This window comes from Diospyros lotus, chromosome 7 (assembly GCF_014633365.1).
Source record: "Diospyros lotus cultivar Yz01 chromosome 7, ASM1463336v1, whole genome shotgun sequence".
NCBI classification, from domain to species: domain Eukaryota; kingdom Viridiplantae; phylum Streptophyta; class Magnoliopsida; order Ericales; family Ebenaceae; genus Diospyros; species Diospyros lotus.
This window is the reverse complement of record NC_068344.1, coordinates 8,813,187-8,957,365: the sequence shown is the minus strand read 5'-3', so window position 1 is coordinate 8,957,365 and position 144,179 is coordinate 8,813,187. Positions and strand designations below refer to the sequence as shown.

The 144,179-nt window shown below is 38.0% G+C and overlaps 2 protein-coding genes and 2 pseudogenes across 9 annotated transcripts; all 4 read right to left on the bottom strand.

The window, feature by feature from the left end:
* Nucleotides 1-36,588: 36,588 nt before the first annotated feature.
* On the bottom strand, nucleotides 36,589-38,200 carry LOC127805542 (PR5-like receptor kinase; annotated as a pseudogene).
* Nucleotides 38,201-40,363: 2,163 nt separating this feature from the next.
* LOC127805541 (LEAF RUST 10 DISEASE-RESISTANCE LOCUS RECEPTOR-LIKE PROTEIN KINASE-like 2.1) lies at nucleotides 40,364-46,900 on the bottom strand (annotated as a pseudogene).
* Nucleotides 46,901-76,066: 29,166 nt separating this feature from the next.
* LOC127805958 (rust resistance kinase Lr10-like) lies at nucleotides 76,067-79,955 on the bottom strand. Its single transcript, XM_052342818.1, has 3 exons — nucleotides 79,095-79,955; nucleotides 78,921-78,956; nucleotides 76,067-77,286 (listed from the first exon to the last, which is right to left on the bottom strand). Exons 1-3 carry the CDS (start codon nucleotides 79,876-79,878, stop codon nucleotides 76,151-76,153), a joined length of 1,956 nt encoding a protein of 651 aa, XP_052198778.1. The 5' UTR covers nucleotides 79,879-79,955; the 3' UTR covers nucleotides 76,067-76,150.
* Nucleotides 79,956-83,510: 3,555 nt separating this feature from the next.
* On the bottom strand, nucleotides 83,511-141,730 carry LOC127805961 (uncharacterized). Of its 8 annotated transcripts, none has more exons than XM_052342821.1 (4): nucleotides 141,223-141,730; nucleotides 140,586-140,863; nucleotides 140,482-140,511; nucleotides 83,511-83,723 (listed from the first exon to the last, which is right to left on the bottom strand). In XM_052342821.1, exons 1-3 carry the CDS (start codon nucleotides 141,393-141,395, stop codon nucleotides 140,483-140,485), a joined length of 480 nt encoding a protein of 159 aa, XP_052198781.1. In that variant the 5' UTR covers nucleotides 141,396-141,730; the 3' UTR covers nucleotides 83,511-83,723; nucleotide 140,482. The 8 variants fall into 8 exon arrangements, 7 of the variants coding, with proteins under 7 accessions (XP_052198781.1, XP_052198784.1, XP_052198786.1 ...); XM_052342824.1 differs by having other exon boundaries at nucleotides 140,661-140,863; XR_008024246.1 differs by lacking the exon at nucleotides 141,223-141,730 and adding an exon at nucleotides 141,090-141,193 and having other exon boundaries at nucleotides 83,512-83,723.
* Nucleotides 141,731-144,179: the final 2,449 nt, after the last annotated feature.

The window sequence follows — 144,179 nt, the reverse complement described above, 5'->3', positions numbered from 1 at the left end:
AAGCATGGGGCTCCCTTAACACAAGTGTTAGTACGATAGACTCACCGCCACTTGGATAACAATACATGGGAGTATTTGCCTAATCTGCTTACTCAATTTCCCCAGGCTGCTACTTAGAAATAGATGCTCACAGTTGTACTTTGAATTTGTAATTGGCAGCCTTGTTGGCGCCAACTTAACTGTTGCATTGGATTAGAATATAAAGCTAATCCAACCTATTGCAAAGGCATCGAAGAAGTATTTTTCATAATTCTTTGTTTCTCTCTCTCTCTCTACTTTCTTCTCAAATTCTCCCTATTTTCTGCGCTGGTTCTTGCCAATTGGCTGAGAATTCATCTTGTCAAATCTCGGGACCTAACACAAGGTTAGGATAAACATTTAATGAATTGGAGGCTAAACAAGAACAATAAAGATCTACCAAAACAATTAAGAATGAAGACTCAAGGAATCACTAGCTGTGGCAGCAGAAATAGGAACAAGAATTGTTAATGCCATATACCATCAAAACTGTGGGATTGATCATATAAGGTCCTTTATAGCTATTTCCTACATTAAAAAAAATAATATGCTTGCTTATAAGAGCCAAGTGAGAACACTACTCCTTACTTTTCATACAACACCAACGTGAGTAGAAAACCTTTACCTAAAATTGTGCATATACAACAACTCAAATCCAAAGAATCTATTTTTTAGTTATCAAATTAGTTGAGCAGTTGTTGGATATAGAAATAGGAATAGATCAAGAACCCTAACATCCAAAAAAATTTCAATGATTTCTTTTTTCTTCTCAGATAAATAAAGTATAATGACTTAAGAAAATCAAATACACATGAAAGTATAATGACAAAACTGAAAAGAAACATGAGAATGACATATAAGAAATTAGAATGCATGCGCAGTCATACAAGAAAAGATAAAATTAGAAAATAAGACTATACTTCATGTTGAAATATTCAAAGATAATGCCTTAATCTATGATTAAGATAGATTAAGATAAAGCTCCATCTTTCCTAAATTCTAGGAGGAGATAGAATCTTATCTACTCCTCTAAAAATTAGGAGATTAGCTATATCTATGTTGTTGTATTTTTTTAATAGTTTTTTGATTGTATTCAAATCCCTAGATTTTAGGATCTCTTGTTTATTTAAACTCCTCATGGAGTATTCAATAGATTAATTCTAGGAAGTACGATTTCTTCTGAGATTTCCATTCCAAGATTTATTCTTGCTGCTCTTTTGTTAGTTTTAACATGGTATCAGAGCCTTCATTCTGCTCTTAGACCTTTGTCAAGCCTTCATTGCACTCTGGTCTTTTCCATTCCTTGTTTCTTATCCCTTATGTTCATCCCGAGGCCTTTATTGCCTTCTCTTGATTCCTTAATCACCAAGGATGTCAGCAATCTCGAATGTTAATCCCGGTCTTGTTACTAGAGAGTCAGAACCGGATTCGATTACCGGTATAACTGGAAGTGCAGGCAACTTCTTTGGAACCAGCAGTGGAGAATTACCTGGAATGCATATTTCCTACAGATTTTGTTCGAACCTTCCTCAAAGGACGAGGGAAACTAGGACAGCTCACTGCCTCACCCCCGAAGACCACTGATCCAGCTTTTCCGGCATGGGATATTAAGGACTATCTTATCATGTCATGGTTGTGGAATGCCATGCAACCCGAGATTAGTAAGAATTATATGTTCCTAGATTCGGCTAAGGCTATTTGGGACACCATTAGGCAGACTTATTCCAAGGTATAGGATGTATCGGTAATCTTTGATATCAAAACAAAGATTAATAGTACTCGACAAGCATCTCTAACAGTTACCGAGTATTTTAACAAGATGAATGGGCTTTGGTTAGAGCTAGATCAATACCAAGAGATAAAGATGATATGCAGCAATGATGCAACCACTCTTAGCCGAATTATTGAGAGAGATAGGATTGTTGAATTTCTTGCCGGGTTAAATACTGAGTTTGATCAAGTAAGGATTCAAATCCTTGGTAAGGAGAAGCTACCCTCTCTCGATGAAGTTTTCGCTGTGGTAAGAAGTGAAGAAAACTGAAGGGGAGTCATGCTCAGTGACGGAGTAACAGAAGAATCAGCCATGACTGCCGCAAAGAAGGATGGAGCACGATTTAAGATGGGAAAAACAAAGGCAAACAAAAATCATGAAGGGCTTTGGTATAATTTCTACAACAAGCCTAGGCATACTCGAGATTATTGTTCAAACTTCATGGTAAGGAGGTTGTGCTGAAAAAGATGGGCGGTTATAAAAATATGGCAGCACCAAAGCAAGCCTACATATCATCCAAAGAAAACGAAGGAGGAGGAACAACTAATAAAGCAGAATCAGCCCCAGGTACTGAGATTGCACAACTTGATGGTGAGGAAATTAACAAACTTAAGGCTCTTCTTAAGACTATCAATGATGGAAACTGTACTTTCGTCCAACAAGGTAATTATGTACATTTGGTATCTCTTAATGCCTTTAAAACTGATAAGAATGACATTTGGATCCTAGATTCAGGAGCCATTGATCACATGACCCCTAATCCATTGGTTTTTGACACTTATGAACCTATTGTTACCTCCAAACGGATTACCATTGCTAATGGAACTTCAGTTTCCATTAAAGGTTAAGGAACAGTCACCCTCAGCCCAAGTATTACCCTTAAACAGGTCCTACATGTGCCAAATTTATCTACCAATCTTGTGTCCATTCATAAACTTACTGATGATCTAAACTGCCATGCCAATTTCTCTCCTAATGTGTGAATTTCAGGCCTTGAAGACCGAGAAGATGATTGGTGCAGCTAGGGAACAACATGGGCTGTACTATCTGGAGAAAAAGGGAGGGTATCCTTTGATTGAAAACCGATCCTTTAAGGCTGCTGGATTCTCTCAATTTACTTCTAATTCTACTGCACATGTTTGGCTGCAACATTACAGACTTGGTCACCCTCCGTTTCCCCTTCTAAAAACCATGTTTCCTTCCTTATTTCAATCTCTAGATCTTAGTAAATTTCAGTGTGAGGTATGTGCTATTTTCAAGTATCATCGAGTGTCCTATCCATCTAGCAATAAGAGGTCATCTAAGCCTTTCTTTTTGGTTCATTCCAATCTATGGGGACCCTCTAAAATACCAAATTGTTCGGGGGCCCGATGGTTTATTTCATTCATTGATGATTGTACTCGAATGACTTGGGTTTTCTTAATGAAAGATAAGGCTGCAGTGAGCACCATTTTGCCATATTTTTGTAAGCTAATCTCCATTGAATTCAATTGCACAATTCAGAAATTCCGAACTGATAATGCAAAGGATTATGTTAATAATCACTTGCACCAATTCTTTCAACAAGAAGGGTTAATTCATGAATCTTCGTGTGTCCATACTCCACAACAAAATGGAGTTGCGGAACGGAAGATGAGACACTTTCTTAATGTTGCTCGAAGTCTCCTACATCGTCGTAAAGTGCCTAAGAATTTCTAGGGAGAAGCTACTCTTACAGCAGCCTATTTAATAAATCGAGTACCCTCAAAAACCTTAAACAATCAAACCCCATTCCAGCTCCTTTCTACTTATTTCCAAGACCTCAATCTACATTCTCCTCTTCCATTAAAGGTCTTTGGGTGTGTTTCTTTTGTTCATATTCCCAAACAAAACAAAGACAAACTCGATCCTAGGGTCTGAAAGTGTGTTTTCCTAGGATATTCTCCTACCCAAAAGGGATACAAATGTTATCATCCCACTACAAAGAAATTTTACATTTCCAAGGATGTTGCATTTGTTGAAACCCAACCTTTTTTTCCTTCACATCAAACTGGTCGCCAAGGGGAGTGTTTAGGTAGTGACCAGACAGTTGGGGTTGGGGAAGATATCTTTCAAGCTCCATCTTGGCTTCCTACCTCTCCGCCCTCTTCTTGTCCTTCATCTCAATCTGGACCTCTCTCATCTTAGCCAAATAACAACAGTGAGCATATTGTTCCTCCCCCTTCTCATAATGTTCAGTCCAGCCAACAGCCCTTAGGTTGGTTCAAGGGATCTCCCTATGTTTTCAAAAGAAGAAGACAGCATGTTCTAGACTCACAGCAAGCACCATCATCTGATCCTAGTCAAGGTAAGGAATTTATACAACCTTCTATTGCAGAAAATGACTCTCAGCTCTCAGTTTCAGACTATTCTAATCCTTCTAACCCAAGTTATGATGATTTAGATCTTCCTATTGCTGTTAGGAAGGGTGTTAGAAGCTGTACCCAACATCCCTTAACTAATTTCTTATCCTACCATCGGCTGTCTCACAAACACAAAGGGTTCCTAACATCTTTGGATTCAATTGTCATTCCTAATTCAGTAGAAGAGGCCCTAAGAGATCAGAATTGGAAGCAAGCCATGATGGAAGAGATGAGAGCCTTAAAGAAAAATCAGACTTGGGAAATAGTAACAAGGCCAAGAGGAGTTTTGCCAGTAGGCTGCAAATGGGTATTCAATGTAAAATACAAAGCTGATGGAATATTGGACAGGTACAAGGCAAAGTTAGTAGCCAAGGGATATACCCAATCCTATGGCATAGACTATTTTAAAACATTTGCACCAGTGGCTAAAATGGCAACAGTAAGAATTCTAATCTCTTTGGCAGCATTTTTTGGATGGACACTACAACAATTTGATGTTAAGAACGCATTTTTACATGGAGACCTAGAAGAGGAAGTTTTCATGGAGTTGCCTCCGGGATTTCAAGAAAAAGAAAAAGTATGCAAGCTCAAGAAAGCTCTTTATGGACTCAAACAGTCCCCTAGGGCTTGGTTTGGCAAGTTCTCTAAAGCCATGAAAACTATAGGATATAATCAAAGCCGAGGTGATCATACGCTCTTCATGAAACATTCAAGGGAAGGGAAAATTACAACATTGTTAGTATATGTGGATGACATAATCGTGACAGGAGATGATGAGGAGGAACAAATGCTGCTAAAAAGGAACATAGCCCACGAATTTGAAATCAAGGATCGTGGTATTCTCAAATATTTCCTGAGCATTGAAGTAGCCTACTCTAAGGATGGTATCTTTCTATCTCAACGTAAATATGTTTTGGATTTACTCACTGAAACAGGGCTTACAGGAGGCAAGGGATCTAGTGTCCCAGTAGAACCTAATGGAAAACTATGGTAGAATCCTAACAGTCAACCAATTGACAAAGGGAGATATCAAAGGCTAGTGGGCCGGTTGATATATCTCTCACATACTAAACCCGATATTACATTTGTTGTTAGTCTTGTGAGCCAATTTATGCATAACCCAACTGAGGAGCATATGCAAGCTGTCATGAAGATACTTGGATATCTCAAGACTAATCCAAGTAGGGGTCTATTGTTCAGAAAAGGAAAGGAATTAGATGTTAAAGGCTTTACAGATGCTGATTATGCAGGATCTATCAATGATAGACGATCAACCACAAGATATTGTTTATTCCTAGGTGGGAATCTAGTATCCTGGCAGAGTAAGAAACAGAGCATTGTGGCTAGATCAAGTGCAGAATCAGAATTTAGGGCTATGGCCCTTGGGATATGTGAATTGTTGTGGCTAAAAATTATCCTAGAGGACTTGAAGATAAAAACTCAGGGGGCAATTGAGTTGTCTTGTGATAACAAATTTGCTATAAGTATTGCACATAATCCAGTTCAGCATGACAGGACAAAGCACATTAAAATAGACCGACACTTTATCAAAGAAAAATTGGATGCAGGAATAATCAATATTCCTCATGTTTCATCCCAGGAACAAGTAGCTGATATATTCACAAAAGGTTTGGCAGCCAAGAGGTTTGAGAACCTAATATGCAAGATTCGAATGATAGATATCCATTCCCCAACTTGAGAGGAAGTGTTGAAATATTCAAAGATAATGCCTTAATCTATGATTAAAATAAAACTCCATCTTTCCTAAATTCTAGGAGGAGATAGAATCTTATCTACTCCTCTAAAAATTAGGAGATTAGCTATATCTATGTTGTATTTTTTTAATAGTTTTTTGATTGTATTCAAATCCCTAGATTTTAAGATCTCTTGTTTATTTAAACTCCTCATGGAGTATTCAATAGATTAATTCAAGGAAGTACGATTTCTTCCGAGATTTCCATTCCAAGATTTATTCTTGCTGCTCTTTTGCTATTTTTAACACTTCATAAGGTTGGAGTGGTGTCTACTGAAGATAAAATGTGGGAGAAAAATTATTAGATCACCACCTTGGTAAATTCTCTTAAACGTCAAAACTAAAAAGAATTAAATACTATTATTTTCCTTTAAAATCTCTAAATTGCCACATTGAATAATTAATTGGCAAAATCTCTTAATCAAATACTTCAACAATTAATAAAATAATTCTTGAATAAATACTGGGCCTTCTAACGGGTCGTTACAATTTCTCCCCTTCTTAAAAGAATTTGGTCCTCCAAATTCGTACTTGGTTACTTAACAACGAGGGGTAAAGACGCCTCATCTCTTCTTCTTATTCTCACATCGCCTCTTATGACGAATGTCACTACCATTTCACTTTTATGAGAGGAAATTATCGGTTCCTCAAAATTTTCTCTTTCATTCTAGAATACTGGTAGGCATCCCGTCATAAAACACATCTTCTCTAACTTCAAGAGTTTGAAAATCAATCACATACTAAGGATCTGGCACATACTTCCTCAACATCGAAACATGAAACACGTTATAAACATACATGGGACAACTAAGGTGGCAAAGCTAACTCATATGCCAAAGTCCCTATCCGTCTCAAAATCTCAAATGGACCAATGTAACAGGGACTAAGATTCTCTGTTATGCCAAATCTTCGAACTCTTTTAATAGGCATGACTCTCAACCAAACATGGTTGCTTACCTCAAACTCGAGGTCTCGACGTTGCTTATCTGCATAGCTCTTCTATCTATCTTGGGCTATTTTCATTCTAGCTTTGATCACTCGGATCTTTTCTGATGTCTGCTCAATAATTTAAGGACCTAGTAAAGCCCTATCTCCAGTCTCTTCCCAACATATCGGCGATCGACATGGTCGCCCATACAAAGCTTCACACAATGACCTTCAAATACTTGAATGGAAACTATTATTGTAGGCAAATTCTACCAAAGGTAGATGCTCATCCCAACTACCTTGGAAATCTAGAACATAAGCTCTCAACATGCTCTCGAGAGTCCTAATAGTCCTTTCTGATTGACCATCAGTCTGTGGATGAAATTATGTACTAAACTTCAGCTGAGATCCTAATGCATCATGCAAAGCTCCACAAAAATGAGAACTAAAATGAGGATCTTGATCTGATACAATGTTGGATGGAACACCGTGCAACTTCACGATCTCCTCAATATAAATTTTGGCAAATCTACTCAATGGATAAGTCTTCTTAATAGGCATAAAATGGGCTGATTTAGTCAAACGATCAACAATCACCCATATAGCATCATAGCCCCTAGTTATTCTAGGTAAACCCATTGCAAAAATCCATAACAATCATTATCCCATTTCCACTCCGGAATAGATAATGGAACTAATAAACCTGAGGGTTTCTGATGTTCCACTTTAACTTGTTGGCATATTGAACACTACCAAACATATTTAGCTACATCTTTCTTCATACCACTCCATCAATACTCCTATTTTAGGTCGTGGTACATCTTCGCAACACCTAGATGAATAATGTAACGACTCTTGTGCGCTTCACTCAAAATCTCTTACTTAAGATTTCCATCATCGGGTATACAAATACGTCCCTGGAATAAGAGTATACCATCACTCCGTAGAGTATATCCCAAAGGAGAAAATTTCTCAATATCTGCTAAAATCTACGCCAACTTCTCATCCTTTGATTGTTGGTTCTTGAGTAAAACAAATAACTCGGGTTGTATTCTCATGTAAGCATAACTCATCACTGTACTATCCTTTGGAGCTGAAATAGATAAAACACCCAATTACTCCAATAACTTCCATTCTTGACCTATCCTCCTAACCATAGAAGCTCCTCACTGACTCAAAGCATCGACTACTACGTTAGCCTTTCCTGGATGGTATAGAATCTCACAGTCGAAGTCCTTAAATAACTCGTCCCAACGTCTTTTCCTCATGTTCAATTTTTTCTGGGATAAGAGATAATGTAGGCTCTTGTGATCTGTATAAATCTCAACCTTCTCACCATATAAATAGTGTCTCCATATCTTTAATGCAAATATTGCTGCTGTCAACTCTAAATCATGAGTAGGGTAGTTCACCTCGTGTTTCTTCAATTGTCTGGAAGCATAAGCATTAACTTGACCCTCTTACATCAATACGCATCCCAATTCTAATGGGAAGCTTTACTGTAAATGGAATATTTCTCTCCACTTCTTGGTATAGCTAAAACTGGTGCAGTAATCAACTTTTGCTTCAATTCTTAGAAAGCACGTTCACACGCGTCATTCCATTCCAACTTCTCTCATTTCCTTATTATCTTAGTCATAGGGGAAGATAAATGAACAAATCTCTCAATGAATTGCCTATAATAGCCTACAAGACCTAGAAAACTACATATCTCTTTCACTGTCATCGGCCTCGACCAATCCATAACTGCTTTAGTCTTGTCTGGATCCACTGAAATACTGTCTCCAAACACCACATGGCCTAGAAATCCAATCTAAGTGAGCTAAACTCACACTTGCTGAACTTGGCATATAGTTGCTCCTCTTTAAGCCTCTGCAATACCATAGTAAGATGCTTTGTATGCTCATCTACACTAGGTGAGTAACTAGAATATCATCTATGAAGACAGTAATGAACCAATCTAGGTACTCATGTAGAACTCAATTCATCAAATCCATGTAAATAGCTAGAGCATTCATTAACCCAAATGGCATTACCACAAACTCATAGTGTCCTTAGTGAGTCCTGAAAATAGTCTTCTGAATATCATCATCTCTGACTCGCACCTGGTGATATCCCGATCTCAAATCTTTCTTCGAGAATAACTTAGCTCCTCGCAACTGGTCTAATAAGTCATCCACTCGAGGTAAAGGATACTTATTCTTCACTATCACCTGATTCAACTGGCAATAATCTAAGCACAACCTCAAAGATCCATCTTTCTTTCTCAAGAATAATACTGGAACGCCTTATAGGGATAATCCGGGTCAAATGAAACCCTTCTCTATTAATTCCTCTAACTGGGCATTCAACTCCTTTAGCTTATCAGGTGCCATTCGATATGGATCCTTAGAAATAGGCTGTATACTAGGCAATAACTCAATAGTAAACTCTGCTCCTCTCTGAGGAGGTAATCCTGGTAATTCATCAAGGAAAATATCTAAGAAATCTCGTACTACTGGCACCCCAAACAACTTCCTCTTGCTTCCCTCATCTGAGGTAACAAAAGCTAGGTAAGTTTCACATCCATCATGCATCAACTTCTCTACTTTCATCATTGAGATCATAGGAATTGTAGCCATAGGCTTGACTCCTTTATATATCTGAACTGGCTGTCGGGGTAGTTCGAATTCAATAATCTTTTGCAAACAGTCGACTCTTGCATAATGTCGTGAAAACTAATCCATACCAAGGATCAAATCAAAATCCCTAACATCAAGAATTTCTAACTCTCCAAATAGCTTTTTATCATGAACCTCGATCTCACTATTCTCAAACATCTCTCTTGATAGCATATGCTTGTTGAACTACCGTGGCATAATCCACACTCTGAGCTTCTCCAAAAGTGTGGCAAATATTAGCTCGCAATCCTCTCCGTACTTTAGCAACCTTTTTTGCTTCAATGAACACCAACTCTGAGGCCTATCTAGTCAAAGCTGTAAACTCTACCTTACCTTGGGCTACTATCTTGGTACCATACACCAGGTCAACGAACTCAAAAACTTTTTGGTCCTTGACCCACGCTGGGTAATAAGCGTCATTGAATACTTGCTGAAATTCGACCCATGTGGGTTCTTGATTATAAAACCTTTGGTAGGCAGTCGTCCACCATCTCTTGGCATCACCTCTAAATAAGAATGTACTAAGTCACACTCGGCGATCGTCTGTACAATCGATAGCATCTAATTCTCAACTACTATTGCATCTGTGCCTCCATGGAATGTTGATGGTCTTGAGGCCATGAAATCTTTTAATAGCTGACTCCCTATATCTATCTCCACAACTGGAACAGTTGGAGCGACTGACTTATCGCCTTTACTATCTCCTACTTCTTGGGGAACTTGTGATTCCCTTACCTGATTAGTAACTAAGGTATCTATCACCCTCAGCAATCTTACTAGCATACCTCACATCTCGACCATTCCCTGCCGTAGATCGCGACTAGACTCTCCTGGCGAGACTAGTGTGGACACTAGAACCTTGTCTTGCATAGAAGCAACCTGACTGCAAGTACGAGGTCATCTACCTCTATTACTCATCTTTCTGCATCACCACTTAGGGTTAGAATACTGCCAATTGGGCCAACTTATCTAACTAACGGACAGAAGTCCTAACTCTACCCAATATCCTATGTGTGTACGGGAGACCCTCAAAACACTGCTCTGATACCAATACTATAACACCCCTTTTCCTAGAACTGCCCGAGAAGAGGTGCTACGAGGGATAATGAAATAAACTAACTGATAATCTAAAATCTGATACCATGACTGAACATCTCAATCAACTGGGATAAAAACTTTGAGTTAATACATACTGAAAAGCATAAACTCTCTCTAAGGGACAATCCCTCAACTGAAATGTAAATAGATCTAAACTGAGAAAACACTATAAACTCAACAGACTCCCAGACATCTTTTATCTTGAGCGACTCCACGTACACACGCTATAAACCACTGCTGCTAGGCCCCACATTTGGATATCTCACTGATGCATTCGGATATAATTGGGGACTATTCGAATGAAAAAATCAACTTTTGAGGGAGGCATCCGGATATCAGGCGAGACATCTGGATATTATCTTGACCTTTCCGGATGTATAAACAAACCATCCTGATATCATACTCGAAGAACTTTAGATACATTCAGATATGATACAAGGTATCCAGATATTAGAACTTAGAGTAATAGAACTTGCAATTCAAAATGGATACAGATTAATGGAACTTGCAATCCAAAATGGATGAGGATTAATAGAACTTGCAATCCAAAATGGATGAGGATTAATAGAACTTGGAATCCAAAATGGATAAGGATTAATAGAACTTGCAATCCAAAATGGATAAGGATTAATGGAACTTGTAATCCAAAATGGATCAGAATTAATGGAATTTGCAATCCAAAATGGATCAGCATTAATGGAACTTGCAATCCAAAATGGATCAGGATTAATAGAACTTGCAATTCAAAATGGATAAGGATTAATGGAACTTGCAATCCAAAATGGATAAGGATTAATAGAACTTGCAATCCAAAATGGATTAGCATTAATCGAACTTGCAATCCAAAATGGATCAGGATTAATGGAACTAGCAATCCAAAATGGATAAGGATTAATAGAACTTGCAATCCAAAATAAATCAGGATTAATGGAACTTGCAATCCAAAATGGATAAGGATTAATAGAACTTGCAATCCAAAATGGATAAGGATTAATGGAACTTGCAATCCAAAATGGATAAGGATTAATAGAACTTGCTCATAACTTCACTGTTATACGCATATATATATATATACGTCTCTGCGTATTGATATAAAATCTGATAACTCAATGAAGAACTGGAATAATCTGAAAAACTGATATGAACCTGTAATGGAAAGGATTACAGGAAGAATACTTGCCTGATAGAACTCTCTGATCGAACCCTGGAGCGATCCTGAAGACTCTAGCAAGCCTCTACTATCCCTTGGCCTCTTGGTTCTTCACATGGCGTGAAGAAAAGCTAAGCTAATGGGCTCTATATATAGATATAAAGTCCTAGATCTCTTTTCTTTTATAACTTGAAATCCCTCTCCCAATTGAACTTGGAGACTCTCAAAACATTCTCCTATTGGGACTAGGAGTCTCTTAATCCAAAACCATCTCATACATGGATTCTCATTCTTCTTTAAAAACATAGTCCCACTTAATTAATAATAATACAAAAATTATTATTAACACTCTCAATTAAAAATAAAACTCCAAAATTACCTTCTTGCCCTTGCATTTAATCCACAAAATAAATGCCATTTAAATGCTATTTAAATACTATTCTCTCAATTAAAAATTATTAGATCACCACCTTGGCAAATTCTCTTAAACGCCAAAACTAAAAAGAATTAAATACTATTATTTTCCTTCAAAATCTCTAAATTGCCACATTAAATAATTAATTGGCAAAATCTCTTAATCAAATACTTCAACAATTAATAAAATAATTCTTGAATAAATATTGGGCCTTCTAACGGGTCGTTACAAAGGGAGTAACAACTAGAACTCTGTATGTTAACTATAGTAAATATTAGTCGTTGGTGCACCACGTATATGTATTAGGGTGAGAGTGGGTCCGCCTGTACTTGGCGAGAGTGGTTCCGCCATGATGCTTTGTAGGCGAGAGTGGTTCCGTCGAAGCGAATCTTGTGGGTGAGAGTCGTTCCGCCCCAAGAGAATGGAATATATGAATTTTGGTTCTAGATGGTTAACTCATATATGTGCATGTTTATTTGTCATCTCCTATATTGTTGCAAGTACTTTTGGACATAGCATAGTATGATGATCATTCTTAGATGTATTGATTCTACATTTCCCCCATTATAATGCTCTTTACTCCTCACTAAACCAATGTCAGGCTTACCCCTCAATATTTCAGACTTTCTAGGTTGACATCATTTTGACGATAGGAGTCGTGGTAAATGATTCTACTTTATTTACTCTAGACACGCTACAGCACATGTATCTCATCTCACGGGTTGAGTATAGGGAAGTTAATATTCCTCTCGTATGTAAAGTGGGAAATTTTGAATATTGTAAGCATGTAATGAATTTATAGCTCGTGGGCACTTTAATATCAGTTAATGGAAATGCATTTATTTTGTAGTGTATATGAGGTTGTTAAAGGTTTGAATGATTATGTGTATTGTAAGGCTTACTATTCCCTATTGGAGCTTGTGGCTTCAAGGGGGATGGTGCCGATCATGGCCCCGGATTTTGGGTCGTGACAAAGTTAGAATCAAAGCTTAGGCTTTAGAACTTTGGAAAATAAAACAGAAATGAAATGACACTTGGGTGTATGAATAAGGGGTGAAACACTTTCACATGCATTGTAGTGCATACATTATAGTCTGGAGCATGTTTTTGGCAAGATAGGTATGAGTATGAGTCGTGACATATTCACAACCTTACTGTGCCATGGACTCTAAGTCCCTTTTGCATATCATGATTGTGCATGTGGAATTTTATCTAAGGTGGCATATTATTTTGTTCTGTATAATGAGTCGATCTAAATGTTTCATACAGGAAATCATACCTCCTAAGACTCGAGGTGATGCGGTCCAAGCTCGTGGACACGGCGGTCGTCTTAGCCATGGCCGTGGGAGAGGACATGCTACTCCTATCTTACCCATACCTTCTTGGGGTGCCTGCCGATCACGTAGAGACGTTGTCGAGCAACACCCAAGAGATGGGGATGCTAATGTCCTCCAGGACACCGGAGAGGCAGGTGGACCTTCTAGCTTGTCTATAGAGGACAGGATCTAGCTAGGGGTACGGACAGCGGTAAGTGAGGTACTGAGGACTTTGGGGATTTCCGGGAGTGGATTAGGATCTCAAGACAGAGGTCAAGCCTTACCAGATGAGCAAGACCAGAGGGTGGACATTCCCTTAGCATAATTTATGCGATATGACCCGCCCAGGTTTGACAGGGATAGCAACAAGGTGGAACCAGAGGGGTTCTTGCAGAAGTGTACGAGGATTGGGGAGGCTTTAGGGTGCAGCCAGTAGAGACTTGTAGAGTGTGCCGCCTTTCTATTGCGAGGGTCGGCGTATAAGTGGTATAAAAACCTAAAGGAAGCTAGGATGTCAGGTGCACCACCACTAAGGTGGAAGGAGTTCAGTGACAGGTTTAGGGAACGATTTATTCCTGAGGCAGTGAGGTTTGCCAAGGTCTGAGAATTTGAGAAGTTGAGGTAGACTCCCGATATGACAGTAGGGGAGTATTCTAGTAGATTCACTCACCAGGCTGACTTTGCACCTATGCTAGTGGCCACTGAGCAGGACAGGCTGCAGCGGTTTGTGAATGGGTTGGTGGGGCCCATTCATAGGGTGATGGTTGCCTCTCACCTTTCCACATATGCTAGTGTTCTGAGTGCGGCCATGAGGATGGAGAAGAGTACTACGGAAGAGCGAGCCCAAAGAGAGTAGCTTAAGAAGATAAAGCCTAATACCGGCGGTGGCAATCAACAATAACACAAAATGAGACCCCAACAACAAGCACAATAGCAACAACAGTTTAGAGGAGGGTATAGGGGTCAGGGGCAACGACCATTCCAGGACAGGAGTGGCAAGCAATAAGGAGGTTTCAGAGGGGGTGGTCAGGGTGGCAAGGAAGTACCATTCTGCCCTATTTGTATGAGACCTCACCCTGGGCCATGTCGACGATTAATAGGAGCCTGTTTTGGGTGTGGGGAAATAGGCCACCTTCAAATGGATTGCCCCTATGCTCATCAGGAGGCAGGGCATGCAACTGGGCGTGGGACTACTCAAGCGACACTAGTTTAGAAACGAGCCCCATTTCAGCCTTCACCACGACCTTTAGGTGGTAGGGTCCGAGGAGGTAGAGGCCAGGGTAGCCAAGTGGGAGGCAACATTGGGGGGTATGCAAGGGTCTTTGCCATGATGCCTCAGGATGCCGAGGCTAGTAATGCCGTCGTCATAGGTATGATTTCCATTTCACATGTTGATGCCTTGGTTTTGTTTGACCCAGGGTCTACACATTCATATGTATCACGGGAGTTTGCCCCACGTCTAGGTATATAACCTTCATCTTTAGAGCGACCTATGATGGTAGCTACCCCTACAGGTAACCCTTTGATAGTGGACACAATGTATCGGGGTTATGTGGTTACTGTGGCTAGGCGAGACACGATAGCTGACTTAATCTTGCTAGGGAATATGGGTTTTGATAGCATATTAGGGATGGACTGGTTAGCCTCTTGTCATGTCACCTTAGATTGTAGGAAAAAAAAGGTGTGCTTTGACCCTCCTATGGGAGATTGATTTTGCGTTCAATGGGATTAGCCCTCTATGGCTAAGGATGTTATATCCGTATTGGAGGTGAGACATCTATTGAATGAGGGGTGTTAGGCGTTCCTAGCACTGGTGCGGGAGACCTATGAGTCAGAAGGTGAGATAGGGCAGGTGCCCGTAGTAAGGGAGTATCTGTATCTAGATGTATTTCCTGAAGATTTGTTGGGGGTACCACTAGAGTGGGATATAGAGTTTTGAATAGATTTAGCCCTGGAGACTCGACCGATTTCAATACCTCCGTACCGTATGGCTCTAGCCGAGCTAAAGGAACTTAAAGTACAAATCCATGACCTTTTGTCTAAGGGTTTCATTCGCCCAAGTACCTCGCCATGGGGAGCACCTGTGCTCTTTGTGAAGAAGAATGATGGAACTATGAGGCTTTGTATCGACTATAGGCAGTTAAACAAGGCCACTATCCGAAATAGATATCCATTACCTCGCATAGATGACCTATTTGACCAGTTACAAGGTGCCCAGTGTTTTTCCAAGATTGACCTAAGATCGAGTTATCACCAACTTCATATTAAGGGAGATAACATCCCTAAGACTGCCTTTAGGACTCGATACGGTCACTATGAGTTTTTAGTAATGTCCTTTGGCCTTACGAATGCCCCAGCGGCGTTTATGGACCTCATGAATAGAGTATTTAGGTCGTACCTTGATCGCTTCGTCATTGTGTTTATTGATGACATATTGATTTACTCAAGGAGCCAAGAGGAACACGAACAACACCTTAGGGTAGTGCTTCAGACCTTGCGAGAACATAAGCTATATGTTAAGTTCTCGAAGTGTGAGTTCTGGTTGGATAGCGTGGCGTTTCTGGGCCATGTAGTGTCCAAGGAAGGCATCATGGTTGACCCTAAGAAGATTGAGGCCGTGGAGAAGTGGTCTAGGCCTACCTCAGTTAGCAAGATACATAGCTTCCCAGGTCTAACGGGTTATTACCGTTGGTTCGTCAAGGATTTTTCAAAGATAGCCACTCCATTAACACGTTTGACTCAAAAGGATGTCAAGTTTGAGTGATCTGATGCTTGTGAGGAGAGTTTCCTAAGACTTAAAGGGAGTTTGACTACAGCTCCAGTTTTAACCTTACCTTCAGGGGAGGGTGGCTATGTGGTCTTCTGCGATGCCTCTAGGATTGGACTTGGTTGTGTCTTGATGCAACATGGCCGAGTCATTGCCTATGCCTCAAGGAAGCTGAAGAGGCATGAACAAAACTACCCCACCCATGACCTAGAGATGGCAGCAGTGGTGTTCGCTCTTAAGCTGTGGCGACACTACCTATACGGTGAGATTTGCAAAATCTATACCGATCACAAGAGTCTTAAATATATATTTGAGCAGAAGGACCTAAACTTAAGACAGAGGAGATGGATGGAGCTCCTCAAGGATTACGATTGCACCATTCTATACCACCCGGACAAAGCCAATGTAGTAGCTGACGCTCTAAGTAGGAAGTCGATGGGCAGCCTAGCCCACATTGTTGAGGTTAGGAGACCTCTAATACGTGAACTGCATAGTCTGGAAATGAGTGGTATGTGCTTCGGGTTGGGCAATACAGATGTGTTCTTGGCTCATGTCCAACTTCGTTCCACTTTAGTTGAGGAAATTAAGGCAGCTCAATCTAGTGATCCATCCTTGGCTAAGTTAATAGAGGTAACCCGTAGAGGTAAAGTTAGTGAAGCCAAGGCTAAGAAGTTCATAGTGGACTCTGAAGGGGTATTGCGGTGCGAGGCGCGCTTATGTGTTCCTAATATGGATGGCCTAAGGCAGCGTGTGCTGAGAGAGGCACATCATTCAATATACACCATGCACCCTGGTGCAAACAAGATGTATCGGGACGTTAAGATGATATATTGGTGGAATAAATTGAAGGAGGATGTGGCAAAGTTTGTGAGTCGGTGTGCAGTGTGTCAGCAAGTGAAAGCTGGACATCAAAAGCCAAGTGGGGAGCTTCAAAGGATACCAATTCCTGAATGGAAGTGGGAGAGACTCACCATGGATTTTGTCGTAGGTTTACCGACATCTAGGAAAGGTAGCAACTCCATATGGGTAGTTGTAGATAGATTAACCAAAAGTCCCCTATTCATTCCTGTAAATACCAGTTACACAGTACCTCAGTATGTTCAAAAGTACCTAGATTATGTGGTTAGATTGCATGGAGTTCCACTATCCATTATCTCTAATCGAGGGCCTCAGTTTACCGCTCGATTTTTGAGAGACTTCCAAAAGACGCTAGGGACGGAGTTGAACTTTAGCACAGTATTCCACCCTTAGACTGATGGGCAATCTGAGCGGACCATTCAAACCCTAGAAGATATGCTTAGATCGTGTGTCATGGATTTTGGGAGTGACTAGGAGAAGAACCTACCGTTAGTCGAATTCGCATATAACAACAGCTATCACTCTAGCATCCAGATGGCCCCATATGAGGCACTTTATGGTAGGCGATGTAGGACTCTAGTAGGATGGTTTGAGGTAAACGAGGTTCAGCTAGTTGGGTCAACTAAAGTCCATGATACTATGGAGCAAGTTCAATTGATTAGAGAGAGGCTATTAGCAGCCCAGAGTCAACAAAAGTCTTATGCGAATCGTCGTAAACGTCCCTTAGAGTTTGGAGTCGAAGATAGAGTATATCTCAAGGTATCACCTATGAAAGGGGTGATGAGGTTTGGCAAAAAGGGCAAGCTTAGCCCTAGGTACATTAGTCCATTTGAGATTTTGGACCGAGTAGGTGCAGTGGCATACTGATTAGACCTCCCTCCTACTTTTGTGAGTATCCATCTGGTGTTCCATGTGTCTACGTTGAGGAAGCACAAACCCGATCCCTTCCGAGTCCTTCCCCCGCCGACCATGGATATAGTGCAAATAGACAAGGATCTTAGCTATGAGGAGCTACCAGAGTGCATCATTGATAGACAAGTAAGAAGGTTTCGAAACAAGGATATTGTCTCCGTAAAGATGGTTTGGCAAAACCACACTGAGGATGAGGCCACGTGGGAATCAGAAGGCGCAATGAGAGGGAAGTATGCTTATCTGTTCGACACCTAGGAAATAGATAAAATTCAAGGATGAATTTTCTATAAGGGGGTGAGATTATAAAGCCCAACCTTTGAGCCTTAATTTGAGAAAGCCCAAGAAGAGAACTCAAGCCCATAAGGCCATATAAAAGCCTTAGGGCTCTAGTTCCCCCCCCCCCCCCCCCCCTCTTCTCCTTTTTCTTCCAATCCAGCAATCTTTCTCTCTCTCTCTCTCTCTCTCTCTCTCTCTCTCTCATTTTCTCTTTCAATTGATTTTGCAAAATCTAGCTGTTGATCTTGAATCCAACCACACTTTCACCGTGAAGTCGACCCCAATCTACAACAAGGTAAGCTTTTTATTTTCTTTGGCCTTACTTTTAAGAATAGATTCATGAGAGGTGTATGTATATGCGTTTGGGTGTGTTGGCCGAAAGTTTGAACTTAGATCTACAAAGATCTAGCCGTTAGATTTTGCTAGATTTTGGATATGTTAGTAAATGGGGTTAGGGGTGTTGAATGGCTGCCTCAGATATTCAGAAAACGTCGGCCAGCGGCGACAATAGTGTGGTTTGTAATCTGGTCAAAAATTAAAAGTTAGATCTACGAAGATCTAACCGTTAGATCTTGATGATTTTTTAGTATGTTGGTCTATGAGGGTAAGGGAGTTGAATGGTTGTCTCAGATCGCCGAAAAATATGGGCGACGACGTCAAATAACTTATTTTCAAATCTGGCCAGAATTTAAAAACAGATCTACAGCAATCCAACTGTTAGTTCTGACTCATTTTTGTATATATTGACCTCTATTGCTAGGCGCTTCTAATGGAAGGTTTTGATTGTCGGGATTTTCGGCTAGTGGTGGCCGTCGGCAATGTGACTGGCCTAGGTTGTTTTATTTTGGGGCTTTGGGCCATTGGGGCAGCATTTGGGTTGGCCCAAATCCTAGGAGATTTAAATTTTATATTTATTTAAATTTTATGTGGATTGATAATTTTGTTAGGTGATTTTGGCGCGCCCCAACCCAGAGGCGTTTGAGGGAATCCCGCCTCTTCTATTACACTGTGAGTGGGTAAATTGTATTATGGTGGTAATTGTTGCATTCATATCTCTTATTATTTGGTTATTCTATATATCTTATTCATGATCTCATTCTTAGTTGCATACGGGAAATTGGAATCTATATTGTCTGTTGTGAGCATATTGACACTTGTGATATGTTGTATATGGCATTTGATGATATTAAATGATGGTATGAAAAATGTATTAAAGGGAGTAACAACTAGAACCATGTATGTTAACTACAGTAAATGTTAGCCGTTGGTGCACCACGTATAGGTATTAAGGTGAGAGTGGATCCGCCCTTACTTAGCGAGAGTGGTTCCGCCATGATGCTTTGTAGGCGAGAGTGGTTCCGTCGAAGCGAATCTTGTGGGTGAGAGTCGTTCCGCCCCAAGAGAATGGAATCTATGAATTTTGGTTCTAAATGGTTAACTCATATATGTGCATGTTTATTTGTCATCTCATATATTGTTGTAAGTACTTTTAGGCATAGCATGGTATGATGATCATTCTTAGATGCATTGATTCTACATTTCCACCATTATAATGCTCTTTACTCCTCACTAAGCCAGTGTCAGGCTTACCCCTCAATATTTCAGACTTTCTAGGTTGACATCATTTTGAGGGTAGGAGTCGTGGTAAACGATTCTGCTCTATTTACTCTAGACATGCTCCGGCTACAACACATGTATCTCATCTCACGGGTTGAGTATAGGGAAGTTAATATTCCTCTCATATGTAAACTGGAAAATTTTGAATATTGTAAGCATGTAATGAATTTATAGCCGGTGGGCACTTTAATATCAGTTAATGGAAATGCATTTATTTTGTAGTGTATATGAGGTTGTTAAAGGTTTGAATGATTATATGTATTTTAAGGCTTACTATTCGCTATTGGAGCTTGTGGCTTCAAGAGGGATGGTGCCGGTCATGGCCCCGGATTTTGGGTCGTGACAGATATGTTGGGGGTTTCTCTTTGAAATACAGTACTTGAGATTTAAGAAATGTATTTTGGAAAGAAAATATGTATTTATATGTTGAGACCCAGCATGGTGACACGCTCGGGAAAAATGGGTGTTACATAGTAAGGTATCATTCCAACTGATAGCATAACCACCAATGATGAAAACATACCTAGTAAGCGATCTTCTCTTATTAGGATCACTTGCAAAATCAGAATCAATAAAACTAATAACTCCATCTCTAGTGTTTCCAAATTTTAAATAGACATCAGTGGTACCACACAAACATCAAAAAATTTATTTGACTCCCTTCCAATGTTCTTTACCAGTATTAGCTATGTATCTACTAACCACGTTGACTACATGAGCCATATCAATGCGTGTACAAACCATAGCATACATAAGACAACCTACTACGCTAGAGTATGGATTTTTCAACATCTTGTCAATTTCATCATCTGATTGAGGAGACAAGCTAAATGAAAGTTTAAAATGTGCAGCCAATGGAGTACTTACAGGTTTAGCCTTCTGCATATTGAATTTAGTTAGAACTTTCTCAATGTATCCCTATTGACTTAGATATAATTTATCTGCCTCCCTCACTCTTGAAATTTGCATTCAAGTATCTTTTTCGCTGCTCTCAAATCTTTCATCTCAAATTCTTTGTTAAACTGAGCTTTCAATCTTCTTATTTCATTTTTATCTTTTGATGCTACCAGCATATCATCAATATATAGAAGCAGATATATAAATGACTAGTTCTTGTTCCTTTTAAAATAAACACAACTATCATAACTGCATTTATTAAAATTGTGCTTAATTATAAAGGAATCAAACCTTTTATACCATTGCCAAGGAGATTGTTTCAAACTATACAGAGACTTCTTCAATAAGCACACAAAGTCTTCTTTGCCTGTAACTTCGAAACCCTCTGGTTGATGCATATAGATATCCTCATCAAGTTTCCCATGTAAAAAGATTGTCTTGACATCCATTTGTTCAAGTTCAAGATCTTGGATAGCCACAATACCAAGTAATGCCTAGATAGAACTGTGTTTTACAATTAGAGAAAATACGTTTGTGAAGTCCATACCTGGAATCTGACTGTATCCCTTTGCTACGAGTCTGACTTTATACCTCGATTTTTCAACTCCTAGTATACCCTCTTTCTTCTAGAATATCCATTTGCACTTGATTGTTTTCTTATTCTTAGGTAGTTTTTTCAATTTCCAAGTACCATTTTTGTGTAAGGATTCTATCTGTTCTTGCATCGCTATAATCCATCTCCCAGATTTAACACAATTAATGACTTTAGAATAAGTGGAAGGTTCTTCATACAGTCAATATCTTCAGCCACACTCAAAGCATAGGCAACGAAATCAATTTCAGTATACCTTTGAGGAGGTCTAATATTTCTTCTAGGTCCATCTTTACCAATACAATAATCTGTTGGTTTGTTTCTCATAGTCTTTCACTGCTTAAAAGTAGCAAAACATTAGTCTTTGTTTCAAAAAGAATACTCAGACTTTCTTAGAAAAATCATCAATGACAATTAACATGTATCTGACACCATCTATAGAAGGTACTTTGGTCGAACCCCAGATATCAGAATGGACATAGTCCAATATACATTTTGTATTGTGAATGGTTTTATCAAATCTAACCCATTTTGCTTACTGAAGAAGAAGTGCTCACAAAACTCTAATTTTCCAATACTATGCCCTTCAATAAATCATATTTTTCTCAATTCATCCATACCTATTTCACCATATGTCTAAAACCTATATGTCATAGATGAGTGATATCGGTATCGAATAAAGAAAAAGTAGAGACAAAAGCATCACCTGTAACAATAGAGTCTTGCAAAACATATAATCGACCGTATTCCTTTTTACCTTTCATCACAATGAGAGAGCCTTTACTGACCTTAATAACTCCATATTCACCAATGAATTTATACCCATTCAAATCAAGAGTACTCGATGAAATAAGATTTCTTTTTGAGATTGGGAGCATGTCTGACATTAGTTAAAGTTTAATTAACACCATCAAACATCTTAATTTTAACTATTCCAACACCAGCAATTTTACAAGAAGAATTATTATCCATCAACACATCAGTGGAAGTCAGTTTTATATGTCGAAAATCAATCCCTATTAGGAGACATATGAAACGTGCATGTTGTGTCGATGATCCAATCTTCACTAGGTTTAGTAATCTCATTAGTTACCACCATAAATTCACCATCACTATTGTTATTTTCAACAACATTAGTTTCGCTAGAACTTTCAAGTTGTTTTTCTTTTTGGTCAAATTCTTATCTCTTAAGTTTTTAATGCAGCTAATAACACTCCTTTTTTATGTATCCTTTCTTCTTATAATAATTACATTTTTTTTCTTTATTTGTAGACTTTGATCTACTTTTTCCTCTACCACTATAATTTCTATCTTGTGTTCTTCCTCTAATCAATAGACCATCCCCTAATTTTTAGAAGTCACGAATTTTTTCTTTCGAGAATAAAACATCATAAACTTCATCTAGGGTGAGAGTATTACGATTATAGAGTATGGTATCTCTAAAAGTTGAATATGAGACTGGTAAATAACATAATAAAATTATACCCAAATTCTCATCATCATACTTAACTTCCATGCTTTCCAAATTAGAAATAATTTCTTTGAAAGCAGGTAAATGGCTTTCAATCGATGTACCTTTTGTCATTCTATGAGAATATAACCGTTGTTTGAGATGTAACTTATTAGTCAAGCTTTTCGTTATACACAGTTGTTCCAATTTCAACCATAGAGCGGCAACGATTTTTTTTTTTTTCAAAACATCCTACAAAATTTGATTTGATAAATACAAATGTATTTTTGACAAGACCTTACAATCCTTATGTTTTTTTTCCTTAATACTCAATGATTGTGTTTTTTTTTTAAAACCCAAAAGCGCATCATCTAAATTCATCTATGCTAAAATTGTACATATTTTAAACTGCCATAGTAAAAATCTAATATTTTGATTGAAAAAGGGAATATCGTACTTCAAAGTAGCTATTAAATAACCCCAAATACTATCAAATAATTTAAATAAGAAACCCAATTAAAAACATACCAAAAATAGCAAATCTAGGCAAAAAAAATAGATCAAAATCGGGACTGATAGCTCTATTGAATTTGGAGTGAGTTGAATCCTGGCAGGTCAGGTCAACAGATCTGGGTGTGCTTAGAACCTTGAAGCTTGAATTTTCTTCAAAGGCGAACAGAAGTAGGTTCAACAATAGGATAAGCCATTGATCGACGACAAGGCGTGGGGTTCAACGGCGTAAACGGCAGCTGGCAAGGTGGATGGAAGCTACGATGACAGGAGGAAGAGGAGATTGGCCATCGATCTACGATAGTGCAAGTCGAACAACGAGGACGCTCTATCTAGTAGCAAAAGTGATCATCTATGGCAGAGAGGGAGTCGTCGATCGATGGTAGAGACAACCATCGGTGATCGAACACAGAGTAGAAGAGGTTGTCTACTAGAAGACGAACGACCATTTATGGCTGTTTGAGGTGACGGATCTGAGGTTGTTGTCGACGATCGAGCAGGCGGACAGAGATAATAGCGGTCGATGGGGAGGCTGAGGTTTTCCGACCGGGCAAGAACCAGAGGTAGCCGAAGATGGTGTCGGTCGACAATGGTAGAGAGCTTTTGGAAGACTGTGACTATTAGCAATAGTGGTAGAAGCTGGGCAACTTGTAACTTGGCTATGGAAGATGATGAAGATGTGCAAATCCAACGATTGTTAATTGTTTGATTTAACGGTTTTGATACTAATTTGTTACGATTTTGGATAAAAAATAAATCACAAACAAACCATCAACAAATGCATGAACACAAAATTTAATGTAGAAAACCTAAATCGAGAAAAATTATAAGCAGAGAGAACAAAATATTACTAATTGAATATTACTATAATAATTCCAATGATCTGAACACCTATTTATAGATCTAAAATAATCATGAATACAAGAAATCACATCCTAATAAAAAAATAATTCATGAGAATATTTTTTCATATGAGATAAGTCAAGATGATATTTCTCTAAATGAAATAAATTCCAATCAAAATCAAATTTGATAACATTTTGATAACATCTTAATTATTGTCAAATTTAAAATCTTAATACTAGTCTAATTAGGAAACTCAATCATAAATAAATTAAAATTTTAAGTGATAATTATCACTATCACAGACCTGAACTTTCTAGGCAGCCAAACGCCCACCATTCACTGCCATTCAATTGGGCAAAAGAGGATGGGAATTACAATACAAGAATCGCTAAATATGCATGTTTGAGATGATGAATTAATAAAGGAATTTGCAGCTCAAGCACGGCAGTGAATTGACCCCGAAGACTTCGTCCCAATCACCACAAAGCATCTCATTGCCTAGTTACGCTAGAAAATCCAATCCAGTGGGGGAGGAGGAGTTTCGAGTTTCCCACACAGCAGCTTCCTCGTCGACCCGCCCCTCCAACTTGCGAAGACTTCTGACTCTTCTTCGTCCATGGGGTAGGGGGCCCAGCCTCGCTTATTAGTCATCATCTCTTACTTCTCTTTCCCACCCCACTCTAGACGGCAAGCTCTCTCGCAATCTTCCAAAGAAGTGTCAATTTCATGGAAAATGCTACCATACTTGAAGAGTATTGGTGGTGTTCTGTAGAATACAAAAGTTAATTAATATTAAACATATTAATTTCAGATTAAGCATATTGCCATTTGATAATTGAATATGTGTGCAAAACTAATAAGAATATGTTAATCGGTACTCTAGAAATTGGAATGCATGTGTAAAGGTAATAGTTGGTGGGATTTTATTGCATTGTATTGTCTTTAAATATTGAAATAGTCAAAGTTGAAATTAAATGTTACGTATATATATATATATATATATACACACACTGAAATTTGTAAAGTGGGGCCATCCTAGAATTTGTAAAGCTTTTAAAGAAGAGTTCTAGTTATAATCATTGTTTGGTTACAAATATTAAGCTCTGATGAGATAATAATAAAATAAAATAATATTATTCAACATTTACTAAAAAATAATTCTCAAGGTAATACTATTCCTTATTTGTTTTAAAAAGGGAATTGATATTAGGGAAATTCTATTCGCAGCCAACGTTTTACTCATTGTAACCATTTTTTAATATACCTAAAATACTCTTAAATAAAAATTCAATTTTACCCTTATCTTCAATACTCAACCACCACCACCTGACATACGTCTTTCGCCGAAAAAATTTTCTTTCTTCACAGTGGCTCATATCCCAATCAAATATTTTCTCCTAAAATCTGTATCTCTTTCTCTTAGAGACTTAGAGAATCACTTTCAGCTCACACTCATGCAAATCTGTTTTCTCTCATCAGCGATTCATACATTTTATGATCGATTATGGATTACTATACTAAACTATTGAGAACTGGGACGAGTTTGAGGAAGAACAAGATAGCTATTTAGAAAAAGAATATAACGCACAGACACAGGTAAGTAATCTGTAAATATTTGTTTTAAAATGTGTTTGTATTTATAAAAATGTAATATGAATTGTATTGAAATGCAAGAGTATTTATAAATAAATATAGAGATAATGTAAGGAAGAATGCCTTTATAGGAAGGTTAGTTGCCTCTCCGAAAGCTGGAATTCGGGAGGGCTGGCCTTCTCCTAATTTCAGCCTTCGGGGAAGGCAGCCTTCCCCGAATGCTGGCATTCGGGAAATTATGGCCTCCCCGAATGCTGGCATTCGGGGAAGGCCGGCTTTCCCAAATTCTAGCCTTCGGGGAGGCCGATCTTCCCCGAATGCTGGAATTCGGGAAGGCAAGTCTTCTCCGAATGCTAGAATTCGGGAAAGATGGCTTTTCCCGAATGCTCACATTTGGGGAGGCCGACCTTCCCCGAATGCTAGACTTCAGGAAAAAAAGTTAGTGTCCCGAATTCTAGGATTCGCACATTGAGCAACTCTCCCGAATTTTAGAATTTTAGGTTTAGGGAAATATTTTATTTTCAAGTTCTAATCTATATTTTATTTTATTAATTTTTTTATAGGAATCGAATTATAGAATCCAGCAATTTGATCTTATTCAACAATTTACTACAAATGAGGTATGATAGATTTTTAATAATTTTATTTGAATTATTAAAAAAAGTATATCTAAATATTTTTTTTTTTGGTTGTATTAGCTATTTGATACTAGAGAAGCACTCATTGAATGGGCTAAAAAAATTGGAAAACAAAATGGAATTGTGATTGTGATCAAGAGTTCAGAATCTGGGGGTCCTAGAAAAAGACCTAGAGTTCGTCTTTCTTGTGAACGTAGTGGAAAGTATAGACCATCTAAGAAGAAGGAAGAAATAATAGGAGAATTAAAAAGGAAATCCACAGGTTCAAAAAAGTGTGATTGTCCGTTTGAATTACTTGGTATGAAATTTGAGCAGTGGGAGTTGAAAGTTATATGTGGAGTGCATAATCATCCACTAGCAGTTCAATTGGAAGGTCATTCATATGCAGGGAGACTTATAGAAAAAGAGAAAGGAATTTTGAAAACTATGTCTGAGAATCTGGTGAAACTTAGAAATATTTTGATGAGTCTCAAGGCAAATGATGAGAATAATGTTACTACTATCAAAACTATATATAATGCGCGTCAAAGATATAAACTTATTGAGAAAGGTGGTAAATCACAGATGCAACAGTTGATGAAGAAATTAAGAGAATGTAATTATGTGGAGTGGCACAGAACTGATGAATCAAATTGTATTACAGACTTATTTTGGGCGCATCCGATGTCTATAGATTTATTAAAAATATTTCCACATGTCTTGATAATGGATTGTACATACAAAACTAACAGATATAGATATCCACTTCTTGAGATTGTTGGTGTGACATACACTGAGTTAACTTTTCCTGTTGCTTTTGTATTTATGAACCATGAATACGAGGATAACTATACATGGGCTATGGAGAGATTAAAGAATGTGATGGGATCTAATGCATGTCCTGGAGTAATTGTGACTGATAGAGAATTAGCATTGATGAATGCAATATATAAAGTCTTTCCAAGTACCACAACCTTATTATGTAGATGGCATATATCTAAAAATGTACTTGCTAAGTGTAAGAAATTCTTTGATAGAAAGGAGACATGGGAGAAGTTCATGTTACAATGGAATCTTCTTGTTTTTGCCTCTACTGAGATTGAGTATCAAAGTCTACTTTCTGACTTAATGGTTGAGTATCATGCATATGAAGGAGCACTTGATTATGTGAGAAATACATGGCTAAATGATTACAAAGAAAAATTTATTGCAGCGTGGACAAATAAAGTATTACATTTTGGCAATGTTACTACTAACAGGTATTCTTTAGTAAACTCAAATGTTGTTGTTATTATTTTTATTATAATAACTCTAATTAATCTCTTATTAATCTAATACTGTTTATGTTTTTATTGAAAGGGCTGAGAGCGCACATGCAAAGCTGAAGAGATATCTGGGATCATCACAAGGTGACTTTGAATCATCATGGAAAATTATCAATTCTCTTATTGAGTTACAACATACTGAGATAAAGGGGTCTTTTGAGAAGAGTTTAATGTTGGTACAACACAATTTCAGATCAGAAATTTTTAGAGAATTGAGAGGTATTATATCAAGAAATGCAATGAATATGGTATTAAAGTAAACAGAGATGGCACAAAAAATTGGAGTGGATAAAGTTGCATGTAGATGTGTGATAAGAAGCACACATGGTTTACCTTGTGCACATGAAATTGCAGAATTAATGATGGAGGGAAGACCAATTCCTTTATCATTTGTACACCCTTATTGGACAAAATTAGATTTAGTGAATACTGTTGATGTGTCCTTAGTGTTAACAATTGATCCAGAGTTGGAAAGTCTTTATAATATATTTCAATCAGAACCAGAAGGAGGTAAAATCGTATTAAAACAGAAGTTGAGAGAATTAATAGATCCAGCTACGACTTCATTGATCCCACCAAGTGTGAAAGTTCGGACAAAAGGTAAGCCATTATCAAAAAATAAAATTCAAGTTGATACATCCACTCAACGTGATCCATCATATTTTGAAATAGTACAGCCTATTCATGATAGCATATCTCCAACAATACAAAGCTCAGTTAAGACACTGAATGAAGGTAAACTTTATCGTACCAATGTCAAACAGAGATTGCTAGGCTATGATGCTTCATTCCCATAAAAAATATGTCATTTTATACATAATATTGTTAATGTGGAGTCGGATGGACATTGTGGATTTCGTGTTATTGCTGCGTTACTTGGAATGAGTGAGCACAACTGGAGGGATATTCGTATGAATCTGATTGGAGAGTTGCATACCTTTCGTGATGAATATATAGAGTTATATGGATCTGCTATGCGTGTAGATGAGTTAATGTACGCATTTTCTTGCTTTGAGTGTGTTGCACCTCCTCAACATTGGATGACTTTACCTGACATGGGTCATTTGATTGCTTCAAAATATAATGTTGTGTTGGTTCATTTATCTCGAATGCAGTGTCTTACTTACCTTCCATTGAGATCAGCTGCACCTTCAGTTATACAACATAGAATTATTACTATTGGATTTGTGGATGATTGTCATTTTGTACAGGTATTATTATTTAATAATTTATTTATATGTTTATATAATTATGTTAATATAAATTTGTTACTAATAATATGGTATTATATTTTTTCAGGTATTTCTTAAATCAGGTTCACCAATTCCTCCTGTTGCACGCAATTGGCATAAATATCGATATGATATTGCACGTGAATGGGAAACACCATATATAACTCGAATTCAAGTATTTATGTCTCTTATTAACAAAAATGTTATTACAAAAGATGTTTTTGATTTAACTGATGAATGATGAATTAGCAATAATCAATATGTATGCTTTACATTATATATTTTTGATTTACCTATGAATGACGAATATGTATGTTTTATATTATATGTTTGTAATATTTCTTTATGTTGTTAAAAGTGTGAAAATTGTACAAAGTTATATTTTTTTTCTTTTATTAATTTATTCTGTTAATTTTTGTGTAAATGGTATTAAAATTACATAAATCATAATAAAATTTACTAATAAATATTAAAATAAAATATTATCACAAGTTATACATAATTCAAAATTATAGTTTACGAATTACAACTATAAATAACAACTACAAGCAACTCGATGTTATAAATAAACTATAAACAAGCTATAGTACGAAGTGAACTATCTTTGCGGAGATGTACGAGACGTGGACGCTTCAATATTATCATCAGAAGGATGCTGAGAGCCTAGAATGCGATTCACTACAAAACATGTCTCTCTCCATACATCAGCAGATAGAGGCTCACTACTTGAAATCATCTGCTGGATAGCATATAATGCTAGTCGATTACGCTGAAATAAAAATAAAAATAATTATATTAATTTTTTTAATTTAAATAAATTAAATTCAATAATAACTTAAATATAATTTAAAAACTTACTGATTCAGCAAGCAAGAGCATATCTTCTGCACCTCTATCAAAACTGGATCGATGTACAGGATTTTGTATAATCGGATGTGTAATAGTTCGATACCATGTTAAATATTCAGGTGTAAAATGCCATGGAAATTTAGAATATTTACCACGTCTATGTAGTGGTAATAAATGCATATCCCATCGATTCCACATATCATCAACAAATGTATAAATTACCCGATATAAAGCCGTAGCCGGACCCCGCTTAGCTTCCACGGGTGATAATGGGGGTGGAGGAATAGTTTGTGCATACCCAAATTGTCACAAAACTCTCTCGGGATGATATGGTTCTATAATATTTCCACATTTTAGACAACCTGAGAAAAATGTAATTTCTGGAAATGGATGGTGTGCCAGAACCCTTCGATACAGCGTCCAAATCAACTGTAAATATTATTTAGTTTAAAATTTAATTTTATAATATATTAATTAACTTACAAATCATATACATGATAAATACCTGGTCCGGTGATAAATCATCAAGCTGCTCCCTAATAGATTGTAAAGAATCAGTATCGCGAACAGGTATCCAACGGAGAGCTCGTGGCTGATCTTCACTATATAACAAGTTACATCTAATTCTAGTAAAAGGGAAATGCTCGTATACCCATGCCTGTAAATTTAATATGAATAATTATGTTAAATATATATAAATATATGATATAAAATTATGAAATTAAAATAATTACCTCAAGTAAGGTAAGATATCCAGCAATACTCTTCACCTCTCGTCTAGTAGCAATGCCGAGCTGTCGATATAAATATGCAAGACACCCAGCTCCCCATGCATAATTACTGATCATACTTAAATCTTCTAATAATGTCAAATATGCTACTGAAACTAATGTCCCACTCTTGTCCACAAATAAAGTACAACCTAATAAAAATAACAGATATGCTCTACTAATATGTTCAATCTCTTCATTAGAAACCTCATTTGGTAGATGCATAAATGTTTTTTTTAACCAATCTAATTTTACAAATGCTCCTCGATTCTCTCTAATTTGTTGTGATGCTACATCTAATGAAACCCCAAGTAACCTACATAATAAATCACTAGCTTCAGTAGGTGTCAGATGATGAGGAACAGATACAAATCTTCATGTTACCGGAATCTTCAAAATAGCAGCAACATCATATAATGTTATACTTAACTCTCCAAATGGCAAATGAAATGTATTAGTCTCAGGTTGCCATCTCTCTGTAAATGCTGAAACTAGAGCATGATTTATATTTCGATAAGTACATTCTAGCAAGGGTGATAAGCTAGAACTCATAACCATATCACGAACACGAGGCTGATTATTCAATGGCCATTCAGGAATTTTGAGGCCATGGTTTCTACATTTTAATATGCCTCTTTCCTGTTAAAAAATTCAAATACTTAATTATTTAAATTATAAAAAATTACAATAGCTAATTATTTAAATTATAAAGATAAATACTAAAAAAACTAATATTACTTACCTCTCCTGCCCATATTGCAAATGCAACATGATTTTTAAAACTTTTTAGAACAGATGTATCAGTAGGTCCGCCAGGTAGTGGTTCAGAAATATCATCTTCGTGGTGAGACTCGTGATGAGAGTAAGATGATTGAGCAGTTGCTTCCCCTTCATTAGGGTTGGGATGCTCCTCAACTGGTATCACATAATCTGTCGCTGGCTCTTCTACTGACTCTTCTACTCGTTCTAAAATAGGTGTTTCATTAGAACTCTCAATCCTCCTTCTTCTTCTAGTTGATGCAGTAGGACGCTCTCGAGAAGAAGAAGGCTGGTGAGAAGAAGGCTGTTGAGATGAGGAAGCATCACCTCTTCTACCACATACCATATCTACAAAATAAACAATAGCAATTAACTACAAAATAACAGACAAATATATCACGTATCATATCATAAAAATAATACAAAAATACAAAATATTAAACAAAAAATTACGATAAAAAAATTATTATACATCCGGAAAATTTAAGTTTCCCAAACTCCGAGAACGTTGGTGTTGAGTTCGGGAAACAGGGTGTTTCCCGAACTCTAGAGTTCAGGAAATACCATGTTTCGTGAACTCTGGAGTTCGGGAAACACGAACGTTCCCGAACTCTGGAGTTCGGGAAAGTTGATGTTTCCCAAACTCCAGAGTTCGGGAAAATCAATTTGTCCCGAAAGGTAGAGTTCGGGACATGTATAATATAAGTTAATATGATAATTATTAAAATATAAAATATGTTAGTTGGGAAAATCTATTATTGGATTTAAAAAATTAATTAAAAAAATATATATTTACTTGTATTAAAAATTAAATTATTCAACTCCAATACCTAAATAAAAAATTAAGTATAAAAAATATTAATGAGCACTATTTAATTAAAAAATTAAGTTTTAATAAAAAATTAAGTATACAAAAATATTAATTAGCACTATTTAATTAAAAATATTAATTAGCATATATTAGCACTATTTAATTAAAAAATTATCCCTATTTAATTAAAAAATTATCACTATTTAATTATCACTATTTAATTAAAAAATTTAGTTTTTTCAAATATTTGTATAAAAATAAAATAAAAATTAAGTATAAAAAAATATTAATTAGGACAATTTAATTAAAAAATTAAGTTTTTTTAAATATTTTTATAAAAATAATATATAAAATAAAAAAAATTAAAAAAATGAAAGTTGGGCCGCTCCCGAAACCTGGGTTTCGGGAGCGGCTACCCGCCTCCGAAACCTAGGTTTCGGAGGCCGCTACCCGTCTCTGAAACCTAGGGTTCGGAGGCGGCTGCCCCCTTCCGAAAGCCAGCTTTCGAAGGGGCAAGGTCCCCTCCGAAAGCTAGCTTTCGGAGGCAAGGGCCGCCTCCGAAACTCAGCTTTCGGAGGCGGCTTCACTCCTCCGAAACTCGGCTGTTTGGAGGCGGCCTCGCCTCCGAAACTCAGCTTTCGGAGGCGAGGCCGCCTCCAAACAGCCCATCCCTGGCCTCTGAACAGCCCATCGAACCCAAAAAAATTGCAGTTGTTCACATTAGATCCAACCCAAAATCACGGATACAACCCAAACAATCAAAAATGTAAGTAAAACTTACCTCAAGAGCGCACAGCAAAGAGACGCAGCTCTGTAGAGAAGGCGACAACCGGAGTGCGATGTAGGTAACTGTCAAAGGCAAGTGGAGGTTGAGAACGACGGTGAGTCACGGCGGAGAAGTGTATGGGTATAGGAGGGTAAATTTGGAATATAATTGGTTGCAAGGAGTAATAAGTATGGCTGCGAATATTAATTATTAAATTTATTTTAATTATGGCTGCGAAGAGTAAAACGTTGGCTGCAAATAGAATTTCCCTTGATATTATAATACCTTGGCTTAATTTTCCATTTTACAAAAATGCCCATCTCGTCCAAATTAAAAAAAAAAAAATGACTTGTACCCTCAAAGCCAATGGCACGGGTCAACTTACGCATTAACTTAATGACCCAATTTATACATGCACCAAGAGAAAGAGACATCGGGATGCCAATGGAAAAAGATAAGAAAACTCAATTCATATAATACAAGGGCAGTTTTGTCCAAATACATCATTTTTCCTCAAGATCAATGCCCCACAAGTGGGGCAAGTTTCTCCCACTCTCGTGGGATTAGCACACTCTTAGGAAAAATGATGTTGGACTATTCAAAATGTAGAAATTATCAAAATTTATCTTGTCATATGCTTATATTATTAAATAATAAGTAGAAATTACAATTGAATAACTATAACATCATCAATTGATCACATCTTTAAGAAATTCAAAAATCATATCTCTATCTTACTCATATCTTATGCAAAAAGTTAAGGATAAACACTATTTTTATTAATTCATCTCATAATAATTCTAAGTACATTTCTATCACTTATATGAAGACATAAAAACTCTTGTAAATAAACTAACTCTAAACATTAAATACTTTTTAACTTATCCTAAACAAGATCCTAAACCTCATTAGTTGGGTTGTTCTTCGACGTATAGTGATCATTTTCTTCAAGAATTTGGGTCAGAGTGAACATTGACTGAAACGACAGAACAACCTTCAACTATTTACCCATTACATCTAGTAAACTGAAGTTAATGAACTATCCTAATCGCAAGAACTAAAGGATAGCAATGAAATGAAGTCTTTTAGTAAAGAGGCAAGGCCAACTCTCAATGAGGAGAGTGGAGTTGGTCTTGGGCCTCAAAATTTGAGGCTAGACTATGGTGTTCAAGTTTGAAAACAAAGGTGGGCTGGGCCCTAGGGTGGAGTTGGTCTTAGGCCTTAGAACTTGAGGCTAAACTCTGGTGTCTAAGTTTGAATACAAAAGTGAGGCGCTTGAAGGCTATAGGCACAATTTGGACATATGAACCTCATCGCACAAGTCCTCTAAAAGTAATTTTTAATTTATAAACAAATTCTACGCAAATGCCTTAAATCACATTAAATTATAACGCAATTTAAGCGCCAATGGAAATGGGATCAAATTTTAACTTTCACAAGAAAAAAAAAAAAAAAAAAAAAGCAAACCTAAACCTAACCATACATCAAGAGTATATGAGTCTGTCATGTATTATTGTGTTATGAAAGTAATGTTAATAAAGTAATATTTGATTAGTGGGTGTAGTATTATGTTTATTAACATTGAAAGCAAGTGATAATTCTGTCATTAATATTTTATTATTATACTGTAGATATAAAAAGTGATTTAATTATAAAGAAAGCTAATATTTATAAAAGTTACAGTCTATTTATTAATAATTGTAAGTCTCATTAAAAGTTTTTATACTTTTCATAAAAAGCAGGTCTCTTATTTTACTTTAAAGAAATATGTGTACTTTAAAAACAAAATAATTATCTATTAAATAACATTTAAAATATTAATTAAATAAATAATCATTTCTTATATTTTTGTAATGCGAAGAGTTTATAGACAAGTGCTGCGTATTAAAAATTTATTGATTTATTTTTAATTTTTATTTCAATGTCCAGATCAATGCAATTCTTTAAACAAAATTTTTGTATTTCAAAGAATTATTTTATCAAATTGTCCACCTAAACTAATACCACTTCTTATCTTTTTTTTTTTTGGTTACTTTACTACTTTACACCTTATTATTTATTGTCTAATATTAAAAAATAATTCATAAATTTAAAAAGTTAGAAGCCTCCTCATCTAAATGATATTTCATATATATTACCTGATATTAGATCATTTATATTACCTAATATTAGAAAATGATATGTGGATTTGAAGAGTTGTGGGCCTCCTCCTTCAAATAAAATAACAAAATAAATAGAATAAAAATTCAAAGAAAATCATATTAAAATAGAATTAGTAATTTTGTAATTTCAAAATATTAAAAAATAATTAATTATAAATTTTAGGGCCCCACTTTCTTGGAGGCCCAAGGCATAGCCTATGCCTTGAGTTAGACCCGCTCCTTGGAGTTGTATCTTGCACTGCCTCCGGTTGAGCCCACCTCCCATCTCCCTGATTTTTTTTATTATATATAGGCAGATGAATATATATATATATATATTATATTATATATATATATACACTAAGTAATTAAAATTCACTTTATGTATTATATTCAACGCGAGATCTTTGACCATTGAAAACAGAAGGGATTATGCATGGGAGAGTGGGTTGAATCATTCCTAGACAACTGTGTGAGACATATTATTAAATATAAATAAGAATATTAAGTTATAAAAATAATAAATATTATTAAATTTTTATATTATGTCATTACACTAATTAAGTTATCAATATTAAAGAGATATATTTATTTCTTACTAATTATCAATTTTAATATAAAATTAGACCCACCCATAATCTGATTGTAACATATTTAAAATTAATTCTTTAAATCTACACCTATTTATACACGTAGATAATAGCATTACAAATAAAAATATACACATACATATATATATGGTAAACTGATAAATTTAAATCGGTAAACTCGTAAATTCAGACCGATAAACATACGAGTAAGTTGACTTTATGAATAAAATTCACTTTATGAATCGATTTGATTTTATAAAATCTGATCATCCAAGTAAGTTGACTTATTTTCTCGTTTTATGTCTCATGACATGTAAACTCGTAAAATCATACGAGTTAACTCGCGATTTTAACAACAATGTCAAATGCATTTATAGTCTTTAAGAATTCCAAGACTCTTGGTAACAATGAAAAGTGTTCATATGGTTAAATCTATGAAAATAGTTCATGTGGTTAAATCTTTGATGTTCAATAGAGGAGATGAATGAACGTTAAAAGATTCAATAAATTTTATGAAACTGGTGTAATTCATCATATCTAATTATTTTGAGGCTTCCATAAAAAAATTGTAATATCTAGAAATTTAAAATATATATATATATATATATAAAGAAATAGGAAATTCAAATAAATAAGGTCAAAGGATTTATTCATAATCTTGTCAAAGAGTATAACCCTTTAAGGGTACCTTGATAATTTTCTCAAAATTAAAACCTAAATAAGGACATTTTGGAAAAAAAAAAAAAAGAAATCAAGGGCATAAATGCAATAATTATAAGAAAATAGGGTTGCAGCGTGATATTTCAAAGATTATTGGGGTGCGAGTGCACTCGGAACTCTACGGGATGAAATTGAGAGCCATACTTAGTAAAAGGGCCAGGGACACTCTTTGAATTTCAACAATTAACTAATAAAGACCTAGATGAAAGAAGAAATAAAAATAAGAGGTTTAAGCGTAATTTTAAAAAATTTCTAAAACAGCAAAGGTATAACCCAACTCTGAGTTTGGGTGTTGGGGTATTAAAGTTGAGGAGTAAAACCCAACTCCTTCCCATCATGCTATCCCTTCCATTCTTAAGAGAATTATAAAATAAATTATCTAAGTGGAGTTTTATATACATAAAACACATCATTTAACCTTGGACTTAATATTGCACTGCATTAAAAAGCAATCATAATATCTATTAAAAAATATTTATAAAAAAACACAACTACCACAATATCTCATCTTTAAAAGAATAAGCAGTTGCTAAGTTTTTTTTTTCCTTTTTTCATAGATGATCATCAACATACAATTTACATTATTTTCCTTAGGTACAAATCATTATAATAATTGAGGTTTCTGTTACTAATTCAATAATCAATAAAACTTCTAAATTTTGCATAAGTAAATATTTGTATACCTTTCTTTTCAAAGAATTCTACATCTTCAACTCACATTGGATCAACATAATGTGATGTCATCTGTGGTTGGATAGTGTGTAATTAACGGTCCATTAATAGAAAACAATAGAGGTTTGGGTGGAACATGTAATGAATGTAGGTTTTCTTCTGACATTTCCAACAATTTAGTTATTGATGGGAAGTTTGAAGGATTGGTTTGTATGCACCACAAGCTAACTATTATCATTTTTCTTGTTTTTTCATTTTCTTCATCGCTTGTAATACGATGAAGCCCAATTTCTTGTTCCTTTTCAAGATGTTTGTATATCCAATTTGGAAAATACATATCACTACTACAATCAACAACTGAATCATTCCAATTTTCTTTTTTCACAACCATGTCCAAAATCATCATCTCATAGCTATAAACATCTACTTTATAAGAGATTCATCCATAGTGTCTTGAAAATAGCTCAGGGGCAATATATCCAATCGTCCCTCTTGTTCCAAACAATGATATGATACTTTGCTTATGAAGACATTGTTTAGCAAGTCCGAAATTAGATATTTTAGGACAAAAATTTTCGTCTAGAAGAATGTTGTGAGGCTTTATATCAAAGTGCAAAATCCTTGTCTTACAACCCAAATGGAGGTACTCTAACCCTTTAGCAACACCAACTGCAATCTTATATAATTGTTCCAAACCCAAGTCAAGTTCTTTTGGCATATTTCTATCCTGTATAAATTTGTCGAGAGATCCATTAGCCATGAACTCATAAATTATAGCCCTTTTTCCACTCTCATAACAGAAATCCAATAGACTCACAATATTAACATGAGATGTCCGACTTATACTTGCAACCTCATTAATAAATTGTTCTCTATCACCTTTTGATTCCTTCAAAAGTTTCACTGCCACGAGGTGTCCGTCATGTAACTTTCCTTTATAAACACCACCAAAGCCTTCTTCACTGAGTTTATTTTTGAAAGAGTCGGTGGTTTTCTTAATCTCCAAATATCTATATCTTTTAGTGACAAGAGAACCAAAGCTCTTTAGAAAAGCCTCAACATTTTGATCATCTATTTTCCCAAGATTTGCAAAACAAAGAATTCTCTCTTGACAAGTGTTTCCATTCAGTAGAGTAGAACAAGAATATCATGGCCACTAATGCAATAGTTCCAATTCCTGTACCTATAATTAAGCCTTCAAGATGAAATAGCAACCAGAAAATATCAGATATATAAAATTTCAAATTTATATAGGTTATACATTCTACTTTTGAGTAAAATATATATCCAATTACACAAATACATAGAAGTAATATTTAAATTGACTTGAATGATCGGTTATGTGGATTAATTAGTTTCATAAAAATTACTTTCATCAAGTTAGTTGAGCAAAATTCCTTATTGCTTGTCCTCAAGAGTGGCTATATATGGTCATGACCAACACTATGTCAAGTATAAGGTTGTAGGTTTATATCTTTCCAAGTCCCTTTTTGTAGACGTTTATAATTATTTTTTTTTTATGAAAAATGAATCCTTTTGCTTCTTGCACCATAGCCAAATGACTGTGATAAATTTAAATGAGTATAAGAATATTTAACATCTAAACACATTATTCTATCATATAATAAATATCAAAACATATGTAAATGTTATTTGGTCAATTATAGATTTTTTAAACATTTTATAAGCTATTGAAAATAGAAAAATGTTATTGGTATATATCATGTGGGCTATAACTTGGGTTATATAATATAGTTAAAATGTCTAAAATATCCCTCACTCAAAACAATGAAATAAGTCAGTGAGGCGCATGATTAAAATACCTCTCATCTAAGGTAGTGCGAGGTAGTGAGGTGTGACAGTGAGGTACCAAAAGTATTTTTGTCATTTATAATGCACTGTGTAGCCTAACATATAGTTCAAGGAGTACCAATAGCATGGTTTTTTAAAACAAAGCTAAGAATCTCAGCTTTTAAGAAAAATTGTTGAAAAATCTTATAAGATGGGGTAACTTATAAGTCTCTCCAACTTTATCAACCAAATAATAAAACAATTTAACTCATAAAGAGTTTATAAACTTCCCCAGCAAAAAATAAGCTAAGCCATTTAGGAGCAGGGCAGAAACAGAATGATTACTCAGATGTCTAGGGCTGTGGATGGAAAAGCTTTAAAAATGGAAAATCAAAAGTGGTTTGGGAACAGAGAAGTCAGTTTTGAAGGTTCTTACCCATGAGGGTGACCAGTTTGGCGTTTACCCTACCTGCATTAAACAGCAGGTTAAGGAATGAAATTGAATTTCACATTCTAAAACCTCGAAAATAAAATGGTTAAGTTCGACAGCAGCTTGATACGATGATATTTGATGTTTAGATGCGGCAAAGGATACCTGTTTTGGCCGTGCAGTGAAATTTTTGGTCGATCTCCTGACATTGGCCTCCTTTGCGGTGACATTTTAGGCAATCCTCGGACGCTTGCACACTACAAGAAACAAGCTTTTTAGTGGAGGCCAGGGTCGTCACTAAAAGCCCAAAAAGCCGTCACTAAAAGTATTAGTGACGGCCAGACAAACCGTCACAAGTCGTCACTAATGCCCTCGTCACTAATGTAATTAGTGACGATAAAGCTGGCCGTCACTAAAGTTAACCCATTAGTGACAGCCATATGTAGCCGTCACTAAAGTTAATCCATTAGTGACAGCTAATATGGCTGTCACTAATGTAATTAGTGACCATAATGCTGGCCGTCACTAATGGCAACCCATTAGTGACAACTATAAGTGGCCGTCACTATATGTTGACCGTCACTAAAGTTAACCCGTTAGTGACACGATGTCAGCCGTCACTAAAGTTAACCCATTAATGACGACAATGTTGGCCATCACTAAAGTTAACCCATTAGTGACGATAATGTCGGCCGTCACTAAAGTTAATCCATTAGTGACTATAATATCAACCGTCACTATTATGCCTCCATTTGTGACCAACGTTGCCCGACCTTCACTAAAGGTGTAACATTTAGTGACGACCGCGTGTGGGCGTCACTATTGTGCCTCCATTTGTGACCGACATTGCCCGACCTTCACTAAAGGTGGAACATTTAGTGACGATTGCGTGTGGCCGTCACTATTGTGCCTCTATCTGTGACCAACATTGCCCGACCCTCACTAAAGGTGGCATATTCAGTGACGCCCGCGTGTGGCCGTCATTATTGGTCACCATCTGTGACGGACTCTATCTGACCGTCACAAAAGATTGGAATTAGTGACGACTTTTAACTGGCCGTCATTAAAAGTGGTCACTAAAAGTCAAATTTCTTGTAGTGGCAATTCGACGAAATAGCTAGCAGTCAGTAGTTCGAATAGGTCGCCGACATCGCCAGGTTCAAATTCTTCTGAACTTAAAGGCAGCTGAATCAGGGAGCAGCCATTAAAAAGTTGAGCTTGAGAATAAGAAATGTTATCACGATGTGGTGGATACTTGTAGTAGTAAATATGGCTATGATCATCGCAGCCTGTGTAGTTCAAATAGAGATTATCTGTGGGAGAGCTAGATGCAAAGGAGCTTCTGTTGCATTGGAGGAGGGTGAGATTGTGAGGGATGGAGAATGAAAGAGAAGCAGAGTTGGGTAAACTCATATTCCTCAAGGCTCTGCAATTTCTGGCATCTAAATCAGCTTTGAAGCTTGTGTTATTGACTTTAATCCTGCTGCTATCGTTGGTACAGGATGAGATTTCGGTTACGTTATTGAGAGAAAACCGTTCACTTGGATCATAGATATGTGCTTGAGGAAGCTGATCGTCTTCATTGCAGAACACTATGGAGAGGCCGCACTGGGAATAAATCTGATTAGTCAACGGAAAAAACAGTGGTTCGAATTTTCCACAGCCAAAGGAGTTGGGGCAGCTGATCTTGATGTTGCTGTTGTTGTTGCTATTGACGTCTTCTGCATGAGCAGAAACAGCAGAAACAGAGCGAAGAAGCTGCAGATGTGATAGGGAACACAAGCACAGAAACAGAAAGATAGGAAGAGACATTTGGATTTTCTGGGCAAGCAAACAGCTAGGCTAGTGCACATAGCAGGCAAAGAAAATGATAACAAAGAGGAGGAGAACAAGAACCTGCTAAACACCCAAGGATGATGTTTGTGATAATCAATCTACCACATCTTATATACAAAACTAACTAAATTTCCCATTATTTAACTAAATTTTGAGAATTTAATTATTTGTGTGTACATGAAAATTATAATGCTATCTTTATATGTTAATAAGGTAAATGTACTCAGATTAATATAATTATTTATTGTAAATGTTACAACATTTTGAAATAAAATTGTTGAATTTAGAGAGACATACTAGGGTGTATGTACATTTTAAATTTTAATCCTCTAGTATAATTATACATTGAATTTTTTAAATTGTGTCATAATAGATAATACTCTCTATAATTGTGCATTAAATAAATTAGGGATATAATATTAAATTCTTTGGTAGCACAGAGTTGATTTTGGGATATATGCCTAATTTTAATCTTGAGACTTATAATGAATTTCATTTTTCTTAATTTATGTTAATTGTTGTAATTATTTGTGTATGTGATTTAATCACAAAATAATTTTTTGTGTGACTCTTTTGTTGTTATGACCTCAATAAATGTTATTGTCGATCTTAACAAGGGAGAAAAACTACATGCAGACAATTATAACATATGGCATCGAAAAATTTAGTACTTGTTAAAAAAAATAGGATGTCCTAAAAGCTCTGACAAATAGTATGCCTGAGTTACAGAAACAATCTCCAACATATCAAATAGAACTCTCAACTTACCAAGCTTGGTATAAGAATGATCATTGCACGGATTTTATGATGTTAAACAACATGCATAATGATCTGATTGGAGAATTTGAAGTATATAAAATATGGTGGTATTAATGCCACGAGGTTATGGGGGGTTTAACCCATAAATTTGACACGTACAAGATGCCAGTAGATGTGACAATGCGTGAGCATCTAAGAATGATGTCAAATAGGATTTGTGGTCTAAAGGTTGTTAGAAATAACCTTATTGATGAGCAATTGGTCCTAGTTGTTATATGATGTCCCAGCTATTCAGACCAAATGGAGCTCATATAATCATATTAACGCATGATGAGCACATTAAAACTTTTAAAGATGCATCTCAACACGATGAGCTTGAAGCTAAGAGCTTAGAAGCAAAAGGAGATCACACGTTTCTCACAAAGTCAAAATTACATAAGGCATTCTAGTCAAAGCGAAAACAATTTGGGAAAAAAGGCACTCAAAGATAAGGTAAAGGACTTGGTCCCAAGAAGGACAAGCCCACAAAGCATTGTAAAGGGAAGTATGGTAGAGGCAAAAGGAAAGTAAGGAATGCTTGCCAAAATTGAGGCAATAAGAGATACTTTTCTCGTGACTGTGCTAAGCCAAAGAAAGAAAATAAACTCTTTGACCCTGTCTTGTGCATCTATTTTTGTTTATATAAATGTGTTTGTGGCTCATTCTTTCTATGGTTGAATTCTAGAGAAAGGAGTAACAAGCCACAGAGTGAGAGATCGTGGAAGGTATGTTGAAGACAAAGAATATACATGGGGAACAACACTAGCAAAAAGGTTCAAGGGATTGGTATCTACTATCTAAAGTTGTGAGATGGTCACACATAAATTCTTTATAACATTCTTTATTCTCTAGGAATTAGGAAAAATTTTCTTTCAGTAGTTGTTTTGCTTAAATTAGGCTATAGAATTTAGCTTATTTTGGGATTCCATTAAAATTTTTCACTGGACGTCTTTTTATGAGCATTGTTTTATTTCTGATGGTTTGATTATGTTAAATGTTGAGGATGCTCATTTTAATTCTAATTATAATGTTTTCTATTTCACTTTGCATGATGAGATTGTGAATGAAAGTACCAAATGACATTATACATTGGGCAAGATTGCGTGAAAAGGCTAGTTAGATAAGGTCTATTAGGCCTACCCTACAATTGTCCACCTGTGAACCTTGCCTAATGGGTAAGTCAATCTAGAAGTCCTTTGGAAAGGCACAAAGAGCATCCAACCCTTTAAGGCTAATCCATTTTAACCTTTTTGGACCTATGAATGTTAAGGTATGAAATTGTAGTTCATATTTCATCACTTTTATCTATGATTAAATGTGTTATGGAATAGTTTACTTGACCTCCCAAAAGTTTGAAGCATTTGATTGTTTTAGATGATTTTTAAGTTCAATTGAGATTCCATTGAACTTGAGAGTAAAAACTTTATAAACTGAGTGTGGGTGTGTATACGTATTACATCAGTTCAAAAATATTTGTGTTGGAAAAGGAATAGTAAAGTAACTAACTATGTCAAGAACTTCACAATAAAATAGTGTAATAGAAAGAAGGAATAGGACCTTTCTTGATATGGTTTGATCAATGATGGCGTAAGCCAAAACTCCTGTAGTCTACATACTTAACAGAGTGTCTACAAAATTTGTCACAACTACTCCGTATGAATTATGGACTGGAAATAAATCAAATTTAGAAATTTGTGCCCTTGGGCTCAAACCCAACTCATTTAAATTTATTTCCATTTAAATAGGTTGATGATTCTTGACATTTCATAACTCATTATATTTTCATTTAAATTTATATAATCATTTAGCAAATGAGCTCAAACCCAACCTATTAATCCAATTCATTTAATAGGCCCAACTCACTTAAGCCCAAAGAATTTATTTTCTAACTTGGCCCAACACTTAAGGCCCAACCCATTTCATTTGAATTTAATTAAATCCACAACCCACGTAACTTAGGCCCAATCCATAAAAATGGGTTTTATTTAACTCTAACTAGCCAATGCCTTGGTTTTTTCACTTAGCTCAAGCCTATTTCATTAACTCAACCTATTTATTAAATTTCCAATCTTTAAATTTCTTTCTAAACCAATATATATATATATGCACCAAAATAATTAAAATTTTTAATAATGACATAGGCACAATAACGGGTCGTTACAATGTTGGGGAGTAAAACCTAACTCTTCGCATCATGTTGTTAATTTAACTTCTAATAGAATTAGAAAATAAATTATAAATTATTTAAATAGAATTTTATGTACTTGCAACACATCATTTAGCTTTGGACTTAAATAAATATATGATCTACTATAATATCTATCAAAAAGATTTATGAAAAAACGACTATCATAATATCTTATCTTTATAAGAATAAGTAATTGCTAAGTTCTTTTCCCTTTTTTTTTTCATAGATGATACATCATAACCTTATGCTAAACAACATACAATTTACATTATTTTCCCAACTTACAAATTGTTGTGCCGTGTAAAAGTAGGGATAAAAAAATCCAAAAGAAGCTAATAAAAACGGAAATGAATGAGGATGATGGCAGCAAAAATTGTCGCCACCTGGCAGCCGCAGTCGCGAGAAGTAGGCTTGCGGCTACTGGCCACGAGCTGCTCGCGGACGTATGCCGCGAGGTTGCCTCGCGGCTGTGTTTGCCACGAGGCATAGTTGCCTCACAGTACTGTTTGCTGCAAGGCACAGCTGCGCTTGCCGCAAGGCTTTGTTGTGAGGACCGACTACCTCGCGGCGGCTTCATAACAACCTCCCCATTTTCTTTGACTTTAATCCATTCAATAATCGCCACGTGTCAACAACCACCCTTGAGAATCGTGTCCTATAAATACCCAACTACAGGACATTAATGAGGACTTCCAACTTCTGTAAAATCTGGACACTTTGAATACACTTTTACTATTTTCGTGAATAGTCATTGGGATCCAAGACTGACTTTGGTATCGGAGGATCTTCACAGGGGAAGATTCCCGCGAGCCCTCTAACTCATTTTTTGAGCATCAACAGGGAAAAATCCTTGCTGCAAGAGCTAGCGGTGAAGCTTATGGCAAGAGCTAGCAGCGAAGCTTGTGGCAATAGCTAGCGGCGAAGCTTGTGGTAATAACTAGCGACGAAGCTTGTGGCAATAACTAGCGGCGAAGCTTGTGGCAAAAGCTAGTGGTGAGAGGTTGTGGTGAACCTCGTGGCGAAGCTAGTGGAAAAAGCTTGTGGCAAGAGCTAGTGGCTAAGCTTGTGGCAAGAGCTAGCAGCGAAGTTTGTGGCAATAGCTAGCGGTGAAACTTGTGGCAAGAGCTAGTGGCGAAATCTTGCGGCGAACCTAGCGACGAAGGCCAAGTCTTGTGGCGAAGCTTGTGGCAAAGCTAGTGGCAAAACCTTGTGGCGAACCTAGCGGCGAAGCTCGTGGCAAAGCTAGCGGCAAAGGTAAAGTCTTGCAGCAAAACCTTGTGGTGAACCTAGCGGCGAAGCTCGTGGTGAAGCTTGTGGCGAAGCTAGTGGCGAAGCTAGTGGCGAAACCTTGTGGCGAAGCTTGTGGCAAGGCTAGTGGCAAAACCTTGTGGCAAAGCTTGTCGCAAAAGTTAGTGGCGAAGGCTTGTAGCAAGAGCTAGTGGCGGATCCTTGCGACGAGCATCCTAGCGGTAATTTCCCTTGAGGCGACATCTCTTACGGCAACCTAACTTCACCCGACCCCAAGCTCGAGTGGACCCCACATCACAAATTTTAATTGTTGTATTTTTACAATAACACAAATCATTATCATAATTGAGGTCTTTGTTACTAACCCAATAATCAATAAAAAATTTTACAACTTACATGGGTGAACATTTTTGTACCATGCTTTTCAAGTAATTTTACATCCTACTCACATTAGATGAACATAATGTGATGCCATCCATGGTTGAACAATGTGTTAGTGGTCCATTAGTAGAAGATAAGAGAGGTTTGGGTGGGATATGTAATGAATGTAGGCTTCCTTCCAGCATTTCCAACACTTTAGTCATTGATGGACTCCTTAAGGGATTGGTTTGTATGCACCACAAGCCAACTATTATCATCTTTCTTGCTTTTTCATATTTCTTTTTCGCTTGTAATACAATGAAGCCCAATTTCTTGGTCCTCTTCAAGAAGTTTGTATATCCAATCTGGAAAATACATCTCACTGCTACAATCAAATGTTGAATCATTAGAATCTTCTCTCCCCACAACTATGTCCAAAATCACCATCCCGTAGCTATAAACATATGCTTTATAAGAGATCCTTTCGTAGTTTCTTGAAAATAGCTCAGGCGCAATATATCCAACCGTCCCTCTTGTTCCAAACAATGATACAATACTTTCCTTATGAAGAGATTGTTTAGTAAGTCCGAAATCGGCTATTTTGGGACAAAAATTTTCATCTAGCAGAATGTTATAAGGCTTTATATCAAAGTGCAAAATCCTTGTCTTACAGCCCAATGGAGGTACTCTAACCCTTTAGCAGTACCAATAGCAATCTTCTGTAATTCTTCCAATCCCAATTCATGATCTTTTGGCGTCTTTCTATCATATATAAATTTGTCGTGAGATCCATTAACCATGAACTCGTAAATAAGAGCCCTTTTTTCACTCTCATAACAAAAACCTAATAAACTTACAATATTAACATGAGATGTCCAACTTACACTCGCAACCTCATTAATAAATTGTTCTCCATCACCTTTTGATTCCTTCAAAAGTTTCATTGCCACGAGGTGCCCATCATCTAACTTTCCTTTATAAACACTACCAAAGCCTCGTTCATCGAGTTTATTTTTGAAAGAGTTGGTGATTTTCTTAATCTCCAAATAGCTATATCTTTTAGGGACAAGAGAACCAAAGCTCTTTAGAAAAGCCTCAACATTGTGATCATCTATTTTCCTAAGATTTGCAAAACAAAGAATTTTTTTTGACAAGTGTTTCCATTCGGTATAGTATAACAAGAATATCATGGCCACTAATGTAGTAGTTCCAATACTTGTAATCAAGCGTTCAAATTTATATAGGTTATACATGCTACTTTTGAGTAAAACATATATTCACTTACACCAATACATAAAAGTAATATTTAAATTGACTCGAAAAGGTCAGTTATGTTGTTTAATTAGTTTCATAAAAATTACTTTCATCAAGTTAGTTGAGCAAAATTCCTTTTTGCTTATCCTCAAGAGTGGCTATTTATGGTCGTCACTAACACTATGACAATTATAAGGTTGTAGGATTATGTTTTTCCAAGTTCTTTTTTGTGGACGTTTATAATTATTTTTCTTGAAAAAAGAAACCTTTTGCTTCTTGCACTGCAGCCAAACACTTATGATAACTTTAAAAAATATATGTAACACATTATTTCTGATTTCTATATGTTTTTTGTTTTTGTCCGGTTCTTGTTTTTATTTAATGCAAATAAAGAAGTTAGCATGTTAGTTGACAACTTTGATTTATTTTTAATTTTTAATAATATAATTATTTCTTCTTCTCTCTCCCTTTTGTATGACCCAACGCGGGAGAGTTGGTGAATCTTTAGTAGTCGCCACCACAGATCCCAGACCATATTTGGGAGTCATTATATAGAAATATCGTTATCTTATTTTTGTATTTTTGAAATATTTAAAATAATTTAAAAGCAAAAAAACAAGCAGTAAATGTCATTTTGTGATTTTGTTTTAAAAAAATAACATAAATTAAATTGAAAACTAAAAATAGGAAAACAAAATGAGTTTAAAAATACATTTTTGAAAACAAAAATAAAATTGTAAAAAAAAACTCAAAATAACAAAAAGTTATTTTGAGTGTTTTCATCCAAAATAAACTCTAAACTCAAAATATATTTAAAATGTATATATATTTTTAATAATATATTAACATTCAATATTTTTAATTTATTGAAGAATCAAATTTATTGAATAAAATATTATTAAAAAATTATTTTCAAAATTTTAAAAAGAATGCATTTTCTAATTTTTTGTTTTAAGAAACAGTTTTTCAAAATAATAAAAGAGAACATGTTTTTAATTTTCTAAAAATAGACTGCCAAACACTACAAGAAAAACGGGTTTTAACGACGAGAAAATCAGTCGTTAAAAGTTGATTTTCAGTCGTTAAAAAATTATAACGACAGGAATTTTCCTATTGTCAGTCGTCGTTATTGCCTCTGAGGATAAAAGTCTTTAACGACGGGAATGATAAACCCGTCGTTAATTGTATTAGCGACCGTATGATTCTCGTCGTTAAAAATAATTATTAACTATCAAATTATAATCCAATAACAACAATATTTCCTGTCGTTAATAGTTTAAACAATTAACGACCGTATGATTCCTGTCGTTAAAAATAACTTTTTAGTTATCAAAACACAAACCAATAACGACAATATTTTCTCTCGTTGATAATATGAACAATTAGCGACGATATGATTCATATCGTTAAAAAAAAAAATTAATTTTTTTAATTTTTAATTTTTTTTAATAGTATATATGAAAACAATTGCTAGTCATCAATGACAAAAATATCATGTTTTGATATAAACCACCAAACCTATATATCATTATCCATATCAAATTGGAATAAAACTCATAAAATTAAACATGTCATTCAAATAACACAAAAGTAATCATTATCTATTAATATTTACACACCAAAAGTAGTATATATATGTGTTAATTGCCAACAAATTACACAAAAGAATATGTTCAACTAAAAATAACACTTTGACAATTGTATATACTATTCAAAAATATACATAAAAAAAGATATTTAATTAAAAGTAACACTTTAACAATCATATATACTATTCAAAAATATACAACAAAACACTATATATAGTCATAAAATTGTTCATATACTCCAAGATAGCAGTTGTTTCCTTTAGAGTCTTGTTGTCTCATTGACCTACAAAAATAAAAAATAAAATATGAAATTAAAATCAAATAAGTGTTCATGTTTTTTTTATAAAATGTTAGAAATAGAATTAACAAAGCTCAAAATGTCTCCATCACAAACTACATAACATACAATCACTAAAATGTACCAAAACATAGAAACCTTTAAATATAGAGTAGATTGAAATGTAAATTAACAAAAACACCAAGCCTTAGTTCTATAGAATGGGACCACCTATATGAATTCTAATTTGTGAATTATCTTTATCCATCACCATATCTTCTCACATCTCTTTATCTACTAAAATGTAGTCCTATGACCCAACATAAAATAATAAAAAATAAATATAATATATATTATGATACATATGTATTCAACACATATATTCTGACAAATTAACAAAAATTATTCTAGTCCCATATTCCACAATCAATAGAACCAGTGCAAAGCTTGTTCAATCCAGCAGCAATACAATACAAAATCAATTAATAAATGTGAAATAGTAATACTAAATAGATTACATAAACTAGCGTAAGTTACATTCAGCCATCTCACGCAACAGTAAACATGCTAATTTTCTTTTTGTACTCCATCTAGATAAAATCCCATAAGCAGGGAAGTCATTGATCGTCCACATCAAAGCTGCATGCATCGTAAAATTTTGACGTGTTGACACATCAAAGGTTTCGACACCCAATTCCCACAACTCCTTTAATTCATCTATCAAAGGTTGGAGGTAAGTATCAATTGCATCCCCTGGTCCATCTGGTCCTGGGATAAGCATTGACAAAAGGAAATTAGACGGCTTCATGCAAACCCAAGGCTCCACATTATACGGAATAAGCACTACTGGCCATATACTATACGGTGTTCTTGAATTAGAAAAAGGTTGAAATCCATCACTAGCAAGACCAAGTCTAACATTACGAGGTTCTGAGGCAAAATTTGGATGGACTTTATCAAAATCCTTCCATGCCATTGAATCAGCTGGGTGTCTTATCACTCCATCATCTACTCTTTTATCAAAATGCCATCTCATAGAAGAGGCTGTCTTGGAAGACATAAACAACCTCTGAAGTCGTGGCTTTAATGGAAAGTAACGTAGAGTTTTTACTGGTATTTTCTTTCCATTTGTTTTCATCTTAAATTCTCCATTATGATAATCTTTCTTCCATCGAGAAGCACCACATACCTTGCAACAGTCACATCCATTGTCGGTCTTCCAATACAACATGCAATCATTCACACAAGAGTCATACTTTTCATAAGACAAACCAATGTCATGCAATACCTTTTTCGCATTATAGTATGAGTCTGGTAAGAAAGACCCTTCAGGTAAGAGTTCTTTTAACAATTGCAACAACATAGTGAATGACTTATTGCTCCAACGACCAAGACTCTTTATATGCAACAATTTAAGAACTGCAGATAATCTTGAAACTAGTGAACCAGGATATATTGGTTGCTCAAGGTCATCTATCAACTTGTAAAATTGTTTGGCTCCATTATTCGGTTCCATTTCAGGCAAATTTTGGGTATTTGGAAATTCAACATCTTTATTATTTTCGTCTAATCCTTTAAACTGAGGGTACAAATCATTTATGAATTGTTGGATCTCATCATCACTATCATCTGGAGTACTAGTATCATATTGTAAGATCTCATTTTCTTCATCCCCAGACTCAGATTAAGGCTCATTGTTCAGTTCACCATGATGATACCAAATTGTATACCCTTCAGATATTCCATGTATCATTAGATGTGGCTCAATAGACTCACGAGTTCCAAGATCAGTATTGCAACATTTCGTGCATGGGCACTGAATCTTATTTTTGGCACCCAACTTCTTTAAAGCATAATCTAGAAACTTTTGTACCCCTATTTGATAAGCTTCATTAAGTCGATCATTGACAAGATTCATCCACTCCTTACTAGGTGCCATTATCTCATAAAAGAATGACAAAATCTTGTACTTCACTTAAACAATATAACAATAATATCGTTTAGCTAATAAGCCTTAAGAAATAAAGTTGGCTATTCATAACAAAATTTAGCTTCTCATTATCAAAGTTGGACTTTAAACTTGTATGAACTTTTAGAAAACTAAACTTTAAAAGCAAGTAAACAAAAGTTTAGGCCAACTTATTACTTGAACAATTCAAAGCTTGTTGAATCAATTAAAAGCTTGTGTGTGTGAAAATTATAATGTAACTTAACTTTTTGAGCATGTAAAACTCAATCACTGTAAATTTGTTGAGGAGGTGGAGAGCTCTAAAATTGGAGCATGATTAGGCTTGGGAGAATAAACAAATCATTTGGGTGATTTCATGTCTCCTAATGGACTAATAGTAACACCCCTCCCGCCCCATAATAATGCCTACTGATAAAGTAATTACTTACACCAATTAAAATTAAAAATGTGCTTTTTAATTAAAGCATCAATTTTACAACCCTAAAAGATAATTAGGACTCCACATCCACAAATAAACCAACATTTTTTTTTATTTTCTATCTCTTTTTTTCTGTTTTGGATAACAAGAGTGTTTTCCTAAAAATCTCAAATTTAAGAAGAAAGAGATTAATAATATTGACATTAATTGTTTAAGGATATTCTGGAATTCATATACTAGTTGAACAACAATAAAAACTCATAAATTGACCTTCCCTGATATAACCTAATTGGTGAGTAACGGCCCTTGCTCATTTTACAAATAAATGTTTTTTTCAACATTCAAAATTATCTTTTCAAGTGACTATTTTTGTCTTACTAAAATGAAAAGCAAGGATGTTTGGGTCAATTAACACTCAATACTGCCATATGTGTATCTTTTACATACTGCTATTTTACAAATAATAGTAAGACAAAATTAATATTGACATACTGCTATCCTTTCAAGTGAAAAGCAAGTGACTATTTTACAAATAATATTGACATTAATTGTCTTACTATTTTTGTTGTAAAGTGTTTTTGGTTAACACTCATACTGCCATACGTGTATCTTTTATACACTGCTATTTTACAAATAATAGTAAGACAAAAATAAAATTGGCATACTGCTATCCTTTCAAGTGAAAAGCAAGTGACTATTTTACAAATAATATTGACATTAATTGTCTTACTATTTTTGTTATAAAGTGTTTTTGGAAAAGATTAGATGCTGTGGCTTGCTTTTTTCTTCTTTTGGTTTGATAACAATACGTTGCAACAATTAATATCAAAAGCAAGTGATTCTTTTGGTTTGATAACAGTACGTTGCTCTGTTTTTTTAACATTAGAAGCTTGCTCTAAATAGTCAAATTAGGAAGGAAAGAAGCAACATATGCAATCACTATAATATATATACATACACACATAATACAAGACTATATAGCTTTAGCGCCACACAATCAGTCAAATCAAAGAATCAAAGTATCAAATAAATATATATACATACACACATAATCCATAGACATACACGTAGAATACATATATACACATAATACATATATACGCAGAATACATATATACACACATAATACATATACACACACATAGAATATATATACACGTAGACTACATACACACACACAATATATATATACCTTCTTTGAGGCGGCGAAGACGGAGGCGGCGGCAACCGGAGGCGGAGGCAGCGGCAGCGGCAGCGATAGCGGCAACGACAGCGGCAGCGGCTACGACAGGAGGCGCGGCGAATCGATCGATAGCAGGAGTACTTCACAGAGAGAGAGAGAGAGAGAGAGAGAGAGTGAGGGGAGTTAGGGATTTGATGATTTGGGGAAGAAGGGGAAAGGGAGAGGGAGAGAAAAAGAAAGAAAGAGATATACACGGCGGGAGTACTCCCGCCCACATTTTTTTCTTTTTTTTTTTTATTTTTAAAATATTTATTTGTTAAATAAAAATCAAATAATTTATATAAATAATATAATTAATTATTTAATTGATAAAAAAAATAATTTATAATTATGATAACTAATAAAATAATAATTTGAATTATTAATGTAAAATATGGTAATAAAATAATTTAAATTATTGTATCAAATTAATATTTATTTAAAAATATAATTATATTATAAATCTATTAATTATAATAAATTAATTAGTTTGATATATTGTATTATTATAATAATTATAATAAATTAATTATTATAAGTAGTACTTAAATTTTAATAATTTTTTTTATTATTTCATAGTTGGAATTAAAAATTTTAGTCAATAACGACGGGAAAATGATTGATTAACGACGACTTATTTTCCCTGTCGTTAAAAATTATCTTATAACGATGGGATCTATATTTAGTCGTTAATAGTATTACATTAACGACCAAAACTAATGTCGTCGTTAATTTTTGATCGTTAATGCCTATTTTTGTTGTAGTGAAAATAAAAAATTGAAAATGAATTTAAAACTCAAAACTGAAAATTAAAAAATAAAAAGAATGTAGTAATTGTTTGTTTTCATTTATAATATATTAAAACCTTTTAATTTGTAATGGGATAATGTTTTTACCATGTATTTTGTTTCAATTTTATTCCATTTCCCTTCTTTGAGGTGGAGAAGACAAAAGAAGTAATAGAAAAATTCAAAGAATGTAAAAAGGAAATTGTTTGTTGCCTTTTTAAGTTAAGGATATTAGAAGACTAAACTCCAAAAAGACACTATCATATTAAGAGATATATTACTTCTTTTTTGTACATATGGATAATGAATATAAGCAAATACATCTCCAACACTTGACCAATGGGTAAGAGGGTGTTCGCCATTGTTGGTTAATTATGGTAGCTCATAAGTGCTAGAGGTTTTATGGCCACTTGTGCATTTTAAATTTTGAGGAGTGAATTTTGATTTTTTTATTCGGTTAATTATAGATTGTTTAAACATTTTATAAGCTATTGAAAACAAAGCTAAGAATCTCAGCTTTTAAGAAAAATTGTTGAAAAATCTTATAAGATGGGGTAACTTATAAGTCTCTCCAACTTTATCAACCAAATAATAAAATAATTTAACTCATGAAAAGTTTATAATTTTCATTAGTAAAAAATAAGCTAAGGCATTTAGAAGTACTAGAATGACCAGGGTTGTGGATGGAATGCTTTAAAAATGGAAAATCAAAAGTGATTTGGGAACAAAGAAGTCACTTTAGAAGCTTCTTACCTATGAGGATGATGATCAGTTTGATGTCTACCCCTCCTGCAATAAACAGCAGGTTAATAAATGAAATTGAATTTCACAGTCTAAAACCTCGAAAATAGAATGGTTAAGTTCTGTCTATGAACGACAACAGCTTGATACCATGATATTTGATGTTTAGATGCGGCAAAGGATACCTGTTTTGGCCGTGCAGTGAAATTTTTGGTTGATCTCCTGACATTGGCCTCCTCTCCGGTGACATTTTAGGCAATCCTCGGACGCTTGCAATTCGATGTAATAGCTAGCAGTCAGTAGTTCGAATAGGTTGCCAACATCGACAGGTTCAAATTCGTCCGAACTTAAAGGCAGCTGAATCAGGGAGCAGCCATTAAAAAGTTGAGCTTCAGAATAAGAAACATTATCAGGCTGTGGTGGATACTTGTAGTAGTAAATATAGTTATGATCATCGCAGCCTGTGTAGTTGAAATAGAGATTATCCGTGGGAGGGCTAGATGCAAAGGAGCTTCTCTTCTGTTGCATTGGAAGGGGGTGAGATTGTGAGGGATGGAGAATGAAAGAGAAGCAAAGTTGGGTAAACTCAAATTCCTCAAGGCTCTGCAATTTTTTGCATCTAAATCAGCTTTGAATTGGGTTTAATCTTGCTCCTACCGTTGGCCTGGGATGCAGTGGCGGAGCCACCTAATGGCCAGCTGGGGCAAGCCCCAGCTGACTTTTTTGTTTTTTTATTTTTTATTTTATACATATATTATTATAAATAATTATAATTTGGTCAGGTCTAAAATTATAATTTAGCCAAGACTAAAAATCTTTCTTGGCTCCACCACTGCTCGGATGAGATTTGGGTTATGTTATGGAAAGAAAAGCCTTCACTTGGATCATAGATATGCACTTGAGGAAGCCGATCGTCTCCATTGCAGAACACTGTGTAGAGGCCGCACTGGGAATAAATCTGATTAGTCAACGGAAAAAACAGAGGTCCGAATTTTCCACAGCTAAAGGAGTTGAGGCAACTGATCTTGATGTTGCTGTTGCTATATTCTTGTGCCGAAACAGGGTTGTGAAAAAGCTCCAGATCATGAGATAGCATGGAATACAATCCCAAAAACAGAAAGAATAATGATGGAGCAGCCATCTGGATTTTCTGGAGGACCAAACAGCTAGGGTAGTGCACTTAGTAGGCAAAGACAATGATAACAAAGAGGAGGATAGCAAGAACCTGTTAAGCATGCATCCAAGGACGATGTTTGTGATAATCATTTTCCTAATGAGATTAATCTGTTCAAGCACGGCAGTTGACTCCATAGTCTTCGTGATATGTTGCAGACTGTAACGCGTCCAATAATTTTCCTATCCCAAACTGAATGGCAGTTTACTTCATAGTACGGCAGTTGACTCATGTCCAATCCTTATTAATTTTATATTTAAAATTTTAATTTTATATTAATTATATAATGTCGTGATAAATTATTTATGATTTAGAGCTTTATTCAAGAGAGGTCATATGACGTCCCCTTTCACATGATTCACACTAAGATTACACATTATCCCATTGGTGAGGGAAAATGCTTTCGAGTTTATAATTACTCTTATATTTCGAGAATATAACTAGTAATAGCTAAGACACGGGCTCCCCGGAGGCCAATTTAAGGCCGCCATCCAACCTAACTCTGGGAGAGACGTGGTAGATACGTCTCAACAAACCGACTAGCCTTTTGCTCAACGAAGATTCGCCAGATTCCTTGGCCTCAATCATCATTACGAAGATGATGGAAATAGGGATTATCCCAAACCCCTCGGAAACGATTGCCATATCCATATCTCCAAATCATGGCTTCGCAAAGGACGGGATCCAAATCTCGAAGGCTCGAAAAGGGAATTCTTATCTTGACAAGAGGATAAAAAGGAAGCAACTGAGACGAGTAAGGGATTCCTCTTTTTTCCTTGTGTTTTCAGCTACATACTTAAACTTGGATAAAGTTTGAGAACTGACTTGAACGTCGAAGTGATCACAGGGGAACAAGTCCCCGACTCCATTTTGCAAGTACTTAGTTCAAGACAGGAGAGGGTGATCGGCTCTACATCATCATTTGGCGCCCATTGTGGGGCTGAGGCATTTTCTTTCTGCCTTTAGTACATTTTACCTTGATGTTCAAGTTTCTTTCTCTGTTTTGATGGCAACAAGAAGGCACCAATCTCGAGCTATTGGCGGTAACCCTGCCCCAAAGTTGACTCAGAATAGCCCCCCAAGAAGCCAGCAAGGGAGGGAGCATAGCCTAGACAATCCTCTTTCCTCGCCTGATCGAATTGCACTTTTGGATAATCAGGTCCAACGTCTAATGAAGTTCCTCATTGGCTTCCTGTACCACTAGCACCAGCAAACCCATTATTCTCAAGCAAGAGGAAGGCAGGAGCCTCCACTAAAGGAAAGATCTTGCTAACATGAGGCGGAGCCTCGAGAACGGGGACAGGAAGATGGACATGGCGAAGCCGAAGAATCTTCTAGTATGTCGCATGCGCAGCAACAAGAAAGAAGGCTACGTTAGTTATAGAAGGAGATTGCGGCCTTAAAGTCGAAGTAGGGAGAGTCCTATGGGAAGGCTATGAACCAGCCTCTTAGTCCAGAGATTATGGCTACGGTGCTACCCAAACGTCTTCTCATTCCGGGTATCAAGCCCTATGTAGGCATTATTGACTCGATGGATCACCTGGATCTCTTTACCTCTCATGTGATGGTGTAGGATGCGTCCGATGCAATGTGGTATAGAGTCTTCTTGGCTACACTAGAAAGGCACGCGCTTGCCTAGTACTCAAATTTTCCTCATCACTCAATAGACAACTTTGCATAGCTTCGGATGAGCTTTTTGGCTCACTTTATGCCTCTTCAAAGGCATAAAGCAGAACCAAGGTGAACCCTTGAAGAATTTCGTCTCAAGATTTAATATGAAGGCCTTGAGCATCGAGAACTTCGACCATAGTGTTGCCATGGTGGCATTCCAGAATGCCCTAAGGCCTAGCCCATTCGCTCAATGATTGGTTAAAACTCCCCTGCTCACATTCATGGATATTCTTTACCAGACAACGAAGTATATTAATGCTGAGGAAGTTATGCAGGCGAAGCGAGTTGAATACACCGAGAAGAAGAAATAAAAGAAACATTTTAAAGAGAATAAGAGTGAAAGTAGAAGAGAGGATGGTAAAGAGAAGGCCCGTCCTCAGTGGGAATCGAGTAGTTTCACTCCCTTAAATGCTCCTAAAGCAGAGATCCTCGCCACTATTGAGGGAAAGGATTATTTGAAGAAGCCATTGCCTATGCGGGCACCGTCCAATAAGAGGAACCAGAATAAATATTGTCGCTTCCATTGAGATCATGGCCATGATATGGAGGAGTGCCACTAGTTAAAAGAGGAGATCCAAGAGCTCATCAATCAGGGTTTCCTTAGTAGTTTTGTGGCTAGGGAAGCGGATCCCCAAAAAGGGTGAGAACGGCATTCGCGAAGTCCTCTTCCCAGGTGGGACCAAGCAGAGGAGAAAGATTGCGTTCAAAATTCACCCCAGAGGGAGAGACCACCGTAAGCGGGAGAAGATCATCCACAGCCTCTAGTGTTCCATACCCTCAAGGCGAGAGAAGTCCCAGGAGCGAAGGGCGAGGAGGATTTAGGAGTGAACAGAACCTCGGGGGTGAAGAGGTCGAAGAGAGGGGAGACAATCTATTTTTTAGATAGCGACCTCCCGTGGTATCCTAACCAAAAGGATCCGCTGGTGATAATAGCCGAACTAGGAAAATGGGAGCTTTGGTGGATCCTACTAGATCCAAGTAGCTCTTCGGAGATTTTATACAGGCAAGCCTTCTTGGGCATGGGGTATTGAATGGAGCAGTTGAGGCCGGCCCGTGTCCCCTTGATCGGATTTGATGGAGAAGCAGTGTATTCTGATAGAGTCATTCAGCTTCCGTTGGTTCTAGGAAAGGACTCATGAACCTCTCGGGTCATGTTAGATATCTTAGTGGCAGACGTGCCTACGGCTTATAACATGATTCTGGGAAGGTCAGGACTTAACACTTTTCAGGCTATTCCTGGCACGTATCACATGATGGTGAAGTTCCCCATAGCTAATGGGGTAGGAGAGGTGCGAGGAGATTTGTATTCAGCCCGAGAATGTTATATTGCGTCTATAGGGGTGGCGCGGGGTGCCGAGCCCCCATGAAGGAAGATAGAGGAGAAATCACCACAAGGAGAAACTTCTGGTCATAAAAAGAATCTAGAAGAAGAAAGAGCAAGGGGACCTCTGCTAGCCATTAGTTTCTTATTGGAGGGTTGGGGGATCCAAAGATGGCAGAGCCAGTGGATAGGCTTGATGTGGTACCCTGAGGGAAGACCATCATGATCGGTGTATAAAGATAAGTGTTAAGCTGAAAAACCCCCTAAAGAGTCAAATCTTAGCCCTTCTACAATAGTATGCGGATGTTTTCGCATGGATAACTCAAGACATGCCGAGGGTTAACCCGAAGGTCATGACGCACAGTTTGGGAATACGTTTGGGTTTTCGACCTATCAAGTAGAAGAAGCGAAGTTTTTCCCTGGAAAGAGCCAAAGAGATCTAGGTGGAAGTGGAGAAGCTGATGGATGCGCAATACATTCGGGAGGTAGACTATCCCAATTGATTAACAAATGTGGTGTTGGTGCCCAAGGGCTGCAAGTGGAGGATTTGCATTGACTTCACTGACCTTAACAAGGCTTGTCCGAAGGATGGTTACCCCCTTCCTTGGATAGATGCCTTAATTGATGGAACAACTGGGTGTTTGCTGGTGAGTTTTTTAGACGCCTTTCAGGGATATCACCAGATTTCGTTGCACCTTGAAGACCAGGAAAAGACAGTGTTCATCACTAATAAAGCAATGTACTGTTACACAATAATGTCGTTTGGGTTGAAGAATGTTAGGGCCACTTACTAGCATTTAGCAAATAAGTTTTTTCAACATCAGCTGGGCTGAAACATGGAGGCTTACGTAGACGACATGTTGGTGAAAAGCCTCATTGCCGAACACCATCCAGTTGACTTGGAAGAATGCTTCCAAACTCTTCGTAAGTTTCATATAAAGCTTAATCCTATCAAATGCACTTTTGGAGTTTCTACATGAAAGTTCCTGGGCTATATAGTTCATCACTAGGGGATTGAGGTGAACCTAGTGAAGGTTAAAGTCATTTTGGACATGCCAGCCCTGAGGAACATCAAGGAAGTACAAAGCTTAACAGGAAGAAGGACAGCTTTAGGGAGATTCCTCTTTCAATCAGCGGAGAAGGGTCTGGCGAAGGCAAAGAATTTTGTCTGGGACAATGAGTTCCAAGAAGCTTTCAGCAAACTGAAGGAATATCTGGCTTCACCTCTAGTCCTCACCAAGCCTCAGTAGGGGGAGCCACTATATCTTTATTTGGCGGTAGCCAAAGAGGCTGTAAGTTCAATGCTAGTTTGAGAAGAAGACCAAAGGCAAAGGCTTATTTATTATGCCAGCAAGCGGTTGACTGAGGCTGAGGTTCGATATTCCCCCATGGAGAAGTTGGCTTTCGCCTTGATAATCTCGGCCAGGAAAACTTCAACCCTACTTTCAAGCTTATACTATTATTGTGCTCACTAACCAACCTTTGAGGTAGGTGCTTAGTAAACTAGAGCTCTCGGGAAGGATGTTGAAGTGGGCGATGGAGCTCACAGCTTTTGATATTGAGTATAGGCCTCGGCTGGTTATCAAGGCCCAAAAATTTGGCAGATTTTATCGTTGAAGGGATTAGACTTCAGGAGGTTTTGGAATAGAACCAAAGGCCATGGGTGTTGGCCGTGGATGGAAGCTCGACCTCAGGCGGCAGTGGAGCAGGGCTGATGTTCAAAAGCCCTAAGGGGCAGACCTAGCCCTATGCCTTGTACTTTGAGTTTCGAGCATCCAATAAAGAAGTTGAATATGAGGCCCTATTGGTAGGGTTGAGATTGGCTGAACAGTTAGAAGCATAGCGAATTGAGGTGAGTTCGGACTCGAATTTGGTGGTGCAGCAAGTGAATGGAGAATATGAGGCTCAGGAAGGGCACATGGCGAAATATCTAGCTATGATCAAGGAGCTAATGGCATGCTTCTAGTCAGTAAAGGTAGAATATGTTCCTCGGGCTATGAATATGGAAGCAGATCTTTTGTCCCAGATTGCTTCGTCCTCTTTTCCTACCAACTCTCGAGAGATTCGAATTGAGTCTTTACCACAAAAGAGCATCGAGGAGTTAGCCGAACAAATGTGTGTTGATGCCGAACCCAGTTGGGTGGATCCCCTACTTCTATACTTGAATGAGGGAAAGCTTCTCGAGGGTAATTCAGAAGCCCGAGAAATTAAGAAAAAGGTCCAAAGTTTTGTGATAGTCGATGGAGAGCTCTATAAGAGGTTTTTTTTACAACCCTTACTGAAGTGTATCCGACCCAGAGAAGCAGACTACATTTTAAGGGAGATCCACGAAGGGATATGTGGAAGCCATATTGGGGCCCTAACCCTTAGCTAGAAGGCTCTTCGGCAGGGGTATTATGGCCAACGATGACGAGGGATTCAGAGTAGCTGGTCAAAGCCTGCTATAGATGCCAGCGAACCTCCCATCTAGTTCATTTACCAGCTGTCACTTTAACTCATCTGGTTACACCTTGCTCTTTTGCTTAGTGGGGCATCGACATCTTGGGTCCTTTTCCTTTAGCGGATGGGCAAGTTAGATACATTATTGCCACCATATATTATTTCACAAAATGGGTTAAAACGAAAACAGTGGCCTCCATTACTGCTCGGTGAGTAAAGCAATTTCTATGAAAGAATGTGGTGTGTCAGTTCGGAATCCCTCGAGTCCTAATTTTAGATAACGGCACTCAGTTTATTGATCGATCGGTGCAGGAATAGTGCCATGAGCTAGGAATAAGGCAGAATTTCACTTCGATGGCCCATCCGCAAGCCAACGACCAAATTGAGCTCGCTAACTGAAACTTATTACATGGTCTAAAGGCCTGTGTGGATAAAGCAGATGGAAGCTGGGTGGATGAGTTACCAATTATATTATGGTTTTACCGAACCACGGTGAAGGTATCTACAGGCGAGACTCCATTCAGCCTATGTTATGGTTCAAAAGCTCTGATCCTGGTGGAGATTGGGGTGCCAACCCTCAGAATGGAGCTTTTTAGCCTAGAGTCCAATGAGCAGAGTCTAAGAAACGACTTCGATCTCCTAAATGAACTTTGTGATCAAGTGAAGGTTTGACAAGCAGCTTACAATCGACGTATTGAAAGGTACTACAACCGAAGAGTTAAGGCTCAGAGCTTCCTTCCTGGAGATTGGGTGTTGCAGCAAGCTGACGTTTGAAGCACCCAAGAGGAGAACAAGTTGACACCTAATTGGGAAGGCCCCTTCATAGTGGTGGAAACCCTCAATCCTGGCACTTATAAAATCGAAACGGCAGAGGGTGCACCCGTAAAAAATAATTGGAATCTACAAAATTTGAGAAAATCTTATTAATAATATTCTTTCCTATTATGACTCTCGAATTAAATTTATTCTCTCCCAAAAATCCAGTTCCTCACTACAGAAGATTCCAGGGGACCACCCCTAACCAAAAAATAAGGTTAACCTCGAGGGATTTGTGAAAGGAAGCTATGTTATGTTTATCCTCTTTACTCTGTTTATATTATATCTAATTGTTAATTTTTGTAGTTTAGTTAGCCTACTTTTCTCTCTATTATGTGCGCTTTGTGTTAGCGCTCATTGTTGTTAAGTTGTTTGTTATCGTGTATAGCTGTTGTGTATATAAGCAGCATTAATTCTGTTTTTCGTAAGTCATCAAGTCTAAGAATAATACAGCTCTCATATTTCCTTTCTCATGTTTGCCCTAGCTACTATTTCTTAGTTGTAAATCTTTACATGGTATCAGAGCCATAACCTAGAATTTATGGCGTCTAATCCTGATCGAAGTTCCTCTTTCTCGGTTCCACCTCACTCGTCATCATTGTTCTCGTCAGCTTCACAGTCTGATTTAACTATGATGGCTAAGGCGTTCAATTATATATTGATTCGACTTGAGCCTAACAACTATATTTTCTGGAAGGCATAGATATCAACTACGATACGTGCCTTTGATCTTCAATCATTTCTCAACAAAAGTTTGACTCCTACAAAATTTATATCTGATCCGAATGCCAATGAGGATGAAGCAATAATGTTGAATCCAGAATTCATGAATTGGATGCGATCAAACAATTGTTGCTCGGATGACTCTTTTCCACGATTGACAAGGAAGTTTTGGCACAGGTGATTCATTGTGAATCATCTGCCGAGGTATGGATGTCTCTAGAAAGCTTATATTCTCGTCAAACTATAGCTAAATCATTCTAGTTGAAACAATAACTTAGATCTGTGAAAAAAGATGCCTTGTCAATTAATGATTACATTTTAAAGATAAAGACAATGGGTCATTCACTGGCATCAATAGGAGAGCCTCTCAGTGATAAGGATTTGTTGCTTGCAATCCTTAATGGTTTGGATCATGAGTATGAGACTATACTAAGTCTAATTATTTACCAGATGGATGAGATAGATATTAAAAAAGTGTAGTATCTTTTACTAATGCACGAACAAAGATTGCAGTCAAAGAATGTAGTTTGTGCCACTATTAATGCAGAATCAATCATGTCCTCACCTATGCATGTTAATATGACTGCATTTACACCACAGAATTTTAGCAATAATAGAGGTGGAGGTTTTCAGTCAAACAGAGGTGGTACTAAAGGAGGAAGAGGTCGAGGACGTCAGTCTGGTAAGAGAATTTATTGTTAACTATGTGGTAAGCCAAGTCACTTTGTTGACAAGTGCTATCATCAATTTGATAGCAATTTTTAGAGAAATTCTGTGTATAATCAGAATGTTGGACAGCCTCAGATGGTTTCCCAACCAAACACTCAAGCTTTTTCAACCTCCTTGAATGGTTCTAATGAGGTCTACATGAATGAGCTAGGAACTATATCAGGACCGTCTTATAATCAGTTTCCTCAACCTTCTTACAATCACTTTTCTCAGCCAATTAATAATGCCACACAATCATCCTTCATCGATCTTGCTTGGCTTGTCGATTCAGGAGCTACAAATCATATAACTTCTACTCTCAACAACCTATCACTTCACTCTCCTTATAGTGGCAGTGAATGTGTTTTTGTTGGAAATGGTAACCAACTCTCAATTTCTAATATAGGTCTTGGACATTTGTATACTCAAACCAAACCTACTTCTTCTATTTCTTTACCTAATGCTTTACATGTTCCTAATGTAAAGAAGAACTTAATCAGTGTCTCTCAGCTAACTAGAGATCATGATCTTGTTGCTGAGTTTAATTCTAGTTCTTGTTTGATTAAGGATAAGAATGCCGGGGTAGTGCTACTCCAAGGATGGCTTAAGGATGGGTTGTACTAGCTAACTTCAGCATTTGTTCCTACTGCTTCATCTTCCTTAGCCCAGTCCATTGATTCTCAGCCTATAACGTCTTTGCAAAATACCTTTTCTTCTACAAATAAATGTAAGAGATCAGATCCATTTTGTCATGGACTATCTCCTAATGTTGAGCTTGCTTGTAAAGAACAGTTGTATCAGAGATGGCATGACAAGCTAGGGCATCCATCCTCCAATATTCTGCATTTGATTCTTAATAAGATACGTGTGCCTTCTTCTTCTTCTAAAGTAATTTTTTGTGACTCTTGTAAAGTAGGCAAACTTAGTCAATTACCGTTTGGTAATTGTCCAATTACAACAACTAAGCCTCTAGAGTTGATTTACTCTGACTTGTGGGGTCCAGCTCCTATTTTGTCTATTGAGGGATATTGGTATTATATCATCTTTGTGGATGCTTATTCTCGATATACTTGGCTATATCCATTAAAGCTTAAATCGGATGCTCTTTCTATCTTCAAGATATTCCATAAACTTGTTGAAATCAATTCCAAACAAAGCTTAAAGCCTTGCAAACTGATAATATAGGAGAATTCAAAGTATTTTTACCTTATCTTCATGAATGTGGCATACAACCTCGTTTCACATGTCCATATACTCATCAGCAAAATGGCATGGCCGAACGTAAACACCGTCATGTTGCTGAGATGGGATTGACATTGCTTTCTCATTCTCATATGCCGCTTAAATTCTGGGTTGAATCCTTTCAAACAACAATATATACTATTAATTTGTTACCTTCTGTTGTTCTTAAATTTCAAATTCCATTTGAACTTCTTTTCAATAAACAACCCAATTATCTCATGTTACAACCTTTCGGTTGTGCATGCTTTCCTTACTTGCGTCCTTATAACAAACACAAGTTTGATTTTCATTCAACTAAATGTGTCTTCATTGGATATAGTCATACACAAGTAGGATATAAATGTTTGCATCCTTCAGGTCGGATCTATTTTTCTTGACATGTTTAGTTTAATTCTGATGAATTTCCGTACAATTCTTTGTTTTCTTCAAATCCTGCTCCTCATTCTTGTTCCTCTAGTTTTCCAACTTCGTACTTTGAGTCTATGTCTTTGTTTAATCCTTCTGGAGTAGCACAACCTAAGATCTCTTCCTTATCAAGCTCACCTTCTTCTCAGTCTATGAGATCTCTTTCTAATTGAGTCCTTAACTCTCCTATTGTCGCTCAACCTATAGTTTCTGTACCTTATTCTTCTTCTCACCCTGTAGTTTCTAATTGGTCTAGATACACAGCTCTGTTGCAACATTCCATTCATCCTATACTTACCAAGTCCAAGGCCAAACAACTTCAATTAACTTCTTCTCATGCTTTAACCAGTTCTTTAGTTCCTAGCTTTGTTCGTGAGGCCTTCTTAGACCCAAGATGGGTTAAGGCTATGACCGAGGAGTTTACAACATTAAAATAGAATGGTACTTGGGAGCTAGTTCCTTATTTTAATAACATGAATCTCATTGGCTACAAATGGGTGTATAGGATTAAATACAATCCTGATGGTTCAATTCTTAAACTCAAGGCCCAATTAGTAGCTAAAGGGTTTCTTCAAAACCCGGGTGTAGACTATATGGAGACATTCAATGTAGTCATTAAAGCTCCAACAATCCGGGTTCTATTTACTTTTACAGTGACTTTTGGCTGGGATATTTAGCAAGTAGACATCAACAATGCATTTTTGAATGGTGACTTAACTGAGGAGGTATATATGTCTCAACCTGAAGGGTTTGAGGATAAGTCTTTTCCCTCACATGTTTGTCGGTTAAGGAAATCTCATTATGGCTTAAAACAGGCTCTAAGAGCCTGGTACACTAAGCTGAGAATTGCTTTTCAGTCATGGGGTTTTGTGAGATCGGTGTCTGATGCATCACTTTTTATCAAACGAACTACTACATTTGTTCTATTTGTCTTGATCTATGTGGATGATATTTTGGTTACTGGATCAGATTCTTAAGCTGTTTCAGATTTCATTCATGGTTTGGATAAAAACTTTGCTCTCAAGACATTGGGTTCAGTACATTATTTCCTTGGTTTTGAAGCTCATAGAACTAAGGATGGAATTTATCTCACTCAATCTAAATATGCTCAGGATCTCTTGAAAAAGGCTGGTATGGTAGACTGTAAATCGAGTGATACACCTATAAATGTCACAAATTCCTTAACTAATGAGGGTGAATTGTTTGATCGTTCTTTTCTTTATCTCACAATTATTGGCTCTCTTCAGTATCTTACCTACACTAGACCAGATCTTTCCTTTGCTGTAAACAAACTCAACCAGTTTTTGTCTTCTCCGAAACACCAATACTGGGTTGCTTGTAAAAGGCTCTTGGGCTATGTTAAGGGTACTTTGAATCTGGGTATGTTCTTTGCATCAGCTCCTCTTGGATTACCTTTGGTAGTTTACACTGATGCAGATCATGCTGGCTGAAAGTCAACAGGTGATCTACAAGTGGAATATGTGTGTTTCTTGGTCCTAATCTCATTGTTTGGAGCTCTCGGAATCAATTCGTAGTGGCTCGATCAATTGGTGAGGTTGAATATAGAGCCATAGCTCAAGGAGTAACTGAAATCTTATGACTGCAATCTTTGTTTTCTAAATTGGGTTATAAGTGTGCCTCTACCCCTATAGTATGAAGTGATAATTTAGCAGCCAAAAGTATTGCTGAAAACCCAGTTTTTCATTCTCACACCAAACATATTGAAATAGATATTCATTTTGTACAAAAGAAGGTTGAAAATGGTATTGTTGAAATTCGGTATGTGCCCTCGTTGCATCAGTTGGCTGATATCTTTACTAAGGGACTACCTAGTAACAGATTCAAGTTTTTGTGTGAGAGACTTAATCTGAAGATGTCACCTATACAATCAGTCTTGAGATTTGATGATTCTATATGCAGGCAACTGGACAGAGGATAGTTGTAATTGAGGGGGAATGTGAAAGGAAGCTATGTTATGTTTATTCTCTTTACTCTGTTTATATTATATCTTATTGTTAATCTTTGTAGTTTAGTTAGCCTGCTTTTCTCTCTATTATGTGCGCTTTGTGTTAGAGCTCATTGTTGTTAAGTTGTTTGTTGTCGTGTATAGCTGCTGTGTATATAAGCAGCATTCATTCTGTTTTTCGTAAGTCATCAAGTCTAAGAATAATACAGCTCTCATATTTCCTTTCTCGTGTTTGCCCTAGCTACTATTTCTTGGTTGTAAATCTTTACAAGATTAAAGCCCCAAGTAAAAGAAAAAGAATCATATGTGATCCTGGGGGGCCCCAAACCCTCGATAAAAAGATAAAAAAGAAAAGGATCAGATCTGATCCTCGTGAGTCCTCGAATTCCGATAAAGAGAAAAATGACAACGATAAAGCACATTCGGGTGCGGCTAAAATGATTAAGGTAGGGACATTGAGCTCTCTCAAAGAGTGGTTAAATTAGCACTGGTAACATTCAATCTTCATTGAAAAAATGCAAAAATTTTGTAAGTTTTTGGAAAACAAGCAAACGAAGAAAGAAGAAAATGTTAAATTTTATTGAAATATTGTGTTTATAAATACAAAGGCATCTGTTCCAAAGAAGATAAAGCTGCTGAGACATCGAAAGCGATGGAGTCCACATCTAGGTTCAGGAAGTGCTGGTTCGTGAGTTTCTTCATATGCTCAAATCCACACCGATGACTCCTTCTAACTCTGCAGTGTAAGCGTCGGAGCTTCGAAAATATTCACGCCCATTCTGGAAGGCCACATGGGTATCCTCGAGGATGGATTGAAGTTTTGCATTAGCTATTTGAAGATCCTCTTTGCATCGAGAGTAGGATTCCATTCCTTCCTTGTGGCCATTTTTGGCTTTTTCAACTCCAAGGTGAGCTTCTTCACGTTTTCTTGGAGTATGTCGTTTGTGCCCTTCACGACATCTAGCTCCTCCCTAAGCCTGGAGTTAGCCTGATGAGCTTTCAACATCCCATTATGCGCCAGCTCCAGGTCCTCACGAGCTTGAGCCTCGACTTCGTTGGCAAGCTTCGCTTTCTCCTGAGCCAGTTCAATAGATTTATTGAGGACATGTACACTATGCTCGAGATCTGCTAGCTTAGAAGAGAGGGCCTCAAGCCCTCGAAGCCTCTGGACTTCAAATTCTAAGGTGGCGATTCGGGCCAGGAGTTCTAATTCTCTCCAGGCAACTGAATCTTGAAAGGCCTAAAGACTTTAAAAAAAAAAAAAGGGAGGCGGAATGATAATCAAAGCTTGGTTGCATGAATAAAGAAAGCCCGAGGGAAAATCAAGCGGCTAACATTACCCTCAGAATCTTGGCACAGTAATCTGGGTTGCCCGCGGCAGGCGAAGCGCTGGAAATCGTCAGGGTCCTAATAGAAGCCTCAACTACTTTGAAAACTGTGGTCGCCTTGGCCGAAAAAGGAGAAGAGGCAGTCTCAACCCTTCATCGCTTTGCCCTTTGGGCCAGAATCTCTTTAATGGATAGCATTGAAGCCTCCTCTAATGAAGCTCTCTTTGTTAATCCCGGGTGCCCCTCCGGTGATAGGGACGTTAATATGCATTTAAAAATTGAAAAAAATGGAATGATGGGATGCGTTATGGTTGACTCCATACCTACAGACGGTTGACTTCTCGGAGCCTCTGCTTTAGCCACCTCAAGTGCTTGGGCGATGGTTTGGTTGTCACCTCTGGACAGATCTTGGGGAAAAACAACGGGCATGGCTGATGAAGGAGAAGGTTAAGGGTCCCTCTTATTCTTCGAAGCTCAGGTCCTGGAGGAAGGGCTCTTCGAATGAGTCCTAGCACTGCCCTTTAGGGCTTCCTGGAAAGTCCTAAGATCTTTCTCGATCGTTTTCTTTGATCTGGAAGGTGCAGGAAGTCCTTTGCTCTGAGAGGTCTTAAGAGCCTTCTCAGGCAGAGTAGGGAGTTCTTTACCCTGAGAGGTCTTGGGGGCCTTCTCAGCTATCTTCTTCGATTTGGCTGGGGCGGAAGGACCTTTGCTTTCAAGAAAGTCTAACAGTTTCCCCTCGGTAATGGGGGAATAGGCTATCTCCCAGAGATCTTCAATTGCGTAGAGAAAATAATGGAATCAATGGCCGACCAAGCTGAAAAGAGTGAAGGAGTAGGAAAAGAGATATGAACTAACACTTATAGGTCTCACCATCTAGGCCCGACTTGCTAAGCATCAAAGTTGAAAGCCATTCCTCTTTCCAGTCCTAGCTGATACCCAGGATCCTACTAGCCGACTCTTTAATAGCCTCGACATTCGGACTCTTGCATTTGGTATGCAAAGTCCACCCGTTGCACACAAACCAAATCTCTTGCGTAGAACTGGAAACCCTAGGGCAGATGAAGACGAAGCGTTCATTCCAGTCGTTAGAATCTTTAAGCCCCTTGGAGAACATGAGTGACATGGTTGTGATCTCAAGATCAGAACCCTCTTTGGACGCGAGGAGGCAACTTTCCTTCATGATCCTTGGCAAAATGGAAATCCAACCTTCGGATCGCGGTTGGTAGTGAAGAAGTAATCGAAAAGCTCCCCTGAAGGGTCCACTCAACCAAAGCTATAGAAAATGATAAAGCCCATCAAATACCTCCATCCAAAAGGGGGCAGTTGTGCCAGAATGATGGTAAGATGCTGAAGAAGTGACATGACCCTCCCTCAGGGGGGGCAGGCGAAAGCCCCAGTCGAAAGCACATTTGTAAATGTAGAGACAACTGGTAACAGGGTGGCATGCCTGCAAATAGGTGTTAAACTCGACCTCCCACTCTTCGGGAATATTATATTTTTCTCTAAAATGCTGGCATTCCAACTCACTCATCCATTGGCAGGGGATGGAGGAAGCAAGGTGAGTTTCCCACTTAACTAGCTCTGCCTCGGCCAAGTTGAGTTTTCCAGATCTGGTAATGGCCATGAGAGACAGGTTGAAAGAGAAAGCAAGGAGGGAACAAGAAGAGAAGGGAATACACGCTAACACGACAGCAAGCTAGATAGGAAAGGATCAGGAGAAGAAATAAACAGAAGAGCGAGAGTCACGTATTAACGCCTTATAGGCCAAGAATAAAGAGGCAGGTAATGATGAGCATTAATAACCCAAAATTGTGTGTCTCGAGAGTGAAAAGTTCGGACAGCGTCAAGAAAAAACTGATGTCGATGTCGAGAAAAATTGATAGCCACGCTATGGAAAGGCAAAGGACTTCTTGGCTCCCCGATGGATTTCCACCTTCAGAGGAAAATGGAGCTCCAACCCTCGGAGATAATCGACACTTTATGGTCAAAACTTTCGGAAACTTCGACACTCCTTGAGCCATTGAAGTCTAATAGATCGAGGAGTAGGGGGCAAGTTGTAACGCCCCACTTTTCCAAATACTTAACAATATGGAATATAAGCAGACATCACCTATGAGCGTTATGGAAACCCTTACCAACGGAAGCGTTGGATCGAACCTGAAAGCTTATCCAAAGCTAAATAAAATGGGTTTCCACTAGATTTTCCTTTATATGTGCAAGAAATGCATACGACCTTCAATACTCCATAAAACACAACACAACACATCATAGCAGGTACAATTGTAGAATACCCACACACACCCTTTACAACCTTGAGCATCCTAGCTGTTATTCACAATGCAACATTCTAACACTTTCGAAATCCAACAAACAACCCTTACCATGTTCATAGTACATAGTAATCCCCGACTTACACCCTTAACAGCATAAAAGGTAAATCCAAGCCTTACATAAGTCCTGTTTATACAATTGTAGTACATAATGCTCAAACAAAACCAAAGGTTACATAGGATCCATAGTAAATGAAGTTAAACTAAACATCGGCCTCCTCGTAGCCTTTTCTCCTGCTTGTTTTCAGGGTACCTGTCATGCTAATATACCTGGGACATAGAATGTCCCAGGGGCATCAACCCAAGTTAGATATGACATCTAAGTGAGTGACTCAGAGAATGAGAGTACATGCGTGCAAATGCAATAATGCCATTATGAAATCCACCCCTGTGGTAGCAATGCCAAGGTGTTGCAATCACCTCCGCGGTCATCATAGTCACTTCTGGCTCAACACTAGAGCACGAGGTCTTCCATGATGTCCCAACAACTAGCCACAGTCACCAATATGAACATGATATATGACAAAGCAGAAGGAATATGCATAAACAAGGGAAAATATGACATGTAAGCCTCAAAGGCATGATGTGCAAGCCAACACACAAGTGAAGCAACAAATGCTCAAAATGCCACAAAACATGCAGGAATCACTCACCTTGATCGGTTACCTTAGGAAGCACGGTTTACAACGAGCGAATGGGTTTTCTCGTAGTTTTTCTTACTGCTTGGCACGAACTTCGAGAAAGACCCAAAAATTCTGTCAAGGCTTATTCTCCATCGACTTTCTCCCTTCTTTTGGTAGTATTTCCTCTCTTAAACTCCCTTCCTTTTCCTCCTTTCTTGGTGCCAAAATGAATAACCCCAAAGCCCTTATTTATAGGAAACTTCGGCGAACCAAATCGTGCCACGTGTCGCGTCATCATTCCAACCATGTGCATCCAACCAAAGTGTGCCATGTGTCCCTGATATTTTGAACCTTCAGATGTTTAATTTGATTCTCCAATATTCCCATCATTACATCCCACATGGTTTAATTCATTTTCTACATTTCCATCATTACACATTTAATTAATAACTACATCCCACATGGTTAATTGCATTTTCCACATTTCTCATCATTACACTTCAAATCCTATCTTCAAATGGCCAATGAATGCTTGCCACATGTCCTTAGAGCTAATGTTTGGAGACTTTTGCAAACTTGGAAGATAAGTAAGTTTTTTCCTAACCAATCATGCAATGCCACCTCAAAGTGTCATTATGAGCCATCATGTGACCTTATCCTAACTTCCAAGTAACCCAATGGTTGATTGCCATGTGTCATTGAAGATAAGGCTTCATCATTTATCCCATGTGCATCCAACCCAAATGCACCTCTCGTCTCTTAATTGAATTTAATAGAGTTTAGAATCCGAAGCTCATTTGTTTTGAGTGTTCACACTATGCTCATCATTACACCCATAATTATAAGATTTCAACCAATCCAATTGTGACACCTAGGGGGGACACTTGGTCATTCATGATTTGCCCATGGACGATATTTTTAAGGTTTCAAGAACTACACATTAGCCCGAACTTTTTAGATAATTTGCACTTAGGCCCTTGCAACTTGGTCCTCGGGTCATTTTTAATTGCACTTTTTGGTCCCCAGAGAATGGATAAATTACACTTAGCACCCCAAGATTTTAGGTAAATTACACTTTTACCCGACTTCAATATTTACAATTTTGCCACTGGTTCAGAAACTGAATTTTTCCCTCAAGGCTTCCTCAATTCCTTGAAATGGCCTATTTCCTTAAGTATTAGAACCTAACAATCTCAGGTATTACCTCATTTTTTATTTTGAAAATCTGGGGTGTTACACAAATGATGAGGGAAAATGCCCTCGGGTTCATAATTACTCCTATACCCCAAGAATACAACCAGTAATAACAAAGACACATGCTCGCCGGGGGCCAATCTAAGGTTGTCATCCAGCCTAAGTTTGGGAGGGACACGTGGCAGATATGTCTCAACAAACCGACTAACCTTTTGCTCAACGAAGATTCTCTGGATTCCTCGGCCTCAATCATCACTCCAAAGATCATGGAGATAGGGATTATCCCGAACCCCTCAAAAACGATTGCCATATCCATATCTCCAAGATCATGGCTCCGCAAGGGACGGGATCCGGATCCGGGAGGCTCAAAAAGGGAATTCTTATCTTGACAAGAGGATAAAAAGGAAGCAATTGAGACGAGTAAGGAATTCCTCTTTTTTCCTTGAGTTTTTAGCTACATAGTTGGACTTGGATAAACTCTAGGAACTAACTTGAATGTCGGAGTGATCACGGGGAACAAGTCCCCGACTCCATTTTGCAAATACTTGGTTTGAGACAGGAGAGGATGATCGGCTTTACATCATCACCCATTTTGATCAGATTGGATTTATTTACCAGAGATTGGATTTATTTTCTTATTTTATAGGGAGAACAGAGAGATAAGGAAGAGGAGAAGAAGGGGCGCGGGTTCCTCTTCTTGGTTGGCCCTTTTCTTTCTTTTACTTTTTACTTTTTATTTTTTATTTTGGGCTGATTTTTCCCAGCTGGGCTGGGATTAAATTTAATTTAGACCCACAGCCAAGCCCTTTTTTTGGGGATGTTTTTCGCAGCTGGGTTGAGTTAAAACTCAAAACCCATTTTTGGGTGGTTCTTTTTCTTTTATGGGCCATATTTTTAAGGACCAAGGCTGAAACATACAAATCAGTTGGGCTAGATTAATTTCCGTGGTCAAACCCATTAAATAAAAAAAAAAAAAAAGATAAGGACCCATTTTACTTAACGAGCCGAAAAAATAAAAAAATAAAATATATTTGAATGAAAATTTTGAGAATTTAATTATTTGTGTGTACATGAAAATTATAACGCTATCTTGATATGTTATAAGGTAAATGTGTTGAGATTAATCTAAGTATTTTTCTTATAAATGTTACAAAATTTTGAGATCAGATTGTTGAATTTAGAGAGACATACTGGGGTGTATGTGTATGTACATTTTAAATTTTAAACCTCTAGTATAATTATACATTGAATTGTTTAAATTGTGTCTTAATAGATAATACTCTCTATAATTGTGCATTAAATAAATTAGGGATATAATATTAAATTCTTTGGTAGCACAGAGTTGATTTTGGGATATATTCCCAATTTTGATCTTGAGACTTATACTGAATTTAATTTTTCTTAATTTATGTTAATTGTTGTAATTATTTATGTATGTGATTTAATCACAAAATAATTTTTTGTGCGACTCTCTTTTGTACTTGATAAAAAAAAAATAGGATGTTCCAGAAACTCTGACAAATAGTATGTCTAAGTTAGACAAACAATCTCTAACATATCAAATAGAACTCTCAACTTACCAAGCTTGGTATAAAAATGATCAATGCACGTACTTTATGATGTTAAACAGCATGCATAATGATCTAATTGGAGAATTTGAAGAATATAAAACAACAAAAGATATATGGATTGCTTTCAAAGCAAAATATGGTGATACTAACGCCACAAGGTTGCGAAGGGTTTAACCTTCAAATTTAACACGTACAAGAAGCCAATAGGTGTAAAAATGCATGAGCATCTAACAATGATGTCAAATAGGATTCGTGGTCTAAAGGTTGCTAGAAGCAACCTTACCGATGAGCAGTAAGTCCTAGTTGTCATCCGATGTCCCAGCTCTTCAAACCAAATGGAGCTCATATAATCATATTAACGAATGACGAGCACATTAAAACTTTTGAAGATGTATGTCAACACCATGAGCTTAAAGTTAAGAGCTTAGAAGCTAAAGATGATCACACTTTTCTCACAAAGTTAAAATTACATAAGGCATTTGGGTCTAGGAAAAAACAATTTGGAAAAAAAAAAGGCACTCAAAGACAAGGCTTGGTCCCAAGAGGGACAAGACCACAAAGCGCCACAAAGGGAAGCATGGTGGAGGAAAAAGGGAAGTAAGGAATGCTTGCTAAAATTGTCGCGAACGAGGATACTTTGCTCGTGACTGTGCTAAGCCAAAGAAAGAAAATAAACTCCTTGACCCTGTCTTGTGCATCTATTTTTGTTTATATAAATGTGTTTGTGGCTTATTCTTTCTATGGTTGGATTCTAGAGAGAGGAGTAACAAGTCATAAAGTAAGAGATAGTGGAAGGTATGTGGGGTATCCTTAACTTTTAAATGGACAAAATTATATGTGGGGAACAACACCAACAAAAAGGTTCAAGGAATTGGTACCTGCTATCTAAAGTTGCGAGATGGTCACACATTAATTCTTTATAGCATTCTTTATTCTTTAGGAATTAGGCAAAATTTTCTTTCAGTAGTTGTTTTGATTAAATTAGGCTATAGATTTAGCTTATCTTGGATTCCATTAAAATTTTACATTGGATGTAGCATCGTTTTATTTCTGATGGTTCGATTATGTTAAATGTTGATGATGCTCATTTTAATTCTAATTATACTGTTTCCTATTTGACTTTACAAGATGATATTGTGAATGAAAGTACCAAATGACATGATACATTGAGTCACGTTGGGCAAGATTAGTTGAAAAGGCTAGTTAGATAAGATCTATTAGGCCCACCCTCTAAATTGCAATTGTCCACCTGTGAACCTTGCCTAATGGGTAAGTCAATCTAGAAGTCCGTTGGAAAGGCACAAAGAGCATCCAACCCTTTAAGGCTAATCCATTTTGACCTTTTTGGACCTATGAATGTTAAAGTACGAAATTGTAGTTCATATTTAATCACTTTTATCTATGATTATATGTGTTATGGAATAGTTTACTTGACCTCCTGAAAAGTTTGAAGCATTGGATTGTTTTAGATGATTTTTAAGTTTGATTGAGAATCCGTTGAACTTGAGAGTAAAAACTTTATGAATTGAGTGTGGGCGTGTATACGTAGTACATCAGTTCAAAAATATTTGTGATGCAAAAGGAGAAGTAAGGTAAATAATTATGTCGAGAACTTCACAACAAAATAACGTTAATAGAAAGAAGGAATAGGACCTTACTTGATTTGGTTCGATCAATGATGGTGTAAGCCAAAACTCCCAATATCTATATTGGGGTGATGTGTTGATAATTGTAGTCTACATACTTAATTGTGGACTGGAAATAAACCAAATTTAGAACATTTGTGCCCTTGGCCTCAAACCCAACCCATTTAAATTTATTTCCATCTAAATAGGTTAATAATTCTTGACATTTCACAATTTATTTTATTTCTATTTAAATTTATCTCATTATTTAGCAAATGGGTTCAAACCCAACCCATTAATCCAATTCATTTAACAGGCCCAACTCACTTAAGCCTAAATAATTTATTTTCTAACTTGGCCCAACACTTAAGCCCCAACCCATTTTATTTGAATTTAATTAAATCCACAACCTGCATAACTTAGGCCCAATCCATAAAAAAGGGTTTTATTTAACTCTAACTAGCCAATGCCTTGGGTTTTTTCACATAGCTCAAACCTATTTCATTAACTCAACTCATTTATTACATTTCTAATCTTTAAATTTCTTTCTAAACCAATATATATATATACATGCACCAAAATAATTAAAATTTTTAATAATGACATAAACCCAATAACTGGTCATTACAATGTTGGGGAGTAAAACCTAACTCCTTCGTATCATGTTGTTAATCTAACTTCTAATAGAATTAGAAAATAAATTATAAATTATTTAAGTAGAATTTTATTTACGTGCAACACATCATTTAGCTTTGGACTTAATAAATATATGATCTACCATAATATCTATCAAAAGATTTATAAAAAAAAAAAAAACAACTAAGAATATCTTATCTTTATTAGAATAAGTAATTGCTAAGTTCTTTTTCCTTTTTTTTTTCCCATAGATGATACATCATAAACTTAGGCTAAACAACATACAATTTACATTATTTTCCCAACTTATAAATCATTATTATATTGTTGCTAACACAATAATCAATAAAAAGTTTACAACTTACATGGGTGAACATTTTTGTACCATGCTTTTTAAGGAATTTTACATCCTAACTCACATCGGATGAACATAATGTGATGCCATCTGTCGTTGGACAATGTGTTAGTGGTCCATTAATAGAAGACAAGAAAGGTTTGGGTGGGATATGTAATGAATGTAGGCTTCCTTCCAACATTTCCAACACTTTAGTCATTGATGGACGGCTTAAGGGATCGGTTTGTATGCACCTCAAGCTAACTATTATCATCTTTCTTGCTTTTTCATTTTCTTCTTTGCTTGTAATACAATGAAGCCCAATTTCTTGTTCCTCTTCAAGGCGTTTGTATATCCAATCTGGAAAATACATCTCACTGCTACAATCAAAGGTTGAATCATTAGAATCTTTTCTCCCCACAACCATGTCCAAAATCATCATCCCATAGCTATAAACATCTGCTTTATAAGAGACCCCTCCGTAGTTTCTTGAAAATAGCTCAGGCGCAATATATCCAATCGTTCCTCTTGTTCCGAACAATGATACAATACTTTCCCTATGAAAACATTGTTTAGCAAGTCCAAAATCGGCTATTTTGGGACAAAAATTTTCATCTAGTAGAATGTTATGAGGCTTTATATCAAAGTGCAAAATCCTTGTCTTACAACCCAAATGGAGGTACTCTAACCCTTTAGCAATACCAACAACAATCTTATATAATTCTTCCAATCCCAATTCATGATCTTTTGGCGTCTTTCTATCATATATAAATTTGTCGAGAGATCCATTAATCATGAACTCGTAAATAAGAGCCCGTTTTCTACTCTCATAACAAAAACCCAATAAACTTACAATATTAACATGAGATGTTCGACTTATACTCGCAACCTCATTAATAAATTGTTCTCCATCACCTTTTGATTCCTTTAGAAGTTTCACTGCCACTAGGTGCCCATCATGTAACTTTCCTTTATAAACACTACCAAAGCCTCCTTCACCGAGTTTATTTTTGAAAGAGTTGGTAATTTTCTTAATCTCCAAGTAGCTATATCTTTTAGGGACAAGAGAACCAAAGCTCCTTAGAAAAGTCTCAACATTTTGATCATCTATTTTCCCAAGATTTGCAAAACAAAGAATTTTTTTTGACAACTGTTTCCATATGGTATAATAGAACAAGAATATCATGGCCACTAATGCAGTAGTTCCAATACCTGTAATCAAGTATTCAAGATGAAATAACAAGAAGAAAGTTTCAGATATATAAAATTTCAAATTTATATAGGTTATCCATGCTACTTTTGAGTAAAACATATATTCACTTACATCAATACATAAAACTAATATTTGAATTGGCTCGAAAAGGTCAGTTATGTTGGTTAATTAGTTTCATAAAAAATACTTTTATCAAGTAGTTGAGCAAAATTCCTTTTTGCTTATACTCAAGAGTAGCTATTTATGGTCGTGACTAACACTATGACAAGTATAAGGTTGTAGGTTTATATCTTTCCAAGTCCCTTTTTGTAGACGTTTATAATTATTTTTCATGAAAAAAGAAACCTTTTGCTTCTTGCACCACAGCCAAACAATTATGATAACTTTAAACGAGTTAGAAGAATATTTAACATCTAAAGAGAATATTCCTATCATATAAAATATATATGTATATATGTAACACATTATTTTTAGTTTCTATATTCTTTTGTTTTTGTCCGGTTCTTGTTTTTATTTAACGAAACTAAAGAACCTAGCATGTTAGTTGACAACTTTGATTTATTTTCAGTTTTTCTTAATATAATTATTTCTTCTACTCTATCCCTTTTATATGACCAACGCGGGAGAGTTGGTGACTTTTTAGTAGTCGGCACTACAGATCCCTGACCATGTTTGGGAGTCATCCATTATGTAGAAATACCCTTCTCTTGTTTTTATATTTTTGAAAGATTTAAAATAATTTAAAAGAAAAAAAGCAAGCAGTAAATGCCATTTCGTGATTTTGTTTTCAAAAATAACACAAATTAAATGGAAAACTGAAAATAGGAAAACAAAATGAGTTTAAATGTTTGTTTTCATTTATAATATATTAAAACTTTTTAATTTGTAAAAAAATGAAAACATATTTTAACATTATATTAAGAGATATATTTATAATATATTAACATGTTTTTACCATTTATTTTGTTTCAATTTTATTCCATTTCCCTTATTTGAGGTAGAGAAGAGAAAAGAAGTAATAGAAAAATTCAAACAATGTAAGAAAGGCAATTGTTTGTTATCTTTTCAAGTTAAGGATATTAAAAGACTAAACTCCAAAAAGACATTATTATATTAAGAGATATATTTCTTTTCTTTTCTTTTTTTATACATATGGATAATGAATATAAGCAAATACATCTCCAACACTTGACCAATGGGTAAGAGGGTGTTCGCCATTGTTCAAATTATGGTAGCTCATCAGTGCTAGAGGTTTTAACCTCTAAGGTCTTTTTGTTGCACATTTTAAATTTTGAGGAGTGAATTTTGATTTTTTTTATTCAGTCAATTATAGATTTTTAAACATTTTATAAGCTATTGAAAACAAAGCTAAGAATCTCAATTTTTAAGAAAAATTGTTGAAAAATTTTATTCAGTTAACTTATAAGTCTCTCCAACTTTATCAACCAAATAATAAAACAATTTAACTCAAAGAGTTTATAATCTTCCCGAGCAAAAAATAACCTAAGCCATTTAGAAGCAGCGCAGAAACAGAATGATTACTCGAATGACTAGGGCTGTGGATGGAAAAGCTTTAAAAATGGAAAATCAAAAGTGGTTTGGGAATAGAGAAGTCAGTTTAGAAGCTTCTTACCTATGAGGATGATGATCAGTTTGACGTTTACCCCTCCTGCAATAAACAGCAGGTTAATAAATGAAATTGAATTTCACATTCTAAAACCTCGAAAATAGAATGGTTTAAGTTCTGTCTATGAACGACAGCAGCTTGATACCATGATATTTGATGTTTAGATGCGGCAAATGATACCTGTTTTGGATGTGCAGTGAAATTTTTGGTTGATGGTCTGGCATTGGCCTCCTCTCCGGTGACATTTTAGGCAATCCTCAGACGCTTGCAATTCGATGTAATAGCTAGCAGTCAGTAGTTCGAATGGGTCGCCAACATCGTCAGGATCAACTTCGTCTAAAGTTAAAGGCAGCTGAATCAGGGAGCAGCCTTGAAAAAGTTGAGCTTGAGAATCAGAAACATTATCAGGATGTGGTGGATACTTGTAGTAGTAAATATAGTTATGATCATCGCAGTCTGTGTAGTTGAAATAGAGATTATCCGTGGGAGAGCTAGATGCAAAGGAGATTCTGTTGCATTGGAAGAGGGTGAGATTGTGAGGGATGGAGAATGAAAGAGAAGCAGAGTTGGGTAAACTCAAATTCCTCAAGGCTCTGCAATTTCTGGCATCTAAATCAGCTTTGAAGCTTATGTCATTGAGTTTAATCCTGCTCCTACCGTTGGCCTCGGATGAGATTTGGGCTATGTTAGTGAAAGAGAAGTGTTCGCTGACAAGAGACATGACGACCGCATGTCGACGATCGTCTTCAACGCAGATCACTGTGCAGAGGCCGCACTGCGAATAAATCTCATTAGTCAACGGAAAATACAGAGGTCCGAATTTTCCACAGCCAAAGGACTTGGGACAGTTGCTGTTGCCATTGCTATTGCTATTGCTGTCTTCTGGATGAGCAGAAACAGAGTGAAGAAGCTGCAGATGTGATAGGGAATACAAGGACAGAAACAGAACGATAGGAGGAGACATCTGGATTTTCTGGGCAAACAAACAGCTAGGCTAGTGCACTTAGCAGGCAAAGAAAATGATGACAAAGAGGAGGAGAACAAGAACCTGTTAAAGATGCATCCAAGGATGATGTTTGTGATAATCATTTTCCTAATGAGATTAATCTGTTCAAACACGGCAGTTGACTCCATAGTCTTTGCCATGTGTTGCACAGACTGTAACGCGTCCAATAATTTTCCTATCCCAAACCGAACGGCAAAATCTCCTGATTTTCCAACTCATGTCCAATCCTTATTAATTTTATATTGAAATTTTTAATTTTATATTAATTATATAATATCGTAATAAATTATTTATAATTTAGAGCTCTATTCAAGTGTGGTTATATAACATCCCCTTTCACACGTAAGATTACACATCATCCTGCTCTGAAAATTATTAATTATTAATTATACGTAAAGAGCATAAAATTTGATATTTTAAAATATGAGAAATGCTATTTGTACATAAAGCGGTTTACATAAATGGTTTACATGGCTGATAAATGACAATAAATCATGATATATGAGTTGAAATAATTTATCGCGAGAAATTAGAACAAAATAAAAATAGTTGACAAGCTCGACCAAACCATCATTCTTTGCTGCTCTACTCTTTCGACCACCGTTATTCCTTCTTTGTTGTTCTGCTCTTCCAATCATCGACGAAATAGATGGTGGGTCAATTCCTTCATTCCTTGTTTTTTCTAGCCCCCAATTACTTTTCTCTCTATGGTGCATCCATGAAATTAGGGATATTATTCATTTTGTTCCAGCTCCTTGTATCTTTCCTCATCATCATCAAATAGCATAACTCTTTATACAAAAGGAGAAACCGAAGCTAGACTAAACCTTCTACACATCATTTGAAGTAAGTATGTCTCTGGAGTGAGCTGAGTCTCAGAATATTGACAATTTTTTAAAGATTGGATTGTTGATTTAATAGATGATTTTCTCAATGTAATAAATGATTGACTTTAATGAAATATTACAGCGTCTCCAAGAAACAAGCATTTCATACGAAAGTTCCATCAGAAAATGATTGGAATTTTTGCCAACTAGTTTAATGAACCAAGCTTGTTGATGAGGGTAAATACCCTCGGGTCCATAATTACTCTAATGCCTCGAGAACATGGCCAATGGCAACAGCGACACGTGCCTACTAATGAGCTATTCCGCTGATGTCATCCTACTCGGGTCCAGAGGAGATACGTGGCAGATAAGTATCACAATACCAGCTAGTCTGTTACTCGGCAAGGATTCTTCGGATTCCTCGGGGTCAACCATCCCACCGAGGATCATGGATATGGGAACTACCCCAAACTCCTCAGAAGTAATTAGGGAATCCATATCGGTAAGATCCCAGCTTCGCGAAGAACGGGAGAAGGATCCCAGTAATTTGAAAGAAGATCCTTACCTTAGCAGGAAGATAAAAGGAAAGGGATTAGCAACGGGTAAGGGATTCGATCTTTATTTTTCTCTAAGCCTAAAACTGAGATACTTGAAACATTTGTTCATCCCGTAATCTGATTTAAACGTCGGAGTAATTCCAGAGGGGCAAGTCCCCGACTTCATTGCAGGTACTTGGTCCGACGCAGAAGGAGGGTGATCTGCCACTGCATCATCAATTAGCGCCCACCGTGGGGCTGAGGTATTTTCTTTCTTTTCTTTTCTGTCTCTCCAATACGACTTGCAGTGACGTTCGAGTTATCTCTTCATTTTGATGGCAACTAGAAGGCAACAGTCTCAGGCTGTTGGAGGTAACCCTACCCAGGAACTAAGCCGTAACAATCCTCTGAGGAGCCCGTAGGGGAGAGGTCGAAGCCCAGATAATCCCCTCCCCGCTTGATCGGATCACGCTTTTGGAGAATCAGGTTCAACGCCTGACGAAGTTGCTCACTGGCTTCATGGACCATTAGCACCAGCAAGCCCATCATTCTCAAGCGGAAGAGAGGCAGGAGCCGCCAAAGGAGGAAGAATCTTGCCCGCGCGAGGTGGACCCTCGAGGGCGTGGAGTAGAGGATGGACACGGGGAGGCTGTAGAATCTCCAACATATCATACACGCAGCAGCAACAGGAAAGAAGGTTGTGTCAGCTGGAGGAGGAAATTGCAACCTTGAAGCCGAAGTAAGGGAAGTCTAGGGGGACAATGATAAATCAGCTCCTTAGCCCGGAGATCATGTCTGTCGTACCGCCCGAGTGTCTTCGCATTTCAGTTATCAAGCCCTATGCGAGGACTACTGACCCGATGGATCACCTAGATCTTTTTACCTCCCATATAGTGGTGCAAAATACCTCTGATGCAATGTGGTGTAGAGTCTTCTTGGCAACACTAGAAGGGCATGTGCGTGCCTAGTATTTGAACCTGACCCATGACTCAATAGACAATTTTACGCAGCTTCGGAGCAGTTTCCTAGCTCACTTCGCTCCTCTTTGGAGGCATCGAAGGTCCACCATGGCCCTCGTTAGCCTGAAGCAGAACTAGGGGAAATCTTTGAAGGATTTTATCTTGTGTTTCAATATGGAAGCCTTGAGCATCGAGAACTTTGATCACAGTGTTGCTATGGTGGCATTCCAGAATGCCCTAAGGCCCAGACCCTTCGCTCAATCGTTGGCCAAAACTCCCCCGCTTACATTTATGGATATCTTAGATCGAGCGACGAAGTACATTAATGCCAAGGAAGTTATGTAGGCAAAAAGAGCAGAACACGTAGAGAAAAAAGAAAAAAAAAAAGCATCTCAAAGGGCATAAGAATGAGGGTCAAAGAGAGGATCGAAAGGAGAAGTATCATCCTCAGTGGGAGTCGACTGATTTTACTCCTTTGAATACCCCAAGGGCAGAGATCCTTGCCACCATTGAGGACAAAGATTATCTGAAGAAGCCTTGACCGATGCGAGCACCATCAAACAAAAAAAACTGAAATAAGTATTGTCGTTTTCATCAAGATCATGGATACGATACAGAGGAATGTCACCAATTGAAAGAAGAGATCCGGGAGCTCATTAATCGAGGTTTCCTCAGGAATTATGATGCTAGGGAAGCGGATCCCTAAAGGGGGAGGGAGCGACGTTTGCGGTTCCAAAGTCCCCCCATTATGAGGGACCAAGAAGAAGAGCGAGACCAAGTTCGGCATTCGCCCCAAAGGGAGAGATCACCACCGGCGGCAGAAGATCATCCTCAGCCCCTAGTATTTCATACGTTGGCTGTAGGGGAGGTCCAAGGGGTGACGGGCGAAAAGGATGTAGCGAATAACCGAACCTCGGGGATGAAGAGGTCGAGGAGGGGGGAAACGATCTCTTTTTTGAATAGTGACCTCCCCGGGTACCCGAATAGAAATGATCCGCTAGTAATAACAATCGAGCTTGGAAAGTGGGAGCTTTGGCTGTGACACCTGTAACTTACTTACATGCTTAATGATAATAATATTCATATGAACTTCAAGGTTTAGCGTAGAAAAACTTGAAAAACAAGACTTTTATAAACTTAAGTAATGTTTCAAAACATAATAAAATTCAAAGCAGGTTTAGTGTATGTATAAAGTTTGACACATAAAACATGGTTTCAATAGAAGCAAGAAAGACTTTGCGAATATGCTTTGTAGCGATAACATCCATATAAAAATATCTAGAGCTTAAAACCAAAATCATACTTCCTTTAAATCAAATAAAATTCCAAGACATGCTTTATGGCATACATATAGGAAAAGATCAGAGTTCAACCCTAAAAACATTGTTTCAAAAGGAAACTAAACTTAAATTCTTGAAAATCCTTTTTAAACAAGCCACCACGCTCCACGTCCATGTCCCGATCTCCTCATTCATGCTCACCTGGGGGGGGGGAACATAAGGAGTGAGATTATGCAAATCTCAGTAAGTACAAGAGAACCATCATATGTATTTAAACAAGTCATGACATAACATAACATATCATATGGAGACACGAGAAGTTCCACCAACTTGTAGGGGTAAGAACCCTCGTGCGTAGCGCTACCAAGCTCCGGTCCCGAAACTTGCATGAACATAACATAACATGAGGGACCACATAACATAGTTCATGGTCATGCTTAAACATCATAAATAGTTCATAATGTACTTACCTCAACTTGGTTTGATGAGATTTGAATGTTTAAGGCTTCACCTTTACACCTCTCAATATGGCATAAACTTAGCTTCGATTGATTTGAAATACCTAAAACTCACCCAAAGGTCCTATTTATAGAATTACCCAACAAATCATAACCTGCCACGTGTCATGTAATTATTTGGGACTCATTATGACTCCCAAGTGTTCACATTGCCAAATATCCTATATAATCATTTCTATCCATGTGTTCTTATCTTATCTTTCTAATGACCAATGGAAGCTTGCCATGTGTCCTTGATATTTTGAGCCTCACATGCTTAATTACATTTTCAACACTTCCATCATTACATCTCACACGATTTAATTCATTTTTCTACATTTCCCATCATTACTCCATATGGTTATTTGATTTTCTACATTTCCCATCATTACTCCCACATGGTTAATTGATTTTCTACATATCCCATCATTACACTTTTAACTAGTTAACTATATTTGGTTACTTTAACTACTTAGTTTGAGATATTTTGATGAGATATTTTAAGGTTTCAAGAATTACACATTGGCCCAAATTTTTCGGATAATTTTCACTTAGGCCCTTGCAATTTAGTCCCCAGGCTATTTTTTAATTGCATTTTAGCCCCTGAAGAAAGGATAAATTACGCTAATACCCCAAGATTTTAGGTAAATTACACTTTTACCCGAACTTCAATATTTACGATTTTGCTACTGGCTCAAAAACTGAACCTTTGTCTCAGGGCTTCTATAATCCCTTGAAAGGACATATTTTCTCAAGTATTAGAAGCTAAAAATCCCGAGTATTACATTATATTTCAGTTTAAAAATCTTAGGCGTTACATCGGCGGATTCTCGTGGATCCGGATAGTTCTTTGAAAATTTTGTATAAGCAAGCCTTCTTGGGCATGGGGTATTGGATGGAGCATCTAAGGCTGGCTCGAGTCCCCTTGGTGGGATTTGATGGAGAAGCGGTGTATTCAGATGAGGTCATTCAGCTTCTGCTAACCTTGGGAAAGGGTTCCCGAACCTCCCAGGTCATGCTGGATATCCTGGTAGCGGATGTTCCTGCGGCTTATAACATGATTCTAGGAAGATCAGGCCTCAACGCTCTTCGGGCTATTCCTAGCACATATCACATTATGATAAAGTTTCCTACGACTGGTGGGATAAGCAAGGTGTGAGGAGGTTTACGTTCGACCCACGAATATTACATGGCCTCCATAGGCGAAGCGAGAAGTGCTGGGATCCTGCGAGGGCAGATGAAAGAAAAATCGCCACAAAAAGAAGCACCTAGTCAAAGAAAGGACTTCGAGGAGAGAAGGAGGAGAGTCCCCCACAGGAGGTTAGTTTTCTATTTGAAGGGTCGGAAGATCCAAAGATGGCAGAACCAGTGGACAAGCTGGAGGAGGTACCCTTAAGGGAGGATTGCCCATATCGTTGGATAAAGATAAGTGCTGAGTTAAAAGACCCGCTAAGGGGTCAAATCTTAGCCCTCCTTCGGTAGTATGCAGACATTTTTGCGTGGACTACCCCTAGACATGCCGAGGGTTGATCCAGAGGTCATGACACACAGGTTGGGAATACGTCCGGATTTTCAACCTGTTAAACAGAAGAAGCGAAGCTTCACCCCAAAAAGAGCCCGAGCGATTGATGCAGAAGTTACAAAGTTAATGCAAGCGCAATACATTTGGGAGGTTGATTATCCTGAATGGTTGGCAAATGTGGTGTTAGTACCCAAACGAGAGGGCAAGTGGAGGCTTTGCATTGACTTCACTGATCTTAACAAAGCTTGCCCGAAGAATAGCTACCCTATTTCTTGAATAGATGCCCTGATTGATGGGACCACTGGTTGTTTGCTAATGAGTTTTCTGAATGTCTTTCAGGGGTACCACCAGATCCCACTACACCCTAAGGATTAGTAGAAGACAACATTCATCACCAATAAAGCAACCTACTATTACACAGTAATGTTGCTCAAGTTGAAGAATGCGGGAGCCAACCAGCGCCTGGTGAATAAGCTATTTCAACACTAGCTCGGTTGGAATATGGAAGCTTATGTGGATGACATGCTGGTGAAGAGTCTTATTGCTGGGCATCATCCCACAGATTTGGAATTTGGAAGAATACTTGCAAACCCTTCGTAAGTTTCATGTAAAACTTAATCCTGTCAAATGTGCTTTTGGAGTTTCTGCAAGAAAGTTTATGGGTTATATAGTTCATCACCGAGGGATTGAGGTGAACCCTGCGAAGGTTAAAGCCATTATGGATATGCCAACCCTGAGGAACATCAAGGAAGTGCAAAGCCCGACGGGGAGGATGACGGCTTTAGGGAGATTCCTCTCTCAATTGGCGGAGAAGGAACTTTCTTTCTATAAGGTCTTGTCGAAGGCAAAGAATTTTGTCTAGGATGATGAATGTTAGGAAGCTTTCAATAAGTTGAAGGAACATCTGGCCTTGCCTCCAGTTCTTACCAAGCTACAACAAGGAGAACCACTGTATCTTTATTTGGCGGTAGCCGAAGAAGCCGTGAGTTCGGTCTTGGTCGGAGAAGAAGATAAAAAATAGAGGCTTGTTTACTATGCCAGTAAGTGACTGACGGAAGTGAAAGTTCGGTATTCTCCCATGGAAAAGTTGGCTTTTGCCTTGGTGATCTCGGCAAGGAAGGTTCGACCCTATTTCCAAGCTTATACCATCATCGTGCTTACTAACCAACCTTTGAGACAGGTTCTTAGCAAATCGGAGCTCTCAGGTCGAATGTTAAAGTATGGCATGGAGCTCACAGCTTTTGATATAGAGTACTAACCTCGGCCTACTATTAAAGCCCAAGTGTTGGCAGACTTTATCGGTGAAGGGATAGGATCCCAGGAAGCTTCGAAATAGGATCAGAGGCCATGAATGTTGGCCGTAGATGGAAGCTCGACCTCGGGCGGTGGTGGAGCAGGGCTGATGATCAGAGGCCCTGATGGGCAGACATGGCCCTATGCCTTGCATTTTGAGTTCTAAGCATCTAACAATGAGGCTGAGTACGAGACTTTGTTAGCGAGATTGAGATTAGCTAAACAGTTGGGAGCACAACAAATCGAGGTGAGTTCGGGCTCCAACTTGGTAGTACAACAAGTAAACGGAGAGTATGAGGCTCGAGAAGGTCACATAGCAAGATACCTGGCTATGGTCAGGAAGCTGATCGCATGATTTCAGTTAGTAAAAGTGGAGTATGTTACTCGGTCCATGAACACAGAGGCAGATCTGTTGTCTTGGATTGCTTCTTCCTTTTTTTCCTATGAGCTCCCGAGAAATCTGGATAAACTCTTTACCACATAAGAGCATCGAAGAGTTCTCCAATCAATTGTGTATGGAAGATGAGCCTAGCTGGGTGGATCCTTTGCTATTATACTTGAAGGAGGAAAAACTTCTCGAGAATGACTTGGAAGCTCGGGAAGTCAGAAGGAAAGCCCAAAGTTTCGTACTAGTCAATTGGGAACTTTATAAGAGGTCATTCTCGTGACCATTGCTCAAGTGCATCTGGCCCCGAGAGGTAGATTATATCCTGAGGGAAATTCACGAAAGCATATGTGGAAACCACATTGGAGATCGGACCCTTAGCCAACAGGTTCTTCGGCAAGGGTATTATTGGCGAACGATGGCAAAGGACTCGAAGCACCTGGTCAGGACTTGTGATAGATGCCAACGAACCTCCAACCTGGTCCATGTATCAGCTGTCGCTCTAACCCATCTTGCTGCACCTTGCCCTTTTGCTTAATGGGGCATTGACATCTTGGGACCCTTCCCCCCAGCAGCTGGTCAAGTTAATATGTCATTGCTGCCATAGAATATTTCACGAAGTGGGTTGAAGCAGAGCCAGTAGCCTCCATTACTACTCGATGAGTAAAGCAACTCCTGTGGAAGAATGTGGTATGTTGCTTCGGGATACCTCAGGTTCTAATTTTGAATAACGGCACTCAATTCACAGACCGATCTGTCCAAGAATGGTGCCAAGAGCTGGGAATAAGGCAGCATTTCACTTCGGTGGCCCATCCATAGGCTAACAGCCAAACCGAGCTTGCAAACAGAACTTTGTTGCATGGTCTAAAGGCACAGGCGGATAAAGCATATGGTAGCTGGGTGGAAGAATTACCAAGTATTATGTGGTCTTACCGAACTACAGAAAATGTGTCTACGGGGGAGACTCCGTTCAGCCTGTGTTAGGTTCAGAAGCTTTGATCCCAATCGAGATAGGCGTACCAACCCTCGAAGTGGAACTTTTCAGCCTGGAGGATAACAAGCAGAATCTAAGAGACAATCTTGACCTTCTTGATGAGCTTCAGGATCAAGTAAAGATTCAAAAGGCTGCTTACAATCGACGCATTGAAAGATACTACAACCGAAGGGTAAGAGCTCGAAGTTTTCTTCTCAGAGATTGGGTATTGCGGCTAGCGGATGTTCAAAGTGCCCGAGAAACAAATAAATTAATGTCGAACTGGGAAGGTCCTTTTAATGTAGTAGAAGGCCACAGTCCTGGCGCTTTCAAACTCTAGACTGCCGAGGGCATACCCATTAAAAAAGCTTGGAATGTGCAAAATTTGTAAAAATTTTATCAATAATGTCCTTTATTTCCTTAAATAAATCTATTTTTTCACTCCCATTAGTTAAGGCTCATCACCACAAAAGATCCCAGGGGACCACCCCTAACCAAAAATAAGGCTAACCTTGGGGGGCCTCGAACCGTCGACACAAACGAAAGGATCAGATGTGATCCTCTGGGGGCCTCGAACCCTTAACACAAATGAAAGGATCAGATGTGATGCTCGAGGGGCCTCGAGCCCTCAACGCAAATGAAAGGATCAGATATGATCCTCAGGGGGCCCCTGAAACCTCCAAACCCGAAACCTGAAGCCTCCAAAAAAGCAAAGGATCCGATCTGATCACTAAGAGGTTTTTGTCTCTGATAAAGAATAAGGAAATTTTGTTTTTAAAGTGCGAAAAGGGTTGGATGCAACCCTCCAGTTTTAGAATTACGGTCTTGTTTAATTAACTAAGGCAGGTAACGTTCAAATAAAGGAGGTCAAATAAACAAGCAAGAAGATTTTATTGAAGTATCAAGTTTTAAGTACAAAGGCATCTGTTCTAAAGAAGATAAAGCTGCCGAGAGTCAAAGGGGATGGAGTCCACGTCTAGGTTTGGAAAGCGCTCCTTCTTGAGTTTCTTCATATGTTCAAATCCACCCCGAATGACTCTTTCTAACTCCGCACCATAAGCATTGGAGCTTTTAAAATCCTTGTGACCATTTTGAAAGGCCATGCGAGCATCCTTGAGGGCAGACTGAAGTTGGGAGTGGTTGTACGAAGGTCTTCCTTGCACCAAGAATAAGACTCCATCGCCTTGACCTGCCGCTTCTTAGCCTCCTTTAGCTCTAAGGTAAGCTTCTTTACGTTCTCTCGGAGCAAGTTGCTCGCACCCTTCGAGGCATCCAGTTCCTCCTCGAGCTTAGAGTTGGACAGGTTAGCTTCTAGCATATTCCTCTGAACCAGCTCTAGATCCTCACGAGCTTGAGCTTCGGCTTCATTGGTGAGTTTGGCTTCTTCTTGTGCCAGCTTGACGGACTTGGTGAGAATATGCATGTTGTGATCGAGGTCTGCCAGTTTAGAAGAGAGGGAGTTAAGCCCTCGGAGCCTCTCAATCTTGGACTCCAAGGAGGTAATCCGGGCTCGAAACTCTAATTCTCGCCGGGCAATTGAATCTTGAAAGCCCGAGAGGTTCTGGAAAATAGAGACAAAGTAAGAGTCGATGCCTATTAGCATGAAAAGAATTCAAGGGCAAAAGATAGATGGTAATGAATTACCCTAAGAATCTCAGCATAGTAATCTGGTTCGCCCGTGGTTGGTAAAGCATTGGAAACAACCAAGGTCTTAGCAGGGGCCTCGGTCACCTCGGGAGTAGAGGTCGCTTCAACCGAAGGCAGGGAAGAGGCAAGCTCTATTCTTGGTCACTTCGCCCTTCAGGCCAATATCTCCTTTGTGGATAGGGCAGAGGCCTCCCCCAATGAAGCTTCCCCTGTCAATCCTAGGCGTCCCTCTGGCATTGGAGACATTAATATCAGCTTAAAACAAAAGGGATAGGAATGCTGAGAGGCATTGCAATGGGCTCTGTACCTGCAGGCGACCGATCTCCTTGGGCTTTTTCCCTAGCCACCTCAAGTGCCTGGGCGAGGGTCTCAGTATCACCTTCGGATGGGTTTTGCGTGGGGGCGGGCGCTGTTGCAGCCAGTTGTTGAGTAGGCTAGGAGTTCTGCTTATTTTTAGGGGCTCGGGATCCCGTGGAGGGGCTCTTTGAGCACGCCCCAGCACTATCCTTGGAAGCCTCTTGAAAGGTCTGAAGATCCCCCTTCGCCGTTTTCCTTGATTTGGAGGAAGTCAAGGATCCTCTACTCCTAACGTTTCTCGGACCTCTCTCGGGCGGCACTGAGAGCCCTTTTCTTTAAGAAGGCTTGGAGGCCTTTTCAGATGTTTTCTTTCTTTTGGAAGGGGCCGAGGGACCCTTACTCTCGAGGAAGTCCAAGACCCACCCCTCGATAATAGGAGATAAGTTATCTCCCAGAAATTTTCAACTGTGAAAGAAAGACAATGAAGATCAATATCTAGTAAGAATGAGGAAATGAGAAAGAAAGTGAAGGGCTAACACTTACAGGTTTCACCATCTAGGCCCACATAAGTAAGCGTAAGGTTGGAGAGCCATCCCTCTTCCCAGTTTCGGCTGATCTTCATGAGCTTACCAGCTGGTTCTTTAATATCCTCAACATTCGGACATTTGTGCTTGGTGTCCAGAGTCCACCCATTACACATGGACCAAATCTCCTATGAAGAACCGGATGGTCTAGGTTGGACGAAGAAAAAGCGTTCCTTCAAGTCGTTTGAGTCTTTCGACCCTCCGAATTGCATGAGTGTTGAGGCCTTGATTTCAAGCTTGAGATGCTCCTTGGTCTCGATGATACTGCTCTCTCTCACTATCCTGGGTGAGATTGAAATCCAGCCCCCCAGGTCGTGATTGGTGGTAAAGAAGTAGCCGAACAGATCCCCCGAAGGCTCTATCTTACCAAAATTACAGATAATAATGAATTCCATCAAGTATCTCCACCCAAAAGGGGATGGCTAGGCTGGGATAATGGTGAGATGTTGGAGCAGCGACATGACCCTCCCTCGGGGGGGTAGGCGAAAGCCCCTGTCAAAGGCACATTTGTAAAGACAAAGACGGCCGGCGACGGGATGACATGCTCGGAGATTGGTGTTGAACTCGACCTCCCACTCTTCGAGAATCGCATATTTCTCCCAGAACTATTAACACTCTGTTTCGTTCATCCATTGATAAGGAATGGAAGGAAGAGGGTGATTCTCCCACTTAACAAGCTCCACGCTAGTTGGGTTAAGCCTTCCGGATCCAGTAATCGCCATCGTAGGAAGTTGAGAAGAAAGCAAGGAAGATGCAAAAAGAGAAGGGAATGCTTGTTGACACGGCAATAGATTAAAGTAGGAAAAGAGTCGGTAGAAGAAGCGGACAAAAGGATAAGGGTCACTTATTAAAGCCTTGAGAGTGGAGAACCAAAGGACAGGTAATGATGAGCATTAATTACCTGAAAGTTGCGCGGCTCTTGAAATGTGAAAGGTTTGGACAGCGTCGAGGGAACAGGTGTTAACACCGGAACAAATTAGTAACCTCGCCCTACGAGCATGAGCAAAAAGCAAAAAATCCCTAACTCCTCGGACCTGACTGATTCTGACCCTCAGGGCAAAAGAGAGCAGGAACCTTCAGAGACTTAAAACACTCCTCAAGCCATCCAAGTAGAGAGGCTCGAGGAGTGGAGTAGGGGGGCAAGTGATGAGGGTAAATACTCTCGAGTCCATAATTACTCCAATGCCTCGGGAACATGGCCAATGGCAACGACACGTGCCCACTAATGAGTTATTCCACTGACGTCATCGTACTCGAGTCCAGAGGAAACACGTGGCAGATGAGTATCACCACACCAGCTAGCCTGTTACTCGGCAAGGATTTTCTGGATTCCTCGGGGTCAACCATCCCACCAAGGATCATGGAGATAGGAACTACCCCGAACTCCTCGGAAGAAATTAGGGAATCCATATCGGTAAGATCCTAGCTCCATGAAGAACGGGATAAGGATCCCGGTAATTTAAAAGAAGATCCTTACCTTAGCAGGAGGATAAAAAGGAAGGGGACTAGCAACGGGTAAGGGATTCAATCTTTATTTTTCTCTAAGCCTAAAACTGAGATACTTGAAACCTCTGTTCATCCCGTAATCTGACTTGAACGTCGGAGTAATTCTGGGGGAGCAAGTCCCCGACTCTATTGCAGATACTTGGTCAGAGGAAGAAGGAGGGTGATCGACCACCGCATCATCACTTGTGCTTGTTCCTTCCTTTCCTATTGATTAATCGAGGTCAAGTAAATGATTTATGAGGGCAGAGGAATAAAAGCATTGAATTAATTGGAAATGGAAACCTTAGAATGATCTGATGGCAATTGCAGGTAGACGGTGGCAGTAAGAGAGGTGGCCAGCGGGTGGGGCAACAATGTTTGGAGAAGGACGGGCGAGTGGGCGGAGGGTGGGGTTGATGGTGTCGTGAAAGAGAGACGCAGATGGGGTGATGGTGTCTGTGAGAGGAAGAGCGAGAGGGGGACAAAGAACAAAATGAGGAAGAGAGAGAGAGAGAGAGAAATTGTTTTGGATTATTTGAGTCATTTATCATAGGGGCAAGATGATCATTCTATTATTCTTGTAAATAATTTTGTAACTGCACTTCCGTACAAATAACATACCTCTTTAAATATTCAAAAACTGGTAATGCAACTTGTATTTGTGATATTGTTTATATTAGAATCAAAGTCATCTTATTCTTCATAAAATCCTCTTCTATAGTGTTAAATAAATAAATAATATATATACTCTTCTTCTTCGAACAACCCGTGCGATTGGTCCGCCGGAAACAACTACTGTTGTGGTTGCATGTTGCACATCCCGCGACCCTTTGTCTTCCAAGCGGGCTTGGCTGGTTCACTACAAAGTAATCACCGAAAATGGTAATCGCAGGGGTCACAGCTTGTAGATCTGGTGACAACAACCCCGTGTCTCTTCGACTTCTTGGTGCAGGCAGTTGTTTCGCCGTAAAATAGCAAGTTGGGGTGCTCACGACCTACAGATCCAGTATGTAATACCCCGTGTTTAGATAGGTTGCCACGTAATTTTAATAAGTTTAGAATACCGAAAAATTGGCTTGACAATAGTTATAAGTACCGAATCGACTATAGGGAATGCCTCGGAATGAAATTGTCTAAAGAAAATTACATGGTCTCGATGAATGTTTTGAGATAGGATTTATGGTATCAAAAGAAATCGAATTGGGAACAGTTTTTGGTACAGCTAAAATACAGCTGCTAATTAGGCTGTAAAACCGAATTGTTGTAGGAGACTCCCGAAAAATCAATGGAACCCTAGGGGGGCTCCGGTTTTGCGTAATGAACAACCCTTCAGTGATTTCAGGATGAAACAACTGCCCAGTAAGGACACTGAGGCGAAATCGTCCAAATCGAGTAACTTTAAAGTTATTAATTTTGTATTTTCGGTATCGTAATGCCAATTAATTCAGTGTTTGTGGATATTATTATAATTAGAGAATTATTCTAATAAATTTAGGATTAAAAATGAGATTTAAATATATAATTTTTTAATTTATATAATACAATATATAACTATATATATGTACGCAGACGTGCTGTGTGTGCACGTGAGTGATGGCAGCCAGCCATCTCCATACTTCATGCCATTTCTTGCAAATGTTAGAAGGATTTACACGCAATGGCCGCCTCTGCAAATTTTGGAAGCCATTGCACGCAATCAACCACGCCTTGCAATGGGCCATGTCTCTGCAATATTTGGTTAGATTTGCACGCTAAGAGAAATGGGCAGAGGGTTGGCGTTGGCTATAAATAGATGAGAGTTTGAGAGGTTTGGGCAGAGCAAGCAACAAAGAGTAGCATGAGAGAGTGGAGAGTGAAGAGTGAAGGAGAAAAGGTCGAATTCGGCCATGGCCGCAATTGCTGGCTAAGAGTTCGTGAAACAGAGGCTGAGCTTGAGAGAGATCAAGATTGCGAGAGAGCTGGGATCGTGATGGCTGGCCGAAGAGCATCAAGCGGCTACCATAGCCGCAAGTCCAAGCTTCCAGCAAGCTCGGCTATGGCAGCCGCGGCCGTTGCAGCTGGGTGGCTATGCGCAGGCCGCCAGCGGAGGCTCAGGTAAGCAGCAGCGAGTCCGGCGAGGTGTGGGCATCGGCCGGCGAGGCTGGAAGAGGCCGCAATGGCAGCTGGCGGCGACGAAGGCAGGCGAAGCGGCTGCTGGGCGTGCGGCCATGGAAGCAGCCGCTCGCATGAAGGAGAAGAAGAAAAGGGAAGAGGAAGAAGAAGAAGAAGAAGAAGGAAGGAAGAAAAAGAGAAGAAGAAGAAAAAGAAAGAAAGAAAAAAAGGAAGAAGAAAAGAAGAAGTTACAGGCGCGGGAGAGGGAAGCTAGAGGTAGAAGATGGAGTGAAAAAAAAAAAGAAAAACAAAAAAGAAAAAGAAAAGAAAAGAAAAGAAAGAAAAAGAAGAAAAATAGGAAAAATTCTCAGAAAAATCCTGAAAAGTAGGATTTGGTAATTTATTATTGTTCCAGAGATTTTGGCAAAGAAAAATTTGTTCGGGCACTTGTTTTGAGGATATGGCACGCATACCGAGGAAATCGGAGAAGCTAAGTCAAGGTAAGTAAAATTCTCTAGAAAATTTCAGAAATTCAAGAATATTATGAATTGTCGTAGAAGAATATTTGAGAAAATATTTTAGAAATATTTAATCTGGATTTATTCAGGAAAAATAAGAAGAAATAAAGAGAAAATTATAGAAAATGCCAGAAATTATGGAAAAATAGGTTTTAATGCTTATTTAAATAATTATGGTGATTAGGATACCTTGAGGCTGAAGTTGAAGAGACTCGTGCAAATTTTGAGGTTGGCACGCAAATTTAAGCAAGGCACAGATATTTAGGTAGCCCGATAAGCTTGAGAAGGTAAGTGATACTCCCCCAATTAAAATTAGCTTTATGGAAAATGGTTGGGTTGTAAGTGATTTATGTTCCTCAAAAATGTTTTCATCATATTGACATGCCTTGATATGTATCCATCACGTAGACTGCATACATGACATGACTATGAAATGCATAAATACACGTTGATATCATTGATCACTCGCATTTAAGGCCGTAGGGAGTACGAACTGGCACCGCTACTTTACCAATGGTGCACCCATACACCTCGGCTTCGAAAGAGGGGGCCGCAAAAATGATAGGTAGCATGAGAGGTGCAGTTAACACCTACAAGGTAAGATATTGCATACACAAATGATATAGCATTATGTATCCTTACTTAGATGATTCATCATCTAACTCGGGATTTGCCCCTGGAATATTCAAACATTCCAGGTGTAGATTGTAGTAGATTCGATGATAAATGAGATATGAAATGGCACCTAGCAGAGTGCATGAGAAATGAAATGTCTGTAACGTAGCCCCTATATTTAAGTTCTGCTACTTTAGATTTTGAATGTTTTGAGGAATATTGAAGATGTAAGAATTTATTTATGATTAATGTTAAGCTATCAGGTTTCGATCATTGCTTCCGCATTTGATGTGTAAGTGATTCTCTTTCGAGATTAATGTATGGGAATTTTGGGACGGATTCGAGGAATGATGTGATTTTGGTTTAGTGCTTGAAAGAAAAAATTTATTGTCCCGGAATTGTCCCAGTTTATAACACGTCCGGGAAAGTAGGGCGTTACAGTTGATATTAGAGCTTAAGTTGATTGAAAGCCTTAAGTGACTCGGATATAGTTGATATCAGAGTAAATCCTATTTGGAGAATTAGGAAATAACAATTTGGAGACTTAAGAGGATTCGATATTGATAGACCCAGCTAGTAGGACCCTGAAATGGAGGCTTAAGGGAAAGAGACTGATGGTCCGTAAGACGAAATCCCTATTTGGAGATTCGAAGATTGTCGATTGAAGGCTAGAAGTTATTGGATTAAGTGTTGTGTAGTGGAAGTACATGTCTAGGCAAGTTCTGGCTAAGGAAAGACTTGGTATTTAAGTGTGTCCATTCGTAACCCACCTCTATTTCCTGGGAACTTACTTGGTGTACTATTCACATACAGACACTATTCCAGTATACGATTACTATTCTCGATGAATAGTAAAAGCCTGATAGAAGCTAGTATAATGATCTAGTTATTGAAGTTAGGATCCGATGATATAATTCGGGTGTAAAGTTGACTCAGTAAACCGTGATTATGGATCCGAGAGATTTAGAGACTGTTGATTTGAGGTCATTAGTTGAAATCATGGCGAGAAATGATAGGGTAGCTGTGGTTATCAAGGATAATCGAATCATGGATGATTAGTCTGATGCGACATGACCTAGTTAAAGAGTTAGGATCAAATGATAAGTATTTTCGAGGATGATTTAGTGTCTCGGTAATGAGATATAAAAATCAGGGATCCAACAGATTGGGTCAAGTGATGGCAAGTGAGTTGCGTCAATTGATGAGGTGGCAGTAGTGTAGCCAATGGGACTCACAGAGATGGGATAAGGAACCCTAGCAGAGTGACGGCACTCCTAGTTCGATGTTCGCAGTGACAGATCTGGATCTAGGGACTCGCGTACAAATAATTGATGGATGGCTTCCGATAAGGTGTGGGAAGCACCGTCAATCAAAGCATCATAGCAGATTGCCTGGAAGATGATCAAATGCTGAAAATCTGGGATAGCCCAGTAGGGTCTGTATCTTGTATGGGTCTAAGTCTCAATGGTCTAAGAGCGAGATGTACCACTAGTTGTGATTGATCGAGGTCGGAGAATCAACCCGAAAATGAAATGGATTGAGTATGGACTGAGTGTCCTATCTAAAGAATTGTACTAGGGTTCGCGGTTATCTTGGGAGTAGGGACATGACGTACAGTGCAAATACCGTGATATTTAGTAGGGTAGTGGGATCATAGCCTTGGATCAAAGTAGAGTTCGGGTACCGAAAAATGAAAGAGTTGCTTAATAGGTCGAATCAACCCTAAAGGAATGATAATGAGACCTAGTTAACGGAGGTTGTGACTATGGATCAATATGCCAAATAGACCTGCAAAATCAGGTAAAGTTGTTAGTGGTCAACCCGACGGGAAGAACTTAGAAGCACCATGATGAATAGTGGATTGAGAGCAATCGTTGCAAGGAAATAGAGTTCTTGGAAGATGATTAGAACCAGATATCGTGATCTGATTTGAGATTTTTTGGAGATAAATTGGTTTGAAATTCTTGAGGAATTGCTTGAAAGAATTGAGGAGGAATCGTGATAAAACATTAGAGTTTTCAAGAAGAAATCTAGCAAAAATTGGAGTATCGTAGGTAACGTAAGTACCTGCCTACTCTAGTCGGCAATATAGTTACGGATTGTCGTCTGGAAGATTGTGCGAATCTTAGATGTCAAGTGATGACAAATGTGCCAGGATAACGGGTCACAGTAGGAAAAGCTGCAGGCCTAGATCGATTAGAAATCCGAGATTTTCGATTTTGGAGAATGGAACTCGTATGGCTAGACGGTTAGTCTAGGTAGCCTAGTAGGCAAATTGGGAGATGTATAGCTAGATAATCATTAAAGTGATGTTAGCAAGTTATGATTACAAGGAGCCTATTGATCTATTGTACAAGCACTTGTTGTTAGTGAAAAGCCATAAGAAAAATGGAAAATACCATGAGGTATTCTCGGAAGATTTAATAGGATTATTTCTTAATGATGAAATTGCCAATAAATAGCTTGAGGTTATTAGATGCTTAGTTATAAGTAGCTTGATTGATGACGTAATTTCTTAATGATGAAATTGCCAATAAATAGCTTGAGGTTATTAGATGCTTAGTTATAAGTAGCTTGATTGAGGATGTAAATTATCGAGATTTGAAAGAGGTGATAATTAAAAGTTGATATCTTTACCTCAAATTTGATGAATTATAAACAGTTGTAAGATGCTGGGCTAATTGTGATTGATGTGCGATCGAGGGATGAGACATTCCAAAAATTGGCAATGGAATCATGATTTGATGATTTGACCAAAGTACCATCTGCATTGAAGTCACGTGGTAATTGTGTCTATTGAGGATATTGGTGTACTCCTCGAATAGGGAGATGCATGAGGAATATTGAGGATTATGTTAGGGAACATCACGATAGATGTTGAGTTTAGCTTGCTAGGTCATGAGCGAATCAAGAAAGAAATGATGAGGCTCTGTGTCAAGAACGTAAGATCAAGTTGGTTGTCGTAAAGCACCATAAACTTATGAAGTTCCGAAAAGTCGAATGTCCTAATAGATTTCAGGAGACAAATCAAAAGTTTTGGAAAAAGTTAATCCGAGCAAAGATCGGTAACTTGAGTAAGATACTCCGAAAAAAAAAAAAAAAAAAGAAAGAGGATCAAATGGTTGATTTGATGATATAAAAAGTTATTTGAGGATCACTTTGAAGAGTGCGAAGACTTATTGAGTTATGAGTATAAATATTAGTACTATTAGATTTGGAAGACAATGTAAGATTTCAATCGATATTAAAAGTGAAGTTACGGAAGAAAGTTTTGGAGATAGATAGAATAAAGATTTCTGGAGAAAATAGTTACATGACATGACTAGAAGATGATTGTGGTCAATTGGCAGAAACATGCGGTTATATCAGGTGATGAATACCTACGAGAATAAGGAAACAACAGTTTATAAGTAACCTCGAATAGGTTGGCTCAAGCAATGATTAAGTTTGTGATAACCTAAGGTAAGGCATAGCTAGTTTCGAGGATATGTGATGACGTATATTTTTGATGTTATTAGATCCAAGGGTACGTGAAATAGTTTGATGACATAAAAAAATATATATATATATATTTCTTTGAGGATCGATTCGATAAAAGTCAAGATGTATCGAGATCAGGGACTGTTGTGCTAAGGTTTGAAGATTATCAAAGAATGATTGATTAGTTCAAGAGAATTGACGCCGTGAAAAATCGGTAATAGAGAAGTGACAAGAATAAGGATATCGATTAGATGACTTAGTGAAAAGCAAATTGAAAATTATATGAGAGCTGTGGGCTCATTATAATGATGTGGGTACCGGCTTGGATGGGAGTTTAGGTTAAGGCTCATGGCCCAGGAACCAAGTTATGTAGTTGTGATTTGAAAGGTATGCATGGTTGACAAGTGTACTTGTCTAAGAATTGATAAGTGTGGTTAGCCCAAGAGTTTTAATTTTGAGGTATAGAATGTGGTAAATTTCGAGGATGAAATTTTTGTAAAGAGAGGAGAATGTAATACCCCGTGTTTAGATAAGGTTACCACGTAATTTTAATAAATTTAGAATATCGAAAAATTGGCTTAACAGTAGTTATAAGTACCGAATCGATTGCAGGGAATGCCTCGGAGTGAAATTGTCTAAAGAAAATTACATGGTCTCGATGAGCGTTTTGAGATAGGATTTATGGTATCAAAAGAAATCGAATCGGGAACAGTTTTTGGTACAGCTAAAATACAGCTGCTAATTAGGCTGTAAAACCGAATCGTTGTAAGAGACTCCCAAAAAATCAATGGAACCCTAGGGGGCTCCGATTTTGTGTAATAAGCAACCCTTCAGTAATTTCAGGATGAAACAACTGTCCAGTAAGGACACTGGGGCGAAATCGTCCAAATCGAGTAACTTTAAAGTTATTAATTTTGTATTTTCGGTATCGTAATGCCAATTAACTCAGTGTTTGTTGATATTATTACAATTAGAGAATTATTCTAATAAATTTAGGATTAAAAATGAGATTTAAATATATAATTTTTTAATTTATATAATACAATATATAACTATATATATGTATGCAGACGTGCTGTGTGTGCACGTGAGTGATGGCAGACAGCCATCTCCATACTTCATGCCATTTCCTGCAAATGTTACAAGGATTTACACGCAAGAATATTATGAATTGTCGTAGAAGAATATTTGAGAAAATATTTTAGAAATATTTAATCTGGATTTATTGAGGAAAAATAAGAAGAAATAGAGAGAAAATTATAGAAAATGCCAGAAATTATGGAAAAATAGGTTTTAATGCTTATTTAAATAATTATGGTGATTGGGATACCTTGAGGCTGAAGTTGAAGAGACTCGTGCAAATTTTGAGGTTAGCACGTAAATCTAGGCAAGACACGAATATCTAGGTAGCCCGATAAGCTTGAGAAGGTAAGTGATACTCCCCCAATTAAAGTTAGCTTTATGGAAAATGGTTGGGTTATAAGTGATTTATGTTCCTCAAAAATGTTTTCATCATATTGACATGCCCTGATATGTATCCATCACATAGACTGCATACATGACATGACTATGAAATGCATAAATATACGTTGATATCATTGATCACTTGCATTTGAGGCCGTACGGAGTACGAACTGGCACCGCTACTTTACCAAGGGTGCATCCATACACCTCGGCTTCGAAAGAGGGGACTGCAAAAATGGTAGGTAGCATGAGGGGTGTAGTTGACACCTACGAGGAAAGACATTGCATACACAAATGATATAGCATTATGTACCCTTACTTAGATGATTCATCATCTAACTTGAGCTTTGCCCCTGGAATATTCAAACATTCCAAGTGGAGATTATAGCAGATTCAATGATAAATGAGACATGAAATGGCACCTAGCAGAGTGCATGAGAAATGAAATGTATGTAACATAGCCCCTGTATTTAAGTTCTGCTACTTTAGATTTTGAACGTTTTGAGGAATTTTGAAGATGTAAGAATTTATTTATGATTAATGTTAAGATATCAGGTTTCGATCATTGCTTCCACATTTGATGTGTAAGTGATTCTCTTTTGAGATTAATGTATGGGAATTCTGGGACGGATTCGAGGAATGATGTGATTTAGGTTTAGTGCTTGAAAGGAAAAATTTATTGTCCCGGAATTATCCCAATTTATAACACGCCCGGGAAAGCAGGGCGTTACACAGTTGATGCTGAAGCGAGCGACGATGATGGGAACACGAGGTAGAGATGGACTGACTGGGCAACTGCGACGGGACAAGGCGATGGCGGAGGCGACGTTGGAGGAAGGAGACCCTTAGTCTTCACCGTTCCTGACGCATGACGGCGATGGGAAGTGGCAACGGTGGAGGTGATACGAGACATTCATCTTCTCCGTTCCTTTCGCTAGACAGCAATAGGAAGAGATAGCAGCGGAGTCAACCACCGAAACCAGAGACGGATCGACAGCGATGGTGGTCGCCCTCGAACGGAATCATATATGGCGCGAGTGGCAGCGGTTACAGTCTCTATAGTAGATGGAAGAAAAAGAATAATAAGAAGAAGGGGTGCGGGTTCCTCTTCTAGGTTGGCCCTTTTTTTCTTTTGGACCGATTTTTCCGAGATGGGCTGGGTTAAAACCGAGCCCAATTTTGGGTTTTCATTTTTAATTTTGACCCACAGCCAAGCCCTTTTTGGGGGGTTGTTCTTCGCAACTAGGTTGAGTTAAAACTCAACACCCATTTTTGAGTGGTTCCTTTTCTTTATGGGCCAAATTTTTTAAGGACTAAAGTTGAAAAATACAAATCAGTTGGGCTGGATTATTTTTCGTGGTCAAACCCATTAAATAAAATAAAATAAAGACAAAATATAAAGACCCATTTTATTTAAGGAGCTGAAAAAATAAAGAAATAAAATATATGAAAATTATAATGCTATCTTGATATGTTATAAGGTAAATGTGCTGAGATTAATATAAGTACTTATTGTAAATGTTACAAAATTTTGAAATAAAATTGTTGAATTTAGAGAGACTTACTATGGTGTATGTACACTTCAAATTTTAATCCTCTTGAGTATAATTATATACTGAATTGTTTAAATTGTATCTTAATAGATAATACTCTATAATTGTCCAATTTTGATCTTCAAACATATAATGAATTTTATTTTTCTTAATTTATGTTAATTGTTGTAATTAATTGTGTATGTGATTTAATCACAAAATTATTTTTTGTGAGACTCTCTCTTGTAGTTATGACTTCAATAAATGTTATTGTCAATCTTAACAAGGGAGAGAAACTAAATGCAGACAATTATAACATATGGCATCGAAAAATTCAGTACTTGTTAAAAAATATAAGATGTTCTACAAACTCTGACAAATAGTATGCCTGAGTTAGATAAACAATCTCCAACATATCAAATAAAACTCTCTAACTTACCAAGTTTGGTATAAGAATGATCAATGCATGTACTTTACAATGTTAAACAACATGCATAATGATCTGATTGGAGAATTTGAAGAATATAAAATAATAAAAGACATGTGGATTACTTTTAAACTAAAATATGGTGGAATTAACGCCACGAGATTGTGGGGGGTTTAACTCTCAAATTTGACAAGTACAAGATGCCAGTAGGTGTGACAATGCATGAGCATCTAAATATGATGTCAAATGGGATTCGTGGTCTAAAGGTTGCTAGAAACAACCTTATTGATGAGCAGTTGGTCCTAGTTGTCATTCAATGTCCCAGCTATTCAAACCAAATAGAGCTCATATAATCATATTAACGCATGACGAGCACATTAAAACTTTTGAAGATGCATCTCAGCACCATAAGCTTGAAGCTAAGAGCTTAGAAGCAAAAAGTGATCACACTTTTCTCACAAAGTCAAAATTACATAAAGCATTTGGGTCTAAGCAAAAACAACTTGGGAAAAAAGGCACTCAAAGACAAGATGAAGGACTTGGTCCCAAGAAGCTCAAGCCCACGAAGCACTGTAAAGGAAAGCATGGTGGAGGCAAAAGGAAAGTAAGGAATGCTTGCTAAAATTAAGGCAAGCAGGGATACTTCACTCGTGATTGTGCTAAGCCAAAGAAAGAAAATAAATGCCTTGACCCTAACTTGTGCATCTATTTTTGTTTATATAAATGTGTTTGTGGCTCATTCTTTCTATGGTTGGATTGTAGAGAGAGGAGTAACAAGCCACAGAGTGAGAGATCATGGAAGGTATGTGGAAGATAAAGAATATACATGGGGCAACCCCAACAAAAGGGTTCAATGAATTGTTGCCTACTATCTAAAATTGTGAGATGGCACACATTAATTCTTTATAACATTCTTTATTCTCTAGGAATTAGGCAAAATTTTATTCCAATAGTTGTTTCGCTTAAATTAGGCTATAGATTTAGCTTATCTTGGGATTCCATTAAAATTTTCATTAGATATATTTTTATGAGCATTGTTTTATTTTTGATGGTTCGATTATGTTAAATGTTGAGGATGCTTATTTTAATTCTAATTATAATGTTTCTTATTTGACTTTGCAAGATGATATTGTGAATGAAAGTATCAAATGACATGCTACATTGGGTAAGATTGTGTGAAAAGGCTAGTTAGAGAAGGTCTATTAGGCCCACTCACTAAAGTGGAATTGTCCACTTGTGAACCTTGTATAATGGGTAAGTCAATCTAGAAGCCCTTTGGAAAGGCACAAAGAGCATCCAACCTTTTAAGGCTAATCCATTTTGACCTTTTTGGACCTATGAATGTTAAGGTATGAAATTGTAGTTCATATTTCATCACTTTTATCGATGATTATATGTATTATGAAATAGTTTACTTAACCTCCCAAAATTTTAAAGCATTGGATTATTTTAGATGATTTTTAAGTTTGATTGAGAATCTATTGAACTTGAGAGTAAAAACTTTTTGAACTGAGTGTGGACTCATATATGTATTACATTAGTTTAAAGATATTTGTGATAAAAAAAGGAATAGTAAGGTAACTAACTATGTTGAGAACTTCACAACAAAATAGTGTAATAGAAGAAAGGAATAGGACCTCAATATGGTTAGTTCAATTATGGTGCAAACCAAAACTCCCAATATCTATATTGGGGTGATGTGTTGATAATTGTAGTCTACATACTTAACTAAGTATCTACAAAATTTGTCACAACTACTCCATATGAATTATGTGTAACACTCCGCCTCTTCAGGATGAGTTTGATGCATAAGAGTTTTGACAAGGCATAAGTGGAAAGTGTGAACCAATGAAGGGACCACTCATTATTTATAGGCCCCAAAACCCAAAAGGCGAATATATGTGTAATCATTGCTCACATGCCTCTCCCAATTACCTTAGGCATGCTTTTCTACTAGGTGACCATTCCTTTCTTGGACCGACAATTTGTCTCCCTTCAACTAAGGCCCATATCTAGAGAAAGCCTTGCCACTTTTGAAATAACTCCGTAAATTTAATATACTCTTCCCTTCAACTTTGAATTAAAGCAAAGAGTATGGTGTCATTGTAGTAGCCCTTTCTCCAGGGGTAGTTTTCCCATAAAAGACAACATTCTCGAGAGAAGCAATTCTCCCAGAGGACCACACGACAAATTCCTAGGACTAGTTTCCAAGAGCTATATTTTGTATGCCAACAGTCCATTTGATTGAGCCTCGCTGGCGAAAGGAACCTAGGGAGACCCTTCTTCAACAAAATTCTGCCCCACATTGTCCTACACAATGTGGCCCACTTACTTGAAGCTCTTTTTCCCACACGTGTCCCAATCACGGTCGATGATTATTAACAGCCCTCAATCCCTCTTGTATATGGATCTTTTCAGAGAGATCCTTTCGAGACCCCTTTTTTGACCATTTAGACTCTCTCTCTCCACTATTCTTTCACTCTAGGCAATCTCTTGCATCCCAAACACTTGACAACACCATATCTTTTGGAGAATTACTTCCCCCTACATATTAAGCATGACATTTCACTACATGATGTATTCTAGACTTCACCATGACAATATCTGACTTAAGCATCAAAAGGCCCATGTAAGAGAAAGCCTTGCGTGACTTCAAACATGTTCCTATCTTGTAGACCATTCTGAAGGGATATATCGACTCTCCCAAACAACAAAGATTCTACTTAAGCTGTCATGGCTTTCCCTTCTCCTCCAGTTCCGCACTAACTCTCCTAGACAATGGATTGAGCTTGCCTTGAATGACCATCCACCTTCTCCTATGTTGTAGTTACCCCAGCACGAGGTCATGTTTCTTCCCAAACCCTGCTAACTACTCATTGAATTTCCCTAAAACAAACAAATGTTAATTGTTGTATTCCGACAATAATAGAGGAAAAAGTCATTTGTGTTTAAAAATAGTTAAAGGCATTTTATAATTTACCTTTAAAATAATTAATGTTAAGACTTCATCATTTTAGTGCACTTAACACTTAGGTTACAAGAAATTAGTTGTCGAGGCAACTAACAAACTTTTCCATTATTACACATATTAATAGCTAAATATTTTCAAGTTTTTATTAAATATTATGCTTTTAATCTAATATATATACAAACTTATGAAAGTATACAGAAAAGTGTATTGATATCTTTCAAAGAGCAATTAGAGATAAAAACAAATGCAAATAAAATTAACTCCCTTTAAAGTATGTGTTTTAAAAGCAGAGAATAAAAACATATTAAGGAAAAATTTTAATATCTCTAAAAAATTTGTTATAAAGGAAGTAAAAATATTAAGAGCCTCTAATATATTGCCGAGGCAAATAACAAAAGCATATTAGATAACAAAAATTTTAATACTCTACAAAATTATTATATAGGAAATTTACTTGCGTCTCTCTAATGGATATGTTGTAGAGACATATAAAAAGGGTATGTTAGAGGCAAAATTTTCAAAGTCTCTAGAAAAAATTGTTACAAAGGCAAAAAATAAGTGTCTAAATAATTAAGTTTTAATTTAGAGGTAGATAATAGAGTCATTTTCTAATATGTCTTTAATCTAAATTTTTAAAAGCTAAAAAACTTTAATGACTTTAAAAACACACTGCATAATGCAAATTGAAATGTGTCTCTAGAAAATTGTCTCAAAAAATTTTGTTATAAAAGAAAAAATACTTAAGTGTCACAAGTAACGATGTTTTAGATGCAAATAGTATGCCTCTAATAAGGAAAAAAAAATAATGCCTTTTGCTAATCTCAATGCTACAATCATTGTTTTGATGTAGTGAAAACAACATTTATTTTGTAAAAATAATAAATGATTTTTTCCTTTGGGCACAAACATTTTTTTTTATGAATCAATATCTTTTGATTAAACATACTTACAACTTATTCATTGGAAAATCTTAAAATTGGACATATTTCAAGAAAAAAAAATTCTAAGAAAGTTTGGTAACAAGTGAAAGTGTTATAGTTGATCAAAGTTTGGCAAAATATCATGTGTCTATCTTTTGTCAAGCTTGGTTCACAACAGGTAGTATCCTAATCAACCAAATCTCATTAAATGTATACTCAAAATTAACTACGAAGTTTCATGTATCATAATCAACCAAATCTCATAAAATGTATACTCAAAATCAACTATGAAGTTTCATGTATCATAATCAACCAAATCTCATAAAATGTATACTCAAAATCAACTACGAAGTTTCATGTATCCTAATCAACCAGATCTCATAAAATGTATACTCAAAATTAACTACGAAGTTTCATTAACCAAAGTTCACCTTGAGATTAACCAAAGTGAGCCAATATGCTCTCATCATTTTCATTTTTTAAGTTTGGCCGATTGAAGTTTATCTCCTAGTCGATATGAAACGTTCCATAATGCACCATGTCTATTTTCAAACTAAGTTTAATCGACCAAAGTCACCACTTTAGTCAATCAAAGTCTATTACAATTTTAAGTACATTATTGACTTGGTCCCTTTTTCAAGTGTTTTTAATCTCAAAAATTAATCAAAACAACTAAGTATTTATGCTAGTAAAGATGGAAAGTGAAACTCATTACAATCTCATTCAAGTTGATACTCAAGGACTTGCTCGAAAATGTTTTGTTATTCATTATTCTCTATACTTGTGAAAAGCTTGGTCTGGATCATGAAATTGAGTTTGTTGCATATTATTTATTGTCATAATGGATTTAAAAAGGCACTGCAAGGTAGCTTCAAAGCGCACACAAAGACAAGTGCAAAACAAAAATACAACTCTTATGTGTCATTCAAAAGCTAAGCCAATAGTATAAGATGGAGATTGAAGTTGTCAACTAACAAGTCTTTGTTAAGCAAAAGTATGAGTGGGAAGAGATGCAAACTGCACTGAACATATGAGTAAAGTGAAGAATTATCTCAAAAGCTAAATGTGTTAAAGGAAATGGTAAAGATGAACAATATTGAAGGATCGAGCTCTCATAATGTCACTATTTCAACTTAAAAGAATAAATGGAGCATTGGTGATTGCTGATTTCCGTAGGTCATAATTAAGGTTTAGTTTAAGGGGAAATGTTGAAAAATTAAATTTAACTGTGAGTTCAAAAGGTTAAACTCGTGTGACTTTAGATGCATTGAATGTAAAGTAAGGAGTCATATATGGTTTTGAAAAGTTATTAGATATTTGTGAATAGTGTTTCCTAATATCTAATTGTATTTACTTCATACCAAAGTTTGTGTATGTGAGAGTCCATAATACCTAAGCAATCTTGTTTAGTTAAATAAAGTAATGTTTGGTTTGTAACAAAATCTATATTTTCGTATTGCTTGACCTTGTAAGTCTTCAGTAGTGTCTTGATGATAATATTATTATTTTTTTTCAACTATCACCATTTAGTATCAACACAATTACACATAATAAGATTGTGAGTTTGAGGAAAGGATTGATACTTGTACTCCAACATTAAGAGCAATTGAGCATGCTACAAGACACTTTATAGATGTTGTTGCCAAAATATACAATTAAAATTTGTGAAGCGAGAATGCTAGAGTCGTGGTAGGACGAGAAGGACAACTGACAGGTGTCTGTTTGTGGAAATGTACGTTGGGTAGCTCCAATTTTCGATTATCTAGCTGGGGTCTCAAATAAGCCCTCGAGGGCATTTTCGTTGGCGGGTTGATCCATCTAGAAGTAACTTTCGGTCTGTTGGGACATAGTTGTACTCACATGAACAAGTTAGAAGGCACGTGGGGATTCCTTACCTACGTATGCCCTCCGATGCTTAAATCAGTATGTGAAGGAAAGTAGTGCAATAAATAAAGGATGCCATTAATGAATATAAAGATGTACCTTTTCCGACAAGAGAAGATTTAGTCATAATACTTTTAACAGGTGTCAAGGGTGAACCTGCATGTTAGGAGCACTCGGATGGGTTTAAGAGGAATCCTTCCCGAAGGACTGGACAACCTAGGGAGTCCTCTGGGAGAAGGTTGGCCTTACAGCGAACTGCCAAAGTAGGTTCTTGGCCTCTAAGGGGCCTATCCGGATAGAGTTTCGAGTTGTCAAGGAATGCTTCCAAACGTTGTTTACTCTTTTAGAGATTTTCATAATATTTCCACGATAGATTATTTCTTATTGAGGATTAAGAGTCAATGTAGTGTGTGGGGCCTCCGCGTGTAGTTTAATCGATTAAAGGAGGGCTTTAGGTAAGCCACGTGGCTTAACTAAAAGGGTTTACGTGGGTTCACATCCTTGCAAGGGCATTAAATAAGCTTGGGAACAATTTGGGGCACAAGCGTAATTTATGAAAATAGTGTAGATTACCTTATAATTAAAATATGTACAACATGAAATGATGGAGCTAGCAGATCGTGTGGCACTCGCGGGCGCGCAAGGAACCTGGCAGCTTGGCGGACGTGGGATCGAGACCCAGGGTAGACAGCGTTGGAATTTTATTTTCCAATGTTGCTGCGTGGCGAGCGCGTCAAGGGTAGCATGCAGGTGCGAGCTTCGGGAGGAAATTGTGTCTGCGAGAAGGAGATGCTGCTTCGAAAAGAATTCACGGAAAGGAAGGTTATGCCACGTGGCAGCACGCGATAAGACATGCTCACCTACCACGTGGTGCACTCTGATAGTTTCCTATAAAAACAACTCACGGCTAGCTCTGCGGAAGGAAAAAGATCACGGAAACAATGCTTTTTGGGGAAGAAAATTAGGTCTCTTCGGAAGGAATAAAAATGCTATTTCGGAACGAAAATAATGCTATTTCAGAACGAAAATAATATCCTTTTGAAAGGAATAAAAATGCTTGCTTCGGAAGCAATAAAAATGCTTGTTTCAAGAAAAAGATTTCATACCACTTCGAAAGGAAATTACAAAGTCCTTCGAAAGAAAAATTTCACAATGCTTCATGAGGAAATTTATGCATTGAAAAGTGTTTCAAAAAGATCTCCTTACTATTTATTTACTGTGCAATTTATAGGAAATAGTGCCACATTTTGCCTTAGACCATTTTACCCTCAAAATCATGAATATTTACATTATAAACATTATTTGCCACTTAATCATGATTTATTCTTTGAAAAAAATACTCTCACTTGGAATTACTCGTAAAAAAATACGCCCACGTTAATTAGAAACACCCCAAGTGGATGTTTTTCAAAAAAGCTATCGCACAACAATAGCCCCCCACTCTTTACTTTAACTTTAAGTTGAACGGAAGAGTATATTAATTCTCGCGCATCCACCTGCCTTAATGGACATACTTATTTTTCGAGGATTCATGGTCTCGCGCTAACACAAAATGAGATCATTTACTAAAGTTAGGACGAGCAACTATACGAAGGCAAAACTCAACATGTCAAGTAGGTAGCGAAAGATTTTGAGGCATAGCTCGAGGTATCCTAAAGGATGATCCGTTTAGGGAAAGATAATGGCATGCCTTTAAAGCATGATAAATGGAAGTATAAGCCTTATTGGCGAAATGAGCAATATAATTTTTCTTATGTCTATGATATTTTTGGTTTTCTTACAAAATATGTTGCCAATTTGTGTGTTTCACGTTACACACTTGTGAACGAGTAGGGATGCATGTACCAGGCATAAAAACAATTATAATAAGTAATGGTACCTAGTAATGCTCTCACACGTTCCCTTAGATCTGCCGACCATGTTAGTTAAGAGATTAAACATGGAAAGACTAGATTGGTTGGCGCAATACCTTAATCTTTGCGAGAGTATTATGTCATTCACTTGCTAAAGGTTTTTCTTGCCCCATTGTCCAGCATCTGGTTTCTCAATCATAAAGTTAGTGCCTAAAATTCTAAACTCAAGCAAGCAATGTAATTTGACATATACAAGCTTAAAAGATAAAAAAACCATGGATGATAAAGCAAGTAAAAAAGAGCTTCTTGTGTACCTCAAATCAAACACCACTAGTTCGGGTTCTAGGATTGCGATAACTAACAACTTATGCTGTTTCTCAGCCTTTCGCCAGGCTATCATGGGGGATCATGGTATGGTCATCTATAGCCTAACCATCTTGGTGGGTTTTAAGCATGTGGGACCCTTAGAGCCAAACCGTTATGATAAACTGGTCTTTAGGTTGGGTACGCTCCCATTCTAATTGTCGAATGGTTTCTAGGGGAAGTTTGCTCACACCAGGTCACCCGTGGTAAAGCCATAGCTAGGAGGAGTCCAACATAAGGTTAGAGCATGGGCCTAGCCCCCCAGAGTCAAGCAAATCATTTTCATTCCAAGAGCATCAAGCACTGGTTTTTAAAGGAACATTTGACATTTGACATCTGACATTTTGTTATGGATGAGTTACCACTGTGTGACTTCTTTGGCACTTGTTTAGTCGTTTGGGGCACGTTACATTCATTACCTTTCCATCCAGATTAACCACTGCACGATCTTGGTAGAGTAGGTTGTCGGGCAACAATATCCATGTTCTTATTGAGGATCTGGGTTACTCCTGGCTTAGACTTTTCTTCGACTGTCTTTGCAGTTTAGCATCTTCCCTTCATACGACCCATACTTGGGGCCCATTTATCACAGAGAGTCTATGACGAACATCATCTCCTAAATTTGATCATAAGTGTAACGCCCCACTTTTCCAAATACAAAACAACGTGAAATATAAGAAGATATCACCTACGGGCGTTATGAAAATCCTTACCAACGGAAGCGAAGGATCAAACCTGATAGCTAGCTAAAGCTAGATAAAAAGGATTTTCAATAATAAAACCTCTAATATGAGTGCACCGTAATGCATGACTTCAAAAAACATCAAATATCTCTTACCACAATCACAGTACATAGCAATCACAACTTACAACTTTACCAGCATAATAAGTAAATCCAAACCTTATGTAACCCTTGTTTATACAACTGCAATACACAACTCTCAAAACAAACCCAAAGATTATATAAGATCCATAGTACATGAGTAACAAGAAGTTAAACTAAACTTCAGCCTCCTCATAGCCCTTTTCTCGTGCTTATCTCTAGGTACCTAACACACTGAGATACCTGGGACGTTGAATGTCCCAGGGGTATGAAACACTTGAGTTAGATTATTACATCTAAGTGAGTGATAAGAAAGAAAGAAACAGTGCATGCAAGAGCAAAATGTAATATAACAGGAAGTCTCCCCAAGTCACCATTATCTTTGCCGGCACTTGTGTGAAACGTCTTAGCCCCGCCTGTAGGCTAAGCCCTACCTGTAGGGACGTGATCGTGGTCCAACCCCTCATGCCTCACCTCTAGGCACAGCCCCACCTATAGGCACGGGATTTCCCCCTCCTCGATCATCGTGACACTTCTCCAACAAGCGGCCAACCATCATATACAAGTTCTCGATCCACCAATAGCAACTATCACCAAATAACATGTTAAAGACAAAGCAGAAGTAATATGTACAAACTAAGGAATATTAAGTAGGCACGGCCTCACCTGTAGGCACGGTGCACAAACCAAGGAAAATATGATATGCAAACCACAAGCTACGTGCAAGAGTAGTCATGTTTAATCTCGTCGACGAACCACAACAACAAAATCCGTGATGCAAGCAAAATAGGAAAGATATGCTCGAAAGTAAGGAAACATGAGATGTAAGCAACAACCATCCACAAGTGGAAACCAAGAGTGATCATATAGGAATCAAGGAGCATGCATAAGAACCACTCACAAATGAAACCAAGAATGATCAAGAGGAAACACGCACAAGAACCACTCACAAATGAAACCAAGAATGATCAAGAGGGAGCACGCACAAGAACTACTCACCTTGATCGTTTTCCCTTCGATAGCACTGTTTACAGCCTAGTTTCGAGCACTAGGGGTTGTTTCTGCGGAAATCACGAATTTTAGTAAACCAAAACTTAAATATTTTTACATCGGGTTGTAGGTAATTAAAATAGGAGAACAACGGTGAAAATTTCAGCCAAACAGAGGCTAGACGCGCCCTCACGCGCCCCCGGAAAGTTGGCCACGCGCCACCTCCTCCCTTGTTACGGATTCTACAACCTAAAATTAAAAATGCTATAGCTTGCTCATTTTTGCTCCGATTCACTCTCCGTTTGAACCTACGGACTCCTCTTTTCATGCTCTATGACTCCATGAAAAGAAATTTGACTTACCTCTTTGATTTTCTTTCTATTTTTTCTGCTTTCCAACCAGGTATCTCTATCTTTCCTTCTTTGCTTTTTCTTTGGATTTCTTACACTTGTTTTCTTTCTTACACTTTAGCTTCACATAGCCTCTCCTCATCCCCTTTATATAGCCTCTCAAATCCCAAATCTTCAAGATATCTCTTAGCCCCTAAGTTACCTCATTTTTTACCCTAGCAATCATTACAATCTTTAAATATTTCCCTTGATTTTTATCTTCCTATTCAAGCTTCTCCTTTCTTCCAATCCCAAACCTACCAAATCTTATCTTCACATGGCTTCTAGGGTAAGAACCCATCATGGCCCTTATCTCTTCCTTTCCAAGCTAACCTTATTCTTCCAAGCTAATCCACCTTAAGACTTTTGGGTAACATTCATTATTACAACTTCCAAGCTAAGCCTCCTTAAGACTTTTGGTGTAAATTCATTATTACAACTTCCAAGCTAACCCACCTTAAGACTTTTAGTGTAAGATTAATCATTCTTCCATAAGACTTTAAGGTGAAGTTTCAAATTTAATCCTATCTCTCCAAGTCATGTCTTCTAGGGTAAGGAATCATCATTGCAATCATTCCCTTTATTACGTTAATGCCCTGAATCAAAATACCATTCATTTTGCTACTATAATTTCCATTACAACATCCAAGCTTAAAATCAAGTTCCAGGGTATTACAATAAGGCTCATGCCACGGCATCGAGCTCTCTAGGTGGTTAAATTTGGGGGAATGCCTTATCACCAAATTCTCGTGAGACGAACTATGGGTAGGTGTGTAGTTTTTGAGTGGGGTACTTTTTAGTTGTACTCATCTTCTCCTTTCAGGTTTGTCTACCATAGATAATCTAGGTTTGGTTAAAGGTCTGGCACAAGATTCCTTCCGGGTGTTCGAGTTTGCCGGGAGGCCTAGGCACCAGATTGACTAAGGAGTCGGGTTTAGCTTAGGCACTTAGCATCGGACTCAATCGAGGCATCCAGGTGAGCCTGCGGGCATAGGCATCGGAACATCCGGTGATCCTAGGCTAATATGAGGTCATAGGCACCAAATTACAACTAGGCAACTGAACCTTTTTAGGGTGAAATCATTTTTTTGGGTTATTGTGTCGTTGTTTCATCCTCTATCGCTCCCTTCAAAGATTACTCTACCTTAGGGAATCTGGGTTTGGTTAAATGTCTGGCTTGGGATTCCTTCCGGGCGTCCAAGTTTGTCGAGAGGCCTAGGCACCGAATCGACCAAGGAATTGGGTCTACCTTAGGGGCTTAACACCAGACTCAATCAAGGGATCCAAGTGAGCCTGCGGGCATAGGCATCGAAACATCCGATGATCCCAATTCAGTCCGAGGTCATTTACACCAGATTGCCACTAGGTGACTCAACACTTGGAGGTGAAATCGTAGTGTGGTTTTACCTTCCAAATTGCTTGAGAGCTATGCGACTCAATTTCCTTTTTGGGTAGTGCTCGAGCTACGGTTCCTACATTACATCTCATGACACACATACAAAACATACCGTACACAAGGTAGCTTACATGGTTTGGCATGGTTCAGATCTACCTGCCTCCATGGCATGTGCCTTTACAATAAGAGAGTATTGGTATCAACCTTTCTTTTTTCTTGCGGTTTAGCGTGTCTCACCTACATCAGCAACAAGTGAACATATGTTGTTAGATTTTGTTTACGCCGTTCAATTTGCCTACTTTAGCGACAAGAAAATATTGCTTGTCAATATTTTATTTCTGTGGTTCAACATGCTTGGCCTACGTCCATGACAAGAGAACATCCATATTAATATTTTGGTTCAGCGATTCGACATACCCTACCTATGTCTACAACTTGAGAATGTCTATATCAATATTTTATTTTGGCAGTTCGGCGTGTCTTGCCTACGTCCGCGATTTGAGAACATTGATATCAATATTTTGTTTCAGTGATTCGACATGTCTTGCCTACATCCGCGACTTGAGAAGATCTATATCAACATTTTGTTTCGGTGGTTTAGCGAGTCTTGCCTACATCCTCAACTTGAGAATATCTATGTCAATATTTTGTTTCAGCGGTTCATCGTATCTTGCTTACGTCCATAACTTGAGAATATCTATATCAATATTTTGTTTCTGTGGTTTGGCATGTCTTGCCTACGTCTGCAATTTAAGAACATCTATATCAATATTTTGTTTCGACAGATCGACGTGTCTTGCCTACATCCGCGACTTGAGAACATCTATATCAACATTTTGTTTCGGTGGTTCGGTTTATCTTGCCTACATCCGCAACTTGAGAGTATCGATACTAATATTTTGTTTTAGCGGTTCGGTGTGTCTTGCCTACATCCGCAACTTCCATTTCAACTTGTGTCTTTCTATCAAAAATAAAAGATCTCTTCAAGATTGCATTAGGCAAAAGAACATGTTTCAATCACCATAAAGTTACCTTGCCGAGTTTTTACTCTTGGGAACGCTCTCAGTATTATGTGTAACTGAATGATTCCTATTGTAAATGTCGCCTCCTCGGTAGAATTTTGGGAGTCCTAATTTCCTTGATTACAATGAAGATGAGAGAGTAATCCTGAGATGTTAATACATCACCCTTATTCCTTTAGAGTGAATCTGGTTGGACGTTGGGGTAGCCTTCTCTTCCATGACTAAGGCCAAGTGGTTTTCATCTATAGCTTGGTTGTGTTTCTCGCTATCAGTCGGGCTTTAGCCTTAACTTTCCCAACATATAGAGATCCAGTGCTATGTAGCGAATCAACGGTTCAATTTAATTGCTCAGTCGTTGACCTTGTTTGGTGGTGCAAACTAAACGTTTATGAATTTTTTGAATGACATTAAGGCCTCTTCCTTGTGGCTATTTAAAGCAAAGAGAGAGAGAGAGATTAACCTGGTGTGCCCTGTCTCTCTATTTTCTCACTAAAAGGACTCCAAATCTCCATCTACGTAGTGTAAGGGCATTGGTGTACAAGTAGAGATTGCCATTACAAGATGTTTGGAAATTACAATAAGAACAATGAGGAGATCATCATAGGCCATCATACGGCGTTAGTACATCGCCCATTTTAGATCTGTTGTGGAATCCTTTGTCATGCTTTCGTCTGTCGAGATTGCATGGATTCACTCCCAAGTAGTTCCTTTGACATTTTCCTTAGGAGTGGTTTGTGCATCATTTTTTCTCTAGTTGTCCTTGTTTCAATTTCCTTTGTCGCCATGATCTTGTCGAAGCGGTTGCTCCATACACGTTAGCTTTTACCTTCACTATTTGTTGAATCGTGGCCTTAGTTCGTCAAACTCAGACCTGTCCAATTTCTTTTAGCTAGTCATTTGGCCAATTTGATTTCACCTTACTTCGTGGTGTACCTCATATATCTTTTGTCCTTTTTTCCTTATTCATACTCAAGGTGTTCAGGGGATTGAAAATACTCAAAATCTCTATTTGCTCGAAATATTTGTTGGCTCGGGCAATGAAATTCATTAGGGAGAATCTTAGCTAAAAACGAGATTATTTCGGCTGTGTACATGGTTTCCCTTAATGATTCACATAGTCTTGGTCAAACACTGAGCAGGTACATAGGATCCTCTCTTTTTTTTTTTTAGAGCATTTTCAATGAGGGCTAGCTAACCAAATCAGGAGTAATGTCTGGCACATGGTTGCGTTGTCCACCTTCAATTGGGCGTTATGGGATTTATTTTCTTATGATGCGTTGGCGAAAGTAAAAGCTTAGAGCCTTGTAGGAGTGGTTGCTTAGGTAAATTGATAGAAATCAAGACCTTCTTGGTACGTACTTCCTTGTAAGCAACCTATGCTTCCCTTATTCCAAAATTTTCTCTATGACCTTTAAAGGTCCTCTATTGGATTGACCACGATGCCATAGTTTTGGATGATCTTAAATGGATGAATTAAACCAAAATTTCACTTCCCTTTCAGGTTGTATTTTTAACAGATTCTTTGTCGTTGATCATTTTTCATGTCCACTATCATCTTATGACTGTCTTATCCTTGACGATATGCTCATAAGAAAGCCCTTAAATGATTTCAGCTCATGTTTCTTAGAGTCATGTTTCTCGGAGGCTCTTCATAGATTAATTTAAGCAGTGTGGATTCTGAGAAGGTTGACGTGATCTTCTTATTAGCAACGCAAGTTGGACTCTTTTGGAAGTTAAGCATCGTGTTGTGCCCTAAATGTATCATAGTTTTTCTTTAATCCCTCATATTTAGCGGGCAAAACTACTGGCAACAATTTAATGAGGATCTCATTTTAGGGCTATTGAGGGTTTGTGGAAACCCGTATACGACCTCTGATAGCATACTAGAAGACCTCATTGATGCGCAAGCCCCCCAGCTTCCTAGATAGGGTGTGTTGGCTAGTGTCTCTTCTTGTACCCAACTGACTTCTAGCACTAACAGACCTGGCTGTGCACATTGCCAAACTTAGCTTTTTGTCAGTTTCCCATAGATGACGGGGTCACCCTCGTCTCTAAAAATAATAAAAAAAAATTAAATAAAAAGTTTAAATTTAGCAACGGGTCACTCCCGTCGCTAAAAATTAAAAATAAATAAAATAAAAAATTTAAATTTAGCAACGGGGTATTTCCCGTTGCTAAAAATTAAATAAAAAAATTTTAATTTAGCGACGGGCTCAACTCCGTCGCTAAAATATAAAAAATAAATAAATTAATTAATTAATATTTAGCGACGGGTGTTAACCTGTCACTAAAAAAAATAAAAAATAAAAATAAAGAGTTAAAATTTAGCGACAGAGTCTAACCCATCGATAAAAAATAAAAATAACAATTAAATAAAGAATTAAAATTTAGCGACGAGTCAACCCGTCACTAAAAAAAAAAATTAAATAAAAAATTAAAAATTTTACATTTAAACATATCACAATAATTTTTACTAACATTAATATTAGTAGAAATTAAACTAATAATTTTTTAAATATATTAAAATTCAAATCAAAATCAAAATCAAAACATAATTTTTCACTGCTAATATAATAATTAATAAAGTTTTATTTAAATTAATAACGAAATAAAATTAAAATTAATATTCATTTCCCTTTACTAACATTAAATATTAAAATTAATATCATTAAATAAGTTTGAGAAATTTTGGTATATAAATATAATTCTAAAATATTTGAAAAAAATATTATAAATATATTTTATATACATCAATGAACAAGAAGGCTTTCAGATCGGCTGGTTCGCACGTGAAACTTAGTCATAAGAGGTTGAGGGTTCGAATCTTGTTGAGAGCATTAGATAATTGCTTGGAGTATTATCCCAGCGATGCCACGTGGCGAGTAAAGGAGCGGCCACGTGGCGTACATGAGGGGTGGATGGAGCCTAGTGTGTGTTGAATTTTAAATTTTGGGGTTGAATTTAGTGACGGAATTAGCAGGGGTCAATCTCGTTGCTAAAAAATAAAAAATAAAAAAATAATTTAATTAAAATTTAGCGAGATAAAAAAGAAAAAAGAAAAAAATTAATTAATTAAAATTTAGCGACAAGGTCAACCCCGTCGCTAAAAAATTAAAAAATAAATAAATAAAAAATTCAAATTTAGCGACGGGGTCAACCCCGTGCTAAAAAATAAAAAAAAAAACTAAATAAAAAATTTTAATTTAGTGACGGGTACAACCCCCGTCGCTAATTCTGTCGTTAAAATACTCCCGTCGCTAAATTTCAGCGACGCCTTTTTTAGCGACTGAAAGGTGCCCATTACCAAATCCATCGCTAAATTTTTTAGCGACGAATTTTTATGTTTTAACGACGGAATTTTCCAACGTTAATTTTTTGTAGTGTAAAAGGAATCCTTCCCGGAAGATCGAACAACCTAGGGAGTCTTCCGGGAGAAGGTGAGTCTTACAGCGAACTGTCGAAGCAGGTTTTTGCCTCTAGGAGGCCAATCCCGATACAGTTCCAAGTTGTCAAAGGATGCTTCCTAGCGTTGTTTACTATTTTAGAGATTTTCATAATATTTTCGCGATGGATTATTTTCCATTGAAGATTAAGAGTCAATGTAGTGTGTGGGGCCTCCGCATGTAGTTTAATCAATTAAAGGAGGGCTTTAGGGAAGCCATGTGGCCTAACTAAAAGGGCAGGGCCAGACCTTCCATGAGGCCCGTGAGGCAGCTACCTCAGGGCCCATGAAAATTAATGTATTTGGGGGCCTATAAATTGGAACCCCCCATTTTAGTAAGGGCCCAATCGCCCACGATTTCCCCCTCCCCTTCGAAGCTTCGCGTTCGCCCCTGCCTTTCTCGCCCTCTCGCTCTCACTTTCGCAGCCCTTTCTCGCTCAGTCGCTCTGTATGTCCCTCCGTCGTCCTCATCCTTGCGCCTCGCCTTCGCCGTCGATCAGTCAGTGGCTCGCCCTCACTCTCGCCTCTCACTGCCTCTCTCTCATTTCGCTGCTCCGTCAGATCGTCGCCCTTCTCCCTTGCTTTCTCGCCTCTTGCTGCTCGATCGGCGTCGGCGTCGGCATCGGCAGTAGCTCGCCCTCGTGGCCGGTCACCGGTGGCTCGCTCCTCGCTACCTCGCTCTCAGTCAACAGTCGCTCCAGCTTGACCGCTTGCTACCTCAGATTCGGTCCGATCCTTGAAGCAAATCTGCTTCTCCATAAGAATCCAAATCTGCTTTTCTTAGTTTCAACTTTCACTTTCAGCGGTCAGTTTCTCTTTCACGAATCATTTTCATTTCATTTTGTTTGTGATATATTCGGAGATTTGGATTATTTGATAGCTTGCCTATGTCTATTTTATTGATGTTGGATGAATCTGAAAAAAGAAAATTTAAATGTACTCTATGATTCCAGCGCTGCCGTGTGGCAGCTTCCTGTGGGGTCCCGTGGCGTACAGAGGCACGGCCACATGGGGCGCGCGTCAGGCGCAGCATGCAGGTGCGAGCTTCGGAAGGAAATTGTGTCTGCGATAAGGAGATGTTGCTTCAGAAAGAATTCACGGAAAGGAAGGTTGTGCCACGTGGCAGGACGCGGTAAGACATGCTCGCCTACCACGTGGCGCACCCCAATAATTTCCTATAGAAACAACTCACGGCTAGCTCTACGGAAGGAAAAAGATCATGGAAATAATGCTCCTTCAAGAAGAAAATTAGGTCGCTTCGGAAGGAATAAAAATGCTATTTCAGAAGAAAAATAACGCTATTTCAGAAGGAATAAAAATGACTGCTTCGAAATGAAAATAATATCCCTTCGAAAGGAATAAAAATACTTGCTTCGGAAGGAAAATAATACACCTTCAGAAGGAATAAAAATGGTTGTTTCGAGAAGAAGATTTCATACCATTTCTGAAGGAAATTGCAAAGCCCTTCGGAAGGAAAATCCTTCAGAAGGAAAATTCCAAAATGCTTCATGACCAAATTTATGCTTTGAAAAGTGTGTCAAAAAGATCCCCTTCTATTCATTTACTGTGCAATTTATAGGGAATAGTGCCACATTTTCCCTTAGATCATTTTGCCCTCAAAATCATGAATATTTACATTATAAGCGTTATTTGCCACTTAATCATGATTTATTCTTCAAAAAAAATACACTCACTTGGAATTACTCGTTTAAAATACACCCACTTTAATTAGAAACACCCCAAGTGGATGTTTTCGAAAAATCTATGGCACAACAATAGGAGAAGATGATTATGGTAAAGGATTTGGGTTTATTTTTCAAAGAAAGAGATTTGGATGCCAAGATTGTTAGAGATTTTAAGTGGGATCGTAAGAGAGTCCATAAAATCGGATTGTAAAATCGTAAGATTTTATGGATAATAAAAAACATCATTTAATTTATGTAAATATATATTTATAATGACATAATTCTTATTATAAATGAAATATATGTACTTATTTCAAAATTACTTCATCTATCAATTTCAAAAATACTAAATAATATGAAATTTCTAAATATGAAATCCATCATTTATCAACAATTCATTATTCATCCATCCATAATCAAAATTCCAAACAACAAACATTACTATCATTATCAACAAATATTATTAAATATAAATAAAAATACTAAGTCATGAAAATAACAAATATTTTTAAACTTTTACAATATGTCATTGCACTAATTAAGTTACCAATACCAAAAAGGTATATTTGTTTCTTCCTAATCATCAATCTTAATATAAAATTAGACCTATCCATGATCTGATTGTGACATATTTAAGATTAATTCTTTGAATCTGCATCTATTTGTACATGTAGATAACAACATCACAAATAAAAATGTACACATACATACATATATATGGTAAACTCGTAAACCCGGACTGGTAAACTCGTGAATCGGGTCCGATTCTATAAAAACACGATCATACGAACGAGTTGACTTATTTTATGTCTGTTGTTGCCAAAATACAACAATTAGAATTTTTAGGAGTGGGATACACGTGGATGCTGTCGGCCTTGGGACTTGATCTAAGATTTGGCTGGAAAACTAAGGGTGGCTTCCGAAGGGTTCCTTCCGAAGGACGCTTCCGAAACCTTCCTTCTGAAGGGTCAATGTGGGCTTCCAAAGGTAGCTTCCGTGGGCAGCATCCGAAGGGTTCAAGTGGGCTTCCGAAGCTCGCTTCCGTGGGCAGCTTCCGAAGGGTTCAGGAGGGCTTTCGAAGCTCGCTTCCGTAAGCAGCTTCCGAAGGTCCAAGGGAGCTTCCAAAGCGCGCTTTCGTAGACAACTTCTGAAGGTCCAGGGGAGCTTCCGAAGCTCACTTCCGTAGACAGCTTCCGAAGGTCTTCCCTGCAGCTTTCGAAGGGTTTTGTGTCCTTCCGAAGGGTATTTGGTTCTTCGGAAGGAACTGTAGTGGACAAACAAGGATTAGAAGGCTCGCGGGATATTCCTCCCACGAAAGCCCTCCGATGCTCAAGTCAGTAACGGAAGGAAAATAATAGCGAGGAATGGACAAGAATACTAAGTTTCAAAAGGAAAATGGGAGAGAAATACCGATGTCCGGATCCTTTTCTAAGGGTTGAACTTGGCCTTTTATAGAGATCGAGTAGGGAGCACACGTGGCCCTTCCGAAGGATTCCTTCCGAAGGGCTCCTTCCGAAGGAACCTTCCCCAGCCGCTTTCGAATGGGGCTTCCGAATGGAGCTTTCGAAGCTCCTTCCTCAGCAGCTTCCGAAGCCCCTTCCGAAGCCCTTCCTTAACAGCTTCCGAATGTGGCTTTCCCGCCATGCTTGGACTTTTTCGTTTTCAATTTTTTGGGGCACCACAATTGTCCCTCACTCTTTGTTTTGTTCTTTTTAGATACAAAATGAAGAGTATTTTCTAAACATAGGGCACCAACAATCGAAAATGGCTCTTCCCGAATGACCTTTATTTCCTCATGAACCTTGCTTCCCCGGGAATTTTTCTTGATGTAACTTTTGACAATGTTATGTCCGTGGAGCTCTTACGCTCATGAGCTCGAAGAGGGCGAAGTAAGTGTCGGCACATCTAGCACCACTCAGATGATCGAGAAGGGCCTAGAGATGGACCTTAACGCTGATGCTTCTTAGAATATGCTCTCTAGTGTGGGTTCAGGTCACGTGGATCATCCCTTAGCCGAAGATTAGTGTAGTGTAGACTTTATAATTTACATTTTTTTTTTATAAATGGTTGTAAGGAACGATCATTTTGCTAGTTTCATCTCAAAGCATTCTTCTTAGAATTTTTGACGCAATTCTTTGGCTATTGGGTTTTATTTTGTCATCTTTGGCTATTGTAGTTTCTTGGCAGTCGTTTCAACGTGCCTCATGTAATTGCCTTATTTGAATTACTACGTAATTCTATTATGTTTCCATCATTTTCTTGTTGGTCATGCGACTTGCCTTCATACCTCTTTAGGCTTTGATTTATAAGCCACAACAGTTCAGTTTTTGCCTATTCTTATCTACACCTTCTCTTCAAGGCTCTTTGGCCCCAAGAAAGTCGGGATAGGCCTCGCGCCCTGACATGATTGCGAGACTCATGCAACATTCATCGAGCTCTCGGCTTTTATCCAGATTAGGGATTGTCGAGCCTTCACGAACGTTTCCGGGAGGGGCCTTCGTTTGCCATAGGGAACCTAGATTGGGCTAAAGATCCAACGCGGGATTCATCCCGAGCATCCGAGTTTTTACCGGGAGACCTAGGCGCCAGATCGATTGAGGAATCGGGTCTAGCTTAAGAGCGTAGCACTGGACTCAGTCGAGTGATCTAGGTGAGTCTGCGGGCATAGGCGTCGGTGTAACGCCTAAGATTTTTAAACTGAAATATAATGTAATACTCGGGATTTTTTTTAGCTTCTAATACTTGAGGAAATATGTCCTTTCAAGGGATTATAGAAGCCTTGAGACAAAGGTTCAGTTTTTGAGCCAGTGGCAAAATCATAAATATTGAAGTTTGAGTAAAAGTGTAATTTATCTAAAAACTAGGGGTATTAGCGTAATTAGTCCTTTTTTTGGGGACTAAAATGCAATTAAAAATTGGCCTAGGGACTAAGTTGGAAAGGGTCTAAGTGCAATTACCTGAAAAATTTGGGCCAAAGTATAATTCTTGAAACCTTTTTATTAACGGCATTTTGGAGATTCAAGAAAAGCCTCATAAATGATTTTAGAGATAAGGATGAAACCTCATGATGACGTTAGAATTAAGATGAAGGCTCATGATGACTTTAGAGATAAAGATTAAGCCTCATGATGACTTTAAGAATAAGATTTGATTTGATTTGGATAAGATTTGATAAGATCTTATTTGGATAAGATTTGATTTAGATAAGAATGATTGCAGAAAATCTAAGAAGATTTGGAATGATTAGAGAATATCTTAGAAGATTTGTAATGATTAGAGAATATCTTAGAAGATTTGGAATGATTAGAGAATATTTTAGAAGATTTGAAATAATTGGAATATCTTGAAAGATTTAGAAAATATTTGAAATGATTGTGACTTACTTGGTGGCTAAGTTTTCAAGCCTATAAATAGGGCTCATGGCCAAGGGTTTCCTCATTCTAAGTTGGGATAAATTCGTGCTAAACGGAAGTGCTTCGAGCTTTTTGTAAAGGTGAAGCCTTCAACATTCAAATCTCATCAAACCAAGTTAAGGTAAGTACACTATGAACTATTTATGATGTTTAAGCATGACCATGAATTTATGTTATGTGGTCCCTCATGTTATGTTATGTTCATGCAAGTTTCGGGACTGGAGCTCGGTAGCGCTACGCACGAGGGATTGTGCCCCCGTAGTTGGTCTAACCTCTCGTGTCTCCATATGATATGTTATGTTATGTCATAACTTGTTTAAATATATATGATGGTTCTCTTGTACTTACTGAGATTCGCATAATCTCACCCCTTATGTTCCCCCCCCCCCCCAGGTGAGTATGAATGAGGAGATCGAGACATGGACGTGGAGCGTGGTGGCTTGTTTAAAAATGATTTTCAAGAATTTAAGTTTAGTTTCCTTTTGAAACAATGTTTTTAGGGTTGAACTCTGATCTTTTCCTATATGTATGCCATAAAGCATGTCTTGAAATTTTATTTGATTTAAAGGAAGTATGATTTTGATTTTAAGCTCCGGATATTTTTATATGAATATTATTATCATTAAGCATGTAAGTAAGTTATGGGTGTCACATAGTGGCATCAGAGCAAGGTTTACATTCCTGTGACTCAAATTGTTTTTAAAGAAAATTTTATTTTTTTTTGCTTTTAGTAAAATTTTTAAGGAAATGCTTTTAAGGAAACATGAAAATCCACCACGTCCCGTTCAATCTTCTGATCTCCGGGTAAATTATAAGAATTGCTATGCTTATTCTTTATGAATACTATGCTCATGCAAGTCATATCCTTCTTAACTATGCAGTTATTCTCTCAAGCTATATTTATGAGCATATGTTGTTATATGTATGTACGCATATGAAGCTCATGTTGGAATAAGTATGTGAGAGATATGATTCTTATTTGTTATTAATTAGTATGCGTTTTTCGCTAGTGATATTGCTCCAAACTCAAGAGTTCGTGATTATAGCGGAAATACTTGTTTAGGAAGAGCTTATTAGAATGAAAGCAATTAGGAATCAAGTCCATCAAGAATATGAAACAATGGACTAACAAATCATAGTTAATACGAAGTTCCACAATAGTACTCTTTATCCTTAAGGACCCTACATTCAGGAATTAATTATTCTTTTTCACATAAGGTTATGGAAACCCGTGCAAGAAGTGCTAATAGTAGGAGCAGGTAGCCGCAAAATGAGGCTAGTGAAACCAACAATCTCAACGGGCAGTTCATGCAGTTCATTGATGCCATTCGCAACATGACGCCACTTGCCACACCACCAGTTGTACCTCCCCAAGAAAACCTAAGAAACAATGCTACCCTGGTTGACCAGTTTTGGAAGCTTCAACCTCTAACTTTTGAGGGTTGGTTAGACCCTCTGGTAGCTGAAGATTGGATAGCAGCAATTGAACGAATCTTTAATCTCATAGATTGTTCAAACCCTAGGAAGGTAACTTGCGCTACATATATGTTACAACATGGAGCAAGGCATTGGTGGGATTCTACTACCAGATCCCGACCCCAAGGGCATGTGTGGACCTGGGATTAGTTCAAGGAACTTTTTCTTAAGAAGTATTACCCCGTTAACATTCGTAACCAGAAGGAAGCAGAGTTCCTCATGTTAAAACAAGGTAGCTTGACCTTGATTGAATACGAAAGGAAGTTTGATGAGCTATCACATTTTGCCCCAGCCTTAGTGGATACAGAACAAAAGCGGGCAAGGCGCTTTGAACAAGGGTTAAGAGATGATTTATGGCAGGCAGTCGTAACTTTTGAGTTAGGCACGTATCATAAGGTGCTAGCTAAGGCCCAACTGGCGAACTTTAGAGAAAGTTCCAGCAACAATAGCAAGCTATCGCAGTCTGGACCACTAGAAAAATGTAAGTGGGAGGATAAAGGTAAAGGAAAGTAGGATTATTCAAAGAAGAATAGAGAAGGCAGTCCAACATCAGGGTATTATCAACTGAACCCAGTGTGTGGCAAATGTCAGAAGCGTCATACTGGACTGTGTCTCATGGGAATCGGCGCCTGTTACAATTGTGGTGAAATGGGTCATATCACCAAATTTTGTCCCAAGGGTCAGGTAAAGAAACAGCAACAACAACCATATCAACAGAAGCCAAGAAATCCCCCTAAGGGGCAAGCTAGGGTGTATGCACTCACAGGATAAGAGGAGGATCAGGACCGCAACGTGTTGGCAGGTAACATCCTCATCTCTAGAATACCTGCTTATACTTTGTTTGATTCTGGTTCCACCCATTCTTTTATATCCCCTAAGTTTGCAAGTAAATGCAATGCACATGTGGAACATGTAAGTACTCCCTTAGGAGTAGCAATACCCTCAGGAGATATAATAAGCACGAATCATGTAGTAAGAACAGCTAAGGTGGAGGTCGAGGGAAAGTTTTTAGAAACAACCTTATATGTCTTAGATATGCAAGAATTCAATGTGATTTTGGGAATGGACTGGCTTTCCAAGCACCATGCAACCATTCTATGCTTTGAAAAGGAAATAGTTTGTAAGTATCCTGAAGGGATAGAACTTTGCCTTTCAGTGGCTGAGACAAAATACCTTCCCCGTGTCATTTCAGCATTAAAAGCCAAGAAACTATTAGAGTCGGAAGGATGTATTGGATTCTTAATGTCAGTGATGGTTAAGGGAGGAAAAGAATTAATAGTGAATGACGTTAAAGTAGTAAAAGACTTTCCGGAGATTTTCCCTGATGACTTGACTGAAATGTCACCAGAACGAGAAGTAGAGTTCACTATTGATCTAGTGCCCGGTTCCGCACCTATTTCTAAAGCTCCTTATAGGATGGCACCAAAGGAGCTACACGAGTTGAAAACCCAGTTAGAGGAACTGTTGGGGAAAGGATTTATTCGACCAAGTGTATCCCCCTGGGGAGCACCGGTATTATTCGTCAAGAAGAAAGACGAATCAATGAGGATGTGCATCGATTACCGAGAATTGAATAAGATTACTATTAAGAACAAGTATCCTCCTCCCAGGATCGAGGACTTATTTGATCAGTTACAAGGTGCACTAGTATTCTCAAAGATTGATCTAAGGTCAGGATATCACCAGTTGAGGATCAAATCTAGTGACATCTCAAAGATAGCTTTCAGAACTCGATATGGTCATTATGAGTTTTTAGTCATGCCATTTGGCTTGACTAATGCGCCTGGAGTTTTTATGGACCTAATGAATCGAGTTTTCTATGAGTACTTAGATAAATTTTTCATTGTCTTTATTGATGATATATTGGTGTATTCTCGAAGTAAAGAAGAGCATGAAAAACATTTGAGGGTTGTTTTAGGGATCTTGAAGGAAAAGAAGAGATTTGTAAAGTTCAAGAAGTGCGAGTTTTGGTTGGAGCGGGTGGTATTCCTTGGACGTGTTGTCACAGCTCAAGGAATAGAAGTGGACCCCAACAAGGTAAAAGCGGTATTAAATTGGTCAAGACCAACCAATGTAAATGAGGTTCGCAGCTTTTTGGGTTTAGTTGGATACTACAGGAGGTTCATCGAAGGGTTCTCCAAATTGGCAGGGCCTTTGACTCAGCTGACTCGCAAAGGTACTAAGTTTGAATGGACAGAGAAATGTGAAATTAGTTTTGAAGAATTAAAGAAGAGGCTGGTGTAACGCCCCGCTCCCACTTATGGGTGTTACTCGTGAACAATCACCCGAATTGTCCACCTGCCTGGCCTTTGGCGAAGGATGAACCATGTTTCAAGAGGAAACACCCTAGGTGGGAACTAAGCTCGTCTTTCCCTTCGTTGAATCCCAGGATTCACTAGCAGAATTGGGCTTTAGCCTCACCGTATTGGCTATAAAGAAAATCTCATTCAGACGCCCAATCACCACTTTTTCAATTATTTTTAATTCTTTTCCCATTCAAGAATTTTTACCGGGCTCCATAAAATCACTAATTAAATCAATCCATTGATTTATTACCCATTTTGGAGGAAAAACTCATCATTTTTAATTTTTCAAAATTTTGGCATTTTCTCCAAAAATGCCCGAAATACCCCTTTATTTTGAAAATTCCTCTGGGGCCCAAAATAAATTTAGAAATGCCCCTTAATTCCCCAAAATTCCAAAATTTAAAAACAATTTGGCCAGCGGGCCCTCCTAGTGCGCCCAGGGCCCCGTTGGGAGCTGGCCGCGCCTGCCCGCGCGTGCCCACACGTGGGCACGGCCGCTGCAGCCCACACGCGCGCAGGCTGCTGTTGCCTCCAAAAATATATATATATATATTTTCTTCTTCTTGGGCCTCCTAACCCAATTTTTCCAGAAATGAAATTAATCAAGATACTTCACATTCATTCAAGTTTTTGCCTCTATTTCTCCATAAATAAGGCTTAAACCACATCTTTGAATATTACACAACATACATCAAAATTTCCTTCCATCTCACACATGAGCCTTACACATCTTATTGTTGCTCACATAACAACTTCCAAAATAAATACCACACATGATTAAATACAACAATTGGGCTCTCCTAGCCATAAGATCACAATTAAAATAAGCACATGCCTAGGCTTCTTTAAGCATTATCTTTACAACAAAAATAAAGGAAATATACACCAAGAGCTTCCAACCCCAAGCTTGCATTTTCCCCTTTTTCTTTAACATCAAACAACCTACAAGGGGAGGATAAAACCTCATGAGCCACAAAGCTCAGTAAGGGTGCATATGCAAAGTAAATACAAGTATAACAAATATATGTAATGGCAAATGCATGCAAGCATGGTTAGGTTATTCCATCCTCACAACCCAACATGGTTTGAGGCATCAACCTACCACTTCTTTTCCACCCCCATGGCCATAGGTCTCATGAACAAGTAAAGCATGCAAAGAGATACATAAAAATTTATGCAACCTACTTACAATGCAATGCAAGGCCTCCACCACATGGGGCCATCCCTTACCTCTTCTTAAAGCTTTAAATCTTTATTTCAAGAAAGCTTCCAACATTCTTTTCTTCCACCTAAAATGGCATTTCAAAAGATATTTACTTTCCTCGCATACAAGAACACTAAATAAGGAGAAGAAGAATGAGACTTACCTTGATTCCTTCTTCATTTCTTCTCCCTTTCCTCTCATTTCTTCTTTCTTTTCTTTCTTCTTCTCTATTTCTTTCATTCAAATGGCCAAAGGGGAAACAAGTCTTCCATACTTGCCCTTATATACTACCATTTTCCAATTTCAAGAATGGATCTTCACCATCCATTTAAAGCACAATCCATGTGCTTAAGGGAGACTCAATCTCAACCATTCATTAAAACAACCAAGTCTCCTCTCTAGGAGAAAACACACTTTTAAATAGGTTGGCAATCCATGCCATTTACTCTCTTTAAATCCCCACCCTTGGATTTATTCTCCTTCTCAAGAATGCATCTCACCCATTAGATCTCTTGCATTTTTCATTTATTTCTCATTTACTTAATGAGACTATTTTCATATATATTTTCAAGACTTAATATAAGCCATTGGATATCTTTCACCTTTTCAAGACTTGATCCTAACCCTTGGATCATTTAGTCTTCCAATACCAAAATTAGCCATTTTCTCAAATATTTATTTTGACTAATTTCAACAAATCAACTTGAGTGACTAATTTCAGTCTTTCTCAATTAATAAAATCTCCATATTTTCCAAGGCATTAATGGGAGACCATTTTCCCATTTTCCTTTAAATTTATTTAATTCACCATAATTTCAAGTATTAATGGTGACTAATTTCACATTTTCTTTTTGGATTTTCCTTAATCCATATAATCATGCCTCTCATTAAATGCTTGAAAGACCAATTAACTTTTCTTTTGCATTTAATTAAATCACCCCATTTAACTTGGACCACAAAATGCCAAGTGTCATTACAAGACACTAACCTTGGCTTCCAAGCTTCCATCTCCACCATCCATGTGGCATCACCACAATTATCCACCAATTTAGGGAAAAATTAATTATTTTCTCAAATAATTTCATATTCTCCATTTTTCCTATTTTCCATAATTAATTTCCTCTATGGAAATAAATTCCAAAATTCCCAAAATACCCTTTGTGAATTTATTAATCCCATATATCTCCACATAAATACCAAATTGGGATTTTATTCACTTACACACCTAATTCCACATAGGAATTATTTCCAATTTCCCAAAATACCCTTTTTATTGGACTTCACTATCCAAATTGCCAAAATACCCTTCTCATGGGCATTCTCAATCTCAAGGATCCATCACCTTCACAAGGGCATTTTTGGAAGTTTTCTCACTTCCATTCTCATTCTCTTAACACCGGTTACACCAGATGTTACAGTTGGTCAACGCGACAGTATTAACTATTCCTGAAGGGTCAAAAGGTTTTGTTATTTATAGTGATGCGTCCAAACAAGGAATTGGATGCGTATTGATGCAAAAAGGTAAGGTAGTTGCGTATGCATCAAGGCAGTTGAAGCCTTATGTGCAAAACTATCCTACACATGACGTAGAACTTGCTGTAGTAGTGCATGCCTTGAAAATCTGGAGACACTATCTATACGGAGGTAAATACGATATCTATACCGATCATAAGAGCCTTAAGTACATCTTCACACAAAAAGAGTTAAATATGAGGCAAAGGAGATGGCTGGAATTGGTGAAGGATTATGATTGTGAAATCCACTACCACCCCGGCAAAGCAAACGTGGTGGCTGACGCCTTGAGTAGAAAGAAAATGAGCCAAGTAGCAGCTTTGACAGCACAAAAGCTTTTGTGTAAGGAGTTCGAGAGGTTAAGCCTCGAGTTTGTTGCTACGCCATCTAATTCTAATGCTCGTATGGCAGCACTCTCTGTTCGACAGACTCTCCGTGATCGGATTAAGAGCCATCAGAAGGGAGACTAATTATTTGAATACATCAAAGCTGAGGTTAACACTAAGAAGCAAAAGGACTTCACAATAGCTAGTGGTGACACGCTCTACTACCAAGGGAGACTGTGTGTGCCAAACTTTGAGGAAGTAAGGCAAGAAATTCTAGAAGAAGCCCACTCCACCCCTTATTCTGTACATCCTAGAAGTATAAAGATGTATCGTGACCTAAAGGAAGTGTTTTGGTGGAGGAATATGAAAGAAGATATAGCTAAATTTGTTGAAAAATGTTTGATATGTCAGTAGGTGAAAGCTGAGCACCAATGACCAGCAGGGTTACTACAACCATTGGAGGTTCCAGAGTGGAAATGGGAACATGTGACGATGGACTTTGTTGTAGGATTTCCAAAGTCAATAGCAGGACATGAGGCTATTTGGGTGATCGTGGATCGACTTACCAAATTAGCTCACTTATTACCTATTCGGATGACATTTACAATGGATCAGCTTGCATGACTATATGTTAAAGAAATAGTAAGACTACATGGTGTTCCAGTTTCCATTGTATCGGATAGGGACCCGAGGTTCACATCCAACTTTTGGAAGAGCTTACACAGAGCCATGGGAACCAAATTGAGTTTTAGTACAGCTTTTCATCCTCAGACAGATGGACAATCTGAAAGGACAATACAAACTTTAAAGGATATGCTTCGTATTTGTACCCTAGAATTTGGTGGACATTGGGAGAAACATCTACCATTAATTGAATTCGCATACAACAATAGTCACAATGCATCTATTGGCATAGCACCCTATGAGGCGCTATATGGAAGGAAATGCAAATGCAGATCACCTGTTCATTGGAATGAAGTTAGCGAGCGGAAAATTTTGGGTCCAGAGATTGTGGAACAAACTGTACAAGCCATTGAAAAGATCAAAGATAGTGTGAAGAAGGCTCAAGATAGACAGAAAAACTATGTAGATAAAAGAAGAAGGGATTTGGAGTTTTCCATTGGTGATAAGGTATTCTTAAAAGTTACACCCATAAAAGGAGTTTTATGGTTTGGGAAGAAAGGAAAGCTTAGACCTCGGTTTCTAGGCCCATTTGAGATCTTAAAGCGGGTTCGGAACGTTGCTTATCAGCTAGCCTTACCACCAGATCTCTCAGCAGTACATGACGTTTTCCACATATCAATGCTCAGAAAGTATGTCCCCGACCCAACCCATGTATTAAAACATCAACCATTAGAGATACAACAAGACCTGAAATATGAGGAGGCACCAATAAGCATTGTTACTCGGGAGGTACGAAGGCTTCACAATAAAGATATACCGTTGGTCAAGGTGTTATGGCAACATCATTCAATTGAAGAAGCAACATGGGAGCGCGAGGACGTTATGCGATCCAAATATCCCCAGCTATTTCATGACAAGAAGTAAGGTAAATTTTCGAGGACGAAATTTTTTTTTAGGAGGGTAGATTGTAACGCCCAAGATTTTTAAACTGAAATATAATGTAATACTCGGGATTTTTTTTAGCTTCTAATACTTGAGGAAATATGTCCTTTCAAGGGATTATAGAAGCCTTGAGACAAAGGTTCAATTTTTAAGCCAATGGCAAAATCGAAAATATTGAGGTTCGGGTAAAAGTGTAATTTACCTAAAAACTAGGGGTATTAGCGTAATTAGTCCTTTTTTTGGGGACTAAAATGCAATTAAAAATTGGCCTAGGGACTAAGTTGGAAAGGGTCTAAGTGCAATTACCTGAAAAGTTTGGGCTAAAGTGTAATTCTTGAAACCTTTTTATTAAGGTCATTTGGGAGATTCAAGAAAAGCCTCATAAATGATTTTAGAGATAAGGATGAAGCCTCATGATGACGTTAGAAATAAGATGAAGGTTCATGATGATTTTAGAGATAAGATAAAGGTTCATGATGACTTTAGAGATAAAGATTAAGCCTCATGATGACTTTAAGGAGAAGATTTGATTTGATTTGGATAAGATTTGATAAGATCTTATTTGGATAAGATTTGATTTAGATAAGAATGATTGCAGAAAATCTAAGAAGATTTGGAATGATTAGAGAATATCTTAGAAGATTTGTAATGATTAGAGAATATCTTAGAAGATTTGGAATGATTATAGTATATTTTAGAAGATTTGAAATAATTGGAATATCTTGAAAGATTTATAAAAGATTTGAAATGATTGTGACTTACTTAGTGGCCAAGTTTCCAATCCTATAAATAGGGCTTATGGCCAAGGGTTTCCTCATTTAAGTTGGGATAAATTCGTGCTAAACGGGAGTGCTTCGAGCTTTTTGTAAAGGTGAAGCCTTCAACATTCAAATCTCATCAAACCAAGTTAAGGTAAGTACACTATGAACTATTATGATGCTTAAGCATGACCATGAATTTATGTTATGTGGTCCCTCATGTTATGTTATGTTCAAGCAAGTTTCGGGACCAGAGCTCGGTAGCGCTACGCACGAGGGATTGTGCCCCCGTAGTTGGTGGAACCTCTCGTGTCTCCATATGATATGTTATGTTATGTCATGACTTGTTTAAATACATATGATGGTTCTCTTGTACTTACTGAGATTCGCATAATCTCACCCCTTATGTTTCCCCCCCCAAGTGAGTATGAATGAGGAGATAGGGACATGGGCGTGGAGCGTGGTGGCTTGTTTAAAAAGGATTTTCAAGAATTTAAGTTTAGTTTCCTTTTGAAACAATGTTTTTAGGGTTAAACTCTGATCTTTTCCTATATGTATGCCATAAAGCATGTCTTGGAATTTTATTTGATTTAAAGGAAGTATGATTTTGGTTTTAAGCTCCGGATATTTTTATATGAATATTATTATCATTAAGCATGTAAGTAAGTTACGGGTGTCACAGTCGGAGCATCCGATGATCCCGAGTTGATCTATCGTCATGGGTGGTTCTCGATGGTGCATGTTGTTTTCCATCAGTTTCGTTTGCCATGGGAGGGTTGGATTGAGTCAAGGATCCAACGCGGGATTCATCTTGGGCGTCCGAGTTTTTGCCTGGAGACCTAGGCGCCAGATCGATCGAGGAGTCGGGTCTAACTTAGGAGCATAGCACCGGACTCAGTCGAGTGATCTAGGTGAGTCTGCGGGCATAGGTGTCAGGGCATCCGATGATCCAAAGTTGATCTATCGTCATGGGTGTTAAATTGAGTCCTGGCGGTCTGGTCTTCAAGAGTTACATCTTGTCTCTTACTTTCTTCATCTATCGCTTTGAGGTTCGATCTATCCAAGGGGATCTGGCTTTGACCAACGATCCAATTCAAGATTCCTTCTGGGTGCCCGAGCTTACCGGGAGACCTAGGCGCCAGATCGATCGAGGAGTCAGGTCTAGCTTAAGAGTGTAGCACCGGACTCAGTCGAGTGATCTAGGTGAGTCTACGGGCACAGGTGTTGGAGCATCCAATGATCCTGAGTTGGTCTTAGGTCATAAGAACCAAATCGCACTTAGGCGACATAACCTCGCATGGCGAGGACGTCTTTTGACTTACCATGTAGCGGCTTCACCACCTTTTGTCCCTAATGAGAGTCAGTCTGTCCTCGGTGTATCCTGGTTCAATAGCCAGTCAGGTTCTGGATTCTTTCCGGGTGTCCGAGCTTGTCGAGAGACCTAGGCGCCAGATCAATCGAGGAGTCGGGTCTAGCTCAGGGGCATAGCACTGGACTCAAACGAGGGATCCAGGTGAGTCTGCAAGCATAGGCATCAGAGCATCCGATGATCCCGACCCTGCCTGGGGTCATATGCGCTCGATTTCTACCTAGTCACCCTGATCTCATCGAGGTCATCGCCGAGTTGTTGCACCTGCATTACATTTCATCGTACATATAAATGCTCAAGGCCTAGGTTACGTGGTTTAGCTTATAATTTTGCCTACTCCACGGGAATACAGGGGGTATATTCTTTTACGTATTGGGGGATATTATTACAATGGAAAATTTAAAAAATAATTCCAGTTCATAGCGGAGTCAAGTAGTGCTTCTTGCAATGAACACATCTCTATGTCTTGTGCTTCAAATCTTTCATAGCTAGCCTCGACCGATAGAGCAGGGAAATACTTTTGATGGTGCATAGTGTTCTAGGTCTTGCTCTTCACATCTCCTCTAATTGTTTCTCCTAGACCTTTTCTCCCAGCCTTGATGGTTTTTTGGTTTATGAATCGATTGAGTTTCCCATCTTTGATTAGCTGTTCAATCTAGTTTCATAGCTCCTGACACTATTCTGTAGTGTGCCCTGGGGACTCGTGAAATTTTTCATAAAGAGTCCATGTCCCTACTCATGTGCAATGGAGGAAAGGATAGCAACTCTTAGCTTGGTAAGGGGTGCAAAGCTTTAGAATTGCATCTTTTAGGGGCTCTCCTTTTCTCGGCAACTTCACTGATGTGTCCGACCCAACGTCGTTCGGCCTCCCGCTTCTTTTCCCTTCCCATGCTTATAAAATTTTCATTTGAACGATGAATTGTTCGGCTCGGCCAAACAATTTGGCCATTGAGTCTGGCTTAGAAAATGCTAGTGATCTTCTGAGCAGGGCGTAGGCGATTCCATTAAGCAAGGCTGAGGCTGCCAAACTGATTGGGAGGTCCCTTACCTCTTACGTTGCAACCCTAAACCGCTCAATGTATCGCTTTAGGGATTCATTTGGCCTTTGCTACAAGCTCATCAAATACATGGCACTCTTCTTCTTCGGGACATAGGCAATGAACGCCTCCAAAAACTCTTTCTTCAGCTGTTCAAATGATCGGACATGTCCGGCTGGTAATTCAGTGAACCATTGTTGAGCCTGTCCTACCAGGGAGAGCGAGAAGGCTCTGCACTTAGTGACCTCATTCCACCCATGTAAAGCGGCCATTGTGACGAAGTGTTGTAGGTGCTTCTCTGGGTCCTCCTTTCCCGAGTATACCAAAAGCTGCGGTAGCTCGAACCCTTGTTACACTGGTTGCCTTTGGAGTTCTTCAGATAAAGGAAACCCCTTCGGGGGCATTTCCTTTGGCGTCATCATTACCTGCTTCTGCTCTAGCACCTCTTCTATGAGGCGCTTGATGTCAGAAGCCTTGAGTGTTTCCTATTTTGCTTCGTTTTTGCGAGGAGGTGCGACATAAAAAGCTCTTGAGTATGTGCTTCCTGCTGCCTCTTTATACATGAGAGCTTTCCCTATCCTCCTATCATGTTCCCTTCCCAAGTCTGTCATCTCTGGGACTTGGTTATTCGACCATGAAGTTATAACTCTTACCCCCTGCCGTGTGGTCCTTGGAGGGGTTTCTATGGATCTCCGGTGTTCTCCTCCCGTATCGGCTTGTCTCATGTGGGGAATCAGTTCACGCAACAAAGCAGTGATTCCCTGTAGTCTTCTCATATTCTTCTCATTGTTTATCTTGAGTTCATCATTTTGTTGTTTTAGTTCCTCAAAATTCTTCTGTAGTTGTTCATAATCTGATAGCAGGACCGTGGGTGGGGCTATCCTGGAGGGTTCTAGAGGTACTAAAGTCTCCACAAGGTCTCTATTTGGAATTGAAAACTGTCCAAATAAGTGTTGTTCCTGACTAGCGGGTGCTGCATGCTGGACTTGCTTCCCTCGTTCTATTGCATACCTCCTTAATCTAGTTACGTGTACTTTTTCTTGCTCTGAACATTCCATGCCCCCCAGTCCAGTGGTCTGGTTGCCATCAAGCGTAGTAAAATTTTCTGAACGCACTTCATGGTCATGGTGATCTTCTGAAAATTATGGCACCGTAAGGTGCACCTGATTGGGGCCTCTTATGTCTTTTGTCTTCGTACAAGCGCTCCTTCGGGTGGAGTTATGCATGTTTGTCGAACTAGCTGATCTAACCCCATTCGGTATTTTGCATTAAGATTGGCTTTTTATTGCGTTTCCCACAGACGGCGCCAAATTGTTGTTGCCAAAATACAACAATTAGAATTTTTAGGAGTGGGATACACGTGGATGCCGTCGGCCTCGGGACTTGATCGAAGATTTGGATGCAAAACTAAGGGGGGCTTCCGAAGGGTTCCTTCCGAAGAACGCTTCCGAAGCCTTCCTTCTGAAGGGATATGGGTTTCCGAATGTAGCTTCCGAAGGGTTCAAGTGGGCTTCTGAAGCTCGCTTCCGTGGGCAACTTCCGAAGCGTTCAAGAGGGCTTCCGAAGCGCGCTTTCGTAGATAGCTTTCGAAGGTCCAGGGGAGCTTCCAAAGCTTGCTTCCGTAGACAGCTTCCGAAGGTCTTCTTCAGCAGCTTCAGAAATTCTTCTCTAGCAACTTCCGAAGGTCTTCCCTGCAACTTCCGAAGGGTTTTTTGTCCTTCTGAAGGGTATTTGGTCCTTCAGAAGGAACTATAGTGGATAAACAAGGATTAGAAGGCTCGCGGGATTTTCCTCCCACGAAGGCCATCCGATGCTCAAGTTAGTAATGGAAGGAAAATAATCGCGAGGAATGGAAAAGAATACTAAGTTTCGGAAGGAAAGTGGGAGAGAAATACTGACTTGGAGTGGGATACACGTGGATGCCGTCGGCCTCGGGACTTGATCAAAGATTTGGCTGCAAAACTAAGGGGGGCTTCCGAAGGGTTCCTTCCGAAGGACGCTTCCGAAGCCTTTCTTCCGAAGGGTCAATGTGGGCTTCCGAAGGTAGCTTCCGTGGGCAGCTTCCAAAGGGTTCAAGTGGGCTTCCGAAGCTCGCTTTCGTGGGCAGCTTCCAAAGGGTTCAGGAGGGCTTCTAAAGCTCGCTTCTATAGGCAGCTTCTGAAGGTCCAGGGGAGCTTCTGAAGCGCGCTTTCGTAGATAGCTTCCGAAGGTCCAGGGGAGCTTTCGAAGCTCGCTTCCGTAGACAGCTTCCCAAGGTCTTCTCCAGCAGCTTAAGAAAGTCTTCTCTAGCAGCTTCCGAAGGTCTTCCCTGCAGCTTCCGAAGGGTTTTTTGTCCTTTTGAAGGGTATTTGGTCCTTCGGAAGGAACTGTAGTGGACAAACAATGATTAGAAGGCTCGCGGGATTTTCCTCCCGTGAAGGCCCTTCGATGCTCAAGTCAGTAACGAAAGGAAAATAATCGCGAGGAATGGAAAAGAATACTAAGTTTCGGAAGGAAAGTGGGAGAGAAATACCGATGTCCAGATCCTTTTCTAAGGGTTGAACTTGGCCTTTTATAGAGATCGAGTAGGGAGCACACGTGGCCCTTCTGAAGGATTCCTTCCGAAGGGCTCTTTCCGAAGGAACCTTCCCCAACCGCTTCCAAATGGGGCTTCCGAAGCTCCTTCCTCAGCAGCTTCCGAATCCCGTTCCTCGGCAGCTTCCGAAGCCCCTTCCTCAGCAGCTTCCGAAACTCTTCATCAGTAGCTTTCGAAGCCCTTCCTTAGCTTCCGAAGCTCCTTCCTCAACAGCTTCCGGAGCCCTTTCCTCAGCAGCTTCCGAAGCCCTTCCTCAACAGCTTCCGAATGTGGCTTTCCCGCCATGCTTGGACTTTTTCGTTCTCGATTTTTTGGGACACCACAATGTCTCATGACATGTGAAATCGTAAAATCGTACGAATTGCCTCATGACAATGTCAAATACATTTATAGCCTTTAAGAATTCTAAGGCCCTTAGTAACAAGGAAAAGTGTCAATGTGGTTAAATCTTTAATGTTCAATAGAGGAGATGAATGGACATTAAAAGATTCAATCAATTTTATGAAACACGTGTAATTCATCACCATGTAATTATTTCGAGGTCTCGATAACAAAATTGTAATATCAAGAAATTTTTAAAAATATATATAAAGAAATAGGAAATTCAAATAAATAAGGTCAAAGGGTTTATTAATAATTTTGTCAAAGACTATAACCCTTTAAGCATACTTTGATAATTTTCCCAAAATTAAAACCTAAATAAGGACATTTTGGAAAAAATTTCAAGGGTATAAATGCAAGAATTATAAGAAAATAGGGTTGTAGTGTGATATTTCAAAGATTATTGGGGTGCAAGTGTACTTAGAACTCTACGAGATGAAATTGAGAACCAAACTTGAAAGGGGACACTCATTGGATCTCAACGACTAACCAATAAAGGCCTAGATAAAAGAAGAAATAAAGATAAGGGGTTTAAGCATAATTTTAAAAAATTTCTAAGGCAGTGAAAGTATAACCCAACTCTAATCATGGAGCAAGATACAAGGTGGGTGTTGGGGTACTAAAGTTAAGGAGTAAAACCCAACTCCTTCCCGTCATGTTGTCCCTCCAATTCCTAAGAGGATTATAAAATAAATTATATACATGAAACACATCATTTAACCTTGGACTTAATATTATACTGCATTAACAAGCTATCATAATATCTATCAAAAAATATTTATAAAAAAATACAACTACCACAATATATCATCTTTATAAGAATAAGCAGTTGCTAAGTTCTTTTTCCTTTTTTCATAGATGATCATCAACATACAATTTACATTATTTTTTTAAGTTACAAATCATTATAATAATTGAGGTTTCTGTTACTAACCCACTAATCAATAAAATCTTCTAAAACTTACTTGAGTGAATACTTTTATACCTTTCTTTTCAAAGAATTCTGCATTCTCAACTAACATTGGATGAATATAATTAATGTGATGCCATATGCGGTTGGACAATGTGTAATTACCGGTCCATTAATAGCAAACAAGAGAGGTTTGGGTGGGACATGTAATGAATGTAGCCTTCCTTCCAACAATTTAGTCATTTATGGACGCTTTGAAGGATCGGTTTGTATGCACCACAAGCCAACTATTATCATCTTTCTTGCTTTTTCATCTTCTTCTTTGCTTGTAATACAATGAAGCCCAATTTCTAGTTCCTTTTCAAGATGTTTGTATATCCAATTTGAAAAATACATATCACTACTACAATCAACGACTGAATCATGTCAATTTTCTCTCCCCACAACCATGTCCAAAATCATCATCCCATAACTATAAACATCCACTTTATAAGAGACCCCTCTGTAGTTTCTTGAAAATAGCTCAGGGGCAATATGTCCAATCGTCCCTCTTGTTCCAAACAATGATATGAAACTTTGCTTAGGAAGACATTGTTTAGCAAGTACAAAATCAGATATTTTGGGACAAAAATTTTCTTTTAGAAGAATGTTGTGAGGCTTTATATCAAAGTGCAAAATCCTTGTCTTACAACCCAAATGGAGGTACTCTAACCCTTTAGCAACACCAACTGCAATCTTATATAATTCTTCCAATCCCAATTCATGTTCTTTTGGCATATTTCTATCATATATAAATTTGTCAAGAGATCCATTAGTCATGAACTCATAAATTAGAGCTCTTTTTCCACTCTCATAATAAAAACCTAATAGACTTATAGTATTAACATGAGATGTCTGACTTATACTTGCAACCTCATTAATACATTGTTCTCCATCACCTTTTGATTCCTTCAAAAGTTTCATTGCCACGAGGTGCCCATCATCTAACTTTCCTTTATAAACACCACCAAAGCCTCCTTCACCGAGTTAGTTAAGCAAAATTCCTTTTTGCTTGTCCTCGAGTGGCTATATGGCCGTGACCAGCACTTCATGCATGGCAAATAATTATTTATAATTATTTTTCATGTAAAAAAAATCCTTTTGTTTTTGCAACATAGCCAAATGGTTACAATAACTTTAAATGAGTATAAGAATATTTGACATCTAAACACATTATAACACATTATTTCTAGTTTTTATATGTTTTGTTTTTGTCCAATTCTTGTTTTCATTTAAAGCAAATAAAGAACCTAGCATGTTGGTTGACAACTTTAAATGACATTTCCTGATCTTGTTTCAAAAAATCACGGAAATGAAATGGAAAACTAAAGTCAGGGTTTGTAGCTTGCTGGTTTTGATTTTTTTTATTTTTTATTCTCATTGATCTCAAAACGTAAACAGAATGGGTTTAATTGTTTGTTTTAATTTACAACAAAATTTAAAATTCATGTGGTGGTCATCAGCGACAAGAAAGAAGCAGGGCAGAAACAGAACAATAAAAGAACAAATAGAGAAGTTAGTTTAGAAGGTTTTCTTTACCTTAGGGAAGGATCAGTTTGAGGTTTGGCCCTGCAATAAACAGCAGCAGATTAAACGAATTATTAGGTAATAGTCTGATACATATTCCTGCAGTAGAGAAGTACCGTTTTTTGCTGTGCAGTGAAATTTTGAGTTGATGGTACCATTCAATAGTTTTAATAGATCGTCATCGTTCTCACCAGGTTCAGTTTTAGTTTTAGATGGCGTCGAAGTCAAAGGCAGAAGAATGGTGTCGCAGCCTTGGAAAGAATCGGCAGAAGCAGAAACGTTGTGATGATCATCTGGTAAATGCTTCTTGTAGTACAAATTGAAATCATCACAGCCTGTGTAGTTGAAATACTCATCATGTGCGGGAGGGCTAAGTGGAGAGCTTTTCCTGCACCTGAAGAGGGTGAGATTGTGAGGGATAGTGAAGGAAATAGAAGGAGAATTGGGTATGCTGAAATTCCTTAAGCCACTGCAATCGCCGGCAAGTAAACGGTTTGTGAACTCTGGGTCATGGACGACTGTAACACTGCCGTTACCGCTGGGCGTGGATGAGATGTCAATTATCTGAAATTCTTCTTCACTTCCAAAATTGATATATGATACAGGATGTTCGTGATTACCGCAAATCACAGTGCACAGCCCGCACTGGGGATTGTTGATATTGGAGAGAGGAAAATAAAGCTGTGGTCCGGAATTTCCGCAGCGAAACGACGTGGGACAACTAATCTTGGGTGCAAGAGGAAAATCTCTCACCTTAAGAGCCCTTCACACATTGCCCCGCACACATGAGAGGGGTTAATCACGGTATACGGTGGCCCCCAAGTAGGAAGTACAGTGCATAATGCCCACAAGGAGCCACCCCCACAAGAGGTTGAAACTCTCATACTGCGGCTGCCATAACTCAAACCTTCATTTTTGGGTGTCATTTTTTACTCGGTGAACCATCCGTATTATGTCCATGGGGGCAAAAAAAATGGTGAAATTATAATCTTGATGTTATTATTGCTGTTATCAAGAGCAGAAACAGCGGGATGAGACAGGAAATACAAGGCCACAAACGGAAAGATAGAAACAGCCGCGATCGATATGAACGCCAACTGTTCACTGCAATTTAATTGGGCAAAAGAGGATGGGAATTACAATACAAGAATCGCTAAATATGCATGTTTGAGATGATGAATTAATGAAGGAATTTGCAGCTCAAGCACGGCAGTGAATTGACCCCAAAGACTTCGTCCCACTCACCAGAAAGCATCCCATAGCCTAGCTACGCTAGAAAATTCAATCCAGTGGGGGACGAGGGGTTTTGAGTATTTTAAAGGTGAAATTCATTATAAAAAAATATAAAAAATTCAAGAAAAAAATTAGAACAAAAAAGTAGTTGGGATCAAAAGTGGAGAAAAACTTTCAATCATATTCTGCAACAATCAGAACAGTGGAAGAGAATCATCAATTATGGTCAAGGCAGTTGAAAAAAATTATGCATGATCAAATCATTTGTCCTATATAAGTAAAAAGCTTGGAAAGAAATTAGAGAAACTAAAAAAAAATCACGTGGAAAGCTTATCCTTTTTACTCCATCTTTTATTTTGATTTACGCAAAACATTATCCTTTTGGGGGGTTTAGAGGAACCTTACGAGTTTTATTAGAAGTAATGAAATAAATATCATATATGGCTAAGGATGCAACTCTGTTCTTTGCAGCTCAAGCACGGCAGTGAATTGACCCCGAAGACTTCGTCCCAATCACCAGATAGCATCCTCTTCGATCTGCCCCCTCCAACTTGTGAAGACTTCTGACTCTTCTTCGTCCATGGGTAGGGGGCTCAGCCTCACTCATTAGTCATCATCTCTTACTTCTCTTTCCCATCCCACACTAGACGGCAAGCTCTCTCACAATCTTCCAAAGAAGTGTCAATTTCATGGAAAATACAATACTTGAAGAGTATTTGTAAGAATCTATATTTTCGTGAGATTGTCACATAATTTAATTAAATTTAGAATACAAAAAAATTGGCTTGATAACAGTTATAAGTATCGAATCAACTGTAGGGAATGCCTCGGAGTAAAATTATCTAAGGAAAATGATTCGACATTGATGAGAATCCCGAGATAAGATTTATGGTATCAAAAGAAATTAGAATTGAATCGATTTTTGGTACAGCTAAAATACAGTTATTATTTAGGCTACAAAATTGAATTGTTGTAGGGAATTTTCAAGAAGTCAACGGAAGCTTGAGAAGGTTTCGATTTTTTGTAATGAGCAACCCTTCAATGATTTCAAGATGAAACGATAGCTCGGTGAAGATACTGGGGTGGAATCGTCATTATCGAGTAATCTTCAAGTTATTAATTTTGAATTTTCGGTATCGTAATACAAATTAATTTGGTGTTTGAGTATGTAATTGCAATGAGAGAATTGCCCAAGTGTAATAGAGATGAAAATTAAGGTTTAATGTGTAATTTTTATATATATTAATGTAATATATGATATATATATAGTATATAGTATATATATATATATATAGGCATGGAATGGTAGCCATGCCCTGAAAACTCCCGTGCCTCTACAGCTTCAGCCATGCCCTGTAAGATTTGGAGAAATTTACACGCATTGAGGGAAGGCTTGAGGAATGGCCATGGCAAGCTCGAGGTAATAGAAATGCCTACAAATAGAGAGGAAGAATTTGAGAGAGATGAAGAATGGAAGATGGTCGAGAAGTAGAGCAGCAAGCTTCTAGCAGCGAGCATTGAAGTAATAGCGGCTAAGGCAGCTCGGTGGAGGTCCAGGAGGTGGCTAGTGGCGTCGGAGGTAACCGACGATGGCTGAGGCGAGCAGCAGCATCGGTTAGCCATGGCCGACGCGAAGCGGAGCTGCTGGCCACAATGTAGGGGTCGGCTGGGGTGTTGTGCGTGATGGCGGCCGTGGCGCATGGAGGCAGCGGTGGTCGCAGTAGTAGTAGATGACGGCAGGGCTAGCCGACTGAGGCAGGTGGAGGAAGGCAGTAGGCCACCATGCATGTAAGAGTTGCAGGCAGAAGGAGAAAAATGAGGAGGAGGAAGAAGAAGAAGAAGAAAGAAGGAAAAAGAAAAAGGAAGAAAAGAAAAGAAATGGAAGAAAAATAGAAAAAAAAGAGAAATTTTAAAAAAAATCCCAAAAAATAGAAAATGGATATTTATTAATATTTCAAAGATTTTGAAGAGAAAAATGGTTCGGGTACGCGTTTCAAGGATATGACATACATACCGAGGAAGTTTGAGAGGCTAAGTTAAGGTAAGTAAAATTTTTTAAAAAATTTTAGAAATTCAGGAATATTATTTTATAAATTGTCATAGTGAAATATTTAAGAAATATTTAGTTTGGATTTATTTAGGAAAAATAGGAGGAAATAGAGAGAAAATGCAAGAAATTATGAAAAAATAGATTTTAATGCTTAAATAAATATGATGATTAGGATACTTGAGGCTTAAGATGAAGTGGCTTGTGCGAATCTTGAGGTTGACACGCAAATCGAGACGATGCACAAATTTTTAGGCAAGGCGCAAAATCAAGGTAGCCTGATAAGCTTGAGAATGTAAGTGTACTTCTACAAGATTAGTACGGTTATAAATGATATACCTTTAAATAGGTACTTGGTACTACGTAAGTGATTTGTGTTTAAAAATCTGATCTTCGGGAATGTTTTCATCATATTGACATTTCCTGATAT

Coding starts and splice junctions, on each gene's coding strand:
- LOC127805958 (XM_052342818.1), bottom strand. CDS start 79,878: ATGTCTCCTCCTATCGTTCTGTTTCTGTCCTTGTATTCCCTATCACAT. Junction 78,957..79,094: donor TCACTGCACATCCAAAACAG/GTATCATTTGCC, acceptor TGTTTATTGCAG/GAGGGGTAAACGTCAAACTG. Junction 77,287..78,920: donor ACTGATCATCATCCTCATAG/GTAAGAAGCTTC, acceptor ACTTGATTACAG/GTATTGGAACTACTGCATTA.
- LOC127805961 (XM_052342821.1), bottom strand. CDS start 141,395: ATGACACCCAAAAATGAAGGTTTGAGTTATGGCAGCCGCAGTATGAGA. Junction 140,864..141,222: donor ATGTGTGAAGGGCTCTTAAG/GTGAGAGATTTT, acceptor CACCCTCTTCAG/GTGCAGGAAAAGCTCTCCAC. Junction 140,512..140,585: donor TCACTGCACAGCAAAAAACG/GTACTTCTCTAC, acceptor TGTTTATTGCAG/GGCCAAACCTCAAACTGATC.